Source organism: Uloborus diversus, chromosome 2, assembly GCF_026930045.1.
Source record: "Uloborus diversus isolate 005 chromosome 2, Udiv.v.3.1, whole genome shotgun sequence".
Lineage (NCBI taxonomy): Eukaryota > Metazoa > Arthropoda > Arachnida > Araneae > Uloboridae > Uloborus > Uloborus diversus.
The window spans coordinates 207247800-207391978 of record NC_072732.1 but is presented as its reverse complement, the minus strand read 5'-3'; the positions used below and the strand labels follow the sequence as shown (position 1 = coordinate 207391978).

The 144179-nt window shown below is 33.5% G+C and overlaps 2 protein-coding genes across 2 annotated transcripts; one reads left to right on the top strand and one right to left on the bottom strand.

Moving 5' to 3' along the window:
* Positions 1-48567: 48567 nt before the first annotated feature.
* LOC129217649 (histidine-rich glycoprotein-like) lies at positions 48568-63556 on the top strand. Its single transcript, XM_054851977.1, has 5 exons — positions 48568-48667; positions 53595-53831; positions 55249-56153; positions 62052-62322; positions 63422-63556. Exons 1-4 carry the CDS (start codon positions 48656-48658, stop codon positions 62311-62313), a joined length of 1416 nt encoding a protein of 471 aa, XP_054707952.1. The 5' UTR covers positions 48568-48655; the 3' UTR covers positions 62314-62322; positions 63422-63556.
* Positions 63557-84234: 20678 nt separating this feature from the next.
* LOC129217648 (U-scoloptoxin(05)-Er3a-like) lies at positions 84235-118259 on the bottom strand. The gene is made up of 3 exons (XM_054851976.1): positions 118121-118259; positions 105608-105757; positions 84235-89054 (listed from the first exon to the last, which is right to left on the bottom strand). The coding sequence occupies exons 1-3, from the start codon at positions 118173-118175 to the stop codon at positions 88837-88839; spliced, it is 423 nt and encodes a 140-aa protein (XP_054707951.1). The 5' UTR covers positions 118176-118259; the 3' UTR covers positions 84235-88836.
* Positions 118260-144179: the final 25920 nt, after the last annotated feature.

Below are 144179 nucleotides of genomic sequence, written 5' to 3'. Positions count from 1 at the left end.
GTCAAAATTCAAATTATTATTATTTTTTTTTTTAGCAATCACGATTGCTTATTGCTTTTATTTGACTGTTTTTTGATGTCCTATGATTTTATTTTCTCCCCGCCACCCTCTGCAGCATCACCGTCGACCGGCTTCTCACGATGCTGCTCCTATAGCGAAAGCCGTCTCCATGTTGCATCCATATCCTACACACACGCGCATACGTACACAACTACACACACACATTCATGCCTGCACACAGACGCAAACACATATGCGTACACACACATGCACATACCCCCCACACACACATTCATACACACAACTACCAACACACTTATGCCTGCACACAGACACAAACACACATGCCTACACACATACGTACAACTACCCACACATTCATGCCTGCACACAGACACAAACACATATGCCTACACACACATGCAAATACCCCCCCCCCCACACACATTCATACACACAACTACCCACACACACATTCATACACACAACTACCCACACACTTATGCCTGCACACAGGCACAAACACACATGCCTACACACTCAAACACACATACCCGCCCCCCCACACAAACACACACGGCTACATACACACACTCGTGATTGCGAAAAACATAATTTGAATTCAAGATGTCAAAATTCAAATTAATTTTTTTTTTTTTTTTTGAGTTGTTTAACTTTTATTGCTGAAGCGCGTTATGTTCAGTGTGTCAATTTACTCGACTTTTAATCAGTTATTTTAACGGCGTAGCAACGAATGCCTATAATAACGTATATTCAAATACTCGAAACAAGACGTGGGCCAAAACTCTCTTGGATCCAAAATGTCGGATAGGCCGGCCCGTTCCCTAAAGTGGTTCTACGTTCTTCATTCTTTGACGGTCATGTGATCTTTCGTAGCGACCGTCCGGTCGTTGCCGGACAACCTCAAACAAACCACAATTCTTGACGTGAAACTGATAGATTTCGTACGGAGAGTCGAAAGGAATGTTTTTGAATGCATTCTGTCTAAAAACTTGAAGGTGATCTAGAATACGAAGCAACGAGGTAAGAAATTCGAGTTTTGATGTTGTAATTTTGTTCAAAGTGTTAAGACAAAACGACGAAACATCTTTTGTTTTTATTACGATACGTACTTTTGAAGTTGCAGAATACTTTACAAAGGCACATGGTCGTTGACCTACGTCAAGGTTAAATGAGAGATTTTTGAGCTTGTTAAAACAGAAATCTACTAAGGTTTTCAAATTCTTCAAAAGACATAGGGAAAAAGACAATACTTATTATATTAGTTAAATAAAACTCATAAAGTAATATTTAGAATGTATTTTGTTTGATATGTAACACACAATGTATACAACCTTCTAAAACATAATGTAGCAAGGTTATACATGTTAGGTTAGACACAAAAAGGCGAAATATCTTCTTTTGAATGAAATGTAATGTATTTGGGAGGGGAGGGATGAAAAATTGCTTTTCAAAATGTACTGGTATCTGTAGTATGTCGAAGTTGAATACTTCAATTGAAAGTTTAAAGTTATGCGTTATTCAAGATCTAAAGTTTTGAAAAAAAAGTGCACCATGTACGAAAAATAAAATGTGTATAACGTTCAATGGGTAATGGGGTTCATCTCATGTGATTGCATTCATTTTGACGACTGAAACGTTTTAGTTGATTTTTCTTTTGAATGTTTGGAAGGAAATGAGGAATGAATTGCATCATTTTTGATGGTATGCCAAATGCTTCATATTACTGTCACGCAAAAAAGTATAAGATGTAAGAACAGTAAAATGTGTATTCAATGAGTTAAGTCATACATTTTATTTATCTTGGCAACGGAAACTTTTCGAGTTGATATTTTTTTCTTTTGAATGTTTCGAATGAAATGAGGTATGAGAAGACGAACATAATTTTTAATGGTATTAAAAACGCTTCTCATACTCTTTTGCATGAGAAGTCTCTGTTAACTGTAAGGAATGGGAGCATATTGCACTTCGGCAAAAAGGTGAAACAATTGAAATTTTTGAAAAAAAAAAAAAAAACGTAGTAACTATTGTTTCAAGATCTAAATTTAATGCTCTTTCTTGCCACAAAACACGCACAAAGTTTACTTCGATAACTGATGCGTGGTGGCGTAGAAACGATATCGTCAATAGTGACACATCATTTGAAATTTCACAATTTAAAAGTAAAATTTGCGAACTTTAATCATACACAATTAGCTTAGAGTTTAGACAACCAAAGCTAATCACTTAACATCTCAAAATAATGTTTTTGCGCGTTTCGTAATATTTGAGACTATATCTCTTAAAATTTGCGTAAAACCTTGATTTTTTCTTTTTTTTTTTTGAGCTGTACCACTTTTCTTGTTTGGGTGCGATATGTGGAAGTTTTTTACAAAGCAAGTACCTTTACAGAATTATCAAATAGCAAACTAAATGATACTCCGTGAAAGTGCAAGTGATCAACGTAATTTAGGTTTTAGCAATTTAACTCTCAATTGGTTTTATGAAACTTCTTTATTTGACGTACCAGATGAGCAATGAGGATATTATTACAGTTTTAATCCATTTGTACAAACGAGACATTTTAACGCATATTTGCTCCTTCTTCCCAGTATTTTAAAGGTGGGTTTTCAATTGCGATATATACGAAAATAAAGAACCATAATGCATCATAATATGAGGAGGTGAGAAGCAGAGGGATATAAGTGGGCATTTTCAAGTTTTGAGTAAAACGCATTTAAAGATAAAGTCATAGGTAGGCTTTCATTGTATTTATTCTTTCTAAATCACGTTATACAACAGCATCTGCCAGGGCTACTAGTACTATCTCTTCCCCCAAGACAGGAAAGAGGTTCCCCTAATATTTGTACTGATTGTTTCCAAGTTTTAATTTTGCCACTTACGTCCCTTTGCTTCTCACTGCCTCATATGGAAAAGTGAAACTTTTCCGTCACACGGCTTTTACAGTAAAAACTTTAAGGAACAATCCATTTAACAATGATTTTTAATTTCATCAAAAACATAGTTATTTCAACCTATCAACAATTTTTTAATAATAATTTTTATTTTGGTATATTTTTGGTTCACAACATGTGAATTCTCACCTCCGTGGCATGTCCACACCTGATGCGACTGTTTACGTTGCTTAATAACTTGTTTAAGTAAAAGTATATAATTATTTATTTATTATTCCTTTTACAAGTGTCTCAAATACTAATTGTTTAAGTATATTTAATTTTTTAATATTGTGTTTTAGTTCGTTTTAGTAGGATAAGGAGTCATGTCACACAATAAATTCTCACCTCCGTTACCTAAACACAAAATGCCATTCCTCATTAACACGTGGCAGTAATGACATCAAAACTTATTTTTCATGATACAAGGGAGCCCTCTTGTTTATTTTTAGCCATAGTTGAAGTTGTGAGATTTTTGTCGAAAAACAAAAAGATTGATTTTGCTTTAAAAACTTAATGTGGACTTCTCACCTCACCTCATTGAACTTGAATTTCAGGAATGTAAATTAATGTAAAAAAAAAAGTGAACATGTTTTCATATGCTTAACATGTGCAGATTGTAGCAACGAAGAAAAAAAAATCCCTGAAAAATGTATCTATTAGGCCTATATCAACGGAAAATTCCTCACCTCCGTGACAGACCTTATCAATGTCATTATTTCTGAGGTGTAAATAAATGGAGGGGAAATACATCAATAATAGGCATTCTACCAAATTTATAAATTAGCAGCATATCCTCAAATTTACTAAGCACTATTTTTTAACATACATTTGAAACTACTAATTAAACCATACTTTAATTAAGAGGTCGCGTATCCACCTTCAGTGCTTGAAAGTTTGAGAAACTCTGCTTCAGAGGATTAAATTTTAAGCGGCCATTTTTGTACCTTTTAGGGAACGACTTTCTTCGAGTAAATATGGATATTTCCATCCGTCAGTTGATCAGAGACGTTTCAAAATTTCCTCACTCTGCGATAGGGAAGGAGTTCTCTTTAGAAGGTGAGTAGTGTCCTTCGTTCATTTTCCTCAGAATAACCCTTTTCAAGATCATCCTATTCTTCTCCCATTTTCCTGCTTGTGATACTCGTTTGCATGGTTACATTTTGCATCTTATGTGATTTCATTTAATCACTATGTTACGAATGTTTTCTTTGTTGTTTTGATCGATAGGGGGAAAAATAAAAACAATAATAATAAATACAGTGGCGTCACTACCGAGGAGCGGAGGGGGCGGTCCGGCCCAGGAGTCCTCCGTCTGGGGTTTGGGGGGTGCCACCCAAAGTGGAATTGCAAATTTTTGAAAATTATAAATACTTAAATTCAGAAATCCCCCCCCCCTTTTTAAAAATTATATTTACTTTATCAAACGCAGTTGCATCACCACGGGGAGAGGGAAGCGTTTGCGTTGTGAAACACCCTTTGAAGGGGCTGAAACTATATTGGATTTATGAATTTCAATTTTGCATGTATAAAAATTAAAAACCGTTTTTTCAGCAATCACGATTGCTTATTGTTCTCACTTGACCGTCTTCGGCGTTTGGTTCCTTTTTCAGCTTGGACCTCTGCAGCACCACCGACCCATGGTCCCGAGCACTGTTGCCCGGTAGCCGCTTCTCCTGGTCGGTGGTGTCCATGTCCTTCACACACGCACGCTCACACGCATGCACACTCACGCACGTACAATCTCTCACACACGCCTAGTGCATACACACAGGTCTACGCACGCACACAAGAATACACATGCACGCACCCGTGCCTATACACACCACTATACACATGTAACCACCCAGGAGGAGGGGCTGGTTTGGGGAGGACAGGAACCGTTTCTAGAAACACTAACTCCAATGAGTAGGGTCGTGTCACAACTCGTGATTGCGAAAAACATAATTTGAATTCAAAATTTCAGAATTCAAAGTAATATTTTAATTTGTTTATCCTTTTTTTTCTTTTTTCACACGTTTGTAGGGGGGGGGGGGGTGACACTACAAATTACCGCCCCGGGTGTCACCCATATTAGGTACGCCGCTGATAAATAGTATATTTATGCATGCAAAAGTGGCAGATGATAAAATTTATTTCCAACGAATGAATTTCATTGGCCACGCAGCCAAGGATCACGTTGCTTGCTATTTATCAATCGCAAAGAGAATAAATAGATTTTGATAAGCGTTAGACATTACGCAATGGGACCTTAATAAGAAAGCTTGATTGCTAAATCAGAATCAAGTGAAAATCTCCCAACCCAAAGAAGAAAGAATTTTATTGAAATAGTACAATAAGAGCAATATGAAAACTCGTGCTTTATCCGAAGAAAAAAAAAGAGGATTTGATTGAAATATTGCAACCCCCCCCCCCACCTCGAAGAAAAATATTGTCATTAAAATACCAACCCCGGTTGGATATTGATGAGCCGAAACTACGCATATATATATATATATATATATATATATATATATATATATATATATATATATATATATATATATATATATATATATATATATATATATATATATATATATATATATATATATATATGCCAAAACGAACTACAGCTTTTATGAAAAAGCGCATTTTATGTATTAAAAAACGCATTTGCCACCTGTCTTGTCTAGTGGTCAGCGAAGTCTGACTGCAACAGGAAGATCCGGGTTCGAATCCCGGGTCGGGCATGGACGTACTGTCTCTCTCCTGTTCTTGTCCTTTCCTTGTTTGAATGCGTTGTTATACTGTGGATGATTGCCTACCCTATAATCGGGTCCTTATGGCATGTGTGTACTGTCGAAGTCGGAGCTCACACAAAATTACGGTACAGTTGGAAAAGTGAAGTAGCGCACCCCAAGTTGCCAGCTTAGCTGTCACACGACAACAACAATAAAAAAAGTGCATTTTCACTGAGCCTCGCATTTCAGTGAAGGGCAATTCTATGAAAACAACAGCTTTCTGAAATTTTTTTTTCATTGATTTTATAAACTATTTCACTCATTATGCTTCTTTCAGTAGCGTTATGGGGCTCTATTGCTCTTTGTACAAACTTCATATGCCGGAGGTCGTGGGTTCGATTCCCTCCGCTGCTCTGGGTAGAATTTCCTCTCTTTGTGCTGTAAATCATTCTTGTGTGGTCTTATGTGTGATTAAATAAAGAAGTCCAATATCTCAAGGCATTGGCACCCAATCTTTCCATAGTTCTTAACTACGGACATGCAAACATCAACAGTTAGTGATATATGAGCCAGGTGCAGCAATTTTTTTATTTCATTAAAAATATGATACGGGTGTTGGCGAGCATTAGTGAGCAGGGGGAGTTAACCCCCTAGTTCACAGAAATATCTTTTTGAACTAAGAAGTCTAAAAACTTGGTTTAAAAAAATGTTTCGACACGAAACAAAAAATAGCGTAAACATCGGGAAAAAAGATTTTTTTTTCTGTTTTGGAAAAGTGTCAAGTTTTAAAGAAAATAATTTCACTCTAATCACTTATAAACTTTAGTTCTTATTTTCTTTTTTCTTTTCCCCCAAAAATATCATTCTGTTGCATATGGAATCAACCTCAATTAAAAGGCATTATTTTCCCTGTTATAATTAACATATGGCTGTGGATCGCTGAAGAATAAAATACTTTTAAGAAATTAAATTAAAAAGGGAAAAAAAGAGATACAATTTTCTCATTTTGAATTTGAATTGTGTTTTTCTGAATTACGAGTGTGTGTGTGTGTGTGCAGGCGTGTGTGTGTTTGTGTGCAGGCGTGTGCGTGTGTGCATGTGTGCAGGGGCGTGCACTGAAATTTTGGGCCCGTCGCAATCGCAAATGACTTTTCCGGGCCTCCTCCATATTGTTTACCCCTATATTTCACCCCAGTTTTAAAAATATTGAGCCCCCTTCGGGTTCGGGTCCGGGTCAACACGTGCCCCTTCCTCCCCTTCTGTTTACGTTCCTGCATGTGTGTAGGTTTGTATGTGTGTGGAGATGTTTGTGTGTGTGCAGGCATGTCTGTGTGGAGGTGTGTGTGTTTGTGTGTGTGCGTGCGTACAGGCTTGTGTGTGTGTGTACACGGGTGTACGTTATCGCTGAGCAAGTTTTGTTCAACTTAAAAATTGTTTCCGCAATAAGTTTGCTAGTATGGTTTTTTAGTAAAGAGAAAAATATCAACAAAAATAATACATCTTATGCATAAAATCTTTTCAGATGCTGTTGTTATTTGGAAATCCGTTGGTTATTTTGTGAGAGATCAACTAAGAAAAGGAAAGGTAGGGGGATTTCTTCATCAGAAAATTATTTTTCAGAACATCCCAACGTATAACGTGCACCGATGTATTACGCGAACCTGTACTTTTAAAACTTTTTTTAAAATTTAGTATTAATTTGTTTTTTGATCGGCACCCTTTTCTTCACGATAGTGAAATGAGTTCGTAATGCTCATCATTTCCTTTAAATAAACAGCATTAGTGTACCTACTTGTGCAAATAGGTCTGTTTAGGAAACTTTGGTTTGCTAATTAGGGTCAGACGAGGTAAATATGGGTCAAAAAACCATAACATCTTAATATTTTCTTAAGTATAAATGATGAAAGGTTTCAATTTGGCATGGAGTAAGCTTAAATAATTTAGAAATTGTTCAAATAATCCCTTTACATAAAATTGAATTATTATTTATTTTATTTAAATTAAATGGGTGACTGAGTGGTACCCCGGATCGGGGCAATTATGGGTCACACATGGGGTAAATATGGGTCACCCCTTTTTTTAAAAGTAATTCTGATAAAAAGTAATTACTATTCTAAATATTGTTCCTTCACCCACTAAGAGATTTTTTAATCATAAAAAGAGATTAAAGAAATATTAAAGAAATAATACATTATAATTGAAATAATTTGATGTTTCTCTTTCTAGTCGACTACTATTGGTTATTGCATTTTGCTCTAAGCCCATGCTTCCTTGAAGAAATGTCTTTAATATTTGTATGCTACCTTCACCATTCATGTTTCCATCAACTGCAAGGATTTTTCTTTTCAATTTCAATATTAACAAGACTGAAAAAAATGCACTTATTTCAAATTACTTCTAGAAATGTCTCGCTTGAACAAACTAAAATTTCCGACACCTTGTCCCAGAAAATTAATTTCTATTTTTTCTTTGTCCAAAATTTAAGTTACTTCCCCATTGTAGAATATTTCGCTATCACCATACACAACAAAGTATTTTTTATTTTCTAAAACAGAATGAATTCGGTTATGGCACTATTTTTTTAACATTTTTAAAGAATGAACATTTTTGCAATTGAGTTACTGTAGATTCTTCCCGCTTTTTCTCGTTGTCATAAACAATTCTAAAACAAGTTCATTTTGCATTTAGGGACTGTCTATATCAGCTTGTTGCGGTATTTTTATTTTTTTGCAAGCAGGATTTTTCTCGATGACTACATCTGTGCTCAGTGCTGCCAGATGGTCAAATCCAGATTTCCCCAATTCCGTTCCAACTTTTCCCCAAAAAGCGATGTTTTCTATCAAAATTCCCCAAATTCAAAAATTATTTTTCCACTAATATTTTTATAAAATGAGTCGACTTCCTTTGATATTTTTGTCTCTAGAAAATTTTTTTTTCTCTCAAATTGCCAAATTTTCTTATAAAATTCCCCAACTTTTTTTTCTTCCCATTTTTGCCTTTTTTTTTGTCTTCTTTATCTTTATTTTTTTTTATTCTTACTAATAATAAAGCTGAAAGTCTCTCTGTCCGGATCTCTCTCTCTCAGGATCTCTGTGACGCGCATAGCACCTAGACCGTTCGACCGATTTTCATGAAATTTGGCAAAAAATTAGTTTGTAGCACGGGGGTGTGCACCTTTAAGCGATTTTTCGAAAATTCGATTTTGTTCTTTTTCTATTCCAATTTTACGGACATTTTCCCGAGCAAAATTTTCATAAGATGGACGACTAAATTACCAAGTTATCATAATGCGGAACTATGACGCGGGCAAACCAATTGGCGAGAAATTCATCTTGCATTATTTGTAAATATACCGGGGAACCAAAATACCTTTTAATTTAAGAACATTTTTCATCACACTTATTTTTGCCTGTTTCACGTATAAACTAGTTACTCACGCAGAACTATTAATGTGAATTCCGTAGCATAATATTCCACATAATGCGAAATGCGAATTTCATAAAGTTGAGCAAAGCTAAACCAACGCTGTTTGATACAAACAATGTAACTACCAGATGTCAAGACGCGAATTTAAGTACGAAAAATATATTTTTCCCCCAGGTTTTCCCCAAGGAAAAAATTTTTCCCCAAAAAATTCCCCTCAAAACTCATTTCCCCAAAATTTCCCGATAGAGCACCAGATTTCCCCAAAATGGGGAACTTTCCCCCAATCTGGCAACACTGTGCTCTGCACTTGATTTCTCTTCTGCTTCTTTTTCTCTTGCAGTTCCAATATACAAGATTTGTTATAACTATTGAATTGATCCCCTTATTTGGTACTCTAGGGATTCATATTAATTTGTTTCTTATTTCGGTACTTGATGTGTGCCATTATTGTATGTTCAAATAGTTTATCTTCAAAGTTGGAATTGATTTGCTAGCCAAAAGTGCATACTTTAGCAGCAACTGAAGATGGTATATCATCCAATGTTGCACTTCGAGCATTAAAATTTCTTTCTGAGAGAAAGTTTAGCACGAAAAAGGATAAGTTTAAGTTAAAACTGATATTATTCACATGGAAATAAATAAGAAAAGCATCTAAGATATCAGAAAATATACTGATCAAGAATTACCCCACTGACCCAGAATTGTCCCACTAAACTGGGGAGTACTTTTATACAGTATACTTTTAATACCAGCTATTTTTAAAAAGAAGAAAAAATGCATGTTTGTATGAAAAGCTATATTTGCCATTGTAAAGCAGCACCAACAAAATTGATCCTTCAAAAGTGTTTCACCTACACGAATCTTGAAAAAAATCACAATTTTCCGAGACAATCTTTTTTGAAAATGTTTTTATAGAAGTGTTAAAACTATTTTTTTTTTCTGTTATTTACTTCAGTGTTGCATTCGTTTTGACTTTGATATAGGATAATTGAATGTATAAGGATGACTTAGCATAAGTTAGTTTTTTCTGTAAAAACATTTTTTAACAGTACAAAATTGGTGCCCATTATTTTACCCGGAAAGAGAGTGACCCATAATTCCCCCGGGTGACCGTACGTATAGAATGACAGACGGTTTGTTTTTCTGACTTTCTGTTTTCTTCTTCATTTTTCAGAGTGTTCTAATCCCTGGAATCGGTAGGATAATAGTAATCGAAGTACGAATTCCACTGGCTCACAATCCCCCACGTTTCCTGTGCAGAAAAGAAGCGGTGTTTCGTGCTTCTTCTCGGCTGTCAGTTCGGAATTGTCTAAAAGAAACTGGAACGCGTCTCCAACCAGGTACTAAATGCCTAACTAGCATAAGCCCTTTTTATTTTGTGTAGACTATGAAAGTTAGATAACAGTCGATTACTCTTTTGGTATGACTTACAATAATTTAGGGTCTTGACCCACTATTTCTCTACTTTTAACTGTCAATGAATTATAAATGTGGCTCAAAATATTCTGCAACTTTGGGTAACTTTGATCCATAAGAAAAATGTGGCGTTAAATAAATTGTTTGAAATAAATGAAAAACAACTTTGACCCAGAATTTTTTTTCCCTAAATTCTTAAAATATTCGTGTTTTATTGTACAACGTCAAAAATCTTCGAAAATTTATTATATTAAATGGAGTATTATAATTTATGAGTTTTGACAACTTCAAATCAGTATTCAAGAGTAGATTCATTAATGTTGGATTTTACTATTAGTACGATGCCGCCATATTATTTTGTAAAACCAAAAGTAGAAAACTGATGCAATCAGGAGCGTGCACAGAAATTTTAGGGTCCTTCACAAATAATTTTTCTGGGCCACCTCCATATTGTTTACCCCTATATTTCATCCCTAGTTTCAAAAGTATTGTGTCCCCTTGAAGCTCGGGCCCAGGTAAACAGGTGTCCCTTCTCCCCCCGCCCCTGTGCAAGCCCCTGGATGCAGTCGAACTTCCTCGTAACGAGCCCGGATTTAACGATAACCTGGATTTAGAGAGGAAATCAACAATTTAGTTGGCACAAATGAAGTCTATGTGAGCATAACTCGATTTTTACGATCAAACTCTCTTTAAAAAAAACAACAATATTTTTGTGTTTCATAAAATTTCTGTTGACTTCCAGCTCAATGTAATTTCTCGCCTGCAGAATGTAGCAGTTCTCTTTCTGGTTTCTCTTTTGAAATCAAATATACTGAGAAATATAAGTGGTGCAACTTTAGTCCACATAGTTTGAAGTTACCGTATAGAGGTCTTCAACCTGAGTTCCGATAGAACCCTAGGGTTTCTTGGTACTTTGACAGGGGTTCCGCCAGAAATCACGATTATGTGTGTTGATGTTTTTGATCATTCCTAGAAAATTACTTTAATAAACCAAAAAAAAAAGTGCCACTTCACCATTTACTATCTTATTAAGGAAATTGTAGGTCGTATTGTGATAAAACCAAGTTTCAGGAATAATTTTGAAAATTTGACTAAAAGCTTAAATATCCTTTTAAATAAGAGAAAATTCACTCTAAAGAAATGGCGATCTAAAAGGTTTCCCCGAAGGGCCAAAGATTCAATATCGTTGCTTTAATGGAATGTGTGTAAAACCACTGAGATGCTTAAAAATTCTGACAAACATTTCATCACTATCACACTTGATGTAAAACTAGCATTTTGCTTTCATAGAAAGTATAAATTGGAGTTTTTTCTTCAATTGTAGATTCTCATCCTGAAACCCGTCTGTGTCCTGCCTGGGTGTCTCGACTTGTTCATCATCGTCATGAGGATGTCAAGATCCTTCTCCAGGAAGTGACATCGTATGTGGACAGGTGCTTGACTAGTGAGAAAAGAAAAGCAATTTTGCCTCTTCAATCCATAGGAACGGTGCTGTTCGAGCTCGAAAAGGTTCAGATGGTGTTTGATAAAACTCTTTTAAGAGAGATAAAAGAACAAGACACGGTGAAAGAGTTTGCTCAATGCTCCTGAAAAAACAGCCAAAATCCAAAAAGGAAACAGTTGCATGAATAGTTTAGTTTAACGAATATATTTAAAATTATGGGTAAGAATTGTGGTGTTGACACTATGAGCAGGGGCACCCCGAACTTAAATTTTTGGGAAGGCGGCAATTCTCAATTTGCCGATTGGTTTTCCAAATTTTGCCGAATGACGATCATTTTGCCGAATGGAAACCCAAATTTTGCCGAATGATGATAATTTCGCCGAATGGAACTCCAAATTTTACTCAATGATGATAGTTATGCCAAATGGGGCTCCACACTGTGCCGAATGATGATAATTTTGCCGAATGGAATTCCACATTTTGCCCGAAGATAACAGTTTTGCCAAATGGAGTTCCTTGCCGAATGATGATAATTTTACCGAATGGAATTCCACATTTTACCGAATGATGATTGTTTTGCCAACAATTGCTCCACATTTTACCGAATGATGATAATTTTACCGAATGGACCTCCAAATTTCGCCTCATGATAATTTTGCCGAATCTCTCTAAGTTTTGTTAAACCGTCAAAAAATATTTGCTGAATAATCGAATATTTAGGAGGTCACATTGACCTCCCATCGGACGCCCCTGGCTGAAAGATATATAATGTAGGATCATATGTTTTGCTGTTGATCTTGCTCTGAAGATATTTTGACTTTACAAATGAGGTCACAAACAAAATAACTCTTTTTGAAGGTCTTTTAAATCATAATTTTAAGCAAAACAAACAGAAAAAAAATTGCTCAACAATCAATAATTAATTTATACATGGAACTGGTTTGAGATGTTAGGAACAAAATCTGTTGCATCAAACACTTCCTCATTAAAGTAATTAGAATCCTTTCAAATATCGCCATAATGGTTGTTTCTTCGAATCCATCTGGCATCAACAAAAAGTTTAGTCTCCCAACACTACCAAAAAGGACCACTAATATAACTAATCAATGAGGAGGAGGTCAAAAGTAAGAAGAAAAATATGAAAAAACAGAATGGAATAGAAACCAACGATTGCCGACCAAACGGGAATTGCCGAAAAATAAAGCTAGGTGCAAACTTGTCAGCCATTGTCATAAATAGCAAGATTGATCACCTCTGATGTTAGAAGTGGATGATTCATGCTGTGTCCCAGATTGTTGTCAAATTAAAGACCATACAGGATACAGGTAATTCCTGTTTAATACTTGTTTTGTTACTTACCTAAAATTCTGATACGTCAAGATTTGGTTACCTTCAAATTCAACACGTACATGTCAAATGACTTGATGATCGTTTCTTTGTGGCAGCTGTATCCCGGGGGGTTTAGTTTCAAATTATTGCATTAAAATAACAAGCACATTCCTCATATATGGCGTATTACAATATCTAACGTATCTCATAAAATACATCCGTTTTTGAACCAAAAAGTATTACATAAATGATATTTCTGGAAGCATTCGCAAATTAAATGCATTATAAATAGGTAAAGTCCATGATTAATTTTTAATACCAACGTAAATTAAGCCAAAATTTTCAATACAGCACATAGCTATTTTAAGGCTACAATGAAACCTCTTCATCAGTGCAACAAACTCGGTACACAACCAGAAAGTCGTGAGAGAACTGAAAGTCATCCACGTAAACAATAATACCGGTGCCCACATGATTTAAGTTCAGTTCTCTCACGACTTTCTGGTTGTGTGCTGAGTTTGGTGCAATGATCAAGAGGCTCCAGTGTAGCGTATATTCTTGAGAATTTGTGTTTTATTTACGTTGACTTTTCACTTTAAGCATATTACAGTACAAAGCTTATTTGAAAATTTTTCACTTAAGGCAGAGTCTATGTTCTTCATAAAGGTCATGCAAAGAATGTAATACATTCGGGGTCTTTCTAGGGTATTTTGTGCCCTAAATGATAAATTAAATTTATTAAAATGGAATTGCCTGGTAATAAGTTAATAAGCTTTTAAATATGTATCCGGCATGAAAAATATATGCCAAGTACGGAAGAAAATATATTTATGATGCTTTGCTATGATCATATGTGTAATGGAAACGTATTTGACGGAAGTTGGTAAAATTAACGATCGTAAGGGTTTTCATTATTGAACTCGAATTATACTATACTAATGATATAACTCAACACTTTTTCATATTTTTAAAGGAAAATAAAGAAAAGAGAATGTTTTATTCCATGATTTCTTGTTTTTAGAATAAAATGATTCAATTTGTATTCATGTACAATTTTGCAGAAACTACTTTTTCTTTTCGAATTGATTTTTAACTTGTTAAAGCAAGTCCCGAATCGAGTCATCAGCTATAGCTTTCAAACTGCCGATGATATCACAAATGTTCTCCAAAATTTGCTGTGTTGAAAACTTGACTTATGTTTATCATAACTAATATTAAATGCTCCGTCGTCTAATTTCAAAATACTTCCGAAAAGTCTCTCTCTCTCTTTTTTTTTTACAATCATCATTCAATGAGTAAAAATTAAAATTTTCCCGAAAAGCTAAAAATTGTTTTCCTTCTGTGGAAAAAATATCATTTCTCATGGATTACTAAAGTAGCCAATTCGGAAGGCGATAGTTTACACCTACAAGTGTCTATATCTCAAAATGCCCCCCCCCCCCCAACACACACACCAAAACCAGACGCTACAAAAAAATATAGAGAATTTCTAGCAGTTCGCTTAACGAAAACATTCAGGTCCAAAAAAAGAAAAAAAGAAATGAAAGAGTAATCGCCACTTTATTTCGAAGCCCAGATTGGCGACTACCCTGGCGCTCAGAGGGGTTTTAGTGGCCGCTCTTAAGGGTTGATTTAACATTATGCCGATAGGCCGAAAATTCCGTGCCGTGGAAAACTGGCCGCTAAACAAGGGTAGCTAGCCTCTTCGAGAAGTTTCACTGTATCAGTTTTTTTAAATTGTTTGCATTATAATATTCTTTTATTTTCAGAGGTAATTTTTTTTTTGACTGGAAAAGACTACATATGTTATTCTTAGAGCAGGAATTAGTAAATGGAGAGAACAAGTCCAATCATTGGCTTAGCAAAAGCTGAGGCAAAGACCCCAAATTACGTGAATCAACAAGGCCGAATGATTGACACGTTTTGCGTGAAACAAGCGAAAAAAACCTGATTTCTTTCAATGCTTTGCTTTTACCAGTATCACGTAACTTGGGGTCTTTGCTTCAAGAATGAAAGTCTTCACTCCTCTCTATTTTATATCTTCTCAATGGTATTATTACATTGTTAAAATATTATTATGTAGGCGGCGCTAAAAGCAGAGGAAATATTTCATCATTTCACTTTGCCCCACATTCTCCTTTTTTAAAAACACATGGAGGGATTTTTAATGTCTAACTTTCTTGCCCAAACACTTTTCTTGTTCAGGTAGCAATCATATATTAGTAACTGCCAGCAGAAACTCATATGTTTGCAGTTGGAACGAGTCATTACTGCAATAAGCATGTATTTTGCAAAAAGTAAGTCTCTATTGGGCTTTGTTCTGTCGAAGGAAGACTTTTCTTATGTAACCGATTAAAATTATTATCGCTTATTTTTGCTTTTATTGTTGATATATTAGTTTTTATTTTTATACTGAATGAAGTATTAAATTTTCTTAAAAATGGTTTGTGGGAGTTAGCATTTTGTGAAGCGTAACATATTCTATAAGCAGACCAAGTTTAAAAAAATTCCAAGAATGTCCGCAATTTTGGTCACTACTGTAAATGCAACGATGAAATATATGATTATTATATTTCGGAATGATGAAATGCATTTCAGAATACATCACGCGACCGTACCCAAAAAATAAACACCATCGACCTTCACGGAGCAACCTACTATTGCAAATGAATCGGACAACAACGCACGTTGCCATGCAGCCTTGTCAAACTTTTGTTAGAAAAATATTAAGAGGCGTGAGCGAGGCTTACCATCATCCTAATCCCAATTTTACGACACCCAAATGAGCCGACAGAATGAAGTTTCGCAACTTTTTATTCATTTCACCCTCATTTAAAGAAAGCATTCTGCCATTTTCTTTCAAATTACCTTCACAAGAAGTGACAGGTACTGGGGGGTTGTTGCCACATTTTTATGTAAGAAAACATCGGCGATCATAAATTAAATTCGGAGCAAACCTTCCGTTTGTGAACTAGGGCACATAAAAACTGTTCGAAAGTGAGGAAAATTAAATAAATAACATTCTCTTTCGCATTTTTTCCCACCCCTCAAACCACACCTACAATTCTCTCTCGCGTAATCAAACAAAATGGAAAACCTCTTTTAACCCTAATCTAAAAACGCGTGTTCTGTTTTCTACTCTGTACTATAAGTGCTTGATATAAGTCAACATTTTCCACCTGCTGTGATGAACAATCGTTTTACGTGTTCTATTACAACAGATGAGAGTGTATTAGCGCCTGTTACTGTAAGTTTATGACAAACTTTCCCACGTATATGAAAGTTTGTTACACATTCTGAATAAATTATTAAATACCAACGCAATATTATAAAAGTTATTATTGCAATCATTGTTACAGTTACGTGACCAACATACATTTAATCGAAACAAAAATTGATTTAAAAATAAAAATATTTTTTACTTACTTATTTTGGTTTTTATCCAATAGTAAAAAATAAATCAGCAAACTCATGTGAAAAATGTATTTCACATTTTATGTATTTTTAAATGAACATATGCACACGCCGCATACTGTGCATAAAGTGCTACGTCTTATAGTGCATATTGTCATTCAGAATATTATTGACTTTTATTCCAAAACGCAAAAGTTCCTCCACCTCAATTTCGCACCTTAGGTGGTGACACAACTCGTCGTTCCCATGGGCGCCTATATGCAAAATTTTAAAGGGGGCTTAGATATTTTCCCTATGGTTTAGCAGGATATTTTCCCCATATACACCGATTTCAGTACACATTAGAATTATTAAAGTTTGACTTTTTTAATTAATTATTCATTAATGGTTGAAGAAGAAATATTTCTAAATTTTTTTCAAAGAAAAAAATACTAAAAGCAAGGAAGTTCTAATTTTTAGGGGGGAGGGGGGGGCCTATATGGGCTGCCTTGACTCGTTTCCCTGGAGTCATACACTCCTCCCCCAACTACTCCAACGTTCTCTCTCTTCAAATGCCTGTTTTTTTTTTTTTAACTTTTAAAAATAAAAATTAAGAAAAAAAAGGTTTTTTTTTCTTTAAACCATACAAAAATTGCTTTCAAAAGTCATTTTTTTTAAATCTAAGGTTAAAAAATCATTCCACAACATCGGGTTTTAACTGAAAAAGCATCCTATACTTTGCAGTCAAATATCCCAAAACATTGATACATATTTAAAAATTACCTTATTGTTCAAGCAGTAAATTTTGCCTCATTTGATCCATCATAGAGTAATAAGAAGTAGATATTCTAATGCGTACAACTAAACACCTCAGATTGTTTACTTATGTTATTTCGGTGCAATTTTTCAGAAAATATTGAAAAAATGCATCTACTTCCATCTTATATCTGCACTAGTGCTGTAAATAAATATGACTTAATAGCGTCTTCAACGTGCACTTCTTATTGGTTATTTTGGCATCAACAGTGCTTCCATTTTGGTCTCGTAGCACTTTCGAAAACTAAATTACATACGTTAGAAATGGAAACATTCATCAATTATGTCATAAAATTTCAAGCATGTAATTCTGTTTTCCATTTTCCAATAACTAAGAAACCTCTTATTTGTGCAGCATTTTTTTTTTCTCTTGGCAATAAATAAAATAAATAACGCACATAAAAAGTATCATTAACCTGCCCGATATTTCTCGTTTCTTAGGTTTAGAATTATATTAAAAAAAATAAATAATTTTGAACGATTGCTGATTTTTTTTAAAAATAATGTAAAGACTGGGCTAACGGTAAAGGTTTTCTTGATTAACAATGATATATAACTTCCCTAAAAATCTAGTTGCAAACATTTGCTTAAGTATAGCCTTCGATGAACATTTCGCTTCCTTTGAAACTGTGTAAATGTATGATACAACCGTGACAAACCATTTTTACTTTCTTCTATATCTAATATATAGAAGAAAGTATTGGATTCGTGCAAATTTTCGAATTTCGAATTTTGACAGATTCGAACGTTTTGAGGTGTGCTGAGTCCATTTCGATTATTTTTGGAATATGTCTGTCTGTCTGTGTGTATGTGTGTGTGTGTGTGTGTGTGTATGTGTGTGTGTATGTGTGTCACGTCTGTGTGTGACCAGTTATTTGTGGCCGCTCTACAGCAAAAACTACCGCATGAAATCGAACGAAACTTGGTACACATATGTGCCCCTATGTGAACTTGTGCCCATTGGTTTTTGGCGCGAATTCCTCCAAGGGGGGTGGAGCAATGGGACGTTTTTTGAGTTACGCGTGATTGCTATTCCTCAGGAAGTAACTGGCGGAATCAAACAAAATTTGGTTCATATGTTGCCAATAACAGGAACAGGTGCTGATTCTATTTTGGTGTCAATAACTCAAACGGGGGTTGAGCTATAGAACGTTTTTTGTCGTCAATTGTGACTGCTGTATCTCAAGAAATAATGAACGGAATGAAAGAAAAATTTATCAGCAAGTAGCCCTTAGTGAGTATAAGAGCTGATTTTATTTTGGTGTTAACAGCTAAAAAGGGGGTAGCGCAATCGCCCGTTCTTTTTTTCCATTGTGAGTGCCCTATCTCAAGAAGTAATGCTACGTTCTGGTTGAAATTTTAAATATATGTGAATCCATATGTAAACAGGCTTTGGTTCAATTTTGGCGCTAAGAGCTGCTGATTTATTTTTATTATCATTATTTTTTAGCGAATAAAAATAGTTTTATTAATGCAACAATAAGAAAGATAAATCGTAATAAATTGTCGTCTGCGTATTTCTCGTGATTTTAATTGTATGGAAATGATCGGAAATATTATCTCAATCATAGACTAATAATAAGAGTAGACCGAGCTTTCTCAGACTTAATGATGAAAAAAATTGGTTCATGGATACATCATGTGACTAGTGGAAGGGCTTGGCGAAGACTTTGGCAGCATGGTTGCTAGATGGCAGCATTATCTACAGTTTCGCACTCGACCTGTATTTTACGACAATGTGTTTTCATTAAAAAAAACTTCCAGGTGCAGAGATTGAACTGTTTTTCTTTTAGTTATGCATTATTTTGACATTAGTAATAGTTTTTGATCAGTTTTCGGTAACTTTTATTTCATTTGGAGCTGTCAGCGTTGGCGTGAACGAAATGGCGTAAACGTTTTGCGTTAACGCAAAAATGTACTAATCGGTATCTTAAATTGAAACTGTAGGTAAATATCTTACCGTTTGCTGATTCTTCTTGGTCGCTTGCATCTTTTATTGCTTAGAGAGTTATTGAAATTGACTTAAAAAAATGCACAATACTATCTAAACGAAAAACTCACTATATTAACGAAATATTTACAACTTTGAATAACAAATTTACAAATCGGACTCCATAAAAGATCATTCTTCCGTGTTCCATAAATTCTATTTATTTTATTTCGCGCTGGCGTTGATCGTCTGCTACGATTAACGCCCGCTGTTGCTAGGATATCCACCAGTCACATGGTTTGGTTTATGAGCAGCAAAAGGGTTGCCATAGCTCGGTCTACTCTTATCATTAGTCTATGATCTCAATGATTTAAAATTTTTAACTGTTGCCATCTTGTGTTTGTTAACAAAAAAAATTTGTACTTAATTCAAGCAAGGCTTTTAAAATAACTTTCAATTTTCGCTCTTTGCTTTGCTTTCACAATAATTCAGACTAATATTGCAGACTAGGAATATTGCTTCCTGGTCAAGCATGGGGAGGGATCAGAAAAAGGAAAAATATAGAAGAAAGTTTCGTGATGGCCACAACATACTAGTTTTATGAATCACCGTGGTGGATGAATTTTACACGTGCGAAACAGGCGACTCTTCATGTCTATGGACCGATTTCGGGATATGTTTTTATGTTTTTAATGTTTTGTTGACAAATGGATTGGTTTTTTTATCAGGCTGAACAATGGATTGGATTTGTTTACGCGGATTTCAAGGTAAGACAATTTTGTTATTGGCAGGTACTGTCCCGTGGAAGGCTAATTATCGGAACTTGTTTTCCTAATTAGTCGAGGCGAAACCCCCTGCTTTTAGTTTTAAGTTTGAGCTCTAGTTTATTATTTTCTTCTATATCTAATATATAGAAGAAAGTATTGGATTCGTGCAAATTTTCGAATTTTGACGGATTCGAACGTTTTGAGGTGTGCTGAGTCCATTTCGACTATTTTTGGAAAATGTCTGTCTGTGTGTGTGTATGTGTGTCACGTCTGTGTGTGACCAGTTTTTTGTGGCCGCTCTACAGCAAAAACTACCGCATGAAATTGAACGAAATTTGGTACACATATGTGCCCCTATGTGAACTTGTGCCCATTAGTTTTTGGCGCGAATTCCTCCAAGGGGGGTGGAGCAATGGGACGTTTTTTGAGTTATGCGTGCTTGCTATTCCTCAGGAAGTAACTTGCGGAATCAAACAAAATTTGGTCCATATGTTGCCCCTAACAGGAGCAGGTGCTGATTCAATTTTGGTGTCAATAGCTCAAACGGGGGTTGAATTATAGAACGTTTTTTGTCGTCAATTGTGACTGCTGTATCTCAAGAAATAACTAACAGAATCAAACAAAAATTTTTTGACAAGTAGCCCTTAGTGGGTATAAGAGCTGATTTTATTTTGGTGTCAACAGCTAAAAGGGGGGTAGCGCAATCGCCCGTTCTTTTTTTCCATTGTGAGTGCCCTATCTCAAGAAGTAATGCTACGTTCTGGTTGAAATTTGGAATATATGTGAATCCATACGTAAACAGGCTTTGGTTCAATTTTGACTCCAATCGCTCCAAGAGGTCCTGATTTTTTTTTTTTTTTTTTTTTTTTTTTTGCGAATAAAAATAGTTTTATTAATTCAACAATAAGAAAGATAAATCGTAATAGATTGTCGTCTGCGTATTTCTCGTGATTTTAATTGTATGGAAATGATCGGAAATATTATCTCAATGATTTAAAATTTTTAACTGATGCCATCTTATGTTTGTTAATAAATAAAATATTTGTAATTAATTCAAGTAAGGCTTTTAAAGTAACTTTCAATTTTCGCTCTTTGTTTTGTTTTTACAATAATTCAGACATTGGGATGGTCGTCAAGTTTTTGCATGTGTAATTTTGTTTTTGTTAGGAATATTGCTTCCTCGTCAAGCATGGGGAGGGAACAGAAAAAGGAAAAATATAGAAGAAAGTTTCGTGATGGCCACAACATACTAGTTGTTTTTAGCTTAGCAAGTGGTGCGTTTGCCCATTGTTACTCTATATTACATGTACTGGAGCTTAAACATTCTCTTCTAGTTTTTAGTTAAAATTTTGGTCTTTTGACCATAATTAATGAATCCTCCACGGCTGATGAGCTCTGGATTCACTCTTTATCTATTCCTACTTAATAGCTGTTTGCATTTTTCCTTTTTATCATCATTTGTTATTTATAATTTGTTTAATATTTGTAATTCTGTTTGCTTAATTTTATATTTACTTGGCTTTTTAGTTTTGCTGCGTTGCGCATCTATGGGCTCTTGGTGTGGTCTTTTCAATATTTTTCACTTTTATTATTACATATATATATATATATATATATATATATATATATATATATATATATATATATATAGTGCAATTGTCGGATGAATGATTTTACAATGCAATGAAACTTTTAGCGTTTTTTCATGACTTCTTTTATTTATCCTCTAGATAATTTTAAAAGTTTAATAGATTTTTTAATGTTTTTTTTTGGTTTAATTTATTTATTTGGTGGAATTTTCACATTCTAATTGAACGTTTGAAATGGTTGTAGCTCCAAGTTCGCCACGTACCAAGTTATCTCTAAGTTGCGTAGCTGGGGATGATTTTTCAGTTTTGAAATTTCATTTAACTTTCTTTAGTACAGTAAATTCCCGATTATCGGGAGTCGGATTATCCACGGGTCCTTTCACGTTTTCTTTTTTTTCCCCTGAAACTTATGATTGTGTTGGTTATTCGCATTTCAATTTTACATACATTTTTTAATTCAATGTTAGTAGATGCAATGTAGCAGTGTTTTTAGTTACAATTTATATGAATGTGTGGGTGTCATCAAAATTTTTTATCCATTGCATACCCTAAGTATCGTTTTTTTTTTTTTACATATTATTCGGATTATCCACGGTTTTCGCTTATCCGCGGTTACCTTGCCACCCGATTCCGCGGAAAATCGGACGTTAACTATACATATATCTGAGCAAATGAGTCATTAGAAATTGTATAGTAAATTTCAACAAAGTATTTTACAAGTACCAATAAAAATGCTGAAAAAAAATGTACTCACTAATATTTTTTAGAAATAATTGAAGCCAAATACATCAAAATAAAATAATGAAAGCAATTAAGCAAGTGAAAAAAAGGAAACGCTTTCAAAAAGAAGAAAAAAAAATGTTTAGCTAGCTGGATCATTTGAAAAGTTTATACTTCATAATTCACTTAACAAACATTTTTATAATCTCTGTTAAACAATAATCTAACCTTTTGCTTACTACATGGAACATAATATAAACCATCTTTAATAAAAGCATGTTTTAAAATATTAACACTTTTGGTATAATCATCTGCCTAAATATTTGTTGTGCACCGTTTTGTAATTACACTTGATTAATCAAGTATTTGTGCTGCTTGTTCTGGTTTAGATTAACTCTTAACCGGAGTGTATGTTTATATAAATGACTGTTAGAGGAAAAAAGAATCTTTTTTATTAGAAGGTTTACGTGGTTTCTTCTTGCTCCAGAGGGCAATCGTTACCTTTCTAAACATTGGCCATTTTTTGCAAAAATGGACTTCCACCACTTTCGATAGTATCCCTTAGCATCGATATTTTTAAGTACATGGGAGATAAAAAAAACTTTTCGAAACATTATAACTCGCAACAGCCACAGAAAGCAATTTTCAAAAAAATCGCAGTTGTAAGAATCTTAAATATTTGTTCATTTGAAACTTTCGTTTCAATCTGTATGATCTACAGCGGCTTAAACTGTATGATCTACAGCGGCTGTTTCAATTTCGCAACTCCAGGTCACGTGTAAAGGTTCATTCAATAACTGATGATGAAGTTATCCTTATCAATTTGTTACACGTCAAGTTGCTGTTCACTGTCTTAGGTTTTGAATAATTCATTTACACGTTTTTGTTTGATAAATTTCCGATTGGGCGTTTGGTGTTTATAGACTTCAGGTTCAATCTGGGACCTCAAATTTTATGCAAGATTGTACAATCGTTTGGCGAACAATATTGCTCCAACAGCAATTTATATGGATGGCGCTTTTCAAAATCACGCCATTCAATGCCCAGGCGCACCTCAAAGAAAGGAAAATTCAACACAAAGGAACTTGAAAGCGAATCTGGTACTTGTTGTTCCGCCTCTCACAAAACAAAATGGCATACTCAAATTAAAAACCAAGAAGAAAAGAAGTGAAATCATTTCTCCCGTCATTAAAGACAAAAAAGGCCATTTTCCATTGCGAAGAAAAAGAAAAAAAAATATATGTAGGTAGAGATGGTTAAGATTAGAATCCTTTTTCGAACAATTTTTTCGCCATTTTGTTCCGAAGGCGAAAGTATTGGGCAAGAGAGAGAACAATGAAGGACCATGCTACCTTAAGCCTAACTGATTCCAAACCGAGTTTTATATTTTGCCTTTTTTGTTGTTATTCTTTTTTTTTTTTTTTTAATCGTGGTCAGTGTAGCGTTGCTAAAGTTCATTTCACCAACACGGATTGTTCCTCGTCACGATTATAATAACCGATCTTCATGGGATTTTGAATTTAGCTTTCGTTCTCAAATATTAGGCGTATTTATTTTTCATAAGCGGCCATTTTACTTCCGTATCGATAGAGAAGATAATGATGCATAGGAAATTCAAACTGTACTACCGATTACAAGATTCTTAATGAGCTTGATGGATTGTTTGTAGAATTGGGTTCCACCTTTCTTGCGTGCTTATAAAAGTGATCTGGTGAAAAATATGCACGTGATTTTTCACCCGTATATACAGCAGGATCCTTGCTTATTAACATGTCAGCTGTAAATGCTAAATAGTTTTGGTTTTTTTAGGATGTCAAAATGTGATGATAATAATTTTATTGAACCTGATTCTTTAATATAAGCAGTTTTAGTAAAATATGTAGTAGTTTTAGTAAAACAGTTTTTTTTTTTTTTTTGATAATTTAACTTGCTGAGCTTGTGTTTTGAAATAACGGAGATAATCTAAAGGTACAGTTTTTTTTTAAAACTTTTACGGTTGCTGAAGGAAAAACGCTTCTTTAGAATATTGATATGACAAAGTTGCCATCTTCTATTAGGATTTTTATTGTTTCTAGGCAGCCTAGATGTTAGCAACAAGAACAAAAATATATATAAGGCAGTGAGAAGCAAAGCGATGTAAGTGGCAAAATTAAAAATTTGGAGATAACCAGTACGAACGGTAGGTGAACCTCTCCTCCGTCTTAGGGCAAGAGGTGGTACTAGTCGCCCTGGTAGTTGCTGCTATACAGGATGATTTAGAAAAAAGTTTTTAATGAAAGCCTACCAAGGATGTTATCTTTAATCGCGTTTTACTCAAAACTTGAAAATATCCACTTACATCCCTTTGCTTCTCACTGCCTCATATGTAGATAATGTAAATAGCAAAAAAGTTTTCATGTGAAAAAAAAATTGATGCAAATAGTGAGAATTAAAAGAAAAAAAAATGTTTTGAGGCGAATGTTTAAGGTATACGAACTTGAACTCGTTCAGAGCAATATTTCTGAAACTTTGAATACAGAATACATTTTAATATATTTTTCAAACTTGAATTTAGTAAATGTGAACAATTGAGTAGTATTTTTTATCGGAAAATGAGCAGTAATTGTAAAATTATAAAGATTTTCGAAGCAATTTTTTAAATAGAAGTCCTCGACTTAAAAAATATTCATACTATAGAATAGAAGTTATTTTAGTACATTTTTCGATCCAAGCCTGTAGTTTATTTTAGTATTAAGTTTTATTTGAGTTGTTACAAAATTTTTCTCTTGCACGTTTTGAGTTTCCAAAAATTTCCTCTAAAGACAGATAATTTAACGTTTTGTAAATTAATACTCAGTTATACCCAAAAATACCCTATTCAAATCGTAAAAATACACAGTGTTCTGTATTGCAAGTTTCAGGAATTTTACTCATAGCGTGTTCACACATTTGAAGATGTTAAAACGTTTTCATAAAAATTATAAAACTTATACTACTCCGATTTCGAACCGGATCCCCGTCAGGGCTGAGTCCATAGTTTCCGACTAGGCTGACATGGTCTTTCGGGCTTGGAAATTAGTGATTACCTTTAGAAAGAATCAAATGGAACAAAATAATTGAGGGTTAACTTTTAAAATTAAATACTAAAGTGGTAGATTTCTTTTCTTTCCCCCTCCCCCCTCTTATTGCGGTTTTTTTTTTTTTTTTTTTTTTTTGCAGACTTAAAAAATACCACATTTTCTGACGTCACAAGCAGCTTATGATGATTTTCTAAAAATTTAATAATTTAAGGGTTGATTAATTTTTAGTCTTAGAAATGTACCATCTAACTAGATTTCGTAAGTTCCTACAATGCACTAAAGTTGATGGATTCGTTGGTAAGTATACTTCTTATGGCCTTTGAAAAGACCTTTTATCCAAACTTCATAAAAGAGCCTTCTGGAACTTTAGATTGAACTTACACAAATTAATAAATTTAGTAATAAGTATACCATTTTATGGCTAGAAAACTATAGTAGGGAAAGCTGCTGTACCCATGGACATAATTTACCTTTCAATTTTTGCTGGTCTCTGGGAATAAATAATCGGTCGGAAAAAATTCTGGTAGAATCTACAACTTATCACCTAATTTGGCAATTTTTGTCAGGTGAAAATCTCAAAGCTTTTAACTTCAAATTTTTTTTCTTAAAAACCATCTTTTTTGTCCGTCCTTTTTTTTTTCCATGTGCAAAAATTTATGAGTTTGGGGATGAGTATACTTCATATAGCCAAAGATAGTAAAACAGCCCTCCATGGACTTCCAAAAATTAATGAATTAGGTAGTCTGTGTGCATTTTATGGCCTTAAAACAATACTAACTTTTTAAATGCAGTAAAATAGCCTTTCATTGACGTTTGACGTGCAAAAATTGGTGAGTTGGGTGATAAAATTTACTTCCCGTATCTTTAAAAAGGCAACATTTTGACAAACATATTGAAATAGGTGAAATACAGCTCCAACTCAGTCATTCCAGGCGAGGACTTAAGTTTCGTGCTTATTAGCACTCGTCAGCCCGGCATAGGAAGTGACTGAGCTGGAGATGGAAAACCTCTTAAGGTAGCCAAGAGTTGCAAACAAACTGGTAGCTAATATAGAATTAGCACTGACAAGATGAGTGACCAAAGCAATGGTTCGGTTCAACTCAAAGATTGAAGGCAAGGCATGGTATTTTCAGTAACTACTTAAAATATTGAAAAACCTTCCGTGGACCAATTATAAATTTTATGACAGCTAAGGTAACTACAACATTAAAAAGTTTCCATAAATTCAAAATTAGTAAAATAGGTTGCTGTGAATTTCAGAATATGGATAAATTTAGTGATAAGCATTTCGTATAAACACGCAAAAGAATATTTGAAGAATAATCTTAGCACTGAAGGGCGTTAGCGTTTGAGTTTAATATTCTGTTAACTGTAACTGCACCAAGAAGACAAAATTCATTCTCCGTGATGTGAATAACTAACATTTAATCGCTCGAAAAGAAAACCAAAAACCAGTGTTATTTCTATTTTTCTGTAATCCTGTCGTAAATATTGTGCAATGGTTTCAAATCGTGGCAGGTTTGAACTATTTTGATAAATTTGATGATAAGTACTCTTCATATCGGTTTGAGAAGGTACCATCTACGAAAATATAGTTAAATATCCATTTCAAAAGATTGATCGGTTTAATGGTAACTTAATTTCTCATAAACAAAGACTTAACAATATTTTAAAAACCATCTTAGCAATGAAGTACACTTGCGTTAAAACTTAACATCCGTCTAACTGTAACTGCACCATTAAAAAAAAGTTCATTCTATGTGATGAATAAAAAATGATTACCATCACTCAAGAAGAAACACGAAAAGAACCAGTTTCACCACGTCTATAGTCCTGATGCAAGTACAATGTAATCGCTTCAAACCATGTCAGTTTTAAACTATGAAAACTATCACCTTGTTAAATAATCACAGCGGAAAAGTAATGACTTTTTCCTAATGTGTTTCTTCAACAGATAAAACAGTTACGGACGCTCGTAAAATCTCAACACAAATGCTCATTTCCTATGCAATAAGGCCGTATTCTTTCATACCTCAAATATCACATTAAATTAATGGTAAATGTGTTTTTGCGTGCTTTAATTTTCCCGCATTGTAAATGTTTTGAAGAGAATTATTATCAACCGTAAAAATAGAGTTATTGATAAAAGAGCGGCAGTGTTTACAGTGTTTCTTCCGTAATACGTTAAATTTCATTTCCAAATTCTAATTTGAGTGGATTTTATTTTTATTTTGCATAGAATCAGAGTTTGTCTTATGCAGAGTTTATGTTATTAGTAAGGTAAGGTAAGCTATTTTTGGAAATGAACTGCATTTATAATCAATGAGTCATTTGTTTTGAGTAATTGAAAGTACTTTTACTAATGTTTGCTCCGCATTACATTAAATTTCATTTCCGAATTTTAATTTGTGCTGTTTTTTTTTAAATATTTTTTTTGGGTGGGGGGATTTTTTCTATAGCTGTTTTTTTGAGGAGGGGGGGGGGCAGTTTGTGTTGTGCAGAATTTGTTTTATTAGTAGGCAAAGACAGTTATTTGTGGAAATAAACTGAATTTTTAATCAATAAGTCATTTGTTTTGAATTATTGACAGCATCTTTTCTAATGTTTGCTCCACATCACATTGAATTTTATTTCTGAATTTTAATTTGAGCTTTTTTTTTTCTTTTTGTATTTTCTACGGATTCAGAGTTTGTGTTATGCAGTTTGTGTTATACAGAGTTTGTTTTATTAGTAAGCAAGGAAAGTTATTTGCGGAAATGAACTGATTTTTTAAGCAGTAAGTTATTTGTTTTGAATAATTGATAGCATCCATCTAATGTTTGCTCCGTGTCACATTAAATTTCATTTCTGAATTATAATTTGTGCGGTTATTGAAATATTTTGTATGGAATCACAATTTGCTTTATATAGTTTGTGTTATGCAGAGTTTGTGTTATTAGTAGGCAAGGAAAATTATTTTTGGAAATGAACTGATTTGCTAATCAGTAAGTCATTTGTTTTGAATAATTGACAGCATATTTTCTAATATTTGCTCCGTGTCACATTAAATTTTATCTCTGAAATTTAGTTTGTGCGGACTAATTTATTTATTTATTTATGTTTTTTTGAGCAATCACGATTGCTTATTGCTTTCATTTGACTGTTTTGATGTCCTATCATTTTATTTTCCCGCCAGCACCCTCCGCACCATCACCGTCGACCGGCTCCTCACGATGCTGCTCCTATAGCGAAAGCCGTCTCCAGGTTGCATCCATATCCTACACACACGCGCATACATACACAATTACACACACACACATAGACACACACATACACACACAAACACATACACACACATACAGAAACACATACACACACACACACACATATACACACACAAACACATACACACGCATACACCTACACACATACACAAACACATACACACACAAACACATACACACAAACACATACACACAAACACATACACATACACACAACTACCCACACATTCATGCCTGCACACAGACACGAACACATATGCCTACACACACATACACATACCCCTACACACAAACACACATACCCCTACACACAAACACACACGCCTATATACACACACACTCGTGATTGCGAAAAACATAATTTGAATTCAAGATGACAAAATTCAAATTAATTTTTTTTTTTTTTTTTGATTTTGTTTGGAATTAAAGTTTGTGTTAGGCATACCTAATATTTACAAATAGGTAAAGAAAGGTACTTAAGGAAGGAAATGAATTTTTAATAAGTAAATTTTTCTAATGCTTGTTCCGAGTCACGTTAAACTTCATTTTAGGATCTAAACTTTTGGCTTCATGGGATTTTCATTATTACTTTTAATGATTCAAGTATTTGTTAATAAGCTGACAAATTTTTTTAAAGTGAGAAAAGTAACTTTGAATTCTACAGCCACCAAGACCTTTAACAGTTTTTCTAGAGCTTCTTCCCTACTCACTCAACTTAATTTTTACCGGATTTTCAATTAAAAAAGTAATTTTTGATCAACTTAACTTTAATGAAACCTAATTTTTAAATAATATTTTTCAAAAGATATACTACAAGACGAAGAAAAGTATTTTTTGGGAGAAAAAATATATTTCTGTGAAATGGCAGCAAATACTTACAAAGCACAAATTTGGAACGTTTTCATGTACATTATAAACATTAAAATTACGCATTTTTGTAGATAAAAAGCGAGAAAAATTTAAAAGTTTTACAATGTTTGAGTTAGAGTTGGCGGAAATATGGAAAACACTTCGTAAAAAATAAATAAAAAAATAAATAAAGAGATAAAATAAATAAAAATTAAATCTAAATACATATTTCTTGAGGGGAGAGGGTGACTTTTGCACTAAAAGAAACAACCGTTTAATGAAGTTGAATAAATACCTTTGTGAATGAAAAGTAAAAATAAGAAATAACAGTATACAATTGCACAAATATACCAGATTACTGCGTACACGTATTTTGGGGGTTATAAGGAACCTCTTTTTGCTCTTTCAATGCAAAATAATTGAGCTTATTGATGAACAATTTTTGTTTTTGTCGGATGTATTTTCACCCATTTGCTCATATATTTTGAGTTGAAAAAGGGTTCATTGTGATTGTGACTCCGAAACACGTGTGTGTAGTAATCTGCCGTTTTAGTGAAATTATACATTGTTATTTCTTATCTGTATCTACTTCATGGTTTTAGGAGCGTCTGATAGCTAGGGAGCTAAAACAGCTAGTTAACTTCCGATTATCGGCGGTCGGATTATCCGCGGGGCTTTTAACAGTTTTTTTTTCTTCAACGGTGGTGACTTACGATTATGTTATTGCACGTTTTTAGCTTTTTCATATATTTTTTTTAAATCAATGTTATTGTTTTTCCTATAAATTTTCTGTGTGTGTGAGTTTTATTCCTATTTTTTAGCTATTGTATACATCAGTATTGTTTTTTGCCTATATTTCGGATTACCCGCGGTTTCGCTTATCCACGGTTACCGGGCCACACTAATCCGCGGATCATCGGGAGTTTACTGTACTTAAAATCTACACTTAGGTACATTTCAACTAGATTTTTCTGGTTTTTGAAGCTATTTTGTTCAGTCCAGAAAAAAATCTTTCGAAGCCTTGAAACAGTTGTTTGCTCTCGAGTGTGAAAAAAAGTGCATTTCTAACCTTGTTTTGGGTTTGTATTTGATTCTAGCATAAAAATAATTGCCTTTTTATTCCTGTATTTTTTATTTACCCATAAGTTCAACCCTTTTATAACTTTACTCCCATGCACCACTTTACATTCAGTTCTTCTATCCTTTTGTATTTGTTAATTTATTTGTCTACCTTGCTGTGTAGGTTGCGGAATTCTTTGCTTTGTCCTTCCTTAAAAAACACAACCAACACTTTCCATTAGCTAATAATGAAAAACAATTAGGTTCATGGTACGACTGATAAAAACCATTTGTTGTTTCTTAAGCATATTCAAGAATGGGTGCTGTTAACGAGCAGCTATAAATTAAATAGTTTGAATAATTGACGAAAAAAATTAGACCACAAAAACTGACGAAGTAAAAAATAGAATAAAAACGTGCCACCAAAAACAATAGACCCGCATACCCACTCGACATTCTTATCTGCAAAAGCTCCCTTAATCAAGCGGTCGTTAATTGGAATCAGTACAATTCCAGAAGCTTTCGTTCTTTTCCACTTAATTAGGATAAACAGGAGGTTGTCTGTCCCTACCGATCGGACGTGCCCCGAGAAAGAAAACAAAAACAAAAACATTCTCCTTTGTTCGAAATAAGAACGGGCGACCGAAAACACGGGTTTAAAAAAGTTTCGGTTTCTCTCGAATCGGGGTGGTTTTGTAAGCGAGGTGCCATTGTTCTTTTTTGCTTGTGCGGAAATGTTGGATAACATTGACATTCCTATGTGCGCGTGTGTTGTTCCACGAGGCCTGCAAGGTTGGGCAACAAGGTTGCCGGATTTACGCAGATTACGCGTTTCTGGGGGATGGTCCGGTTGTTTTGTTGATGGTGGAAGCGTGCTGTACCATTTCCTTTGGCGGGACCTTTCGGATGGTATCGTCTTCTAGTGGGATTGAGGTCGTGCGAGGCAGAAATCGAAACTTGTGTAATTCTTTTAGTGGCATCAGTTATGACATCACCTTGCATTATGTTCTGTTACGTTAACGATACGTATGAAGGTATAATGATATTACTTGAGCAATTCACTGTGACTTTGATATTTATTTGCCGAAGTTACAACAGCAAAAAAAAAAAAAGTTACAAAATTATTAAGCCACAAAAGTGTAATCTACGTAAGGGCTTCCAGAGTGCCCAAAGAGGGTTAATGGCGCAGACTGCGCCATTGAAATTTTTAAGGGGGAGGGGGGGGTGATGGGTATTTTTCTTATTTGGGGGGCTCTTGCTTTTAGGGGGGGGGGGTCTTCGCAATATTTAGGGACGTGTGCCCTTGCTCTTAAAGGTTCGCACCTATTCACTCTATAAATTTTTGAAAATTTATCGATTATACAATTGGAGATTTTGGTGACGGGGGGGGGGCACCCCTGCACTCTATAATTTGTTGATAATTTATCGATTATACAATTGGAGCTTCAAAAAAATGATAAAAATATCAGCAATTGAAATTGTTAACGTTTACTTCGACGATAAGGGAGGAAGATCTAGTTTTTATGTTCCTCAACAAATCTTCAATGTAATAGGTAATGAAAAATCAATGACATTTTGTGTTACATCTAAATCATTTGCGTGACATCCTCTAAATAAGATAATATTTGCTAACATCGACATCAGCGTAAAATTCTGTAACGTTACATCTGCTAAATTGTTTTTACCGCATTTTATTCCGCATCTTTTTCTGAAAATGCTTATCTGTTTGCTTAATTGTCTACCATAACTAATTGAAGGAGCAATAACGCAGCAACACGCTAAATATTATAGTAAGATGATGAACCACTTACATCCCTTTGCTTCGCACTGCCTCATATGTAGCCCGAAGTACAAAACCAGTTAATTTCATACAAAATATTTTCGACTGAAAAACCTACTTAAAGAGGACATTTCTTTAGCATCGCATTCAGTACGAATTGAGGACTAATTTATGAAAAGGGAACATATCCATTTTCCAAAAATGTTCAGGAGTTAAGAAGCGTGAATTAGGGTAAGAGCAAAATAGTTTTATCAACTTCTCTGAGTACAGAATTGAGCACAAAATCACATCAAATCATGGCCCAGAGTAAGAAATATTTGTGTAAAAAAAAACAAGGAGATATCGCCGGTTTAGTTTTGGATATGTAACAGTTTGAACGAAAACCTGAATGTTGAAAATTTCAATTTCACCAAAGCTCTAATATTTCACCTTCTCATATTCTCTTATCGAAGTACATGAACCTAAAAACAGTGAATTAAAATTTGAGGATTTTGAACATGTGTTCCTTTGGATCTAAAAACCTTCGCACTAGATTCTTTCAGGATCTGACCCCTTTTGTTCAAAATAAAACGCGGAGAGGACGGATTTGTTACCTTTTGGTCAAAAAGCCATACTTTACCCTTAAATAGAAGAGGATTTTCCACGTTTGGACTTCTTGGAAGTAAGTGATGAAAATAATAATTTGATAAAGGTCATCTGAAAGATTTAGAAAATTTCATAAAATGAATTTTTCCAAAAAGAGGATATGTTCCCTTTTGATAAATTACTCCTAAATTGTAACCGTTTAAATCCTAACCTTTCCTTACGAAACATTTTAAAGTTGATTTTGTTTTATGTTACGAGCATTTTAATGAATCTTCTTTTTTCTTTTAGAGGGAGGGGGGGTGGGTATTAACAGTACTGGAAGAACAGCGTTTATTCAAAACTTACCCGTTTTTCACGATAAAGTCAATTGTTCCTCGATTTTATGGTAAATTATTAACAAATATTAATCGTTTTGAAGCTAAAATATATTGCAATATTCTTACAAAATATTAGAAAAATTAAATGGTCATCAACAACGTTTTGATGCACAAAATTAACAGATTAATACATACATGTGTTTTGAGGTTTCAGGGAATCTCTTTTTCAATGCTAATAGTGAGCTTTTGAATGAAAAGGTATCCAGTAAAAGATCAATTTAAATGAAACGACATCCTCTTTCACTAGAAGTCATTTCATCCAAAAGCTCACTATTTGCATTGAAAAAGAGATTCCCTGAAACCTCAAAACACATGTATGTATTAATCTGCTAATTTTGTGCGTCAAAACGTTGTTGATTACCATTTACTTTTCCACACAAAGGTATTTACTTATCTCATGTTAGACAAAAAAACTTCAAGACAGGGTGTTTTTCTTGCAATGATACATTGCCGGCTGAAAAACAACTTTTACGCAATTCATTCGTTTTTGCTAAGATTTTATAGATAAAATGGGTTGGGCGGGATTTCGTACAAATTTGCAAATTTATCAACACAACCTCATATTGTAGCAGAAAAAAAGGGAAAATGATTTTTTTTTTTTGGCCACGAACGCAAGACATTTGTTCACCCGCCGCAATGTAGGAATAGAAGAGAATTTTTGCAAAAACAAATCGTTTTCTGGCTGTGTTCCGAAGTCCTCTAATAGAGCACAGGCAGTAGCGGATTTTAGGGGGGGAGGGGAGAAGGGGCCCGTGCCCCCCAAAAGGATGAATTAATTTCACTATTTTATTTATTACTTTTTAATTGACCTTTCTTTTGCATTTTCTTTACGCGCTTAATTAAAAAGAACACAAAACACACATAGCATATTTGGATAAAAGCCCTTCTGTTTGCTAAAGAAGTATTACTGGAGTCAGAGGCACAGAGTTGCAGATTACATTTAACTTGCTGGTTTCGAGTTCAAGGGACCGTATTTTCGCGATTCGTCCACTAGCTTGATTCTTTGGTATAATCAATAATAATATATTTTTTTTAATGTGTAGGCGCACCTAAAAGAGTCATTTTGATTCAGGAACCTATTTGCGAAATAATAGATTTCTTTTTCAGCTTATAAAAAACGCAAAATGAAAGAAATCATTTGGTAGCTTCTCGGAAAAACCGCGATTTTTAATGGAAACGGCATGTAGTATCAATATGTTATCTCAACTGTATCATGGCTTTAAGATCAAATCAGCAACTGTTTTGAAATTCACACAAAAGTAGTTTCTGAATTCTTCAGTAAAACTTATGTGTAATGAAGTTATGATTTTCTTTATAAATTAATTTTTAAAAAAACCTCATACTTTTTGCATTGAAAAAGGCGTCCCCTGTAACGCTGAAACACGTGTTTGCAGTAATCTGCAATTTGTGCTTTTTTGACGTTGTTATTTCTTACTTTACTGTTCAGCACAAAGATATTTATCTCTCTAAAATTTCGTTATGAAACATCAAAGGTGGCGGGGGGGGGGGGGGGGCTATTCAATTTCCAATTCCCCCTCAAAAAAAATTTTCTGCATCCGCCCCTGAGCACAGGGAGAAAAGGATTTTTCAGGGTGTAAGGTAAAATACCAGTAGTGACTAATTTTTCAGCAGTGGCCACTTCAAGGTTTAATACGCACTAGTAGTGGTTTCAGTGAAATACATTTTTAAAATGTATGTTTACAATATTAATTGTTCCTCTTAAAACTCGATGAGCCCAAAGCTTTCTAAATCTTCACAATTTCTAAAAATGCCAGAATTTCAATTCGTACAATTTTTATCAATTTTTTCTCAAACCTCAAATTTGATCCAGCAGTGACTACTCCAAAATCTGAAAATTTCAATGGTGACACTCTCCCGAAGTATTTACATTACTAGCTTTAAATTCAAATAACTGATGAATGAAATTGATTCAATATGATAGTTACATTAAGTACCAACAAAAAATGGCATTATTATTGTTCATTTCTTTCTTCAAAGTACAAAAGTAAACTTGAAATGGCCACTACTGAAGCACTGGCCACTAATGGTGTTTTATCTTACCTTCACAAAAATAAAGTTTATATCACCACTTATTAAATTTGTGACTGTATTTATCAGGCTATGACCTAATCACTAACAAAAGCTCATTTTAGTACAATTTTTTAAAAATGTTTCCAACCAAAAGTATGCAGTATTTTTTAAAAATATTCAGGATGCTTGGCTTTTAGTATAAAAGCGAGATGTATAAGAGGCAGTTCAGGAAAATATTGATTGGAGATTAGATTACCGTGTTAGAGTGTTTATTACAGTCGGACCCCGATTTAACAAACCTCTTTTTAACGAATTTCACGATTTAGCGAATTTTATTTTTCCCCCAACTAAAATGAAAGCAAAAACCAGTATTTAACAAATAATAAAACCCGAATTAACGAATAATTTCAACAGCCAAATCAAATTAACTAGTGTGTAATAATTCGCGGAATGCTGACCAAAAATACGTTTTCTTCTTTTGGATATTTATGCGCAATTGCTTATTAGGGCAGATAAAGTAAGTGCAATTTTTTTTCGAACCCCGATATTACGAATAAGCCCGATTTAGCATATAAAAGTTTCGGTCCCTATCAGTTCGTTAAATCGGAGTCCGACTGTATTGAATCAAATGATTTTATTTGGTGTTGTTAGAAGTTCTGGAATACTACTGGGTCCATGCGTAAATTTTGTAAAAATTTAGTGTAAATAGTTGCAAAGAAAGTAAATAACTTGATTTGCAGTTGCAGCTAAATATTCTTTTCATTGGTGAAGTATCTTGAAGGGAGTTACGCAGTTTTTGCTGCGAGAAAGCAAAGCCATATTGTTTTCTTGTTAATAATTCTGCCGTGCTAAGCACAAAAGTCGTGTCTGCACTTTTTATTAAAATTGAATAACGGTCACCAAGTGATTCCTTGTCACATATTTTACCTAAATACAATGTTTTATGGTCATTTGTGAATGGAAAATATTTTTTAAAAAAATTATAAGAAAGTTGCCATCTGTATCAAATACATGGCGACACACAACTTTAAAGGGCAATTTCTCATTTTGAACTCAGATGCAGATACCACTTTTGTGCTTATAGCACGGCAGAATAGTTCCCATTTTTTTCTGTTATAGTTGGGCATAACATTTATGTAACTATAGCAAAAAACTTAATTTGCACTTGTTTTTGTACAGAAATACGAAATATTGTTCTTTTTTTTTCTTTTTTTTAAACTAAAACTCGTTTCGACGTGCACAATTCCGGAAGTGTGGTTGAGCCAAGTTAGCGTTTTAACGATATTTGGCTACAAATTTGGAGACAAAAATTTAATACCTGTTGGAAAGAAAGGTCTTATCTATAGAACATCAGTGTTCAGGATTTTTTATTCTCGGACCACATGTATCTGATGAAAATGAACCAGCACATGACCAATTACAAGTTTTCGAATATTACATCTCGTATTTAATTCTTGTCTTTTCAACGCTGCCTTGAAGTTTTCCTAAAGGATTCTGTACTATCAGAAAATGTGCTTTTATACTAAGAGGTAGTTTTTAAATCCATTGAAAATTTCAGGGTTATAATTGAAAATCTATTTACAAGGCGAAAAATCAGGGAGGAAGTTTTTCACGCAAAATAATTAATCTATATATATATATATATATATATATATATATATATATATATATATATATATATATATATATATATATATATATATATATATATAATAGACGATGATCGGGTAACGCTCCTGACGTCATCAAAAATGAAACTAGCGCCACGGCATGATAATTTGATAATGTGTTTTAGTAATGTTTAATATGCAGGGTAAGGCTTTATTGTGTGACAAGGCCGAATTCGACCCGGTAACTTAACTTTTTTTTTCTGGTAAGACTGTCATTTGAGGGGAATGAAGAAACGAAAGAATGGTCAACAATGAACACGACTTCAACAATGGTTACAATTTCAACTATCAAAATATTCTCAAACAGGCAATGGCTTCGTTCAAACGTAGAAGCAATTTTCACCGGACATACCTTGACGGGCGATTTTATAGTGTTACTTTCTTTTTCTTTTTATAAATTTCAAAAAAAATAATATTTAACAATGTTTTGCGAATTAATAACGGAAGAAATTATTTCACTGAATTTATGCTAAGTCTTAGTTTTAAAGTAGCAAAAAATAAACTATTGGTCTGCTCCAAATTCATCAGTTTAATTTCAGCTTGCAAAAATATCGCCGGACTTTTTAAGAGACATATTCAAGATTCTTAAAATCCCCCCTCTCTGATAAAATACTATCCTCTTCATCCTCCCACAGATAATTGGTAGCTCACGGGATAAATTATCCGTTACATGTGAGTTTATAGGAACAGTTGGTGAGTTCTAGTTTAAAACATGATGATTTTTTTTTTCATTTTATTTGTTTATATAATAAACCTTTAAAATGATAGGCATTAGGGGTTAAAAATGTGATTTATATTGTGATGAAGTGCAACAAAAATTTTAATTTTCAGTTGTATCTCTGTTGCATAAAAATAGAGTTGTAACACAACTTGAGAAGAAAACCGCAGATAAACATTTATTTCCATTTATGTAAGAGCATTTTCTATGCTACTTTCCATTTTGTGCTCTGTTACAGACCTTTAAAGAATAAAATAAACAATTACGTTGAATTTGGCAAGATTTTTCAGCAGACTAAGTAGTCTGACTTAGATAGCTGCTTTTAATTAATATTAATCAACAAAGTGATTCAAATTCTTTTTTTCCTGGTAATTAATTGGAACTGAAGAATTTCAACTTAATTACATTTTTATCGATTTAAAAAAAAAAAGTTTTTTTTTCTCCCTTGAAATCGAAGACAGAATAAGTTTTAGATCCAGTATTTCATTTTATGCTTGTTTTTTAATTTTAACTATTCTTTATGGTTAGAACTATTTTTTAAAGTGTTATTTGTTCATTCAGTTATTTTTCTACTCTGTTACACGATGTTATCAAAATATTAAAAAATCTTCATAAATTACTAATGTACAAACTATTGATACTTTACTATACACAAATAAATAGAGAATGAATAAAAATAATGTGATTAGCTGGCGGAAATTGTCCAAATTGATGAAAAAAATTCAAGTATCGGGTATGATTTCTTCATAACACACGGGCGTTAAAAAAAGGGTTTTCCGAAACCCCGAAACACGTGTATGCACTAATCTGCTAATTTTGAGCGTTAAAAGGTTTTTGATTTCCATTTACTTCTCTGCACAAAGGTATTTATTTATTTCCTATCATTTCTACTATTTTCGTGAGAATGGCCGAGAAATAACTTGAAAAAGAAATAAAAATGATAGATTTTATGGAGTGAAAAATTGTCGCAAAATAACCTAAGAAGAATTGAGGCGACAAAAGAAATAACTCCTTGCCATGATGACCTTTTTTTTGCGTTGTGCGCAGCAGCAATGTTTCAGAGAGCAAGCAAAGGGGGGGGGGGGGTAAACACACTTGTGCGCTGTCACCGTCTTTTACAAAGGAAATAAAAAATGAAAGAAAACAAGATCTTATTGTAGACGTTATTAACAGTCCAAACAGGTGTAGATCTGAGGCAATATTTATTCCTTCTTAGCGATTCCCAGCCTCCTTCCCTACCGGCTTTTTCTTCTTTTTTTTGAAAATAAATTGGCAACATTATACGAGTGACAGGAGAGACATTTTTGACGAGCAACAAAAGTTGAAGTGATTACAGTAAAATTATTTTCATTAAAACTGACATTTTTTTCATTGAATTTCATCTATAACGATTTAAGGAAAAAAAAAAGAAAAACAATAATTTTTGTTTTTCTTTATTTTTCAATTTTTGTGCTATTTTTTATGTTGTGACGGAATGAGATTTTTGCCAATCAAGTTTGTGGGCTTCTTAGTACAAAGCGAAACGTCTCAGAATTATGTATGAATTTATGCTTCTTAACTGCTGAATACTTTTAAGGAGGTGCGGGACACATTCTGAAAAAAAAAAAAAATATTAAACAGTTTAGAGTTTTGAAATTTTTTTCACTGATTCTCCATCTTTTCAATAAGCAAAATCAAAACATAAATATTAAAAAGAAAATTTAGAACTTAAACTTCATCTGTTTTTTTTAAAAAAAGGGGGGTTGCTTTGAATCTAATCTGCGCTAAAACTCCAAATATTCTTCGTCAATTTTCATTATTTTCAAAACATTATGTACAAATATTTAAACCTTGATTTTTATTCGGCGATTTAAAAAATTGTAATTCAGTAAAAAAATAGAAAATATTTGAAGAAAAATTTCGAAAAACTCGAAGATACTTTAAAAAAAAAAAAGCATATTTTTGCTGTAAACATTTTTCTTCAAATTTGCCGAATAACAATTAAAGTAAACTGTTTGAAAAAGATATGTTCTAAATTTCATTACTTTATCTTTATCAGTTCTTAACTTATAAGAGTTTGAATGCAAAAAATCGGGAAAAACTGCGTCATGGAGAGAAACGCGTTTAAAGTAATATATAATATTAGCTAAATGCATGCAGCAAAAATAATTATATCTTTCGTTCTAATTAAGATAGAAACAATATTTAAACGTCCTTTTAAGCAGAAAAAAAAGGGTTTTTTAAGGATTTAAAAAAAATTTTGTAAAATTTGTCGTTTTTTGTGTCCTGAACCCCTTCTTCTTATGGTAGAGAAATAACAATAGGAAACTGTTCATTTGAATATGCTTTTACATATTTATTAAAACATTAAATTTTGTGTGTTTTAACGGAATGTCTGTAGCGGAATGACAGGAATCCTCTAATTCTTTGCAATAAAAGTGAATATATTTTAAATGAAACTAGCTGCGTCGCCCGGCTTTGCACGATCTACCTCGAACATAAAAGTTATGTCAAGTGACACGTGTTCAACAATCAAGCTTGAACAAAAAAAAATCAGTAAAATTTTGAGGCAGATTGGAGAAAATGTCCAAATAAGTAACATTTTAATTCCTCCGATTTCAGGAAAAGCCTCAAAAGAAAAACCAGAATTTTATTTGTTCATATTCGAGGGAAAAAAAATGGCGACAGATCTTTCATTTAATGATTTTCTTCACGCTACAAATTTTAATAAAAGTATTGTTACAGAAAGCTGAGATGAAGCACTGAATAATAATTTGAATGGAGGAAAGCCGTCGAAAAACAGGGATTTTATGTCGAAATCTAAGTGTCATCATTAATGTAGTTTTTAATTGATATCTCTGCTAATAATTATCGAAGGATTATGTTAAATAGCCAAACATGAAGACGGGAAGATTACGAACCAATCGATACCTGGTTCAATGGTCAGTTCACTGTCGTTCGGGAGAAGTAACTTGGACATATATACATAGTTGCATACATAGTTGCATACATAGTGACATACATAGGCACATACGCTCAGTTTTTAATTATATAAGATAAAAGAAAAATTGCACTTGGCTTGTACATAAATTTACAAAATAAAGTATAATCAGTGGAGCGATTTATATAATCATTCTAATAAAACAAGTAAAAAAATACATTTTCGTAAAATTTGTCATTTTCCTTCTCGTTCCGTCACAAAATAAAAAAAGCACAAAAATTGAGAGAAAAAAACTTATTCTATATTCATTTATTTATTAAATTCTGTTTTAATTGTTAGCGATTAAATGCGAAGAAAAAAAAAATCGCAGTTTAAGTGAAAATAATTTTACTGTAATCAGTTCAACTTTTTCGTTTTTCATCAAAAATGTCCCTCCTGTTACCCGTACCGAATACAAAAATATCTTAAGTGAAGCACAATTGTTCTGACGTTCTATTGACTTTTTGAACTGTTTAATGGGAAGAGGGCGTTTTTCATAAAGACATATATTTTCGGTCATCACAGCGAGCGGAAGATGCGACAGGAAAAAAGAAAGAATTGTTTTTTTATTTCGATCTTACTATTCTACTTTCGAATTTACGATTTCGAACAATGTTACATATTTGAACGATTATCTTGCAGAACAATGCACCAGAACGTCCCTTTCTTTTCTTTTACTTTTTCTTTGTCAGCTCGAGTTAATTGTTCTTTTAACGGTCAAAAAAGCCATAAGTATTCAGCCAGCAGAGAGATGATCTTTTATTGTTCTAAAACAACTCTGTCGATTTACGTCATAATTTTTTTTTTAAAAGAATATTCCAAGAGAATATTTCAGTAAAAGCAATTAAGAAAAACTTAGCTAATTAGCAGAACTTATCAATAATTAAAATAGTAAAACAACGGTAAACAAAAATAGATTAATTTAATTATTTTTAATGGGAATAGTTTTGGTATCATTAATGTTTACATTTTCTTTTAAGCACACTATAACTTTTTGTTTTGTAAAAATGGTAAAAAAAAAAGGTTTCAACATCTTTTAGAAAAAAAATTCTGAACCTTTTCAAGTAGATTAATATTTGAAAAAAAAAATTAATAAAATTATTATTTTTTTAAAGCTTCTTATTTAGATTCTAAGCAAAAATTTAAGCTAGTTTTGTCGATTTGTAGTCGGAAGAAATCTCTTCTCCCCCGTATTCATTTTGAAAAACCTTAAGGTCATGAAAAATGCTAACTTAGGCCTAATTTCGTACAAACAAGTGGGGAGGGGGGATTTACTTAATTTGAGACGTGCCAGCAATAAATTCACCTTAACAATAAATTGTTAGATAGTTAGAAAATCCCAATGATTGGGCAAAAATTTTTTCATTCATCATTTCGCAAAAATCATTTCGCATAAAATGCAAACTTTGAATCCATTTTTCATTCTTTAAAAGTTGATAAAAGAAGGATTGCTTTATTTAACAGAAAACGAACAGATTACAGAACTGAAGTTCTCCAAAATTTTCCAGTTATTCACTAGTGTCATTGGCACATACAAATCAACTTAATGGTTGTAGAATTGAACCTTTCAAAGATTAAGATAAATAAATACCTTTGTGCTTAGAAGTCAAGCAAGAAATAACAACGTCAAAAATCACAAATTGCAGATTACCGCAGACACGTGTTTCGGCTTTACAAGGAACGCTTTTTTCAATTTTTTCAAATATGCAACGAGCAAAAGCTTTTGTCGGATGTCTTTTCATCCATTGTTCATTTCTTTTGCATCGAAAAAGGCATTCCTTGTTACGCCGAAACACGTGTCTGCAGTAAGCTGCAATTTGTGATTTTTGACGTTGCTATTTCTTACTTTACTTTCAAAGATTGTCCAACTTAGCACCAGTAGCAATGAGACATGGTTGGAGATTCAAAAGAAGAAAGGAAAAAATTGTGTGTCATAAAGACACTCGACAGAAGTGGAGCTTTTATCTTATCTTTTTTTTTTTCATTTTGAAATCTCACTTCATCCACCCATCTTCTCCCACGCTACGCTCTTGTTCATTTTGCGCCTGACTTAGGCAAATTCACATCAAAATTGTATATTTTATTGAAGAAAATAGAATATAAACAACGAGAAAACTATACAATATTCGAAATCCGCTTTTTAACTATTGCCAAAAACAAAGAAAAATATTAGTATTTATAAAGTTATTTTTTAAAAATAAATGTTAACAAACAAATTTCAAGGCTGAACCTAAGCAATGCGGATTGCGCTTTAAACTGATGACTTTACTTGAATTATATGTTTGCTTAACTTCAGCCTTGAAATTAATTTGTTAAATTTATTGACAAAACTAACTTTATACTTACTGTTATTTTCCCTTGTTTTTGGCAACAATTAAAAACCAATTGCGTCACTTCCGTCACACAAAAAGCTTGCGGATCAGAATTTCAAAACTCTCACACAAGATGTTTCACATAAAAAAGCACAATACTCCTCGAGTAGAGATGCCACAAGAAAAGCAATTTTTGTTGTTGTAAAGTTGAAACTTGGGAACAATTTTCCTGCTCTCCGCCAGGGCAACTCCACGGTAACAAATACAGTAAAACCTGTAAAGTTGACCACCCTTGTAAGTTGACCACCTGTCTATGTTGACCGCTTTTGTCAGGAACGGAATTAGTCCTATCTCATATAACGAAGGAAAACCTCCGTAACTTGACCACCTCTCTATCTTGACCACCTGTCTATCTTGACCACTAATGTACGCCAAATTTGGTTTGGAGTATTGTAAAAAACCCTTTGTAAGTTGACCACTCTGTTTATTTTTTAAAACTTTCTTCAGTAAATTATTTTATTTTATTATTTATTAATATATTTATTATTATTATTCTTTCTTTCTTTTTTTTTTTTCAAAAATGTTTTTAATGCTTTGATGACAGACTAGCATAAAGCTTATGCTGCTCTATATTCTTCAAACTTGTTTTTCATTCTTTGTTCTATTTGAGGTAGCTTTTTGTACTCTGTTCAATGAAAATAGGTGTCAGTAGAAAAGTTCAAAGTCTTTTCTTTCAGTTGCAGTATGTTGTGACAACATAGGAATTGTGCTAAAAAGAGCACGCCCGGATCTATACATTTTGGGCTCCCTGCAGCAAAATATGTAGGGCCTCTCCATAGTGGCCAGCAGTGTCTATTTGTAAAGTGAATAAGTCTTGGTGCTAGTTTTTTTCTATTTTTTCTTCAATTTCTAGGGCCATTAGCACCTTTAAGGACGCGGGCCCCTCGCACTGTGGATACGCAGATCTGGGCCTGCTAATGAGTAAAGGTACATGTTTCTGGTGTGCAAGGGATTAAGAGATAGGACATTTTAATTTTGCTTTTATGAACTGAGAGAGTCGCACTTATTGCTCTCTGTGCTATAAGTTGTACAAAAATGGCTTGAAAAAGAAAGTTAGTTGAACTTGAGAGTAATAAAAAGTATGAAATATTATATTAAAATTAATTGAAAATGGAGAAAGCCAGAGAAAATTAGCCGGAACATTTGGAATTTTTAAAACTAGTGTCTAATATAGTTAAAAACAAGTAAAAAATAACAGAATTATTTAAATAGCATTTTTAATTATTGTTTCACTTTCAATAATGTTAAACAATGAAAGTGAGTTGAACAGAAAGAATAAGGATTGAATTACTCAAAAAATGAATACAAGGTGCAAGAAATGACAAAAAAAAAAAAAAAAAAAACATTACCGCCCTTTATAAGTTGACCACCTGTCTAAGTTGACCACCAAAGTACTGCACCGCGAGTGGTCAACTTACACAGGTTTCACTGTATATCAACTTTGCACAAAGCACCTTGCAACGAATGGTTTCAAATATGTCAGATAGTTGTTTCATTGCATAAATTTGATGAAGAAAATGGCCTCCACTTTTATATAATGCAATTACATTTTGAATATTTCTCGAAATGATATTTAAATACCATTCTTCAGTCAATAATGGGTATACGAGTATCTCATAAGATACGACTGTTATAAATTATCATTTCAAGAATTTCTGAGGTCAGCAGAGTGGGGGAATGGTTAAACTTGACGTCTGACGCCCAAGATAGCGGGTTCAAACCCGACTCCCGTCGGTGGATTTTCAAGATGTAGAAAATCGTTAATGTCTATGCTGTATTCTTATGCGGTACATTAAAAATAAATGCAAATGAAGTAAAACATGGGGATTGCTGCCAAAAGTGGAAATTCTGATAGCAATATAGTTGATTATGTTGCCCAGTGTTTCTTTATTTTATTACTAATAATAATTTTACAAGTACATTTTTTAATGAATTGCCTTTTTTGGTGTAATGAAAAAATTGAGTACATTAGATTATTCTTTTGAGTATGATTGGTTCAAGAAAATAAATTTATTAAATTTACTGAAGGAAATAATGTAATTTTTATCTGTCATTTCATATTAGAGGACATGGAGTAAAATTTTAAATATTGATGTATTCAAAGGTTGACACAGTACATGTTTTAGGCTTAGTCAGGTATCATCTTATTTGGTGTCAATGAAAATTATTTCTTATTATTGTTATGTGTGCATTTTTTATTTCAGCTGTTAGATTTCGTTATTAACAACAACTGAAATACTACCTACCAGTGAGAATAACTGTAATTTTATATCTGATGACATTTGCTATTCAACAGTTGTGATTGACATTGCGAAAGCAATCGGGTTATCGATGTTTAGTGCTCCAATTCGTCCCAGATAGAAGGAATAACCATTGTTTTCGGTTTCTCTATCATGATCTGATTGTTCTTCTTCACCACCTAATGAATTAAAATCAACAATGGCTTATCGTAGTCATTTACAGGTTATATCGATACTCATCTGGGCATCGAACATGATTATCGATATGCAGAGCAGGATGTTGAGATTCGATCTTTACCACGTCTGACGCTAAATTTATAAGTAATTGGCGACGTTTCTGCTTGCTTTAAGTGTTAACCTTCTTTCAACCATTGTGTATGGTTTGATAAATAGGCTGGGCCCTGATATTTTAATTTAAGCATGATCTTTGGTTTGTTAAGTCACGGTAGGTATTAATATTAAGTTAGTGGAGATAAATTATCTTTCATTTTAATGAACACAATTCGGATTTGAGACGCAGCTGTAATACCTGACTAACAATCAAGTTAAAGCCTTTAGGAGGATGAATTCAGATCACTATTTATCATGCATCTAAACTGTGTATAATTTGACTTATTCAGAGTATTGACCGTTGAAAATTTTATATCGACGGAAAACAGCAAAGTTGGTCATTTTACATTTTTAATGAATATTTTAATATTTCTCGTTTATTACATGTTATAAAATTTTTTAATTTTTCTTAAATGCCAAAGAAAAGAATCAGTTTCTTCTTAAAGCAAGATTTCTGAAAGTCGAGCTCAACTAATTGTTAGACTCTAGTCAGTTCGAATAGTCAGGCCTCTATTGCAATGGCATTCCACTTTTGAGTTAATTTTGCTACATTTTCCCCTCCTATTAACTAATATGATTAGTGTTTTTTAAAGTTTTCTACATTTTTACAGTAAGAACACATTAAAATATTCTTTTGGTCATGTGTATTTTAAGAAAAAAATTCATTAAGTTTACTGAAGAAACATTTTTTGTCCTCCTTTTCAGATTAGAGGTTGGGCAGTACACTTCTAGAATGAATTTTCAATGATGTGTTCAAGTCTAAATACCTTAGAAAGGTACTATCCAATTCAAAGGTCAAAAATTATTAATTTTAGGCATTTAAAGTTGACAATTTTGGTGATAAGTATATTTCTCACTAATTATGAAACCAGTAGTGTTTTATTTGAAACGAAGAGCAGTCACTGATTGGGTCACACTTGTGACTTATGTACTGATTAACGGCCATTTGCAAATATATGTGTAGAAATTGCTTCAAAAAAACTTTAAAATGAGGAAAACTAAAACAATAATATTAAGTTTGACAGCGATTCTTATTGCAATCGAAAGAAGTAAAAATACTGCATTTCCGCAAATTTTGGCGATTGAACTATGCGAAAAAAGCAATTGAGCGCAAAACCACTTGAAGAAGGCATAAAGTTTGCGTAATTTTTAAACATATGTAGTTTTTTTACAAAATAAAGTCAAATGAGGGTAAGTTTTTTTTAGTCACATTTGTGTCTGTTTCCTCTAGTTGTAAAATTCTTCTTCTCCTTATTTTTATCCCCGACCAAAACAGTTTTTGCACAAAGCACGAAAGAGGATCTAATGTCTCCTAAAATGTCGGTTAAAGAAATTAACAATATAGTTTCATGTTGAAAAATAAAAATGAAAGTACAGTATTAAGATGGGAAATGTGAGTAAGCTAATTTGTTTGTCAGTCCCATTCTAACAACTTTTGAAGGGACTCTCCAATTCAAAGAAAAAAATTCTTTTTTTTTTTGCTCGAAAGATTTCATCCAGGATATAATTGATGATTACAAAAATTTTCTTCTTCTTGTAAGAAAAAAAAAAGTCAGGATTGTAATTCGAACCATAGCTTCATATTCTCGATTCGCATCTTTTTTTATTTAGATTAGTTAGTTTTCTAATTTCAAAGGGATGTTTTGTTCTAATTTATTGCTCAGTTTTTTTTTTCTTACTTTCAATTTTGGATGAACTTCATATTACAATCTAGTTTTTCTGACCATTCAAAGAGACACAAAGTAAGAGGGGGTCATGATCGCCTTTTAAGTGTCCAAAGTTAGCCTAATTCTGCATTTTGAAAACTTATACTTCGAAAATTTTGCCACAGAACTTTTATTTATACCCAAAAGTGACACTTCATACTACCCCTTCCTGAAATGATCACCTGAAAACCAAAAGCTGGATTTCTTTGCGTTCGGTAGTGGTTACATATCTGATCGAGTATTCGGCATCTAGTATGCTGACGATTCCGAACACTATTTAGCAATTGGACATCGGAAATACTCCTCATAGATTTAGTTAAACAATTAGCACGCTTTGTGTTTCAGAGTAAAAAAAAAATAGCGTCGTAAAAGGGGGGGGGGAGAAGAAGCAGTTAAAACTTTAAAATATTAGATTAGCTGGTTTTATTATTTTTTATGAATACCAAAATGTCAAACATTCTTAATGTTAAAAATCAAAAGAGAGCGCATCTCTGCTTTCTTCGTTGCCTCCCTTTTCATCCTTAGAAAGTTAGTTCTTTTATGAAATTGATCACTATTGTGGTTTTCACTGTTTTCGTGTATTTTATTTCTCCAGAAGGAAGTTCACTCCTATAAACAAATGCCTGAAATGCGTTTATAGAAAATCTACAACGCTATTAAATTTCCAATTGCTTGTTTATATAATATTTTTCCATTTTGACAATTATATTGTTTAACATCGTATCTCAACACAAAATATTTGTGTATTTTTCTTATTATCTTCATTTTCAAGTAATATGTGACCGTAAGGAACCCTGACCCGTCATTTCGAGCGACCACTCCTAGGTTAAAATCTAGATTTTAGGCAAACAGAGTAAATAAGTAAACAAACTCCCTGAAAGTCAACAAAGAGTTCGTCCAGCGAACACTTTTTCAACTCCAGCATCCCAGAGAGCGTCCCCTCGGAGGAGTGAGAGGGGAGGAGAGGGGGGAAAGGATTGTCCGAATGTGGGTCAGGGGGCAGTGGCCATACATAAGTGAGGGAGGCGTACGCGCCTACTCACAACACGCTCCGCTGCTCGTCAGATTTGCCAAGAGAAGAGTCGGTGTGTTCTCTCTTCTTCCTCCTCCAAAAGAATTATTTCAGTGTGTCGTCTGCTGAAGCGGCCCGATGATGAAACAGGTGAGTTTCGAGGGGAGAGGAGGGTGATCGATGTCTTGTTCGAAAAGTTTCTGATTGATATTTTGAAAGTGATGTTTCGATGAATAATTTATTCCGGAAATGAGATAAATATGCATCTCTAAATATGCATCTTTTTATGGTAGATATTTTTACTCAACATAACTTATCTTTAACTTAATTTTTGTGAAAAAAATGAATAATTTATTTCGGAAATGAGATCTCTCTATATATGTATCCTTTATGGTAGATATTTTTACTCAACTTATCTTAAAGTTAGTCTTTGAAAAAAATTCTCTGACCGGTACGGTTTTCATATTATGATTATTTACTTATTTTTTTAATTCATGTATTTACTTATTTGTTTATGTTTTTATTTACTTATTTTGAACACAAAGAGAGAGAGAGAGAGTGAGGGAGAAAATCCACTAGGCAATAATTAACTCTTGCATAAGTCAATTCCGCGTAGTATATCCAGATGATTTTTTTGTATTCACATCCATTTTAATTTATGCATCAAAATTTCATTAAATTAGATGAGTACATAAATCTTCGACGTGGGGGGTGATCGATGTCTTGTTCGATCAGTTTCTGATTGATGTTGTAAGTGATGTTTCGATGAATAATTTATTGTGGAAATGATATCTCTCTAACCATGCATATTTTATGGTAGATATTTTAACTCAGTATAGCTTGAAGTTAGTTTTTATATAAAAAGAAAATTCTGTGACTGGTGAGTTTTTCGTATTATGTTTTATTTATTTATTTTTTATTCAAGTATTTATTCATATGTTTATGGTTTTATTCATTTTTTGCACACAAAGAGAGAAATAGAGAGGAAACTTGACTATGCAATAATTAACTCTTGCATAAGTTAATTCCGCGTGGTATATCAAGATCATTTTTCTGTATTCACATCCATTTTTGTATACGCATCCAAATTTAATGAAAGTAGATAAGCAAATAAAGCTTCGACGTGGGGGGATCGATTAGTTTCTGATTGATATTGCTAGTGACGTTTCGATGAATAATTTATTTCGGAAATAAGATCTCTCTAAATAAGCATCTTTTACGGTAGATATTTTTACTCGACATACCTTAAAGTTAGTTTTTGTGAAAACAATTCTTTGACCGGTGAGGTTTTCAAATTACGCTTATTTATTTATTTTTATACATGTATTTATTTATTTGTTTATGTTTCATTTATTTTTTGCACACAAAGAGAGAGAGAGGGGGGGGGAACTTGACTGAGCAATAATTTATTAACTCTTGCATAAGTTAATTCCGCGTGGTATGTTAAGATCATTTTTCTGTATTCACATCCATTTTTATTTATGCATCCAAATTTCATTAAAAAGTAAATGATAAATAAAGCTTCGACGTAGGGGGTGATCGATGTCTTGTTCGATCAGTTTATGATTGATATTGCAAGTGATGTTTCGTTAATAATTTATTTTGGAAATGAGATCTCTCTAAATATGTATCTTTTATGGTAGATATTTTTTAGCACACAAAGAGAAAGAGAGAAAGAGAAAACTTGACTATGCAATAATTAACTCTTGCAAAAGTTAATTCCGCGTGGTATATCAAGATCATTTTTCTGTATTCACATAAATTTTTATTTATGTATCCAAATTTTATTAAAGTAGATGAGTAAATAAAGCTTCGACGAGGGGGGAGAGTGATCGATGTCTTGTTTGATCAGTTTCTGATTGATATTGCAAGTAATGTTTCGATGAATAATTTATTTCGGAAATGAGATCTCTCTAAATATGGTAGAAATTTTTACTCAACATATCTTAAAGTTAGTTTTTGTGAAAACAATTCTCTGACGATGAGGTTTTCATAATATAATTATTTGTTTATTTTTATTCATGTATTTTTTATGTTTATTTATTTATTTATTTATTTATTTTTGCGCACAAAGAGAGAGAGAGAAACTTCACTAGGCAATAATTAACTCTTGCATAAGTTAATTCCGCGTGGTATATCAAGATCATTTTTCTGTATTCACATCAGTTTTTATTTATGCATCCAATTTTAATTAAAGTAGATGAGTAAATAAAGCTTCAATAAGGGGGGGGGGTGATCGATGTCTTGTTCGTTCTGATTGATATTGCAAATGATGTTTCGATGAATAATTTATTTCGGAAATGAGACCTCTCTAAATATGCATCTTTTGGGGTAGATATTTTTACTCAACTCATCTTAAAGTTAGTTTTTGTGGAAAAAAAAAATGTCTGACCGGTGAGTATTTTTATGTTACGTTTACTTATTTGTTTTTTTACATGCATTTCTTTATTTGTTTCTGCATTTTTTTTTTTTTTTTTTTTTTTTGCACACAAAAAAGAGAGAGAGAGAAACTTGACTAGGCAATAAGCAACTGTTGCATAGGTTAATTCCGTGTGCTATATCAAAATCATTTTTGTGTATTAACATACATTTTTATGTATGTATCCAATTTCAATAAATTAGAGCAGTAAATAAATCTTCGTCGTGAAAGTCATAGGCTTCTCTCTGTGTCCAGTTTTTTTTAAAGACTTATCCCCCTTATAAGTCTTCAAAATGACAGGTACGGTGATATTTGGGGTGAAATGACATGCGTCAGCGATTGCAAGATTATTATAATGATTTATCTTGAATTACAAAAAGCGCTGTAGTTCGAGAGGGGACGCCGTCTCCGGAAACATTTGTTTTTTATTGTAAAAATAAAGCAAATGTAATGAGAATTGGTTTCAAACTGCTTTTTTTTGATGAACTCACCCAAACCCCAAGACGAGCTTCCTCAAATATTTTTTCCTAATTATTTTAATTATGCCTAGAATAAGAAGTTTTGCTGGATGAATTCATAAAATAATGTAATTTTGTTTATCATTTAAAAAGAAATGGAGCTGGTTGTATGTACGTCTCTCTTGTTTTTTCTCGTTTCTCTCTAGTTTTTGAGGGAATACCCCTATTTGAACAAAGGTAAAAAGTGCTCCTCAGTTAATATACTACTGTTTTTAACACGTAACTGAATTCGTTTTAAAAATTACTACTTTTCCATTCAAAATAATATTATTCATTAATTTTTTTAAGTATGCTTTAAATTTTCTTGTTACGATAGAAACATGCCTTATGTGTCAATACTTCTTTCTACAACGCAAAGTTAACATAGTGCTTTGAAATTAAACTATAATTTTCATAAAAAATAGAAGTCCTGGGTTATGCGACTAATACTAATAAAAAATAGCTTCTAAATTAAAAATGTCTACTGTGATCATGGGTAATTAATTGAGCATTTGATTGTTCATGCCTAGTTGAAAGAATGCAATCTAATTAACAATAATAAGAGAAATGGTTTACAGAATTTGAATTAAACTGTTAACATTTTAAGAAAATATTTAACGTATAGCTTGATTACTTAAAATGTTGAACGTAATACGGAAAAAGAGAATGAAAAATCTATAGTACTAAATTTATGCATTTAATATTTTTCCTATTTAAAATTTCATTTATTTATTTATGTAATGTTATTATTGAAAAAGAATACTTTTTTTTTCACTATTTTTAGTTTTTTATTCTAAAATACGTAGCCCATTACGTTCACTCCTTCAAATCCGAAACAAGGACAAATGGCGTATAAGAATATCCAAACTTCTTTGTTTGAAATAAAGATATATATGTTTACACTGCGTTATTTCCTTCATTTCTTGATCTGATGGTTCATAAATTTTACCTGTAACCAGAAGTTTAATACATACAGTTTTTAAAGTTTGAAATATTAAAAAAAATCTACGAATTAATTAAAATGTTTACAAAATTCACACGTTTCGCAAGACGTTTATTTGCCCACATTATAAAAACAACAATTTCAAAAATGACGAAAAAGTACTCAAGTTTGAACATATCGCAAAGTCACAATGGCTTCGACTTTGTGATATTCAAATGTGAAACATTCAAATACTCAACATATACTCAAAATCAACATATGCTCATTTTCAAGGTATTTGTGTTCATTTTTGAATATGTAATAATTTCAAAATTAAGTATTAACCGACTTATGTACTCATTTTTGAGTATGAAATAATTCAGCACACTATTTGAAAAAACATGGGTACTCATATTTGAAACACTAGGTTTCAAGAAAATTTGAAAGCATGAATGTACTCATTTTTGGAAACTCCATTTCTCCCATTGCATAGAGAAACCACTTACCGATCTGTCAGTAGGTATTAATCATAGCTGAAAATCTACAGGAGTAATTTTTGCAGTGGTTCATATAGTTTAAGATACATGAAATTTACGGAACGTCGACGCTCTAAATGTTAGCACCCACAAAAGATTGGACGGCAATGTAGAAGAATTGACTTCTTGTAAAAACTCAATATCATGCATTTGAAATAAAAAAAAATTAGGAATGTGTAAGAAAATGTGCAAAAGAATCAAACCGAGTTTATTACTAGCTTATCTATCCTCATACATGCAATAGCGAATGATCGAGTAACGCTCCTAATGTCACCAACAATGAAACCCCTCGCCATGGCATGACAATTTGATAACATTTTTTGGCAAAGTTTGACATGTTATGCTTTATTTTGACGAGGCTGAGCTGGATGCGGTATCTTAACTGTTTTACTGGTAAGACTCATTTTAGGAGAATGAAGAAATGTAAAAATGGTCAACAATGAACGCTAGCTACTGGAGTTTGGCGTTAATGCACTGGAGTTAATGTTAAAATTTCAACTATCAAACTATCATCAAACAGGCAATGGCTTCGTTCAAATGCAGAATCATATTTTCACCCGTCATACCTTGACGGGAGACTTTATAGTTAATCAATAAACAACTGATTGAATTACCACCATTTGATATGTATTACCTATCTATAAGAAATGTTAATTAATCCTACATGCGATTATGGTTACATCCATTCCTTTGATTTTTTTAGGAGGCCCTGCTCGTGCTAGCGTTATGCGTTTGCGCATGCTCAGCATCCAAGGCGGAGGACTCAAAACGGCGCATCTATGGCATTGTGGAAGAGCATGAATCCCGACAATATGGAGGACGAGATCATGGAGGACATGAATACGGGGAGGACGACGTACCAGCAAAGAGCGCACGTCGGTACAATTACCAGGGCGAGGAATCGAGACTCTCGGGAGATTACTACGAGCCAGACAAAAAGGTATTATCATCAATCTCATCAAAAAGTTGACCTGTTTGGAACATTGAAATCCTTGTCCAGTCTGTGGACATCCGACATTGACAATGCTTACTTCTTTTTCGGGTGATAGGGAAGGGTAATTGGCTCTGAACTGACTTGGGTTACGTTCGTAGTCGTTTTGCAAAAGTATTCCAATTCAAATCCGGGGCAATTACTCTTTGCTCTTAATCGAAAAATAGGCTAAAATTATCAACTTGGTAAGTCAACTGACAGGAACAGCACTGTAATCTGTTCATGGAAAAGTTAGGCCGAAAGTAAACAAATAGGTTGCTAAAAGGTGTGCCACTATCCCCCTTTTGAGGATTTTCTTGGGAACATAAATCTTTTAAACTTAAATCAATACTATTCTCATTCAGCATCTGGAGTGGATTTTTTCTTGTCTAAGACAAATACGGGACTGACGTTGCCAAATGGTGCGTTTCTTTGTTTACAAGTCAATCTTTCCCGTGAACGCAGTATAGACCAATCTTATATATATTGATGACGGATGTCAATTGCAATGGAAGGGAGGGGGGAGGAGATCAATATTTGACTGTCGTGGCACCTTAGTAGGTTAGAGTCGACTTCCGAAACAGGTAGCATGCTGTTGCTTCCTATTCACCAACACTAAGCAGGTTTTGTTTCATTGTCACGTGACATTCCGTCGTGTTTGTAGACTAAAGGGAAACCAAGGTTGCACTTAAGTGTTACTTTTAGGCTCTCAACGTGGAAGCACTTCTTCTAGAACCAAGGATCCACCTGGCGAAACTGGATGTTTTCTCTTTCAGCCAAGTAGTTTTTAACAATGTTGTTTCTCGTAAAATTTAGTTTCATAAGATCCTCAATTTTTCATATGTGATGAGAAGGACACGAAATACAGAATATCCCCTCTTACTTCACTATGGATTCCTCTTCATGTTGACGCCGGTTTCCACCCAGCGAGCAAAAGAGCACGCAGTCTATTTTAGCTTGAATCTATGGTTACGCTGCCGAATTTCAGTGGAAGTTCTATGTTAGTTACTATGTTCATTACTATGTTAATTAGAATTTTTTTATGTTTCTCAAGTTAATTCAGTGAAATAAATAAAAATTATTTGTGTCGCAAAGACACCAAATAGAAGTGAAACTTTTGTATTGCAGGGAAGCACAAATTTGGGGGAAGTGTTGTATTGCCATGTTTTTTACCGTGAAGCTAAGAGTAACAGCAAATTTTATTTTGTTTATACAGTTCAAAATGTTTTTTTTTTTTTTTTGTGTTGTTGAAATTTCTTATTGTGTGTTTTTACTTCATAATATCTTATATATCTCTTTATCACGAAAAAAAAACTATAAAATTGTTTCCGAGTAGTAATAATAAAATTGATTCCAGCTATAACAAAACGTATTTTTTTGAATCTAGGGAAAGGTGCAGATAGGTAGTGTCTATAGAGAGAATGTGAAGGCTTATGCACCTAAGAAGTCGCAACAAGTGGTGGCAAGTCCAGTCAGTCATTCTCACTACGCTGTTGTGGACCCCAAAGTTCCAGAGTCCTATGTTTTGGTAGAAGATCCAAAACCCCTCATTTTGGACCCCAAAATGCACGGAGACTATCAACCAGCTTCGGCCCCAGTGGTTCTAAAGAAACCTGCTCGACATTATCCTGTCGCTAAGGATTATTTTAATGTGAACCACGAGGCCTATCCTGCTAAGCCTCTTGTCTACTATCAAGCACCAAAAGATGATTACGCGTTGAAACATTCCCCCAAAGTTCAAAGCTATCCCCAAACTGTGGCTAACGACTACATCGTAGTACAGCATGATGTACCGGTGCTTAAAAAGGATGTCCATTACCCTGTAGTCAAACATGAAGTACCCGTTCACACGCAAGAAGTTCATTACCCTGCATTCAAACATGACGTTCCAGTGATCAAACAAGATGCGTACTATCCTGTTGCCAAACATGAGGCACCAGTACTCAAACATGACATTCATTACCCAGTCGTCAAACATGATGTTCCTGTGCTGAAACAAGATATCCATTATCCAGTGATCAAGCAGGAAATCCCAGTGGCCAAACCCGTGGTACACTATCCGATCGTCCAACATGAAGCCAAACCAGCTGTCTATTATCCAGTGGCCAAGGATTATGGAAGGTATGGCGTTGCAGATAAATCTCACCAAGATTATGGACACGGTTACTACGGAGATAATGCCATTCAGAAGGATTCTAGCCATAAATCTCATGGACACCATGACAGGTCCGGACACAAGGCCTATGCAGAATCTGCGGGACACCATGACGAACACGATCGACATCACAACAAGTGAGTGTTGTTATGGTACTGTAGCTAATTTTTGAAACTGATTATTTTGATCTGTTAAATGGGTTACTACTAGTTTTTGAGAGCTTATAAGAATTTAAAAAATGTCCCATACATTACTACTTTCCTTAACATAGCACATTTAGTGCAGACACCCATCAAGAGTCGGATCTTCAAGGACTTTAAATGTGGTATCAAATGGGAACCTATATTGCAAACTTGTGCAGTTCTATGAAGGTATTTTAGTTTTCTAAGAATAAGAAACATGGTACTTCAAAATTTTCACTGGGGAGGGGGGAGGCAAACATAAAGGGGGCAAAATGTACTCAATACATAATCATATGTATTGAGGACATCCATAAATAATAGTCATATGTATTGGGGACATATTACAGGAAAAACAACAACACATATTCAAAAATATGTATTTACATTGTATTTCTAAAATTTCTAAAACAATGATTGACCAATTGACGAACCTGGTTCAACAATTTTTTCAAATACATGTTTAAAGAGGCTTTTTATGTTCACACGACTGAAACTACAGTAGAAAATTGTTTTTCAAGAAGGTAATAAAGCATAAAACTTGCAATCAATACATAATACATTAGTTAATTTATGCAATAATTTGCAGTTCTTGTGCTTATTAACGTTGTTTTTATCAATTTGTTTTCCACCTAAAGTAGTCATTGGATTTCTTAATGTAAATAATAAATAAAACTGTCGCAGGTAAAGATTTCGGAATAGTAGTAGTTTTACTTTAACACACGAAAATCTGAATTTTCACATTTTCGGACTCTTATTCGTTTACAAAATATCATTGCTGCTCAAAACTGTCATTTGCGCTTTCCGATGTTTTAATTTACGTTTGCATGTATCTAAAATTATGTGATCGCAAAGTATAAAATTTGTAAACCAGTTGGTTGGTAAACATGGCCAACCTGGTTGTTTGCCAAGCGTTTAACTTAGCGAGTCCGAAAGGAGCCACCTAGGACATTTTTTTTTTCAATATAGAAATATACATTAATATCTGCAAAATGGATTAAAAAAATATGTATGCATACGCTACCACCGACTTTTAGAATCCAGGATGGCATTGGGGCAAACATTAACTTACTGAAAAGCGGGAAAAAGCAGGACTGCAGAGTCGGAAGGTTAATGATAGACTCCGACTCCTGGAATTTCAAAGTCTCCGACTCCGATTCTTTTTCCAAAAATCATTCCGACTCCGAAGCCATGGCAGAATCGCAGACTCGGGGAGAAAGTAACGCACTCTGCCTCCGAGTCCTGAAATGTTAAAAATCTTCGAATCCTGGAATTTTAAACGCTCCAACTTCGGCTCCTTAGCCTCAAAACTATTCCGACTCTTACAAAATACGATTTAAACTGCTCCGAACTTCAAGCTTTCCGACCACTTTACCCTAAAATCACTCCGATTCCAACTCCTCTATCCCAAAATCAGTTCAACTCCTTTACTCAAAAATCATTCCAACTCCGAGTCCACAGCCATGGCTGAGTTGCAGATTCGGAGGAAAAGTGATCCACTCCGACTTCTTTACCCCAAAACTATTCTGACCCTGACTCCACGACTCGGACTCCGCAGACATGGAAAATTTGTAGTCTTGGATGGAAGATGACAGGCTCCGACTCCTAGAATTTTAAAAACTCCATCTCTTTTACCTCAAAATAAGTCCGATTTCGATTCCGCAGCCCCAGATAAAAAGTGAACTCCACACGAAGAGTCTAACAGCATCATGCATTCCACAATTCACGACACTTATCCAGCAACATTAATTTATGCGCATGTGTATTCAACACCCCGTTAAAAAATCGCCTGGACAATCAGAGTGGCGTTTAATGCGTCACGCATGAATCGTCCAAACACAAGCTTACGGATATTTCACTGTTTATTTCCTTGGCACGTTTCTGTGTTTCCTGTGTTTCTCTCTGTCTTTCTCAACTCTTCCCTTTTCTCTCTCTCCCGAATGTGGGTCCAAAAACACCTGAGAGAATGTCTTTTCTCCTGTCGACATCTTCCTGAATATTTTATCAATTGCGTTCTTCCTAATGAGACATTCACTTAACAAAATGTCCTGTTTGTCCTACTTTCCCTAGGACAGACGCATTCTTTTGCACGTTGAACATCCGGAGACTGATCTTTAACGACATCATATGCACATTTATTGTCTTTAAACATGAACACTGAACATATATCCTGACGAAAATAGACTGGTCCTTGTTATAAATATAATTGTTTTCAAAAAGAAAGTTCGGAATAAGCAGCAAAAAATCTTTGTCTGCATGGACTTCTACAGTTAAGAGGGAACGCGGTAGGAGTCATGCTTCGAGAAATATTTGGTTTATTACTGTACAACTAGGCGACAAATTTTATGAAATAGCAAGTTGGAAGGTGAAAATATACAGACAGTAATAATGTCGCGTGCATTAATGGGCATTGCATTGATAGTATTTATGGACCGTTAAAAACATGAGATTTTTTTTTGCGGCTTGGTGAGGTTTTTCTCTCTTTATCTTTTAAATAAACAATCAAACAAACAAAAAATCTTTGTACTCGGCGTCTGTCAAACAAGGTTTTTTTTTCCTCTGTTTTTTTTCTTTTTTGCAAGATAGTAATAATAACCAATGAATAAATATTTATTTAGTTATAATAATACATTACTTAGTGTTAAATAACTGATACAAAAAATATTTAAATAATAAAAAAACGTAAGTAATTGCTAATTATGCATAAGTTATAAATATTGCTGAAAATAAAAAAATCACTTAAAAGTACGAAAATTTAAAACAAAATTCGACTCAAAGATGCCGTATAGAATATTATTATTGTTATGTTATCTTTTTTTTTTTCACTAAGGAAATTTTTTTGACGTGGACATGCAAAAATCTCTGAGAACCTGTCAAAATGTTGCTCTGAGGCGACGATACAGTGCAGCTCTGGTTAGTTGAGCTGTGACCTTGACTATGTCTACCTGTTTTAAGAGAGTTTAGTGAAAAATAGACGGGTTATTGGCTTGGATATTAGTTGGAATATTTTTGAAGAACTACTAAGAAAGTTTCTCAACTCAATTTAGCGCCAGTTACCCCTCCCTATTTTCAGAAACAGAGGTAAACATTGACAGAGTCGGAGCTCAACTTTTCAGACCTCACAATATATGAGACAGTGAGAAGCAAAGGGATGTAAGTGGACAATTTCAAGTTTTGAGTAAAAGGTGTTTAAAGATAAGATCCATAATAGGCTTTCATTGAATATTTTTTCTTTATCATGCTGTATAACAGCACCTACCGGGGCTACTAACTAGTACTATATCTTGCCCCAAGACAGAATAGAGGTTCACCTACCATTTGTACTGGTTATCTCCAAATTTTTAATTTTTCCTTTTACATCCCTTTGCTTCTCACTGCCTCATATACAGGATGGCTGAAAAGTATTGAGCGCATTTGTTGCTTGAATAAAAATAGAAAAAATTAAAGCACCCATACAGTACATATCTATTTTTTTATTGGAAAGGCAACATAAAACAGTTTTGCACAACAAAATTTTATACATTAAATAACTTCCACTTAAGTCGGTACTGCGTCAACATTTCTTGCTCCTTAGAGCTAGACGTCGAAAAAATGTACGTCTAAAAAATGGCGATTTTTAGCTTATTACTGCATTGCATGTGTAATTTTTTTTCTTTCATTAAGCCATAACAACTTATTTCTATGGGGAAAAAATCCTTCATAATTACTTACCAGTGTTATAAGAGCGCAAGTCCCATCCTTTGTATGCACCAGGGAAGCGTTTTAACGCTCTCCTGCAAGGTAGCGATACTTTGCGCGTACCAGACTTACGTTAGTCTGGATTTGAAGTTCAGAATTCACTGATTGCGTCAGTCTACAAAAGGCTATGGTGCAGGAAAAGCAACGTGCGTTTTATGGTTCTATGAAAGCAAATTTGTTGCAACAGAGTGCACGCAGCTCCAGTTCTGGATATTTATAAGCTAAAACACTGACTCGTGCAAGTGATTGTAGGTATGCCTGCTGAAATGCTGCAAACACTTGTTATGTAATAGAACTTCGGCTGGATGTTTTGCGTGCTCTAAGAGAGGTCATGTGAAACTTTATAATCTATTTAAAATTGTGCTGTATAAAATTGTTTTGAGCTATTTTTCCCAAAAAATAAAAATATATAAATAAATAAATAAACGAATTAAATAAAAAAATAAATAAAATAAAATAAATAAAACTTGAACGTACCTCAATTTGTTCTTTTTTTCATTCAAGCATGAAATGCTATCAATACTTTTGGTTCAACCTGTTTCATACATTTCGTCTGCACCGAACAAAAGAACAAAATTTAAAATCATTGATAAATAAGTATTGCAGTGTAAAGACATGATTCAAAAGTCTTTCTTTCCTGCTCATACCGTGTGTGCCATGCTGCAATAGTTCACTCGCAAATCTTATGGTAATTTCACAACGGTTGCTACGTTAAGAAAGTAACAAACTACGTCTGCTGTTCTACATTACATCTTCTATGTAAAGATACCACGTAAAAATAGCAAGGTTTATTTCAAATACGTCATACTGTTCTCAACAAACCATGGTCCTCTGAGCGAAAGCAATTTTTATTGGTAGAATATTAATAGCAAATCATTTTGCAGCAGAGCACTTCAATTTTTCACTATGCAGGTTTGATGACGTATTCAAGAGCATGGCGACAAAGAACTCTCTTCATTGTTGCATGCAATGCAAAACAGGAAAAACAGAATACAATCGTAAAGTTAAGTTGTATCCCTTGGCAGAGCACTTACAGTTACGATAACTTTCGAATAACTCTGGCCCCTTAAAATACAATGACATCTTGGAGTCGTCACTAATTTCATTGGCCATGGTAAGCTTTGATGTCCCTGAAACGTGATTCATTTGCCTTCGGAAAGTTAATCTCCCAGACTTCTTTTATTTCCGTGTCACTCTAGAATAGACTTTGAGATCTCCGAGGTATCATTCATTTCAAATGCCATTGGAGATTTTGAGGTATTCCAGACGTCATTTGTTTCATGTGCCATTGTAGTCTTTGATATCTCTGAGATGTCATTCATTTTAAGTGTCATAGAAGATTTTGATTTCTCCAAGATCTCATTGGTTTCAAGTATCAATGTGGATTTTCATCTCCCCGAGACGTCATTCATTTCATGTGCCATTCTAATCTTTGATGTCTCCTAGATGTAATTCATTTCAAGTGTCATAGAAGTTTTTGGTGTCTCTAAAATCTGATTGATTTCAAGTGCCATTGTAGATTTTGATTTCTATATCATGCATTTTATGTGCCATTGTAGTCTTTGATGTATCCGAGATGTCATTCATTTCAAGTGTCATAAAAGACTTTGGTGTCTACAAGGTCACATTGATTTCAAGTGCCATTGTGGATTTTGAGCTCTCCGAGACATCATTCACGTCAAGTGCCACTGGAGACTTTAATGTATTCGAGACATCATTCATTTCATGTTCCATTGTAGTCTTTGATGTCCCCAAGATGTCATTCATTTCAAGTGTCATAGACAATTTTGGTGTCTCCAAGATCTCATTGATTTCAAGTGCCATTGAATATTTTGATTTCTTCGAGACGTCATGCATTTCATGTGACATTGTAGACTGACATCTATAAGACTTCATTCATTGCTTTTGTTATTATAGACACTTTGACGTCTCTGGAGATACCATTCTATGACTAGGGGTTAAGGTCTTATTTAAAACATCCACAAATATATTTTAAAAACACACACATAATATCCATTAACTTTTCTTCAAAGGAATTAATGTATATATCTTCCCAGAGATGCCAATTGACAGTATTGATCGCTATACATCCTATTCCATTCCTTTCTTCCTCTGCAGGGGCGTGTATGAACGAGACAGGGGTTACCACTACGAGAAGGCTTATGCTTACGACAGAATCCGAGCCGAGCACGACATCGGCGGTTCTCGAGGCAGCCATTCTGCCTACCGTGGGGCGCACGGGTCGGAAGGACATCACGACGCAGGTCACCATGGGGCGGAGTCCCACTCGCACTACAAGAAGGGCGACAGGCACGGGCACCACGACCACAATGCCCTTCACAAGAGCTACGACGAGTACGGCCACAGACACATCGGATAGAAGAAAGGAGTAAGTGTGTTGGTACATACTACAGAATGTCCCAAAAGTGACCGGTCCCGTTAAAAAATGACTGAAAACTTAACGGGTAGAGATAAAAAGACGCGGTTTGTTGCAGTATGCTTAGGACAACAGTACATTTTCATGCGTACAGTCATAAAAAATTAGTTACAATGTTCGAAAATAGATGGCGCTGCAGGTATTTAGAAGAGGCTTCATGTCTGTCTGTCTGAAAATTTACTGTTTTTTCAAGCATATTGCAAATAAACGGTGTATTTCTGTCACTGCTCGTTTAGTCTTTATTAATTATTCAAAGATACCAATCATTTCAGCGACCTTACAGACTGCGTTTGTTTTAACCCTTTTAAACTACCTATAGCGCCCTCTTTTAAGGAACATAGTAACTATTCTTTTATGATTGCTTGTATGAAAATTTACTGTTGTCCTAAGTCTATCGCGCGTCTTTCTATATCTACTCGTTTAGTTTTTATTGATTTTTAAAAGTGACCGGTCACTTTTGGAACTCAATGTATATTATAGTGCAATGTCATCAAACCTTGCTACGCCATTATGGCATGGCAAGGTAATATTAATTAAAATTTTCAGTGTGACTTAGCAAGGTAATATTGATTAAAAATTTCGAGATGACAGATTCTCTGGTACAAACGGTGGGAGAAGCTTTGGTGTAAGAGATGTAATCTCAGGTAAGTGATGTTATACAGCATGATTTAGAAAATTTTTCAATGAAAGCCTACCTGCCACTGAACTTACACGTGTTTTACGCAGAACTTATAAGAATCCATCTACATCCCTTTATCCAGGCTGCCTCATTTAAATGTATGTATATTATTTTGTTTATTAAAATGTAAAACACCAGTAGTGGCTAGTGCTTCAGTAGTGGCCACTTCAAGTTTTATATTTGAAAAAATAGGGTTCCAGGTCTCCCAATGGATTTTCAAGTGCATCAAACGTGCAGGAGGTACCATCTGCATGTTTAAATCCATTGGGAAACCTGGAATTCTTTTTTTTTTCAAATATAAACCTTGAAGTGGCCACTACTGGTGTGTTTACCCTAACTTTTTCTCATTTTTTTTCTTTTTAATCATTCCAGAATAGGTGTTTCTCATCTCCAGACGCAACTTCCATTCCTCGGCATCGTGCAGGCTGGGAATAATACGTTCGCCATGACATATGAAACGGGCTTCCAGGGGCACACTACACTTGTAAATATACCGTCCAGAATAAACTTTGCCTTTGAACCACTGTTTCTGTGTCATTTCAATTAAGCAATAGTTTCAAGTATCGAACCAATTCGATGACTTTTTTTTTCTCCCGTGAATAATTATATTAAGGAGTAGCGTTTTATTTCGACCTAATTTTTGAAAATTTAACTGAATTGGTAATGAGGGAGAAAAGATGCATGTTTGCCAATTTTATCAATTTTTCCTCATGCGGGAAAAAAAAAAACTCGAGATTGAATATTACATTCCTTTTACGGAAGTTTTTCGTTATACTTTATTGTGAGTCTATGAAGTATGCAACCGAAATTTAATGTGAAATTTTACATTTTTTCAACAATTGTGATTTTTGTTCTCATTCTTGTATTCGAATTGAGTATGCTTTTTAAAAGAACTTAAAAATTAAAAATTTCATAAATCAATGCCTCAATTATAATGTGCTGTTTCAGTAACGGTTATAATTTTGAAAAAAAAAAAAAAAAGATTTTACTCCACCCTCCCTCTCACCCCCGTTACAACTTATTCTCGCAGTGCCGGATCTTCAACCTTCCCGAGGTGGGTCAAAAGCTTGAAACTGCCGCCCTTACCCATTTTCTTGCAAGTTTGAACTTTAAGTCTCAATTTAAAAAGGAAGGCAGAAAGATAGACATAAATACGGTGAATTGTAGAATCTTAATAAAAGTTAAGTTGTAAAAAAGTACAATATATTGCATTGGAGGGGAGATAGATACGTCCTGAAAACGCAATTTTAGGCTGTGTGAAACATCAATGGACGGGCAAGGGTCGAGGATAGGAGAATCTGAAATGATGGTTTTCGAAATTTTGTTACTTAAAACTTGTGGCTGTTTTTAGGTTATTCGGAGAATTGGCGGGAGAAGGGGTTGGAACCTTTCCTCGGTGAAAATTCTAAAATTGATGTAAAAACCGTTATTTTTCACAAGTTTTGTTAACATCTAGTGAAAGGGAGGTTTAGGCTCATATGAAACCTTATAAAAACTATGTTTTAATTTATATATCTTACTGGCGTTGGGGTTCCGGGGGTCTTCCCAGAAATTTTCAGAGACTCGAACCGGAAATTTTTTCTCGTTGAACTTTGAAAGTACGATTGTGGGCCATGTTTTGTGACGTAAGAGGGGCAAGAGGATTTAGTGATGTATTTTGGAAAATTTATGAGGTCCTTAACACGGAGTTTTAGACAATCTCTAAGGACATTTAAGGAATCTGTCAGCTCTACTCAGAAAGTTTTGCATAATGTGGTCTTAAAAACGTAATTCTAGGCTATCTTTAGTTACCGTTTAAGAATAGGTGAAGTTTGGGTTGTGGAAATCCTTTGACATCAAAACGCAATTCTATCTAAAAAAACGCTAGGAAACATGTTATCCAACAGAAATAATTTGAAATTGAGTCCTAAAGAGCATCAAAAGTACAGTTTAGTCACGGTTTAGAAGTCCTCCAAAAAAACATCTTTCCTCTAAGATTCTCTGCACTGAAAATCATCATAAGCAATGAGCTTAGTACTTAAAATGGATGGAAGGTTGTAATTTGCTAAGTATTGACCAATTGGGCAGCAACGATGTCTTTTAGCCAAGTCTAAAAGCCGTGTTTTTTTCTTCCGATGAAGGTGAGGAATCTAGTATGAAATTGATTTTTAAAATCACTCTGTTATCACAATTTCAAGTTAAATGGCATCTATTTAATTCCTTACTATATAATAGCATTAGGAACCTCAATGGCTGAGAGGTCCAAAGCACCTGCTCCGGCAACTACCTGCGTGCCACGGCCATGGACAGCTTAGTGGTTACGTTGTTGATCAGTGGGTAAGAGATGAGTATTTTCAAGGTTACAGCTCACCTTATTAGAGCCATACTACATTTTCCTTTTCTTTGTGGTCTAAATCTTTCCTATTTTGTTTATGGAGGCAAGTCATTTTGTTCGCAGTCTTCTGATGTACGTGAAGCTGCTTCGCTTTTTGTATTGTATATAAATTAGTATTTCGTTGTCCTTTTACCTTATAAAAAATAAATATTATATTTTTAACAAGGCAGTATAAAACACTTTCTGATCAAAGTAAATTTGTATTATTGGTTACGTGAGAGTATTTTTTTTTTTTTTTTTTTTTGAATGAAGTTTTTTTTAAATGAAAAGTTGAATGCAATAAAAAAGAAATTCTCCAGGTTTTTTTTTGTTTGTTTGTTTCATTTAATGTTTGGCAACAGTCAAAGTGATTTAAGTTTCTGTGATGGCGGTGGGTAAAAATGAATCTTTCGTGAAAAGGTTAATTCTTTATGTTTACGAACTGGAAACAAAATAGTTCAGTTTTATGGAAATTGATAATTAATTTACGACAACATTCTTCTTGATATCGTGTGTGCTCTAGTCTATGAAAACGTACATTGAACAACTTATTTGTTGAGCATTGTAATTGGAATTTCAAATGCGTTCAAATCGTGTAAGTCTTAAGACGCTTTTATGTAAGTGATTATCTCAAAATTGCTTATGCCGTGGAATGAACACTTTTACTTGATACCAATCATGCGACAAAGACGATATAGACAATCTCACAAAAACATTCGAAAGAAGAAACACGTTGTCGAACAAAGTTCTAAACTCTTTTTAATTGTGAGCCCTTGAATATCAAATTACGAAACAAAAGCACAAGTTGTCGCGGCAACAGGTTTTCTACATCGTCTTCGACAGTGATTTCATTGAGGTAAGGTTTTCATTTCGCATAGGTTTTTGAATTTCTTCATTGAAAATTGATTCGGGGTTGAAAACCCACTTAAATTTTCTACTTTTTTTTCATTTTCGCAGTAATATTTCTTTTGTTCTGCATTTTTTTATGAACAAAATACAATATTTCATTGTACAAGGGGGAAAAACCGATTGCTATTTTGTTGATTGAAATCTTCCCTCTCTTAAAACGTAATGATTAACCTAGGCCCGTCATTTAAAAATTTTCCCGGTGTGCAGAGGGGGGGGGGTGTCAAAGTGTATATACTGAATGGATTAATCCATTTTCGATTAGGTTGGATGTCTCGCACACCCAGCAGAACTTCAATTCTAGAGTATTCGTATTTTATTCTACTGGATTCCTCAGTGAGTTTTAATAGCTTTTTTTCAAACCAAATAGAAGGTGGTAGCGCACAATAAAGGAATAGGTTAAGATTTGAATGCATTCCATTATTTTGCTGATTGGGGTTAAATAAAAATCGCCTCACAAAAAGTTACAATTTTTCCCATTGTAGATTTTAGTTACGAAGGTAAAGTTTTTGTTATTTCATATTTAATTCAATTATTTCCCATATGACGTAGTAATTTGTATTTGCGTCTTTAAATAGTTGTACATTAGAAATTTCAAAACAACAATATTTCCTTGAAAATTTTGTAAAATTTTTACAAAAAAGTTTTATAGTATATTTACATACATGGATTTATATTCCCTGAAAAGCCTTCGGGTAGAGCAGGGCGAGGAGTTTCGATAGGTACACGAAGTTATATATACACTTACGGTACTGTTTCAGTAGTATTTATTTAAATACTAGTGGTACACGCACGGCTTCGCTCGTAATAGAAAAATTAAAAGGTCTTTTGGTTCGCCTGTATATTTACAAATGTATGGTGAATTTTCTCGCCAATTGGCTTGTACCCGTGTTACGGTTCCACGTTATGATAATTTCGTAAATTACTCGTCCATTTTATAATACTTTTGTTCTTAAAATTGGAATAGAAAAAGAACAAAATCGAATTTTCGAAAAATCGCTTCGAGGTGCACACCCCCATGCTACAAACTAACTTTGTGCCAAATTTCATGAAAATCGGCCGAACGGTCTAGGCGCTATGCGCTTCACAGACATTCTACAGATATCCTCCGGACAGAGAGACTTTCAGCTTTATTATTAGTAAAGAAATAGCACAAAAATATGTAGGGATTACATATACCTTACTTCACCACTTACGTAGCAAAAAAAGTCACTTCAACATTTAAGTGTTAAAAGTATATTTTTTGAAAGCATTTTCAATACATTAGAACCTTATTTATCCGGATCAAATTCGTAACCTTTCTAAAAATCTTACGTTCACATAAACAATTTTAAGCAAAAACGAAATCGTGATTGTGGCTATTTTTCGTAACTCTTGGTACCTCAGTCATCCTAAAAAATCCTTTTGTGTAAAAATGGTCATTTAAAAGTATTCTGCCAAATAAATAAATCAGGCCACAAAAAACTTCGCTGTGCGCTGAACATTCGCTTTTTATTTTCATTGGTACAGCTCCCTGCATAAATTGTACAATAAATTATGGAAATCTAAAAAAACAACTCTGCAACTGAACTTTAATGATAAAGCGTTTGAATGATTGTTTTATTGAAACACTAGTGATACCCGCACGGATTTGCCCGCAATAGAAAAATCAAAAGGTCTTTTGGTTTGCCTGTATATTTACAAATAATGTATGGTGAATTTTCTCGCCAGTTGGCTTGTACCCATCTTACGGTTCCACGTTATGATAATTTTGTATCTCGCCAATTGGCTTGTGCCCATGTTACGGTTCCACGTTATGATAATTTCGTAATTTATTCGTCCATCTTATGATAGTTTTGTTCTTAAAATTGGAATAGAAAAAGAACAAAATCGAATTTTCGAAAAATCGCTTCGAGGTGCACACCCCCATGCTACATACTAACTTTGTGCCAAATTTCATGAAAATCGGCCGAACGGTCTAGGCGCTATGCGCGTCACAGACATCCAGACATCCTCCGGACAGAGAGACTTTCAGCTTTATTATTAGTAACTAGTGGCACCAGCACGGCTTCGCCCGTAACAGCAAATTAAAAGGTCTTTTGGTTCGCCTGTATATTTACAAATGATGTGTAGTGAATTTTCTCGCCAATTGGCTTGTGCCCACGTTACGGTTCCACGTTAAGATAATTTCGTATCTCGCCAATTGGCTTGTGCCCATGTTACGGTTCCACGTTATGATAATTTCGTAATTTATTCGTCCATCTTATGATAGTTTTGTTCTTAAAATTGGAATAGAAAAAGAACAAAATCGAATTTTCGAAAAATCGCTTCGAGGTGCACACGCCCATGCTACATACTAACTTTGTGCCAAATTTCATGAAAATCGGCCGAACGGTCTAGGCGCTATGCGCGTCACAGACATCCTACAGACATCCAGACATCCTCCGGACAGAGAGACTTTCAGCTTTATTATTAGTAAAGAAGATAAAGAAGAAACCACGTCTTTGAACCAGCGAAGACAGTGGACCCATTCTTTATTACGGAATTATGTGATTATATATATATATATATATATATATATATATATATATATATATATATATATATATATATATATATATATATATATATATATATATATACAGGGTGTTCCGTTTTAACCTGCAAGACCTTTATTTTCGAATTGTTAGTCCTAGATGTATACTTCCAATTGCGAAAATGTTCAAAATCAGATGCAGAGTTAAGATATTGTAAGTTTGAAGCAAAAATAAAAATGAGTCAAAAAATACAAAATTAACTTTTTATACGGGTCTTAGGTCTCCTAACTAATATTTAGAGAAATAATCTCCATTGAAAACTATTACTGACACAAAAAAACTTGACATTTGTGCAACCAAAACTCAAGGAGATATTCCATTTCAAAGTTTTAAGGGACCATACAGAAGATGAGATTTAGAACTTATCGTTCTTTTAAGAGAGTAAAAGATTGTCGAAGTAAAAATATATATATATATATATTTTTTAACTGCTATTCAAAAACAACTACAAATGTTATGCCGTGATACACAAAAACACTACAAAGCCTCGAAAAATTTGAAAAACTACACTCTATGCACACACAATTTTAAACACTTGTTAACTGCTATATTTCCCCCCAAAAGGTGTTAATGACGACGAGTGAAAAGTGGTGTAAGTCACGAAGCGCTGCGTTTCATATCTCGGTGAATATTGGTCGAACTAATTTCAAACTTTTTTCTCTGGAATTATTTTTTTTCCATTGAGATTATTTCCCTAAATATATGTTAGGGGACTTGGGGCCCAAGTTAAATTTTGTCTTTTTTGACTTATTTATATTTTTACTTCAAACTTTCAAAATCTTGTCTCTGCATCTGATTTTGAACATTTTTGCAGTTGGAAGTATACATCTAGGACTAACGGTTGCGAAAATAAAGGTCTTTTGCAGGGTATAACGGAACACCCTGTATATATATATATATATATATATATATATATATATATATATACAGTGGCTCCCAAAAATGTTCGTACACCTTGAAATTTTGTAGTAAAACCAATATAACGCAAAACTGAATTCGAATATGAAGTCCAATTTTTTTTTCACACCATTCCTATGCCACTCTGAATAAAACCCAGTAATTTTTTTTTTCAAAATATTGCCAGATTTTATTTTTGAAATTTGTCAAAAAACAATGAGACAGAAAAAATGCGCCACCAAAGTCATCGTACACTGAATTATTTTCGAATAAATTCATGATTAAAATTATCATATGTGGATTTTTTTACTATTTTTGCATCGTAAGGACACTGTTAAGTCATTTGCCTTTAATTTTTTGTTTATTTATTCTCTAATATTCTGCTTATTATTTTTAAATGATAGGTATGCGTAGAAAACAACAAACACGATTCGAAGTTTGATTTTTTTCCCTCACAGTAGCCATAAATTTGTTTGAAATGTCTCCAAATTAGTTAATTTATACCATTCTATAGTGAAGTGCTTGATAGCGCTTTAGTGAGCGCTTTAAACACAAGAATCGGATCGAAAACAAGGTAAGAAAAGGTCAACTGGCAAATTTAACAAAGCGTGATTGGAGGTTTACAGTTAAAAAAAATTATGAAAAATACTCATTTCAGCGTTGAAAAAGTTTCTGCAGAATTGAATGAAACATTTTACGTTTAATTTTTACCTAAAATTGTTCGCCAAAGTTTCTGATTAGCTGGATTAATTGGGATCTCTTCCCGCAGAAAATTTCTTGTTCGTGCGAAAAACAATAAGCTTACGCTTTCCGTCGTAAAATCAATGATAAATAAGCTCAAAACGTTTTGGAACATCGCGTTACTTATAGATGAAAATAAATTCAATATTTGGGGTTAAATTGTTGTATAATTGTCAATAGAAGAAAAAATGAGGAATTTAATCTTAAGAACTCACCTGGATCCGTTAATCAGGACGCTGAAGGTGTTCTTGTGTGAGGGTGCATAACAGCATCAGGACTTGGAAATTTGGAATTTTTTGATGAAATAATGAATTATGCAGTTCATTTAAATATTTCAAAAAGCAATTTTAAACTATTAATTAGATAAAAATTTGGCAATCGGAAACAACTTTGTTTTTTTTTTTATCAAGGTAACGATAAGAAGTACATGTTTGCGTTTGGTGCCTCAAAAATTGTCCTTAAACTTAGAAATATCTCTTCAATCGCCAGATTTAAACTTAATGGAACATATTTGGAGATATCTGGTGGCTAGATTGCGAAAATACACCATTGAAACGAAAAGCGAACTAGAAACAGTAAGACTCGAAGTGCGGCTTACACTTATTCAGAAATTGCATTAAAAAAAAGGAAAAAACAATGAAATCTATTCCCAGACGTTTAAAAGCTGTTGTTGATACTGCTTAATATTCTACTAAATAATAATTTTGTAAAAAGTTAGATTATTTACTTACTTTTTGACATTTTTTCAAAGTGTACGAAGACTTTTGTGAGATAAAATTTCCGGCACTTTTTGGTTTTTGATTTTTAAAAAATTAAGTTTTAATGTTTTATTAAAAATTTTCGCGTAGTTTTGTTTAAAATAGATCATAGATCTTATAATTAAATACCTATTCCGAAGTATTAATTCTAACCAATGCATAGGGTTATATTTCGTTGAAAGTGGTAGGTGTACGAAGACTTTTGGGAGCCACTGTATATATATATATATATATATATATATATATATATATATATATATATATATTGTAAACATTTCTATTTAAATTTGTTACAAAAACATGTTTTTTTTTTGACTTAATGAACGGTAAGTCTGCTTATTTAACGATTTGCAATGCTTATTACCCACACTATGCCCCCCGGGTTATGGATCATCCAGATTACTTTGGTCTCAGTTAGTATGGATAAATGAATTTGCACTGAAGTGAAATTATTAGAGATACTGATTTGTGTTGTATTTATGGAAATTTACCATCTTTAGAATTACTGTAATTGCTATTGTTCACCATTTTCTTAGAACTTTTAGGAAACGATTTTTTAGTTTTAAGGAATTAAAAGTTCTCAAGTTTAGACAGTAGGGTCTGGTGGGGGAAAGTGGTCAATGGGGTAAAGTGGTCATACGTCAAATAAATGACTATAGCTTGGAAATAAATGTTCGAATGAATGTGAAAATTTTATTTTAGGTTCGGGGAGTTAGAAACTACCAATTTCTAAACCTGGCAAAATTTTATTTGGTAAAAAAAATATTTTGTGTAAATATGAAAATTTTAAAAATCTAAACACCTCTTTTAACTTCTTTGGGAAATTTTGTTTGTTAGAATTATGAACAGATTGACGGCATAGGAAGCTTCCTACATGTCTTAAGATCGCTTACTCATTAGCAGTTAGCTGAATATATTTTAGATCATTTTTTAGAACAATTTCAGTAAGATGGGGTAAAGTGGTCATAATATTAGGCTTAACGAATATTGTTTTTCTAATGTCACTTAAGAGTTATGTATAAGGCAGATATGAATTAAATATTAATTTCACTTAATATGTATTGTTTAACGTATTCACATAAATGCACCAATAAATACGTATATGGGTATCTGCGATATGGGTATTTTTTATCTATGCAGATATACATTCGACTATACAAGTATATACTTGCTTTTACTCGTATATATACGAACACTTATATACTCAGGTAGACACGTAATATACACGTACGTACTCGAGTAGATACTTACATACAAGCATATGACATACAAGTATACAGGGTTAGTTTAAACTCTTGGGAAAAATTTTACCAGGCGTTAGAGGGGAGGATAAGAAGCAAGAATCACAAGGAACATATGGTCACAAACACAATGCTGACGCGCTACATGCACGCAAAGCCAAAGACTGGTGGATGCAAAACAGGTCACAAATTTGTTACACTAAGACAATTTTGCACAACATTTTAGGTTGTAAGGTTTTAAAGCGATTGAAGAAATTTGCTTCCTGCAGCTGTAATGCATGCGTCGCAATCACAAAGCACTCTGTTTTAATAACGAGACTTTTGAAAAACTTTCATCCGTCGCTGCGCCTTTGTTGCGATGCGTGTATTAGAACTACTACGGGCCGTAACTTTTAAAAAGTGCTCTAAATATTTCTTAAAATCTAAATTTTGAGTAAAATCATCTTTGTGTAAAAAATTTGTGACCTGTTTTGCATCCATCAGTTTCTGGCTTTGTGTGCATGTAGCGCGTCAACGACCATAAACTCCTTATTATTCTTTGCTTTTTATCCTCACCTCTCACACCCTTTAGATTTTTGCTCAAGAGCTTGGATTCACTCTGTAGGCATACATGTATGTAAGCGTATATATTCGTGAATACATATATGTACTGGCTGACGAGTATGTACAAACACATAAATGTACGTATATACGTTTTTTCAGGTATATAACTGTGTTTACACGTATACATACGTATGTACTCGTGCTTCCATACATACGTGTACATACGTGAGTAGACACGTACAAACACGCACTGGATGCATCCACGAATTAACTCGTGTATACCCGTATATACATTTATGTATATACCCACATGTACACTTGTACATATATGCGTATATACGTCTACTATACATGTATATACTCAGGTATGCAAGGTATCTACTCATATATGAACGTGATTACTCATGTTTTACACGACACGTATATACTCGTGAATACACGCATAAATTAGTGCATATACTTGTAACCATAAAAATAACTGAAATATACAAATATTAGGGTTATTTAATACGGTTTTGCATTTATTTTTAACTATGACCACTTTACCCCATGCTATGACCACTTTCCCCCATCCCATGGGGTAAAATGGTCATAAATATAAAGGGAAAAGAAAGTGTTATAAAATTAATTAAATCAATATTTTTTTTTCTAAACTTCAATGTACTGTAAGATAAATAAATACCTTTGTGCTGAATAGTAAAGTCAGACCAAACAACGTAAGTAGAAGCACAAATTTGTAAATTACAGCAGACACGTGTTTCGGCGTTACAGGGAACGCCTTTTTCAATGCAAAAAATAATGAGCTTATGGATGAAAAGACATCCGACAAAAGCCAAGAGCAGATAAGCATGCAGCTTAAAAGATAAAAACAGCGGATTAGCCAAACACCAATGACAAAGTTATAAACCGATCAGGAACCAATAGGAATGCAAGCAAAGGCCAGGAACTTTCACTTAGGTACGAACCCAGAAAGAAAGAATTCAATTGGACAAGGATTAAGCCGAAGCTTAAACAAAAAGAAAAGAAATTGCCAGTAACCGTGAACAGCAAGAAAGGAAAAGCAGAATGGAAAACCATGAAATAAAATAAACAGAAACACAAAATATTCGAAAAAAGGAAAAATAAAGATAAATAGAAGAAAATTGGGGGGGGGGGGGGTGTCAATCAAGACAAAAAGGTAAAAATAAACAAAGGAAGATAGATAAAAACGAGTGAAAAAAAAAGAAGGGGGGGGATGGGGAAAGGACAGTATTAAAGATATGGGAGCCAAATGTTAGAAAAATATGGAACTGCACTAAGATCGTTAACTAAGTTAGAACTGTTCCTCAAAATATGAAAGGATTCCCAAAAGTCAAGATCTGATGAATTGGGGCATTTTTGGATAATCTGATAAGAGTTAAAATCAAAAGAGTGATTCGAATCCCAACAATGTTGAGCAATACTAGACTTATTTAATTGTTGTTTTTTCACATAATTTTGATGCTCTTTCAAGCGAATTTTTAAAGCACGCCGAGTCTGTCCAATATAGGCAAGTTTACAACTACAATTAATTCTATAAATTCCACAACAATTAAGAGGGTGAATAGGATCTTTAAGAGAAGAGAAAAAGGCGTTCCCTGTAACGCCGAAACACGTGTCTGCTGTAATTTACAAATTTGTGCTTCTACTTACGTTGTTTGGTCTGACTTCAATGTACTGTGTTCTTTAATAATGCAATGTAAAATAACAACAAAAAAAGTTGAGGTGTTTAAATTATTTGTTGTATTTATTATCCACTAAAGTTGAAAACCTACGATTTTATGACCACTTTACCCCACCAGACCCTACTTAGCAAATTGATTGGTCGCGAATGTTTCATCGTTTCCCTTGCTTTAAGATGATCATTTTTTACTGTTCTCAGTGCTTTGAAATTCAATGAATGAATTAAATGTCTTATGGTGTTAATCCTTGAAGTAATTGTTGATTAGCAGAAAGTTGTACTACAGTTATTAAAAAATAGGTCAGAACTATCCATAGCTGGTTTATTTCGAACTTAGCAATCAGGCAGTTTTCTTAAATTATCTAGTTACTTTAATACAATATCGGCAGAAAGAAGAAAAAGGTTTCTACAGTAGATGTGGTGTTATTCAGTGCTTCTTTCAAACGTTTTGCTCCGGGGAAGGGGGGAGGGAGTTGGAGGGGGGCAGTTTGAAAGTTTTGCGGGGGGGGGGGGCAAGGGCGTGTTCAATGGGGCGGGGCACTTTAATAGTTCGGAAGTGGTCAAGTGCGTATTTTAAAGAGTCGGACACGCACCTTCCCCCCAAGAAATTATTTGAAAATTGCCAACGTTATTACGTATTTCGTTAATGAATTGCACGTATTTTCCAGGGAATAAAATGTGCTTTTAGCTGTTTGTTGCCAGCGAATTACAAAATGGAGGCTACAGAGGCCGATCCCCCCCTCCCCCGGATGATGCAGTTCCGAATTTTCTATCATTTCCTTTCTTTTTTAAAAATAATTTATATCGTAAAAGAAATGTAATCCAAACTTTTCTTTGGGGGGGGGGGAGGAGTTGGCCTCCTTCGGGGGGTGGGCACCGCCCCCCGGAGAGATTCCTAAAAGAAACACTGAGTGTTATTTCAAACAGAACTTTGAAGGAAGAGATTCAGGTGCGCTTTAATCTTTTACTTTTTTTTAGGAGAGGGTTCCCCAACTTACCGAAATGAATCTCGGAAAGTAACTGACTACTTTGAATCTTACCCAATCATAAAATGCAAGCAGAAACACTACCTATATCCAAGATGAAGTCATTAGGCATCACTAAAAGAAAGGGAAAAAATGCATCTTTTGAAAACTCTCAAAATTTATCCAATCGTCGCGCAAAATGGGCCGAAAAATGAAAACTTTTTTGCAGGTCACGGTGACTTCCCGTTTCTTCCCTTCCGGACGCCCCTGGTTTGATCAGGGCCTCAGATTCATTAATCGGATTTCTCATACATACCCATGAGAACTTTAGCTTAAAGACATACATTGTTTCTAAGCCGAAATTCCAAGTCAAGAACTAATTACTAAAGAAACTCTTTGATTCCGTTGCTTTAAATTTCAACTTGGGGAAAGGAACAAAATTGTAAAATTTTGTAAATAGTCTGTAAACTTCAAAAAAGAAAAGCACTAAGGCTTTTGGATCACTTTAAAAATTATATTATGCTTGGTATTCAATAATTGGTAAATTGCTAGAATTTCATCTAATCAGGGAAATTTTTAGAACTATATATGTATATATATATACGTTAACTCTCTTTGGCAGTGAATCCCGCTATTTCCACGAGCAATGTAGAAGTTACGAAATTTGCTCATAACGTGATTTTCAAGGTCTATCACGTAATTTTAAAACCCTACTCCGCTGTTTCATCGTTTTTTTTTTTTTTTTTTTGAATTATCAAGCAATCAGGAGGAAGAGCCCCCCAAACACACCGCCATCTAACAATACCTAAGATCGTCTAAGTAGCTATTTTGAATCTTTAATTTCGAAAAATTACCAGGCCCTTAACCTTATCAAATATAGCCTACAACCGCATTTTTAAGAGTTCAATTTCAAAAAATTCCTGGGGAGGGTCCCTCGAAATCCGTCCCTCTAATATCAAAGGATGACGAAAATTGTGTTTTTAAAACTACAATTTCGCTAGTTTTCAGGGGATGAACCCATGAACCTCTGAATTTCTCCCTCTAGCATCCGACTCTCTTGTGGCAGCGAATCCCGCGATTTCAAAAAGCAATGTAAAAGTATCTTTTTTTTTAAATTATCTCTCACTAGTTTAGCAGGAATAGACAATCCCTATGACTCCGTTCCAAAAAGTCGAAATTGTGGGTCGCAAAGGGCCTCATCATACTTTGTAAATCCCAAACAAACCAAAATGTGATCATCGTTTAAATACCAGTTAGGCATTTCCTGAAGTATTTACTTTGACCACTCAGCCATTTCGCAAGCCCATTCCTACTAATTTAATAAAGAAAGGGTTTCACCGATTCAAAACATTCATCTAATTTTATTGTTGCTCAAAAAATGGGGAGGGGGGGATCGTAAGGAAACTTGCATCCGGTGTAAAGACTTTGAAGTGCAGAACTTTTTCAAGTTCTACACTTCAAATTTGTCATTATTAAGCGTAATTCTTAACGTAATTCGTGTAAATTTAGTATTGTATATGTAGGGCCATGTCACAAAGTTTGAACACAAATATTTGTTGCATTAAGATGTGGAAATTTATTCTTTTTCGCTGGTGTAAAAGTCCTACTAATGCACAAACTCGGGGGGGAAAAAAATGCGCTAATCAAATAGTACATTAAGTGAAGTTGAAATAAATACCTTTATGCATGGAAAATAAGAAATAACGCATGGTTGCAACGTTTAGTTTGCACAAAAATTGCAAATTTTTGTGCAAACTAAACGTTGTTACAGTCGAGCCCGCTTACTGGAATATCGGTTAAAAAATATCCCGGTTTATATAATGCATTTTTAATGCATCACCACAATTTTATGTGTTATTTTGATACCGGTTAATGGAATATGCCGCTTATTAGAATATTTTTTTGTGGAAAAATGGCTATTCTTTTAAGCGGGTTCAACTGTATTTCTTATTTTTAGTATATTAAATAGCTGTGAGGCAATAAAAGCATATGTTGCGGACTCTATTCATGATAATAAATTAAAATTGAGTTCCATTCTCTCTGAATCTAGTTATTATATGTTTTTAACGTTTTGCTATTTAAAACACAGATACATTACAGGTAATAGGAATGCGAAAATTTTATCTTTTAATTCAAAATTTTTAGAAAAAAAAATTCAAATGCACAGAAATGCTTAATGTTGCGGACTCTATAATCTGTGTCAATTGACTTAATGACCATAATTTTTTTTTAACTTACCAATGTATTTACAAGAAGAAAAAAAATAGTTAAAAGCTTTCTATTAGTGAAGAAATATAATCTGTTTCTTTAGTGCAAGAAAGGAATTTTTCAGAGCTAATGGGTGCTGAAACCGTCGGAAAATTTAGGTATTTCATGGTTAGACTTGTTTTAAAGTCTGTTTCTTTTCTTTTTTTTTAATGTCCTAAATTTTGTTGATCATTTGTCGAATGAGAACTTTGCGCCTCATTCTGGTATGCAATTGTAATATTTTCTGAAGATACAATTGAACCAAATTTCTCTAGTGGAATCCTTTTTAATTTGATGTTTTAACTTTGCGAAATACTCTCCTTGTTTTATCTTCATTGTAAGGGTAAAGATATAATCGGAGAAAACGTATGACATGAACTTGGGCAAAATCGTTTTTAGGACATTTATGCCATAATACACTGTGCCTTCATACATAGTTTGCTTAACGCGATTGTTTTCTCCTATTGGCGCCATTTCATTAGCACTTAGGTATTTTCTTCATGGAGAATGATTTGAGACACTGGAGTCTTCGTTCGTCGCCGATTCACAAAACTCACGCTCCAAAGTTAGTAAACCTATAGATGTATGACAATTATGAGCCATACAGTTATCACTTTAAATGTCGTGCATTAACCAGTCTACAACTTCTCGCGCTTTCTTGCGGAATGCAATTTAAACAGATCAGATTGCAAACTTTTCAAAGCAAGCAAAGTTTACTTTTGCATATGTATTAAGGCCCATCGAGAGGTCGTGTCAGCCTAGTCGGAAACTAAGGCGCCCGGGCCTTGGAGGCAACGGCGTCATTGACGCAAACAAAAAAAAAAAAAGGAGGGGAACTCCCGAATAAGAGAAAGCGTAAAGATTAGGTAAAATTTACTCTTTTGTCTGTTGTGGCACTTAAAATAGTTATTTATTTTCTAGTCAGCAGTTTTGATTCTCCCCCATTTTTTTCTTCTTTTTTCCCTTTTCTTTTCTCCCCTCCTTTTTTTTGGGGGGGGGGGGTCCACCTTGACTCTCTGTCCTGTATGTACTTGAGATCAGGTCCGTCATTTGGCTGATTCGGTGCTTTGCTTGTATTTTTATGCTTTTTTAAATGCATTGAATTCATACCTTTTGACCCCCCCCCCCCCGAAATTCTTCAAACGACGGGCCTGTCTGCTGAGATACGAGGTGTGGCTATGAAATAGCGAGAGTGCCGCTGTAAATCGTTTTATTTTGATTTCATACTTTTTTTTTTAAATTATCACTTTCAATGTAATCCCCCCCCCCCCTCCCAACCCTTTCACTTTCCCTATAACGCTTTGGGCGAATCTTCCGTAGTTCGAAGCAGTGCTGAAAGTCTTCTGTCGGCTCCTTTAGGACGCGTGCGGCTTTCTCTTTCACAGCTTCAACGGACTACAAACATTTTTCTTTTAGTACAGATTTCACCTTAGGAAATGTATGGAAATCACGCGGCGTAAGATTTGGCGAATGAGGCTGATAGTCTTCAAACTGGGATGTTGAACTTGGCTAGAAACCTCCTGAGAGACAATGTGAAATGAGCGTGAGCCAGCGCATTGTCTTGGTGGAGAACCAATCACTAGTTTTTCCACAATTCGGGTCGTACAATTTCAGCAGTCGCATGAATACTTAACCAACGGTCAGATCGAATCAGATCACCGAAATTTCGATATCGTCATCCATTTTTAACGTGGAAATGCGGCCCGGGCGTGAACTATCTGGAACATCTTCTTGACCATCTTGAAAACGCTTAAACCACTCCAATATATATATATATATATATATATATATATATATATATATAAAATAAAAATTTCAGTAGCGGTTATTCCACCGTTATAATAACGCATCGTTCAGCTGGTTTTAATCTTTTTTTTTTGCTCTGAAAATTTTTAAATAAATATTTTCTTTTAAAAACAAATAATTTACCATTTAATTCTTTTAAAAGTAGTAATTTTCTAACAAATCTGCAGCTACCAATAATTTATTAATTACTAAACTAAAACTAAGTTCAAAATAAGCAAATAAATAATCAGAATAAAAATAAAGTATCAAATTAACTTAGTTAATAATTGACATACTTGATACGATCGCCAAAACTTTAGGATAGGCAACAAATATTGAAAAAAATCCCGAATTTGTGCAACTTGCAATATTTTTGGACTTGACAAAATTTTTAACATGATAAACTTTCCCTGATTTCCACATTCTATTTCGGGTCTAAAAGGCTTTAACTCTTACGACCAAATTTGTTTTCTAAAATCTTTATTGATTAAAGACACTGGTGAAATGATAATTTTTATGAGTCTCTTGAATCAGCTCAAATGCAAATGAATAAAATTTTTGAATGATCGCGGGAAAATTACAAATGCACAAGTCTTTAACTCACAATAAAACGTAGAAGATAGTTCAAAAATAATGCTTTAAAAAAAAAAAAAACTTATAATTGTCGAAGGGATAGAAACACACAGTAAATAAGACTGAGCGAGCTTTATAGAATTGGATGAAATCGGATTTTGAAATGCGTGAAAAATTGAGATTGATGTTGACACGTAAAAGTGTAAGAAATGGCAAAGATGCGTTAATTGTACATCTAATCTGTAAAATTCAGTAAGTATGTATGCTCCAGAATTTAAAATCGAAAACCGATTGTCAGTTTCCATGATTTTTGAGCTTTTTTTTTTTTTTTTTTAAATCGTGACTTTCTACTACCATTTTCGATCATGGTCGAAATCCATGACTTTCTCAGACTTTCCAGATTTGCAGTTCATATTAAACAGGGTTTGGTTTCTTACAAAAGAAACCAATTTCTTCCAGGAGTGGGTATGAAACTGAAAAAGATGGTGTGGGGGAGAATGGAAGAAACTAGAGTAATTGGACAAAACCAACAGAAAATAAAAGTTGTTACCTTTTCAAATATAACATTAAATTAGCATAAATATATTCTAAGAATAGTTATATCTATTGTAAAGGAGGCGACATTATTAGTACAAGAAATTTTATTTCTGAGAAAATAAACAACTATTTTAAAGCACAAGTTTTGGATTTGACACATATATTTACTGGCACTTCTGTTAAAACTTAAAGGAGCATTGTTATTGTTAATTTCGTAAGGGAAATGCTTTTTCGTTTCTGCTAAGTTCGACCAATTACATTGTGGGGCAGACAAAAAAAAAAAAAAACCCCTTAAACTTTCATGACATTCTTGCCGTTTCTTTTGAAACTAAGACCTCTTGAATCCAAATATGACCACTATTTTCCCCCTACACTTCTTACTTTTTGGAATTGGCGCCCCCTAATTATTCTGTTTTCAATTGTTTCATAGCTATTATTTTTATTTGGATGGAAATGACGAGCTGTCAAAAACTAAAAAAAAATTGGGGGTGCCATATCCAAAACGTGGGACACGCAGGGAAAAAAAGGTGGTCATATTTAAATTCAAGGGGTTATTTTACATAAAAAACAGCAAGAATGATGTCAGAAGCATTTTGAAGGTATTTTTTTGTTGCACAGTATAATTGGTTTAAACAGATTGTCATTAGTTGTAATTTATAGCCAAAAGAATTCTGGTTTTTCAAATTATGCTAGACAATCTAATCTAGACTATCAAATTATTCATGAGTTTCATAACTCAATACGATATATCCATATGAATTAAATGTTCCGATTTGAGTCCAAATAGTAAAAATATTTGAGGCATGTAAATTATAAAATACCAAGTATAAATAGTACAAAATATTGTGCTGTTTGAATTTGTGATCAATTTATAATGTGTAATTAATGGTAATTGTTCTGATTATAAGGTAGAGAGCCCAAATATCGCCCACGTATATAATTTGCTTCCAAAGATATAAATATTTATTATTTCAGCATGAAATTGGTCTGAAGTTGTTGTGATATTACGTGGTTACAATGAAACCTGTGTATAACGATACTGTCTATTACAATAAACCTGTCTATAACGATATTTTCCTTGTTCCCAGAAAAATGTCAGGATGAATAATCAAACTGTCTATAATGATAACCTGTCTATAACAATACTTTTTTAGGTCTCAACAGTATCGTTGTAGACAGGTTTTACTGTACATGTTCCAGGAATAAAAAATATATCCGCATGTTTGACATCTTAATAGAAAAAATAAAAAAAAGCTGAACACTAACATTTTTCATACTAAACAGATGTTCTTCATAATATCCACTGAGTATTTCTAAATTCGCCTGCATAGAAGCATAGAAAAATCTAAGAAACAATTGAGGAACAAACATTACTTTATTTTTACAAGCATTTGCATAGATTGTGTAAAACGTGTAGAGGACTAATAAGCTACAATCTTGGAAAATACAAAACTTATGACTCCTTTTCTTTAACTATATCTTTCATAAAACTAGTGTAATCAGTTCTATGTTTGTGACATGAATAAAATCCTTCACTAATGCCACACTTTGCATCATCATCCTTATTGTTACTGTTGCTCTCAACCATTCATGCTTAGAGTGGTTCATCATAATCAGCCAAACAGGCTGATAGAGAACCTCTTTCTCGTGTTTTGTTTCTTTTAATCTGACCGGCTTGTGGCTTTTCAAAAGGGATCTGTCTCTGACTTTGATTTTTCTAATTATTCTGGGGAAGTAATTTTACAGAACTGGTGACAACAGCTGCTGTGATCCAGCCTTGGAATTTGATGCAGGGGTAATGAAAGGGTTGATATTACTATGACCAAACATAGGGGATGTTGCTCAATTCTGGCCATTGTCAAGTTTTACAGTTGGCTACTGTTGCTGGTCATTAGGCATTGCAGGGTTCATGGTGTATGCCACCACCTTAGTCATTAAGAAATTATGATGGGCAATATTAGGAGCATATAGGTGTATTTGGACCACATATCTTATGTAATTTTTAAGGTTTATTTAAAAAAAAAAAAGAAATATTCTTCTATCTCATGAAAATGTACTTTATAAGGTAAATCTGTAACAAGTCAGTTTCTTATGTCTTAAGTTTAAAAGAAACTTATTTCTTTGGGAATGTTTTTCTCTCTTTTGGAAGAAACTCTAGCATTAAAACCACTCAACTAAAACAAAAGTTAAGGCTTTGAACTTGGGGAATTTATAACCTGATAAAAAAAAACAGTACAAAGATTTAAATAGCGTAAAATATAATTTATTTAAGAAAAACAATACCAAAAATACACAATAGAAAATCAGATCTTGTTTAAAATTGAAAAGCACAATGCCCTCTAATTAAAGAAAACAATATATCACCGAATTTGAACCATTTTAGCTTACACAATGCTAATCTATATGTAGAAATAGTGCACAAATAAAACATTTCATCCAACATACATTAAAAATTTTGAAACAATAAGTTGACAGTAAAATTTGATTCTTCAAATGCAGTACATATTCCACAAATTAATAATAATCATACAAATCTTTATTTATTTTTTCTTTATTTACATAAGTTACTTTACTAAAATAACGCACTTAATGTTTTCAAATATGACGCAACGATAAATTTGCTGACAAATGTAAATACAAAATGAGCCACCATCCCTATAACTGATTTTCCATAATGGTGATGTTAGACTTATTTGTTTTTCAAGGCTCGTTACAACTTTTTCCCCTTTGAAGCATTTATGCTTGTACATCATTTGACCTAAACTACAAGGCACATCAAAACTTCAACAGATTATACAACCCCACCCCCCCAACGAGCTTTGTTTAAAGTATCTTAAATATGTCATAGATTTTGTAATTTTGCATTTTTTGATTTATTGAAATATTGAGAGTGGAGCTATTGCATTAAAAATTCATAGTTAGCATGCATTTATTTAGTTTATATACACACAAATTATTAGGTACACAATGTTCAAACTATTTAAGCGCATTAAATGGCAAGATTGAGCAATGCAGGTATGAATTCCTTTATAAAATATCAGTATTTTTGCAAAAAGGGACTAGAAAAGTATGGAAGATAAAAAAAAAAAAGTTAGAAATGAGTTCTAGAAAAATATTAACTGCAGAAATTTTTACGAACTTTTCTGAAAAGGGTTGATTATTTGACCTTTACTATCTCTAATAGTTAGAAACAATTCAATTTAAAAGCTTTTGCCACAATCAATATCACATAAAATGCAGAAAAGTATTTAAAACTTGCTTTCAAATCAAGCTAAAACAGTGAGATTTCTTAAAGGAATAAATTAAAACTTATTTTAGCCATAACCAAAAAAAAAAAAAAAAAAAAAAAAAAAAAAAAAAAAAAAAAAAAAACACATTTACTCTGTAAAGTAATTTACAGCACTTTTTTCATAAAATAACCATTTCATGATATATATTTTCTATTCAAAAAGAGTAACAGGAAAAATAAAACTTTTAAACAACAAAACAGTGATACAGTTTTGGACGGAATGAACTGTATTAAAAATGCAGCAAACTATCATTTGATATAAGCTAGATTAAACTTCAATTACATTTAGTTCCCTACGTAAAAAACATTCTTGCAAAGTTTGATTTGCTGAAGGAGCTTTGTTTCATTTAAATAGCACACTGTCATGATAAACAAAATTGTAAACTGTATTGATATTAAATATGTAAGACGGAAAATATCATTTGTATAATGGCAATATATTTTAGTAAAGAGATAGAGAGAAAAATATTTTTACAACTTTATGTTAAATTCCTTAATGTTTTGTTGTTTCATAAATACTTATCCTAGGATAACAGAAAAAATTAAAGGCAGAAACACCCATGAAGATTGAATACACAAAATAGAGAAAAAGCCCAAAAAAAGTAGATATAAAAAAAAATGTGTTTTTTACTATTTTCATCATCCAAAAATAATCTTGCACCAGTAGAAAGAAAGAAAAAAAAACTTAATAATTTTATGTATTTAAAATTATGAAACATAGATGGCACCACTACTATAAACATGGTCGGATCTCTAAACATTCGGTTCTATCAATGTTTTCTTCTTTTATAAAAATTATAAAGTTAAGAAGTATGGATAGCAAAATAAGCTGTTTATTTGAAAAAGCAACTGTTGAAAACGAAATAAAGACTTACTAAGTAAGAAAAACCAATATGTATGAACGACAGGAAGAACATGAATCACATCTGATTGATAAAATGTTCATTTATACATAAACTACATAACTTACATATTTTGTAATAAAGAAATTCTTTTTATAGATCTATAGAGACAAGATAAAGAAACTGAAAGGGAAAATAAATCAAAAAGGTGAAGAGAAGAATTAATTATGGGGAATATTTTTATTGTCCTATTTACCAGGAATGCAGAGTTTGAGTAGAAGAGTCAGACTGATTTCGCAACAAAGGAGTCGCTTAAAAACATGCAAACTCTTGCATTTCTTAAAAGTTTTAACAGACACTCATTGCCTTTTCTTCTTTCTTTTTTTTTACTGACGATTTTTAACCCTCTAATCGGGTTCGAGATTTGTAAGTACGAAAGAACATGTAGGAATCATACTTCAACTAATTCCTGGGGAAGTGTCGCCCCAGTAATCTTTTGCCACCAGCCAATTTTCTTTCAATACATGGTCTTTCTTTCAAGTCACGGGCATTCAGGGTTTGCCGATATATATCATGATGTATATCACGATATCTATCTGATATCTATTTTGAGAATATTATGATATTTTGATAATTTCGATTTTTTTTTTCAACTACGGTACTTTCAATATAAAAATTATTAATCATAGTAATATTGTTCATTTATTATTTAAATAACCAAAAAGTTATATGTTTCTGATGTATGAATACGTCATTAAGGAAACAAAGTAATATAATATTCCTTTTTATTTTATACTAGTGGCACCCGCACAGCTTTGCCCGTAGTAGAAAATTAAAAGGTCTTTTGGTTTGCCTGTATGTTTAAAAATAAAGTATGATGACTTTCTCGCCAATTGGCTTACCCATGTTATGGTTCCATGTTATGATAACTTGGCAATTTACTCATCCATCTTATGATAATTTTGCTCGGGAAAATGTTCTTAAAATAAGAATGAAAAAAGAACAAAATTGAATTTTCGAAAAATTGCTTCAAGGTGCACATCCCCATGCTACAAGCTAATTTTGTGCGAAATTTCATGAAAATCGGCCGAACGGTGTAGGCGCTAAGTGCGTCAGAGATTCTGATAGACAGACAGAGAGAGAGAGATCCGGACAGAGAGATATCCAGACAGACTTTCAGTTTTATTATTAGTAAAGATTAATAAAACTATTAGCAATGTAACAATTTTAGTTTATATTAAAAATGCCTAATCAAATACTAAACATTGGTGAGGAAAAAAAAGAATGTCTTATAACTGTGCACCGACTAATGCATATTTTTTACTTCTGAATCATATAACTGTGTAAAAGTTGTTAACAGAAGAAAAATGCATAAAACAGCTAATGCTAAATTTCTCCATGAAAATTGATGATAATGTAAAATGAAATATTAGATGTAAGAGTAATGAAAGAAACCTTAACTTTAAGTCTAAATATTGTAATAATAATGTTAAAAAAAAGAGTGATTTGAGAATGCTTTTACTATTTTGAAGACTTTAGTTTGTGTTGGTTGAAAATATGGGATAGATGTCAAAATATTTGATATATATCAAAATATCGGATATTTTCCAAAATATCATAATATTTTCAAACCCTGCTGGCATTGAGGCAACAAAGAAGGTTGTTTGGTAACAAAATTTAGTGATATATATTTATATAAATCCTGTAGCCGACTAATCCCTAGGCAGGCAACTAATAAAAATTCTGATAAATAATTTTCAGGTGATCTTACGAAAATAAAGAATGTTTTTACATGTACATATCTCTATTCAGATTAGGCAGGACATTTCACATCACCATGACACATTTAAAAGAAAACAACCATGGTAGTTACGGTTACAACTAATGGAGGTAAATCACAGAAGAATTTTGCAAGAAATTTTTTTTTGCTTTCCAGTGACCCTTCAAAACTTGAAAGTATGCTTCTTGATGGGCAGCTATTTGTTAAGCATTAAAAAAGTTCAAAATAATCCTTTTTCAAATTTTTAAGAAATGAGATTTTTGAGTAATTTTACTTTAAAAATTGCAACTATTTTCAAGTTTTATTTTCAAATTTAAATTCTTTCGCTGTATGTGTCTTAGGTTTACAATAAAATATAATGCAAAAATGTCATAAAAAGAATTAATTATTTCTATCTCTGTTTCTGCTTTTTTTCCTCCTTCCTATGAGGGTGAAAGAAGTAAAAAAAATAAAATAAATGCCAGAGTCGAAGTCTGTCATTTTCCCTCCGATACCGCAGCCCTGGTATTTACAACAAATTTGTTTTACTAGAATAGTAGTAGCTTCTTCCATTAGCAGCAAAAATTTTACACTTACACATTTTAAGTATTTTTATTGTCTTTGTCAAACTAAAGAAAAATCTTGTTTGTCTTGTACCAGATCTCAGAACCAAATTTGTAGGTGTTTTTTAAATAGATTTTCTTAAATAATAAGGTAAAATTAAGATAGCAAGAAGGTAACTTATTGTACATAAAAAATAAACTTTTAAAGATGGTACACTTTTTTACAATTTATAATTTGTTGTGCTAAGTGTAAGTGACTAAGTTTCATATGAACATAACAGGTTTCTGAAGTAGAAGACCTTGTTAAGATATGTGAAAAATTATTTATTTTTTAAATGTCTTGTAAACAATTCTATGAAATTTTGTTACAAAACATTTTTATTGCAATAATTAAGTCTGTATGTTTAAGTATTTGTTTTTGTAATTACCCACATTTACCAAATTTTTGATTCCCTGGACTGCTTTTGGTCCCAGTTAATCTGTATAAAATAGATTGTACGGTACTTCTCAATCTTTCAGCAAACTTTTCACTTTTAATCTGATAGAAGAGAGTTTTTACGAAGCAATTCTTATAAAAATTAGCTGCATTTGGAATGTATACTATTCTTCCAATTTTCAGAAAGGTAATCATGAATTATATAACAAACAATATATTTTAAAGCAATGGAAAAATGGACGGATTATGAATGACTGACTGTAGATACAGCTAGGACTGACTTATCACTGAAAAGTATGAAGAACATTGACAATTTGACCCCAAGCTTTCAAGTACAACAGAAAAATGTTATTTTAACAGTAAATTAAAATATTAAATTAAAAAATATGATGATTACTATAGAATAGTTGAGAACAATGGGAGGATATATGTTGCTTATTAAGTAAAAATTCTAAGTAAGTTGTTTAAAATTACACAAAGCATTTATTCTCAGCATTTGAAAAGCATTATTTTTGCTTTCACTGCATTAAGCAAAATAATGCAAAAATAATAAACACTTTAGGTTGTTTTTGAATTAATTAAATTATGGATAAATACATTTAATTCATCAAAAATTGTTATTTCATGGAAAATTTATTACTCAAGTTACATTTGTAGATACTTACTAAGTTAACCATATCTGGGAGACATGAAAAAAAATCAAAAACGTAAAACAGTTTATTACTGAAGACTTTATTACTAAAATCTTCAGTAATAAAAAGACTTTAGTAATAACTTTCATGAAAAAGACTTTAGTAATAACTTTCATGAAAAAGACTTTAGTAATAACTTTTATGAAAAGAAATCAAAATTTCACAATTGTTACTAATTTACCTTAGATGAAAACCAAACTAATTATTTTCCCTCAACAATAAAAAAAATATTTTCATACAGATATACCATTGCACTTGCAAACTTTTGGGTCAAATGTTAAGAAATAAATGGAGAATGTAATGAAAACTGTCCTTTCTTGATAAGTTTCACAAATGAATCCAAATGACTGCTTATTTATGATGACTCCAGAGTAGCAAAAAGGTTTCATAACTTCCATGTCTGTATGAAATAAATGAGAATAGGCAGCAGACTTGCCCAGATCACAGATGATGAAAGGATTAGATGTTTAGCACCATTGCATCCATCAGTGAAACAAGTGTACACACAAGATCGATACTCCCTCTCATCGCCGGGGCGACGCACATATTCGCAATAGTTTCCATGGTGTCTTGAAGAGCAGAAACGTCGAGTTCCGATTGTACCTGAAAAGATGAAGCATCAGATGAGTGATTGTGGGTTCATTCTAACATAACAGAAGTTTATGTAAAATATTAAGTATATTAAGAGCACAGGAAATAGTAGTTAGGTAACATTTAAACCAAGTCTTTATGTTCTTCAAAAATCGTGAAAAAACATGAATTTGGTCTATTTCTCTTGAAGCAGTATGAAAAAATTTAATTTTCTAACATTTTGCTGATTTACAAACATACACAAGTTGATTAATAACATTCACATTCAAAATTAACTGTTTTAAAGATTGATAAGTGGCTGATTTAGGATTTTTAAAGAAATTTCTATCGAAAGCTTGTTCTGATATTAGCAGTAAAACCTTATAATACTGTTATAAAATTCACTATTTGTATTTTTTTTTTCCATTTTTGATGATTTTTTTAAAACAAATTTATTATATGATAATTTAACAAAAATTGTCCTAGGTTAAAATATCAAAAAAAAAAAAAAAAAAAAAAGCCACGAAAACCTGGATTATAATTAGTTTTTTGGATTAATTATATTCGCTTTGATGATGCAGAGAATATTTGGCGCAAGCCAATAAAAGGTTAGCCCTTCTTAATCGGGGTTTGGATGTTCCAAACTCTACCACGATAAATGAATTTCGGCAATGTAGACTCTTTATTTATAAATTTAAATGCTCATATGGCTCTGCTACAGGCTCTCAAAAGCATGGGCGTCGCTGGCTCTTCGTTATTGGGGGGGGGGGGGACAATTGATGCAATGCAGAACAATCACCAAGGGGTTATACCCTCCCCCCATTTTTTCGAAAACGGGAACTTTAATTTAGTGGTGTAAAAAGAAACGGGAAGCCTTCCAACTCAAAAATAAAAAGAATGAAATAATGAATATAAGTAAGAATTAAATATCCGTGTGCTGAAAAGTAAAAGAAGACGAAACAAAGTTCATAGGTACAAATCTTCAGGAAGCAGCAAGCACGTGTTTCGGAGTTACAAGAGACCCTTTTTCTATCTTAAAGAAGGAGTTTATGGATAGTTCATTTTTATCGGTCATGTTTGTTCATCAACATGATTTCTATACATATTATCCGTGAAATTTTATCAGCATTAAACTAAAAAAGTTTTAACTCTGAAAATTGATAAAAACAGGTTTTTTGTATGTTTTGTAGAAACAGTATTAATGAAAGAGTTTTTCTTAAAAAAAATTAAATCTACTTTTAATGATAAAAGTAATTTTTTGAAAATACTCATAAGCAAAACTTATTGTAAAAGTTTTTTTTTTTTTTCATTTTAATTGATGTTTCCGTTCGGGAACTTTGACGTTCAAAAGGCTAAAAATACAGTCAAAAGCTGTCTGAAATAAGCGTATTCTTAACGTTTCAATAAGATAACTGAAAATAAAAATTCAATCTCAAAATGTGAATCTAATCTCGTTAAAAGCAAACAAACATAGGTAAAATCTTTTCCCCTATGCATAAAATAGTTGAGCGCATAAAGAAAAAACACTAGTAAGGAAAGCAATAAAATAACAATATTTTCACTTTTTTTTTTCAAGGGAGAATAGCTCGACTTATTTCACAAGCAGCAGTTTTAAATTTCAAAAAAAAAAAAAAAAAAAACTAGATAACGGAACTCCCCTCCCCTGGTATTTTGCAGTGCAAAATACCCTAGGCATTGCCCTAAAATGCAAAGAAGTTTCGAGAGTCGACTGAACATCGAACACAAAATTGAATACAGTCAAACCTCGATATCGCGACACCCGGATTTCACGACACTCCAGATGTCACGTCACTTTTTCCCGAACTTATGCCATATAATTTTAATGTTAAGTAGCTCCGGATTTTACGACAGTCTTTTAGTTGCACTTTTGGTTACGACGACACTTCGAGCTGCGCCGACTGGATCAAATATTTCTTTGCAATTGTTAAATTTTCATTAAAATAATGAAAACATCTGAAAATGTTTGTTGTAGGAACTTCGAACCCTGACAAGAGATTTGACCAGGCATGACACCTCAAGAATTGTGAGGGATAAGTAGTTAAGTTCTGAAAGGTACAGGTTTCAGACTTTGAAAAGAGGGACAATAGAAAGGAATTCAAAGCAGGTGTACTGTAATACTGGATGAGAGAAACAGCAGAAGAGAAGGGCTAAAGCTACCTTAAGCTGTAGGTGGTCACTACAAGCTTCTCCCATGAGAGAAAAAGATATAAGAGCTCCTCATTAGATTGAAAAGGGATACACAACTCTAAAGTGGATAAAAGAATTAGAAAGTGTTTTTTTCACCTTCGATAGGTGGGGCTTAGACGTCAAAACCTAATCAAATTGAGGACAAAAGTGAAGAGTCTTGAATTGGTTTCTTTCTTGCTGATACTTTCGTAGAATGGTGAAGTGTTAAAAATGCTATTGATTAGTTAGTTTAGTTAGAAAAGTTTCTACTTACACAAAAAAATCATAATCAGAAGTGAAGATTTTTTTAAAATAATGTTTGTTATATCCACCAATAATTCAAATTTACATTAGTTAAATCTAATTTAAAATGTATATAGATACTATTAATTTCTTTATTAAATCTAATTTTAATGTTAACTAATGTTTATTATGAATTTTTGAACTATTCTGGTTATGACGTCGCTCCGGCTATGACGACACTTTGTTGACGGTCCCAAAGGTGTCGTGATAACAAGGTTCGACTGTTTTCATTTGATCACTGATTGTAAATATATCAAAATAATAGTGATATAAAAATATCGGTAACTTCAATGTTAATTTATAGCAGCGGAGTTATTATTTTTGATATATTTTGCACTATTATATTATAATATTTTTTATTTCTTTCTTAAACTTACTTTTTACGTTTCGCATTTACTTATAAACAGTAAAAATAACATGAATAGAAAAATGTATTCTTTTAAATCGGTTTTTATCTTTGAAAGACAAGGAAGAATAAATTGATTCATTTCTAGAAGGATAATGGCAAAATAAGCCGTACTATTCAACTTTCAAAGAAATAGTAGTATAATTAACAATGCACGTGAATTCACACATTGACCTATAATACACCCCAAAACCTTTTCCTTTAAAGTAACAAATTAAACCAAAACTTTATATCTTTCACTGTTCTTTTATAGCCTTATATCAATGTTCATTTTGTAAATGAATTTAATTATCCAGAGAGAAAATATTTAGATTTTAGATCAAAATAAAGCGCAAGGAAGGGCCTCATATTTAAGTTTATAAAAACTAAAAGTTAAAAATTCAGCTTTTATTTACATTTTTATAATTCTCTGGATATTTTATAATCCTAGATTATTATTAATACTCTTGATCAACGACTGGGAATTGAGTAAATTTTACCGCTACATCAATATATTTAAGGGTCATTTCACGGTAATTTAGACATTTACGTAGAGTCCGAAACATGTCCCTTTTTTTCCCCATCACTTTTTAATTTACTGTTTGATTAGCATATTATTTTATTTTGAGTTTTCTCTACCAACACACCCACTCAAATTAAAATAATTTGCAATTCAAACAGTAAATTAAAAAGTTATGGCAAAAAAAAGGTTACGTTACGAACTCTACATAAATGTCAAAAATACCATGAAATGACCCTTAAATAAGTTCCGGTAGATTTTAAAAACTGGTACGATTTTTTTTTTTTTTTTTTTGGGGAAGTTTCAAAGCTAGAAATGTTTCAAGAATGCAATATTTTGACTGCTTCATTTTGAAACAACTAAAGTTGTTTATATAGTTATTAACCAAACATAATTTAATGTAACTAATTTATTTCTTGGGAACTTTTTCAAGTTAAATAGAATATATTATCAATTCTATTGCAGTTTCTGGTTCCAAATATCAGCACGCAAACTTTTTAATTAAATATAATTTTCCACTGGATTTTGTTGTGTATAATTAAAAGGACAATAATTTATAAAATTATAATTGTAAAAATGAATATTCTCAACAAAAATTATTACAGGCCGAAGCGGCCGAGTCATACCTCATGATTCAACCAGGCCGGATGATTCATTCAATCCCTTCTTTGTAGTGCGGTTTTTACAACAGAGAGGAAAAAAAAAAGATTTGTGAACCATTTTAAATTTACCGTTAATTAGGAATTCCAACCAAACTTTGAGTTTTCAGTATTTATAACGGCAACGTCTCTCTTCAGTAATGTACGCATTCATTTAAATGCAAATTTTACTGATGCTTATAATTATGAAATTTTGAAAATTTTTGCTACAAGAAACAAGGAAAATTTTGAATTTTAAGAACTTAAGTTATTAATTTTTAGTGCATTTTTGGTCACTATTCTTGCAAGCCAAAAGATAATCAAAGAACGAAATTAAGATATTTCTTCTATGATGGAGAAAGGGAGAGAATCCAGAATCCTCTTCAGTTGTCATATATCTTAGAAGTAATGTAATGTATTAGAAAAATATGGATAAAAATATTTTATGTTGTGAACTGTCAATAAATAGTAAAATACTTTTATTTTCATGTTGTAGTCGAAAATTTATACTATCAATAGCGCAAAATCATTATTTTCGTCTGAAATGTTCTTTTATTATCATAGCTTGTAGCAAGTTGATGAAAACTATAAAAAATAAAAATGAAATACCGAAAACTTTCTTATAATATTCGCTTTTTCGACAAAGGCTTATGGTTCATGTTTAGGCTAAGAGAAAACATAAGAAAAAAAATATCCGATACCAATTTAAACTCTAGTGTCGATGGCGCTATAAGAATAGAGGGCCCCCATAAAGGGAAGAGAAATTTGAGAGGTATTTTTCTAATGAGGGCGTGTTCAAATATTTTTGGAGAGAACCTCCAGTAGCTGTACATTGTTATGCCTTTTTCAACAAAAAAAAAAACAGAGAGCAGTACTTGCCATAACAGAATTAAAATGGGCCTTGAAATTTTGGAGAAATTGAAAATGATGGTTAATTCGAATTACAGAATTTTTTGGTCTGAAGTTTGCTGTTCACACAGCTGCGTTTGGAAAGAAAAGAACACACACTTTTTGCAGGGGACACATTCGACCTTGATTTCAATTCTGAGAAAACATTTTCTTCTCAAACCATGTGATCAAGGGAAGGAAATACAAAGAGAACCACCAAAAAGATTTATCACCCTCATCCAAGTGGTCAGAAAGATGGTGGGGGGATTTGAAAGGGGTGGATCGTCATTTTAATGAGTTTTGTTAGTAGGAGGTGGGGATCGGGCGTAATAAGATACAGGAAATAAGAAAAAGAAGTAGAGGGCAAAAAAGGCAAGTAAACGGACAGCGAACAGTGTGGGAATCAACTGACTTTCAGATGGTTCCTCAAATGTTATAGATAAGGCAGTTTTTGCTGAACAAGGGGTGTCATTTTCTGTTTGTTTTCGTGGTAGATCAGCAGCTCTATTTTGGTTCAAAATCTTTTCTTCTTCTTTTTTTTTTGTCACAAATGAGTAAGACCGGAATCTTTTGTATGCGCATTTATTATTCTCAAATATTGAGGGGGACTTTTAAAGAGTTCAAAATATTGAGGGGGACATGCCCCCCCGTCCTCGTGCCAACGACGCCCGTGCTCAAAAGAACTTGAATTACTTAAAAATATTTTGTTACGCTTAAGATAAAGAGAGTTAACAGGAGCCAATTAGAAAAGAGTTAATGAATCAATTTTTAAAAACCATGATAGAGTTATGTTCCGAAAGTCGAAATGGTGAGGGACCGTTAAATAACATAAAATCTAAGGTGGTATATATAAAAAAATTGCCCACTTTTATTAAAATATTTACAAGCTGCAAAGGATTTCAATTTCTAACACTGGATGCAATCTTTCTCAGAGCAAATTCTATGGGTATTATTGGGTTTTTACTTCCAATATTACTTTGAGTCTATGAAAATTTCCACAAAATTTTACAAAATGAAACAGGTTTACACAACTAAAAATTATTTTGCATTACCATAAGTATAAAATTTCTTTCAACATTCAAGTTGCATTTTTAAAAACCTATAAACTATACTTGTGGCATGCTTAGGTATTTAAAAAATTAATTAAATGCATGTAACATCTAATTTGAGTTTTACATGCAATGAAAAGAAAATATTACAGGCAAAAATATTTCAGAACTATGTTTTTAATAAAGACTACAATATTACATGATTAAACTAATAGGTGGCAAACATTTTCAGATATGCAAAAATGAGTGAATGAATAAAATTTCTGAATTTGTTGATATTTGAGTTGGAGCATTACAATTATCATTTTTCTGTATTCAATTGTCCGTTTAAATGTCCTCAAACAATTTCAATTTTTATAATGTTCATAAAAATAAGGATTAACACTGAAAAAAATATAATGTGTTATTTTACTTGTAGCTTGAACTGCATTATAACTTTGAGTGGCCATGGCAAAATGATTAGCATGCAAGTTCATTACCACGTAAAACAGTGGCGGTTCATCTAATTGTGCTGATGAACATTAGGGAGGAACCGAAAAGCATATTTTAAAAAATAAAATCATACTATTGTGGAAAAGTTGTGCATTCATGCATTAGCTTTATTTTATAAACTTGATTACTTGGTTTCCGCTGAAAATAAAGAGAAAAACGTTGACATCCAACATTTCCCTATTATTAGTGAGGAATCCAAAATGCGTTTCTTCAAATATCTCAAAAACTCATTTCTGCTGATACTGTGCTTTACCTTCTCACAGCAGTAGAAAGCCTAATGTGATTGCTGTGCAGAAAGTGCAGGAACAAAAGTAGTCTTTTGACTTAGCACTCGAGAGATTTCAGTAACGATTGAGGCTGTGTTCCTTTCGTGTTAACAAGATATATTTTATGGCTTTGGCCTTCAGTTGAAGTTTATTGCATCATCTTAATTAATTTTCACAAATACATCTTTACATGGAAAAATCAGACTTTTAACAATTTGATTAATTTCTTGTTTTCTTAAGAAGTGAGAGGCAGATTTTCTTACTCATAAAGATATTATCAAATACTTTATGTACTTGAAACATGACTTGTGCTACAAAGCTTCACTAATAACAAGCAAACAAGACTGCAGATAAAGGAGAAAAGAAAATAATGAAAAATAATAAGGAGAAAATAGAAAGCAAGAAAGAACAACTTTTAGTGCAGTTAAACTCGCTTATATTCAGGGTTCGTGACTTTTTTGATTTAAAGCTGATTTTTTAAAATTTAAATCAGATTTTTAAAATTTTTTATTAGATTTATGATTATTTATTACTTTACATTTATAAACATAATGTATTTCATATAGTAGATGAATCTATTCAATACAATTTTAAGATTTATAAAATGCTTTATAATACAGTGAAACCTCCCAAAAGCGGACAGTCAAGGGACCAGAAGTTTTGTCCGCTATTGGGAGGTGTCCGCTATTAGGAGGAACTACTTAATTTACCTTTTTCAAAATGGGCTGTTGTTCCCTTTTTTGAACACAATCGAAACAATTGCGAAAGGTTTACTACATTTTACGTCAAGTGTAATTAATCTGTTTTTTCTAAATAATGTATACTGACAGTACGCACTTGTCTTGAAAAGCATTTAATCAATTAAAGTAACAGTTAAAACAGTTTGACATCTCTTTTTTGCATTACCAACGGCGGCGATTCGGCGGAGCAACCCCCCCCCACACACACTTTTTATGGTTAATTTATTTATTTTATCTCGAGTATCACTATTGCATGATGCATGATTGACAGTTGGCAATATGACCTTGAATATGGGCAAATCTTTTTCATGTCGAAAAATTACACAACCCAATAAAACCACGGCGCCATAAAGCCGATTACTACCGGCGCCGGTCTGCTCAATTGCATCTCCTGAGAGTCCCAGTTAGAAAAAGCGCCCAATTTCCTCTTTTTTATCGTAACTTTTGAATAGTTATTGTGTACAAAATTCATTAAAATCTTAAGAAAAACGTACGTTAATTGTTAAACTGACATCAGTTTTCACTTATCTGCTTCAATATTCTCAAAACTAGCCGTTACAAAATTATGACCTTTATTTTCTTTCTCATTTTTTGCTGCCCACAAAAAGTATTATGCCTTTTAGTTCTTTTCTTTTTTTTGCCCCCAACTTTCAAGCCCCAATCGCTGCCTCTGTCCATTATCACCCTTTTAATTCCAAGAAACAGTGATAAGGAAATGACGGGGGGGGGGGGGGAATCAGTTGTGGAGGATGAAAAGCTTTGTAAAGCAAGCAGTTACTAAGATATTCTGTGAAAAGAAAAAAAAACCGGAAGTGCTACGATCGCAAGGGAAATTTTTTGTGAAATAACTGTCCGTTATTCGGCGTGTCCGTTATTCAGAGTGAATTACATGGAATGGCCTATATTGAGGGACTGGGACTTGCAAAAATGTCCGTTAATTAGAGGTGTCCGTTATTCGGGAGTGTCCGTTAAGGGAGGTTTCACTGTACTTTGATAAGAAGTGATTTTGTTTTATGCTTTGCTTAAAAATATGGTTTTTATCATCAAGTACGTTTAGTCATAGTACGTTTTAGTGTAAAAGACTATGTTGAGCAATTACTTTTCTTAATTATATCAGTGATGGTGTATGAGAAAAATTCAATTGTTATTTGGTTCTATACTGAATTGAACTGTAATTTTGAAGTAAAAGCAAAATTGCATGAAGGAAAATCTGTTTCACACACATAAAGAGGGATCTATGTAGTTTTGCCTGTTGAAGTTAAGATTGTATAATGCAGTGTAGTTAAATTTAGAGTAACACATTCTAAAAATGCAAAATTTATTTATAAAAATAAAATGAATTGATTTTAATTAAGGATTTTGATAGCAAATCACATAATTCAAATCAATTAATTTAAATCATGATTTAAATCTTATATCTTATATTAATTCTTATATTGAGCCCTGATTTAACGAATACCCGGATTTAGAAATCAAATCAGAAAGATTTGGTTGGTACAATGTTAATGTATGTTCGTTGGTACAAGTTAATGGGAGCATAACTCGTTTTTAATGAGCAAACCCTGATTTAAAGTGTTCTTTTTTGTGATTCATAAAATTTCTATAGTTTTTTTCTACCTCAGCTTTTCCTTTCTTAAAATCTTTTTTCAACATTCTGAAGTCAACCGAAAGTTAATGATGAGTCATAAATTGTGAGAATAAGTGATAGGGGTTTTCCTTTTTAATTTGTGGTAATAGATATGTACTTGAAATTTACAAAATTATTTATGCCTATGTTATCACTTCTGACATATACTGTTGTGGGCATAAAAGCTCAAATTCAAGAAAAAATTAAAAATGGAAAAAAAAAAAAATAATGAAAGCTGTAACTATAAGTGCACAGAATTTAAAATTGGACAAGTCTTAACACACTCAATGGTTTTTGACATGCAGAAAAATTTCAAGCTGCTTTTGAAGCCAAGGTGCAAATGACCATCTTTTTCGAGTCATAAGCTCTAAAGCAGAATACTTTACAATGTTCTGCAACGTAAAATCATTTAACCAAAATTGATCTGCAAGTACTTCAAGCATTGTATACATAAGCAACCAACGTGACCTTTTCCACAAATCGGGAGCCCTAAATCAAAATTGTTTCATACAGGAGAGGTTTTTCTTTTCAGTTTTTAAAACTTTACATTGCTATACATTTATGTGGAATCTAAACCAATTAAGTCTTCAAAAATATTTTATATTCTTTTTAAAATGCATAGAAAGAGCAAAGACACAAAATTTTATAAAAATCCGATACCTAGGCGCCAAACCACGTTTCTTTTTGGTTAATTTTACATGGCATGAAGGAAAAAATTAAAATTATATTAATAAGTAAATTACAAATAATAAATAAAATGATTCGAGTTAAGGTAACAAATAATAAAACGCTTCAAAACCTTCTAAACAATTCAAATATTTTCAGAATGCAAAAGGATTGAAATCTCAAACAAGACACACAATTTTCGATGATAGATGTGTTTCAATGTTGGCATGTTTCCAAAACATACGCTTATGGAGGATATTTCTGTGGATGAAGATCGATTGGGAAAAATAAGGCAAAGGGGAAATAAAAACGCTAGAAAAATCAATCTTTTCAGATTTAGAACATGACATTTCTGCAGAAAATCTCAAGAAACTGCCGATTATCTACAAATGTCTTCCAACTCAAGGTAGAACTTAGCACAAATTTTGCAGATTTCTTTGAGTTCAAAGTAAATCTAAAGTTCCTGCAGATGACTTTTTGAATTCAACACTTTTCGCAAGCTTTCTGCCGAATCATCGTATTTTGGAGAATTTTAGATTTTCTTCTAATTTTAAGAACTCTGCAGAATTTGCAAAATTTTATGTTGAGTTGGAAGATATATGCAGAAAATCTGCAGTCTCTGCAGAAATTTCACAGAAATCTGTAGAATTTCTGCAGAAAATTTGTCCGAGTTTTCCTCTCACATTTGAAAAGAATTGTTCTGCAGCTCAGGCTTCTGTTCTGCAACATACGTCGCAAATTTAGTAGTATTCTGCTTTGGGTGTCATAAGTATTTCTTAAAAATACACAAGAAAGAGACAATAAAACAGTTCCAAGCAAATTAGTCAACTTCTTTGGTACTGTAAAGGAAAAAAAAAGTATGTGGGAATTTTTATGATTCTAACTTGTTTTTTACGAGCACTCCCCATAATGAAACACTAGCATGGAGACTGACTGTAGTATAAGGTCTGAAAATATGGGAGTAGAGATCATGTTTGTAATAAAAGTCGAAGTAAAATTTCCGAAAATTCTGAAGCGGCAGAATAAAACCAGTTTTTTTCCGAGTTTTTTCTGAAAAAATTGATTTTCATAAACAAAAATTCAGTTTTTTAATAATCATGTTTTCTTAGAAAGCATAAAGGGGTTTCTATTTAAAAATACATACAATTCATATTTTATTTATTCTTCTTAACAGAGATAAATTCAACATTTACTGTTAAAAAAAGGTTATCCTCTTTGTTTCATTGATTTTGATAGCTTTCGGGGTTCGCCAAATGGGCCTAACACCCCCCCCCTCCCCCCTACAAAAAAAATTCTTTGAAAAGATGTTTTTTCAGAAGAAATTGCATTTTGATAACATTTGCTTTAAAAACAACTAAATACAGTGAAGAACCATTCATACGTTTTCGAAGGGTCTGTATGAAAAAAGCGTTTAAAGGAAAAAATTTATTATTGGTATACGTCAATATATATTGGACTCTGCAGGGACCAATTAAAAAAAAGTCTAAATGATAAAAACGCATAAAAAAGAAACATTAAAACGATGCTTCACTGTATTATAACTACAATACCAAGTCTAGAAATTGCAATCTTTCTTTCTGGACATTTTATTAAATATTAAAAAGTAAGACTGGATATAGAGATTTTACAATAAGTTTTCTCATATATATACTAAGTAAACCAAAATGAGTAATAATTATCTAAATATACAGTTGAACTATCTTATGACGAGCCTTGATTTAAAGAGAACCTGGATTTAGCAAGGAAATCAGAAGCACTTGGGTGGTATAATGTTAAGTGTACGGGAGCATAACTCGCTTTTAATGAGCAAACCCCGCTTAAAGCGAGCAATATTTTTGTGATTCATAAAATTTCTATTGACTTCTAGCTCAGCTTATCCTTTTTTTGGTAAATTTTCTTTAACATTCCAAAGTCAAGCAAAGTTAGCGATCAATCATAAATTCTGAGAATGAGCAATATCAGCACTTTTTTTTCAATTTTGTAGAGTAAAGAAACATTTAAAAATTATATGTGTGTACATAAGTATTTCTCAAAAACAATGACATAAAAAATAAACATTCAAACAGTTCAAAGCAAAAGTAACCAACTTATTTGATACTGTGCAGTGATTGAAAGGAGGAAAGAGCAACTTTTTTGAATTTTTACGATTTTTTTATAAACTTGCTTTTTATGAGCACTCAGTTTTAATGAGCAAATAGCAAATATCCATTTTAATGAGCAAATATCGGTTTTCACAAGAAAATATTGAGGTCCCTTTGTGCTCGTTATAAGCAAGTTCCACTGTATTTCAATTTTATTTTTTTGCAATATTGGGGAAAATGCTTTGATAAACTGTAGCAGGAAACCTCTCTTTTTCATAGCAGCTAAGTGCAATGTTGCAAAGTGAAAAAAATTAGATTACAATCATCACATGAAATGAGCCAAAAGCAGCCAACCTTTGTAATGGCTGCACCCATATTCCTTAAGCTGTAACAATACCTAGATATTTATAACATATTTCTGTATTATTATACGCAAGATTTATAATATGACTTAATAATTACTTATTTTAATACTGTTGAAAATTTTATTTCCAACTTCTTGAGTAAATGAAATTTAAAATACAGGGTTTGTCCGGAAAGTAATGGGACTGATTTTCTTCCGCCGCGACTGTACTTCGGAGCGTGCACGCGCCGACTGGATTCGGTAGAGGGCAATCCTAGCTAACGAACAAGCGGCTAGTCGGTTGTCTCCGAGCACCTGGAGAGTCAGGACAGGCATTTTCGCGCGTCATGTTTCTGTGAGTGGTGCAAGCCAAAAATGCAGCGTTCGTTACAGCAGAGGTTCGCGATTAAATTCTGTGTGAAACTCGGTAAATCTGCGACAGAGACGCTTGATGTGATCAAGCAGGCTTATCCAGATGTTGCTTTAGCAAGAAGTGGTGTGTTTTGGTGGCACCAGGCCTTTTTGGCGGGCTGGGAAGAGGTCGCCGATGAAGACCGTGCTGGAGGACCTTTGACTTCGACAAACATCGATAATGTGACTCGTGTGCGCAAAGTTTTGAACTCAGACCGTCGACTAAGTATTCGTTTAATTGCCCAAATGTTAAATTTACCAAAATTTGAGGTTCATGGTTTGTGACGGTGCATTTAAACATGCACAAGGTGTGCGCGAAGTTGGTGAACAGCTACCTGACCAAGGTCGGCATCCCAACGCTTCCGCAGCCGCCCTACAGCCAAGATGTGGCCCCCTCGGACTTTTTTTTGTTTCCTCGTCTGAAAAGGCCGATGAAAGGCAAGCATTTTGAGACGACAGAGGGGATCCAAGCAGCATGCACCGCGGCTCTCAAGGCTATACCGGAGAATGCCTACCGTGACGCCTTCAATGCTTGGAAATCATGCTGGTAGAGCTGCATCAACGCAGAAGGAGCCAATTTTGAACATTTTTAAGGAATTGTAACAATTGGCTCAATAAATTTTTTTAAATCGACTCAGTCCTATTACTTTCCGGACAAACCCTGTACTTCATATTATTTATGTTCATAATTTAGGCTGTCTGTGGGCCTTCTGATGTACTTAGAACCACAGTGAGGTTCATTTTGACCTTAAATTACAAATCAACAAAATATGCATGATCATTTAATTTAATTCACTAAAAAAATGTTTACACAATTATCAATATGCATCATTATTTACACTAAATTTTTATAATCAATAAAAAACTCAATGTTTACAAAATCATATTGTTTAAAATGTTATATTTTTGAGTATCAGTCTAACAAAATGAAACATCCGAATTTCAATGGCAAATAGAGTAACCTCTTTTCAAAATGTTTTAACATAATATTAAATAAATAAACTAGAGATGCACTGAATATATTTTGTTTGGCTGAATACTTCAATATTCGGCAAACAAACTTAAATGTTTGATAATTTATAAACAAACATATCTTTTTATACAATTAACTAGCTGTACCCCACGCGCGTTGCTACGCCAACAAAAAAATACATCATTATACTGATTTTCATGACAATCGGTTGAACGGGGCAGAAGTTGCTACTCTGCAGTGCCACCTGGTGGCGAGTGGCTTCAATGAGCATATGCACCTTCTCGGTGGAAAAATACATATATATAGCAATTTTCATAATAATCGGTCCAGGTATTAAGTGAAGCCGTGACTATACTCAAATTTTGTACTCACGCAGTTTGCAAGATCAATCAATCGCTAAAAATATCAAATAGAAAAAGTTTTAAATCCCCCCGTTGCATGAAAAGCCATAAAACAATAAAGAAAGAATTTATTTGTTCAAACTCAAGAAAAATGGCAACAGCTAACTTCTTATCAATGAGATCTTTCACGCGAATTAATTTCTGCAGCCGATAATTTTATTCGTATTTATCCAATGGATTGTGACTTAAATTGGAATAAAAAAGGAACTATCGAACGGGTTTTTTTCGAACTGGTCTATAAACATTCCCAGTACCAAAAATAACAAACGGTGAAAGTTTCAGCCAAATCTGCCAGGTAGTTTTTGAGTTCATGGATGACATACAAACATTTTTATATATATAGATGAAAGTTATCGAAGAATCACATATCAAATCAATTCAAATTGTAACTTATACTAATTTTATCACATTCAAAATTCTAAGGAATTGCAATGCAAAAGAAAATACTCAGATGTTAAATTTAAATTTTGTTGCATTTCTATTTTACTTAACCTTATGACATATTCCATTATTGAAAACTCATTTAAATATGACACAATAATCATAAAAAAAAACCTCACAATATTAAGTAGTAATATATATAGTAAGTCAATTTATAACCATTTTTTTTTCGCAGAAAATATACAGTTAAAATAAGATTAAAAATAAGATGAAGAAAAAAACAAAACACTTGAGAATTAAAGTTTGCTGTATTTTAATTGCTAGAGCTTTACATCATATGAAATATACTAAATATTGCTTTAAAATTACCTACTTTGAATTAGTCATTGTAATCAAAGTTCAATAATCTTTTTCACTTAAAGACAAAAAATAAAAATATCAAGCAACAGACCCAGATTAGATAGACGTGCACGCAAACAGTTTTTCAGAGAATTTTCAAAATTTGCAGACATGATATTCTTTCACAACTTTATTTAACCAGTTTTTTTTCTGTAATGTGTCTCGATTTCATTAATTCTATGACAATAACTTCTGAAGAGTTTAATTTTGTAGGTAGGCGTTATAGATTGATTTTTTTTAAATATCCGTTCTATTGAGCCTGGGGCTCAGAATTGTGTATGTGGGCCTGAAAAGGTTGTAATTTTTGGACAAAAATTGTATTTCAAAAATAGCAGAGATTTCGGTTGCTTTAACATTTTGGCATCCGTGACAGGACTCAAAACTGCAATCTTCTGACTTCGAATCAGAAGATTGCAGGTTTGAGTCCTGTCACGGACGCCAAAATGTTAGAGTAACCGAAATCTCTGCAATTCAAAATATAATTTTTGTTGAACCTTCGAAAAATTACAACCTTTTCAGGTGCACATACACAATTCCAAGCCCCAGGCTCAACAGAGCAGTACTCTTTATTTTAATTTACGAAAGGTTATCCACACTGTTGCCATTTTTAATCAACTAACTTAACAACTTCTGTTATATGAAACTAGCATTTATTAATCATGGTATTTGAGTCATAGTGGAGGTTTACTCGTATATATAGCTTTACGCTTTTGCTGTTAGTGAAGCTGGATTTAGGTAGTGCACTGCATCTTTTATGCCGGGGGGGGGGGGGGGGGGGTCAAACGGAAAATGTAATTACGAATGCAACAGACGCAATGAATTACTTACCTTTAAACTTACAATAGGGCAAGTAACACTTTACTCTGAATAAGATACTACTAATAGAGATCTCGGTTTTTTCCATTTGCTTTTCATTTTCAAACATTAATGGACCCTATTCACCTGATGTCACTGCAGGTATAAAACGTCACTGCAGTGCATTGTGGGAGCTGTAGCCCACAAAAGTCCGGTACTAACAGCGTATAATGCTATTATGCACTTGCTTTTATGCCACTTATAAACTGCTCTTTCTATTTAAAAAAAGAGAGGTTTAGGAAGTTTTTAACCAAGAAACGTTAAAAAAGAATGATGAACAATTCATTTAATATGAAATATCCCTTCATAATTGTATCTTCATGGCTTTAAGCCTCTTTGGTTCCTCATCAGAAACATCATGAAAACTCAAATTCTCTTTACTTTTCCCTTTTCTCAGAATTTTTCATGCACTCATAAGTCTGTATAAGGTCTAAGCATAGTCATGATCTGGATGAAGTCCAGTAATCCTTAAGTAAAACAATTTTTTTAGCACTAGTAACACTGCGTAGTTGGTCAAAATACCCGCAGACCGATAGTTTAAGGGAGTTTCCAAATTGTGAATAAGGTCCAACGTGTGGGGGGGGGGGGGGAGGGGGGGGTAAATTGCTTTTGTGCTTATTTTTTAAGACATTTACAATTTTATCAAGAAAGGCAACATTATCTAAATGATTATAATATGGATATTTATTATCTGTAATGATTGAAAATTTTCCTCTGATAACAAAAAAAAAAAGGAAAATCGTAGGTTTTGGACACGTTTTGTAGCGTCATAGGTCAAAGCTGTAGTTCCTAGTAACGACGATTTTTTCGTAGCAGTTGGCAGCACTGACTATAAAGCTAAATGTACAATAGATGACAAAAATACAAAAAAAAGAGAAAACTTTGCAGTTACTGCCCTTTACCTGCCCGCAACAGAATACTAGACAATGCTTGTCACAAAAAATGTGATTTTATAGATGTGAAGAATAAAAATGCACTCACCCTCATACATTCCTGTTGCTTTTATACAGTACTTTGCTTCATGAATTCCATCACACACAGCAGGTTCCAGGTCCAACTCTTCTCGATTAAACAAATCTGCACAGTAAGTTTCTTCATTGGAGTTGCACTGGTAGCAATAAATTGCCAAAGCTGAAAATTTTATACAAACCATTATTATTACTTTTTATACAACAAGGATAAGAATGGCAAAAAGGCTATAATTTATGCATCAATAAATTATACATAAAGAGTGATTCAAATAATGAAACTTAAGTCTTTGCAATGAAAATGTTACGTTAAGAGGATCATTCAGTGGGGTGGTCAGCGTAACATTGACAGTAACGAAAGGAGGTTACAATGGGGACAATATGTCATGCATGCTATAAATGTGTTGTCAGGGCCGATCCTAGGGTGTCGGTCGCCCGTGTGCAAAGAACTAATGTGCCGCCCCTCAAGAGTAATTTGCATATTTTGACTAATCTTTGACGTCCATATAAATATTTCTTCAAATTTCTATATCAAGTTCTAATTTAAAAAAGAAAAAGAAGAAAAAAAAGAATGATGAACTCATAAAACGGAAGAAAAGTTTTATAGTAAGAAACTCCTTAGGTACAATTTATATCTTTGAAGAAAGTAATAGATACCAAAATGTACTAGTCATAAAAACGCATTTTATAGTCTGTCTTCGGTGACATCAGAGAAAGGATAGAGGAGGAGGGATTGCTCCCAGAAGATTATCGAAATTGGCGCACAAAAAATAGTTTTAGTAACCTTTGGTTGTAAGGAGAGAAAAGAGTTAGGTATATTCAAGGTGCATGGAAAAATTTTCGAAATTGGCGTCAATATCGCAATTTTAGGAAATTTTTCGAGACTTCAGGGGAAAAGTAATGGGGAGGGAGATTCAATCATCTTCTATAGAAAGTTTTCGAAATTGAAGTTTAAAACGCAAATTTAGGCTGTCTTTGGTGACGGTAGGGGATCTGGCGGCTTTCCTCCGGTAATTTCTCAGCACTATTGTTTCAAAAACCCATTTTTGGTTATATTTGAAAACGATAGGGAAAACGTGAAAATATTCCGAGCCGAAATATTTTTCGGAACTAAAATCCACTTTAGGCTTTTTTTGAGAAGGAAGGGTTTTGGAGCTCCCAAGTGGATATTTCTAAAAGCGCAATTTTATGCTATCTTTAGTGACGTTAACAAAACTGGGAAGCTTCAGCGGATCTTTCGGACATTTTTCGATATTAATATCTGAAAAACACGACTATAGACTTTTGCCCATCTCACTTCGACAATTGATGGGTATATGCCCTAGCGCCGTGAAAAGTTACATAAGCCAAGCAATTCTCCTCCAGAATTTTTTAGAAAATCGTATTTTACGCATTGTTTGATAACGATGGGACAAAAAGCGGGCGGGGGATTAGTGTGCCCTCACGAACTGTTTTTTGAAACTGAAGTCAATTTCAAACTGAGGGAGTGGGATTATGGGGCTCTCTAAAGACGCTAATCGAGACTATCTTTGGTAGTAATGTTTGGGAATTGATTTTGGGGCCCTCCATCGCAAAAATTTCGAAAAAGAAACATGAAAAATGTCAAAGCAAATTTTGATAACATTAAGAAGGACTGTCCTCCGGAAATACATTTTGGATTTTAAAGCCAACATTTTCAGGCTATGTTTAATTAAGTTAAGGTGGAAGGGGTGAATCAGAGATTTAATTGGGTCCTTAAAATCGGTGGTTCAAACAGCAAAATTTTCCGAAATTAAAGTCCTGAAAATGCAATTTTAAGCCTTCTTTAGTCTCGTCAAGGATGTCATGGCATCCTTTTGGAGCTACGTTTAAATTCACTTCCCGAGGCAAGAGCCCTGATCTGAAACCGGGCAGTTCATTCGTGATTTTAATTCGAAACAAATGCTGTAAAGGGGGAAATTTAGAAAATTTTAGTTCGTTATTCATATATGTTTGACTCTCGGGAGAGTCGCAATTTTCCACCGTCTCTCCACGCATCCGCGATTGTTGAAAACAGAACTTGTAGTTTGAACTGCTTGCGAGAGTATCTAATCAGTATATAGCTTTTTAAAATATAATATATAAAATATGTCTTCATTATTTAGGTCTGTAAAAGTTTAGGAGGTAAACATTAGTGGCCTCCCTGTGCCCTGAGTGCTTCTTTTAGAAGGCACCCTTTCATGCTTCAGGAGGGGGCCATTTCCCTTATTCCCCTCCCCTGTATCCATGCTTGATTACCGGTTCTGTCATAAATTTTGCAACTAAATGAAGCATGTGCGTAAAGAGTAGATATTAATGGACAATGAACCAATGCAATGTTCCCTAACAAGCTATTTATCTTAAACTATGCTACAGGGGCGCCGACTTGCAAAAATTATTGAGGGGGCTGGACAGCTCCGGGGGTTTAGGGTGTTATGTAATCCCTCGGAGGTCCCCCACCCCAAATAAAGGTCAGATTTTTGAACCTTGTTAATGCCATATTTTCTGGTGTGTATAATTTTAACAAACAGTATATGACACGACGTTTTCAAAGTAAAATAATCTAAAAATTGGTTTACAAATTTTCTGGTTCAACTTTTAAATCATATCACTTGTCTTAGTAAGAGATTTTTTTGTTCTATTTTATGGGGAGCCGTGCAGTTCCGTAGCTAAGCATTGATATTATAAGGTAGGAAGGACACTTGACTTGAATGGAAAGGCACTCCCAGAGACGCCGACTTTTTTAAAAAATGGGGGGGGGGGAACCGGGGGAAATTTCCTAAATTTGAGATGAAAAATAGTGAGTTTTAAAGTTTTTTTTAAGTATTGTAAAGTCATATAATCAACATTAGAACCCCAAAAACTCGACAAGCCTGACACATATTTTTTGGCTTTGAAAAAAGGAAAAAATAATTACAAACACACACAGTATTTTCGTAAAAAGGTAATTTAATTTACTCATGTTTTTTTTTAAGACCAGTTGTTTTTTCATTAGTTATACCGGCTAACATATTCAAGTGTAAACGCAGTCTCTCAATGTCTAGGTTATTTTTGAAAACTCGATTTTTCAAAATTTGTTTCACCTCTGTTAAATAAAAGCAAAGCACTTTAGTTCAACTGCAATGATCTGTGTGAGTCCAGTTGATGTAAACAGCCCAATAATGCAAGATTGCACCATTTCACAAACCTCAATATAAATTGCCTTTGGGATTTTGAAAGCGTGCGGTGAGCTGGCTTCGTTGTTTTCATACTTTGGTATACGTCGACTCCGAGGAAGCGAAGGATCATCATTTTGTGAAGATTTTTCTTTTAAACACAATTCCCAAAAGTATTCAAAACTATCAAGCCTCCCATTTAATATACAAATCAAACCCTCATATATTTTTTCCAGATCAGCAACACTTAGATGAGCTCGCCGCAGCGCTGCCCACCGGCAACAGATTTGACCTGTATGTTCGCGCACTGGGACAAATTCTAAGTGTGCTTGCAGCACTATAACACAATCATTATTCACACTACTCGTTTTCAGTTAACCTGCTTACTACCGTAATAATTATTTGTTTTAACTCATTACTGAATGTATTTTACAAGGTAAACTATCTTCAAAAAAGGAAAATAAAAGATAAATTTATGAGTTTAGAAAACATAATATAACTAATACTTTTCTTGATTTATTGAGGGGGCTCTGCCCCCTCAAAAATATTTTTGAGGGGGCTCTGCCCCCTCAAAAATATTTTTGAGGGGGCTCGGGCCCCCTCAGGCCCCATGGAGTCGGCGCCACTGCTATGCTATGCTGTCGGGAAATCGGCACTTACTTTGATAATTGAACATTTAAAATTCAGCATATTTATGTGACTTATTATAAATTATCTTGTGAGAAATTCTTGAGGAATTTTGCTTGATTAAAAGAACTATATGATGCGGCCTGCGGCCGCCCCTTGCTTTGGCCGCCCTTGTGCGGTGCACACCCTGCACACCTGCTAGGATCGGCCCTGTGTGTTGTTATATTTACAACATTGTATTCAGTTCAGAAATCCTTAAAAATATTTCTGAAAGATTAAACTTTATATGAACTGTAAATTAATATCATCTAAACCTGCGAGCAACTTAATATGTGATTGAAAAAATGTTATGTAGGTTACATTTCTTAGTTTTGAAGAAATTAAATAAAACATCTTACGAAATTCAATCTTTTCTAGACCTAATAGAAAATAAGAACAACTTTTTAAGAAGCAGTCGATTACTTTAAAAACAATTAATCATTTATTGCTGATCATTTTAGGCCAGTGGTGCACACTAGATGAGGGGGTCCAGGGGGTCAGGACCCTTGCCATTGCAGTTGAGTTTTTTGAATTGACTAATAATGATGAGTGCTAATAAGCACGAAACTGCAGTCCTCGGCTAGAAATGACTGAGCTGGCGGTGTATTTCATGTACTTCTGCTTTAGCCCTGGCTAATGGGCGTGTAATTTACGGAATAATAATCTTATGTACGTAAGGTACATAAAATAGTTCCAAGAAAAGGGAACATTAAGTTCAGATTTAAAAAGTTGAAAAAAAAGAAATTTATTGTTTTTTTTCCTTTGCAAAATAAAACTGTATGTAAACATAATTTATTCTATGATTAATGCTTTGCTGTTTTTATTTTAATGAGAAAAATAAATATTCATTCTTGTGTTTTCTGGCATTTTAATTAAGTATTTGTTATTAATAAATTTGTTTTATTAACTAATTTTAAGTAATTTCAATATTTTTTTTAACGTTTTTTGTTCCTGACAATTGATAAGATCAAAAGAATATGTTTGGATGCATGTTGGAGTATGATATGAGAATGATGAAGCTCAAATTTTAGCCCCCCCCCCCCCCTCCTTCCACCTTAAAAAAATTCTTGTATGTGCCACTGCTATGCTGCTAGTACCAAAGGCGTATTTTCCCCTTCGAAAAAAATCTTTTTGTTAAATATTTGAGGGGAAAAAAAAAGAATTTCCAAAAAATTGGTTAATAGAAAGTTGTGCAACAGAAATCAGCTCTTTCTCTGTTACAAATAAAGGTGACGCTATGTGTACGACACTGTCCTCACTTGGTGGCGCTCAAACAAGAATGCCACAGCAAGACCTTTTGCTGATTCTTATTTTACGATACCGTATTTTTTTTGCTAAAACATTTTGGTAAAAACTGTCCTTCCCCTTTACAACAGTTCTATGCCTTCCCAGAGAGGCAGGTCCACATACTGGAAACATTTGGAGTAAGAACTTTTCAACCTTTTTGCTTTAATTTTGAGAAAGTAATCTCTAAAACTTTACGTAGGTAAAAATGCTGCAAGTTTTCTTTAATCAGGATACTGTTGTTTTTCAATTAGAGACGTACCGAGTAGCACTTTGGCCGAGTACAGAGTACTCGGCCTTTCACTACTCAGCCGAGTACCAAGCTACCGAGTACCAATTATGTTTTAAGAACCACCGACATGATTAATTTTGAACTCATTGAAATAGTAGTATAATCCTCCATATCCAAAAAAAGTTTCTAAAACATAATACCAGCTGAAATTTAATTACGCATTTTTCAAAAGATTTTATTTCTGTCAAAAATTTTACAAATTTTAAAAATTAAAAATAAACAAATAAATAAAAGTTATGATTAATCAAGTTGGTATTAAAACAAATTATATCAATCTATTATAATTTCAATCTGCCAAACATAAATAAATTTCAAAGCAAATAAAACACTATTAAAAGCACAAATGTGCAGGAACACTGCAGACAACGTTTTTCTGCGTTACAAGGAACGTCTTTATCATTGCATAAAATATGAGCTAATGAATGTAAAGACATCCGACAAAAAAATCTGACTTTCGTTGGATGCCTTTAAATTCATAAGCTCACATTTTGTGCATTGTAAAAGGCACTCCTTGTAACGCCAAAACACGTGTCTGCACTATTCCTGCACATTTGCGCTTTTAAAGTTGTTTTATTTGCTATTTTTTTAGCAAAGGTATTTTTATATTTCTTATCAATAATTTTTGTTTGTAGCAAAAATCCATTTGATATAAAAAGTTCATATTTTTGTTATGTACCTTTTTTACCTCATTTTCAATAAGAGAGTTTTACTAACTTTGGTTACATTAAATAAAGATTTCCTCCATTGAAGCAAAGCATACTTCATTATTCTCAAAATTTAAATTTAACTTGTAAATGATAGCAGTACATTACATGCTTGCACTTTTTTATTAATCGTAAAATCTGTCTTGAACAATGTTCAATTTTCTACAACTACTCGGTATTGGCTGAGTATCTGATCAAAGTTTGGCTGAGTACCGAGTACTAGGTAAATTGACCGAGTAGGCGAGTACCAAGTACTTGGTACGTCTCTGTATTTTAATGTAAACAAAGTGATCAGCATTTCAAATAAAAAAAGTCATGCCCCTTATCATTTGTAGCTAACTCAAAGGCATGGGCGGATTTATGGGGGGGGGCAGAGGGGCGCAATGCCCCCCCAGTTTTGGGAGGACTTCATGTAGTAAAAACACATCTTCCAAAAATTAAAATATATATATATATATATTATTATTTTTTCTTTTTTGAATAGTTTAGAAGGGCATGGGTGGATTTATAGGGGGGGCATAGGAGGCAATGCCCCCAGTTTTGGGAGGACTTTATATAGTAACAACACATATTCCAAAATCTTAAAACAAAAAATCATGACTTTTTCCTTTTTGAATAGTTTAATGAAAACGAAGAGAAAAGCGAATGTCTTTTTCTGATGGGAGAAAAGAAAATGGGGGGGGGGGGGGGGGAGGGGACGAACATTAAATACAAATAGTACAGCTGTCACTGGGGTGCTGAAAATGTGTCTAAATTCACTATTTTGGACTGAGAACCATTTGGGCAAGTATATGAATGAAAATATAGGCTAAACGAGCTATACATCAAGCTGCAACACTTATAATAATTAATAATTGACAATTAATTTAACAAATTAGAACCTAAAGCAAAGGGGAACCCCCCCCCCCCCCCATTCGCGCTAACAGAACGATCTACTCGTTATGATTTGTGTCCACATTTCAAGTATATTTGTGCATTTTATTTATGTTTTTAGTAGATTAATTCGTCTTTTGAGAAATTCCAAAAAACAGTTTTCTCTCTCTCTCTTTTTAAGAGAGAGAGGGAGAAAATAAATACTACCGCAAACTGAATAAATTTCAGTTATCTGAGTATTCTGATTAAATGAATATTTTTACTTAGAGGGAGAGTACAATTTTACTTACTTTATAAATACTGTTTAAAAAATAAGATAAGTCATAATCATCTAAATCTAAGTGAGTCAGTCCATGTCATTATTGAAATCTAAATAATTGAGTTATCAAAAGTTTTGGAAAAATTTACTGAAATTTTATAAAAGTCTATAAAAATCTAACAAAGATTGGTAAAATCGTAAAAATCCTTTAACGGTAAAAACTGACGAATTTTCGTAAAAATTACAAAAAATCAAGCAAAAATTTTCAGGAAAGAGTGAATTACAAACAGGGCCGAATTTGCTTATAGGATAAACAAGCTATTGCTTAGGGCCCCTGCTTTGAAGTGGGTCCCTAACTCCCAAAAACAATTCATGATTCGTTCCTTAAAAAATGGAAATTGCTTGAAAAAACTAATTTCATTTTTAAGTGCTTGAAAACCTTGAATATTTGGAAACGTGTGGCTACAAACCTTAAATTTTAAAATTTCTAACAAATGGTAGAGGGGGAGGAATGCCAAAATATGTCAAATTCAGCTCCTTACCACATCCTGTATTAAAATGTAAAAATCATGGTTCTCACGGAAACAAATACACACACTACTTCTATTTCTTTTCATTTTCTGCCCCACTTGCAACTGAAGAAAAGTTGTTGTCATGAGAAATCTATGGTTTCTTTTTTCTCTTAAATTTAAAATAGCTGTTTCTCACAAAGTTAGAACAGGACTGTAAAAATTTACAATCAAGTACTAAAATATCAGAGATTGGAAAGTACAAATGAAGTGCGTTAAATAATTTTATTTATTCTAGAGTCCTTGAAAATAATTAGATAGGTCTTTGAAAATCCTAAGCAAAGTGAGCTCCAATTATTTCTACTGCATATTGTTAATCTGTTTAGCCCAGGGGAAAAAAATGATACACTACCTCTACTCCTTTTCGTTTTCTGCACTACTTATAATTAAAAAAAGGTTGTTGTAATGAGAAATCTATAGTTTATTTTTAACCGACTTCAAAAAGGAGGCGGTTATCAGTTCATACCGTACGTATGTTTTTTTTTTTTCTGTTTGTCCACTCACAGCTCACCTAGTGAACCGATTTTGATGATCCTTTTTTTAATGGATAGGGGATGGCTCAACTTAGGTCCCATTACTTTGACCATATTTGTTCTATAGAAAAAAAATTATGGGCAAAAAACAGTAATTTCCCTATAAAATGATTAAATATAAAACCCATTGTTATAAAGTTTTGGTGCCCTACAACAGTAACATTAATAGTAATTGTAATGATAATTTTGAATGAAGGCTTCTCTGAAGCAAGCATCAAGTTTCTTCAGTGTTATTGCTTTATAGTCGGGGTAAACCTAACCTCGAAGCGAGATAATGATGTGATTAAGATCTGCTTAGGCCTTCACAATGCTACCAGGTTAAGTTTGCCTCAACTATGGTTTAGTGTTTTTATCGTTATCAACTATGCCAGAGGTTCCCAACCGATGGTTCGCGAACCCCCAGGGGTTCGCGAGGTGCAGGAAGAGGGTTCGCGAAAATTTCGGTGCAATGGCGGATTTTTCCTAGTTTGGTAAAAAATTATAAAATATTCAATTTGCACACATAGTTACTATTTTTTTTTTTTTATTTGAAAACGCGCCAGACTCTTGTATTAAGCTCAAAAAAAAAAAAAATCTTTCAGCGGTTTTATAATCTTGGTTAAAAAGAAATTTTCTCATTTTTTTTTTCGATAGACAACAAAAAGAGATATCCTTCCTTCTTTATTGCGAGGCGCCATGCAGAAACGTTGTATTAAGCTGTGGCGGGGATCACGATGACCTTAAAAAGGCGTTATCGCGTGGAGTCAATCAAACAATATACATAATATACATATGTCGAAAAAAATAAAGAATTCTCAAACAATGCATCATAGGGGTATTATTTCTAATCTGGTTGAAATATAACTCGGGAATTTCCGTCGAATTCAGTCATCGAATAGCAGACATGACAGCAAAAGGCTCCAAACTTAAAATTTATTACTGGATTTTACCCATCTGTTCGTTTTCAAAAATATATAACATCAGCATGCTCATACTTCTGGGGAAATAGTTGTTAACAGACGTATTTAGAGATACTTTAGAGATGCTTGAAAATAAGTGATTTTGTTCGCAATTGGTTTTGCTACGTGAACTTGCTACTCTGTTTGTGAAGTTATAATCGTGTTGGTAATTTTTATGATTTAATAACTTTCTGCTGTCATGGATCGATGGTTGAAAACTGGTAGTTTGGTTGAGCGACAAATGGACAAGCAGCCAATCGATCAACCCTCAACATCAGCAGTAACTTTCGAATCAACACAGGATATTGAAATAGATAGCTGTAATGAACTGCCGACTCCCCCGACTAAACAGAAAAGTGAACTAGGGGAGAAAAAAGGAAAAAAGCGAAAATATGACAGTGACTATTTACAAATGGGCTTTTATTTTACTGGAGAAGAGTCTGAACCTAGACCGCTTTGTGTTCTCTGCAACGAAGTTCTAGCGAACAGCAGTTTGAAACCGCCACTTCTGAAAAGACACCTCGAAACAAAGCATCTGACACACAAGGACAAACCTATCGAATATTTTAAAAGAAAATTGGAATATAATAAAAAGTGTAGCGTCTCTACGTTCCTGTTAGAATCCAACGAAGATAGTAAAATGGCCCTTGAAGCTTCATATCGAGTCAGTTATAGAATTGCAAGATCTGGACAGCCACATACAACTGCAGAAAATTTAATTGGACCGTGTGCTAAAGATATTGCTAAGTGTATGCTGGGAGAAAAGTCAGCAAAAAAAATTGACCTGGTTCCGCTATCAAACAACACAGTATCATGCAGAATTACTGATTTGGCAAGTAATGTGGAGAAAGAACTTGTGAATAGAATAAAAGAGAATAATTTTGCGATCCAGCTTGATGAGTCGACTGATGTAGCAAACGCTGCAATATTACTTGTCTATGTTAGGTATATTTTTAACGATACAATTAAAGAAGATGTACTATTTGCAAAACCTTTGAAAACCAACACAACTGGAGAAGCAATTTTCGAACTGGTCAACTTTAAAAATTATGTTTAAAAAAATTATCGATGTTGTTTAAAGAATAAAATTATTTTTCACTTTTTAGAGCAATTTTGAAGTTGGTTCTTTTTTTTTCAAAATTTTTTATTTCTTTCAAACTTAAAATGGCTGTTTCTTACAAAGTTTGAACAATACTGTACAACTGTATAATCTAGTTATCAATTTCTATTGTTATCCAATTAACCTTTATGAGGCTTTAAAATGCAGAACTTTATATCCATTTTACAAAGTTTCCTCCTGGGGAGAAACCCCCCGGCCTTCTAAAATTGGAGATATTCTATTTTTCCTACTTAAAAGGGAGCCCTGAGTTGCTCTCTTGATACCAGCTCCCTCTCTTAAGGTCAATTCAAAAAGGACAGCATGAAAACACACATTAATGAAAATGACACACAAAAAAATAAAGCATGCGTTTATGCATCACAGGAAACAGACAAAAAAAAATGGGAGGGGGGGCAATAAAAATGTTGCTAAAAAAAATCCTGACCCCCCCCCCCCCCCCCCCCCCCAGGAACTCAGTCCTAAATCCGCCTATGCTCAAAGGGATCAAATAAAAATTTTGTTATAGAAAGTTAAACGATAGAGTAAAATGTGAAGGAGAACTTAAACTACTACGTTAAAACCATTAATTAGCTATATAGCTTCACTATAAATGGGTGTGATTGTAAAAATTTTTATCACAACATTTAATCACCCTTTCTAAAGGTTGCTCGTCACAATTTTAAAATTCAATTTTTTTCTGTACCTTGATTCATTTTATCTTTAAAACATCAATGTAATTATTTTTGAAAACCATGAGGACTCTACAGGTAGATTAACTAAGGCAACTTTCACAATTGAATTTTTACTGCCGCAGCAATTTGATTCTTTCTTTTTAAATTTTACATATATCACAAAGTGTATTTTGACAGCCATTCATAACAAAGTTTTCACAACTTTATTTTTAAATGTGAGTGTTTTTTTTTTATTTATTTATTATTTTTTTTAGGATTCCTTAAGGTCAATCAATCTACTTCTAAGTATATGAATATTATGCACTAATATACTCTGAATGTGGAGGGAATACATCTTTAACGTTTCAAGCCATTTAAATACTTAACCCAATATAATGTCACCAAGATGCTAGACAATTAGCGGCTTTACCTAGGAACATTGTCATAAAGATTATAAGACGAGGATAAGGTTATTAAATAAACCCATACCTCTCCTGAGTTTTTTAAAATTAATTTAATCATAACTTCATAACATATATAAGTTTCACTGAAGAATTCAGAAACTATTTCTGTGTGAATTTCAAAACAATTGCTGATTTGTTCTTAAAGCGATGATACTTGAGATAACATATTTTGATACTACATGCCGTTTCTATTAAAAATCATAGCTTTTCTAAGAAATTACCACATGATTTCTTTCATTTAGCATCTTTTATTAGCTGAAAAAGAAATCTATTATTTCGCAAATAGGTTCCTAGATCAAAATGACTCTTCTAGGTGTGCCTACACATTAAAAAAAATGTTAATTATTGATTCCATCAAAGAATTAATGGACCAATCGCGATAATGCAGTCTCTTGAATTTGAAGCCAGTGAGTTAAATATAGTCTGCAACTCTGGGCCTCTGACTCCAGTAATACTTCTTTAGCAAACAAAAATGCTTTTATTCAAAATATGCTGTGTGTGTGTGTGTGTTTTGTGTTCTTTTTAATTAGCTACGAAAAAAAATTGCAAAGGAAAGGTCAGTTAAAGAGTAATAAATAAAAGAGTGAAATTAATTAATCCTTTTAGGGGGGGTACGTGCCCCCTGTGCCCCCCTAAAATCCGCTACTGTAACTCAGGGAACGCTTAAAAGTTCAAACAGCATTTACTAAATCCTACGAATTCAAATGCATTTAAAAATTACTCTAGCAGTACAGAGATCTTTCAGTTGAAATAAAACTAAACTTAACATTTTTGATTCGTTTGTAAGTACGCTTAATAATTTTAAATGTTTTTAATAGGCGCACAAATATATTAAAATACAGATTTCATTTTTGTACAAACAAATTTGTGGTTTAAAACGCGATCTGAAGAGCGTTTCAAAAAAATCTAGAAATCACATTTCATTTTTGAAATAAGAACTCTAAACATAGCATGCAGAACAAAACTGAAAATATGATTTAAGAATTAAAAATGAACATTAGGAGAAAAATTAAAAATCTCACTCTCAGGAAGAATACAGAAACATAGCACTGAAGTTAAAACGAATAACGATTTCATAGTTTAAACTATTAGAGAAAAAATGATTAAGAAATATAGAAAAATTCCACTTGGACGAATTCACTTCATGTCAGCAAGGCGCGGCAACTCGCTTGAGATGGTAAATAAGAATTCTCGTTGCCAAACGAAAGAAACTAAAATCGTGTGAGCGTGACATAAATGAAATATTTGCAAGCCGAAGAGCTACAGTTCATTGTGCTAATGTAAATGAAATAAAAACTGAACACACACTTTTATTCCAAGCTGTCTTACATAATACATCATACGTTTTCGTAGCGTGTTACGAAATCAGATACAAAATGGTGAACATACCATATTCCCCTTTTTTATGATTCTTATTATCTTAGGAGGAATAATATAAATATACCAGAGCGCTCTTTATCAGCACTGATGTCATTCGAAATTCCCAAGGAATATCACATAAAATTGCTATCTGTTGTATTATAATATGAATATTTGCTCCGCATTCTGTCGTTTAGTTGTTTGAATCGTAAAAGGACTTTGAGTAAAAGTGACTCGCATCTGTGAGCATTGTTTGACATTCGAAAGTGCATCTACAAAAATAAAATGCGGGAAATCATCAAAATCATTATGTAATGTGTACTGCAATAATTTTGAGTGAAAGAAAAATTTTATAGCATGACACATAAGCTTTAAAAGAAGCACAGCTTTTGAGAGAAATTTTATGCCTATGTGTATTTAAATAGTTCAGAAAAGAATTATTTAAATTTCTGCACGTTTGCTTATGATGACCATGGAAACTGCCACGAATTGTGGGGCATGGAGAAAAGGGCACCCATAAGCAAAATTTTATGGGGGAGGGGGGTTAAAAAAATTTCCCCGTGGTTTAGCAGAATATTTTCCCTATGGAAACCGATTCCAGTACAGATTAGAGTAGATGTTAAAATTTGACATTTTTAATGACTTATTCATTAATGGCTGGAAAAGAAATTTTTATACATTTTTTAAGAGAAAAAAAGCATTTAAAGCAAGGAAAGTTCTCATTTCTAAGGGGGGGGGGGGCTTGAGCCCCCACTTGCCCCTGCTCGATTCGGGAGAGGGGAGCGAAGCTATAGTACCTAGAAGCTTGTGCTTCGCTATAGTGCTTCTAGGCACTATAGAGAAGCACAAGCTCTGCCAATAAAAGTGTAGTACGAGGCCCAGTTCTATAAATTTTGGCCCCCCCCCCCCTGCAACAAAATCTGTAAGGCCCCTTCCCAGAGGCGACTCTTATCTCTACTAGCAAAATTTCTTTCATCAACCTTGACAGACCTTGATATTATACTGACGGCGTAAATATTGACGTGTTTCATACTGCATAAAGCTTGCATAAAGATTAAAAAGCAATATTACAATAACAACACGTATGCAACATTGCATTCATCTTAAAATATCAATATTGATATTACCTTACAATAACAACATTGCATACATGTTGACGTTGACGCCGTCAAGATGATATTGATTTCACGCTGTCGCCGTCAAGGTAATTAGTACACAATAGAACAGGTGGAATTTCGTTGATACTTGCGCATGCGCACAGTTCTTTCTACCCAGCGTCCCTCGCATTGCTGGTACATCTTCCTGCTTCGACCTTCGATTCAGTCGGTTCAGAAAAGCTGCACGTGGCGTTGCATTTTTTTAGACTTCGTTAAGTTGGTTGCTTAGTTATTAGTGTGGAATAGTATTGTTTTAGGAATAACTTATGAATGACTGATAACTGCATTTGTTTATTAATATAGTACTAAACAAGTCATATCGCAGACGATGTGCGATCAATGTTAGAAATGGCCGAAAGTAACTTTTTTCGTCCCTAGACTTTGAAACAAAGGACATGAAGCCCAGAATTTCGTATTATCACTTCAACCTCATGAGTAAGATTAATTTTATTCAATGGTTATTTATGTTATCTTTTAAGATAAATTCATATGTTTTGTCCATGGGATATTTTCAATGCTGACGACATCCATTTGAAAATGTACTTAATTGTATTTATTTATTTATTTATTATTTTGCTATCTTTACTCTTAAATGTGCTATAAAACCTTCTGCAATCATTCCTAACTAGGCATTTTATGTCTTTATAATACAATTAGAAGCATGAATTTAAAAAATGAGTCAAGTATTGCGCAAAACGAAGAAACTTTCATTTTTTAAATTAAATTGCGAATACTATTAATACTTTTATATGAATTTCCGATCAGATGTCAGCTTTAAGAAAATATTCTTAGGCTAGAAAACTATCTTGAAGAATAACAGAAATAATTAAAGAATGAAATTTAATTCTCGAGTTTAAAGTGAAAATAATACAAATAAGTAAATGACATAATACAAATAAATAAATGACAAAAAAAAAAAAAAAAAAAAAGCACCTTGCAAACGTGCTGATTTCATATTGTCATGTCAATGTATCCTGACATTTTCCTGTCATATCAATACGTATGCAATATTGCAAAAGCAAGATCATCTTGCCTAGACCTTGATTTCATGCTGTCGTGACAACATCGTGATATTATCCTGTCATATCAATACGTATGCAATATTACAGAAGCAGCCTACCTTGATATTTTCCTGATATTATGCTGCATACACCTTGTCAGTCAATATTGTGGCAGCCTGCTGACAGCATAAATGGAGTAACATAACAATATTGAGGCAGCATTAATGCAAGGTGATTTTTCTTGCATGCCAACCTTTATGCAATACTGAGGCAAGATATTTTGCTTACTCGGATGTCTTGCGAGGCCCTGGGCGAACACTTTTCGCGGGCCCTCAATTAAAAAATATTAACTATTATTGATTACAAGCAGGTAATCGATTACGATTACGGGCACAAGAAAGAATGATTACAATTACGATTATAATCCTCTGGTAAATCGTAATAACGATTACAGCAACTATCCGATTATGTAGAAAATGTTTCGATTAATTATTATAACATTCCGTTTATGATTACGATGACAGACTTATATTATGTACACTCCTGTTTGTGAAAATTGCAACACCATGCAGGAAGCATCATATTTGAATGAAATTTAATACACAGTTGAGTGGTAATGGTACAAATAAATGATTACATTTTCAAACCAAACAAACAATAAAAAGCGATAGAAATTAGTATTTCGAGTGGCCACCACGCGCCGCAATAAAGTTTTAATATCTGCCTGAGGAAGAGTATTCCATATTGTTTGTATGCGCAACCAAAGTTCGTCTGTCGAAGCAACAGGACGAGGATCATGAGCGAGACGTCGCCCAACGAAATCCCACACATGCTCAATGGGTGACATATCTGGGGAATATGCAGGCCAAGGAAGAAGCTGTACCTGCTGCGAATCAAGGTAGGATTTGACAGTCATGGCGACATGTGGACGGGCACTATCCTGCTGGAAAACAGCCCCTGGCAATCCTTGCAGGAAAGGAATAGCCTGGGGCTGTAAACCTTTGTTTATGTATCGGGTACTGTTCAAATTACCCACAATTCATAGCAATTGTGATCTTCCATGATATGCTATGGCACTCCAGACCATAACTCCGGGTGTTCGTCCACTGTGGTGTTCGACAATGCACTCCGGAATGTGCCGTTCACCGGCATAGCGCCTGACATGCATTCAGCCACCATGGTGCCACAAATTGAAGCGGGATTCGTCAGAAAAGACGACCTGCTGCCAATCAGCATGCCAGCTCCTATGCACATTGGCCCATTGTAGTTGCAGGCGGCGATGGTTTTGGGTGAGAGGAATCCTGTATAAAGGAACCCTTGCGAGCAGCCCACGCTGCAGCAGACGTCTCCGAATTGATGAAGCACACAATGAAAGACCTGTAGCTGTTGACCACTGCGCTGCAAATTGTCTAGAAGAAGCTGTGCGGTCCGTCAGCGCCATACGCAACAGGTCTGTCATCACAAACTGACGTCACATTTCGGGGTCCACTCCCGGATTTCTGAACTGTCCGACCCTCGTCCGTCCACTGCTTCCAAACACGCATGATTGTGCTGCTGTTACGCTGCACACGAGCGGCTACTGCACGATAAAACAATCCAGCTCATTCAAGGCCGACGATTTTGCCCCGTTCAAACTCCGAAATTTGCTCAAATTTCGCTTTCTTTAGTCGAAGAGGCATAGTAAAGATTCAGTGAACGTTTATTTTAGCACAGTGGTTCCCAACCTTTTTTGGCCCATCGCCCCTTTCGGAAGTTAAATTAAACCTATTGCCCCCCACATTCTTCCCTTAAAAACACAAATTAGATGGCGCTGAGTTTAGTGAAAATTAATGCTACTGAACGCCTAATTTTAGTTTAAAGCTTCAAAAAGTCCATGATAAAGCAATAATTAGCTTTTAAACTGACTTTTTTATTCTTAACCCCTTCCCCTCTACTCCCTCCCCCCCCCAAAAAAAAGAAAAGTAAAAAGATGAAACGTAATTTTAAGTGCTTTAATTAACCAACGTCATTTACATACTTAGCAAAAATAAGAATATTACATTTTTCACTAACATGCTTTTTTTTTAAATTGAAATCCGGAAAAAATTGAAATTTTTAACTATTAAGATTTGTTCTTTTTTACCTTTTTAATGGCTGCCTTGTACTTGATGGAACTCCGTTAAAGTTTTGATGTCTGGCTTTATATTAGTGAGATTTAATCTGAGGTCCACTTTGAGGCAGATGTCCAATCTATTTCTTTGCTTCGTGAGAAGCGGCACTACAGAGCTAAATCCTCTTTCAACTAAATATGTTGAGGGGAATGAGATGAGGAGCTGTTCAACTTTTTGCCAAAGTTGTGGGTAAGTACCCATAAGATTCACCCAGGCAAGTTCGTAACCATATTGCTTAAAAGTAATTTTTGATTCACAATCAAATTTCAAATCCATAAACTCTGTCTGCAAAGAGTTTTCCAGTTCATTCACATCTTCAAAACTAAATGGGTCTAAAATCCAGTCAGGAATTTGTAAGTTGATCAAATCTGCAAACTTTGATTCCGTGTTCTTTTTTAACTGATCAAGGTGATCAATAAAAACTAAAATTTTTTCTTCACGAAGTTCATCATCCACGATTCAACTTTTTTTTAGAGTCGGAAACAGGATAAATTCTTTACGGCCAACATTTGCCTTGTGGATTTCGAATTTGGCAATGAATGCTGAAATTATGCTTTTGGCCTTGATGAGGTTCATCTCGTTTCCTTGAAGCTTAATGTTGACTTCGTTCATTTTTTCAAAAATATCTGTGAGATACGCAAGTTCCAATTTTCGCTGTTTCAAATTCTCACTTAAAGCAGGATCATGCCAAGTCGAGAAACTCAGCTACAGAGTCGAATAATTCAAAGAAACGTCGCAAACAGTTTCCTTTGGAAAGCCATCTCACAGACGTATGTAAAAGCAAGCTCTCGAAACAGGCGATCATTGAGAGAATTAGCTTTGATCTTGTTAATACCAGTAATGACTAATTGTAAGGTTTCATGTAAAACACCACTCATTTTTTTTGCAGCCAAGTGTTGACGATGAATGACACAATGGATGGTAATCACTTCTGGCACTTCTTTTTTAAGGTGTGCAAGAAACCCAATATGATGATCCGCCATGGCAGGGGCACCATCTGCTGCGCAAGCACTTACATTTGTCAATGGAATTTATTTTTTTTTCAAAATAATCCTTCACCACTTTAAAAATCGACGATCCCTTTGTATCACTAATCAAAGTTCTGGCGAACAACATTTCCTCAGTTATCTCTTTCAACTCATTAATAAACCTCACGTAAGCTAATAAAATAGCTCTGTTACCTGTCACAGTTGATTCATCAATCTGTAGTGCAAGTTTACTTTGTTTCAAAACATTTATGAGTTTGCACTCAACGTCAGCAGCCATTTCATCTATTCTCCTGGAAACTGTGTTGTTACTCAGGGGGAGAGATTGACTTATCTTTTTACTGAAGCCCTCACCAAGCAAACTTTCAACTATTTTTTTGGCAGCTGGTAGAATAAGAGATTCGCCAATCGTATGAGGCTTACTACATTTTGCTATCAAAAGAGACATTTCGTAAGAAGCAAGAAGCCCTTTGTCAAGATCTGTTGCTTGTCTACTAAGTAATTAAAGCACCTTTGGCCGTCTATCCGCTTTAGTTTTGAGGTCTTGAAAATAACTAAGAGTTTCATTTACTTTGTCACCATGTACTCTTTACAAATGCGCTTTCATTCGCGAGAGCTTCATCGCTTCATTACTAGAAAATATTTTATCGCACAAAAGACAGTGCGGAAACTGCACATTTTGCGGTGACGTGACAAAACCAAATTTTAAATACTCTTCTGAATACTGCCGGCATTTCGTTTTCGAATTCATACCGAACTTCCACACTACGAAACATGCACAGTTAAACAGAAATTCACTAAATTAAATCAAACAATAGAAACTATGTAAGGAGGTTTATGCGCTGATTGCAAGATTCTGAATGACAACTGATAAGTAAATGCAAAAATCCATTCCTACACATATCCATCTACTTTTCAGGCGTTAAATATATGCTGGCGCAAACGGTCAGACAGTGCTTACAAGATTTTTTTTTTCTTCCTCGTGAAAACGGCAATAAAATAAAAGATATTATTTTTCGCTTTTGGGATTTTTTTATCCGAACAGATTTGATTGAGCGGCAAATCATACATGCCTTATTTTCTGGGAACGACTTTCTTTTATTTGACGTGCCATATGCTTGGTTCGGTATTACACAACACAGGTATTTTGAAAGATATTTCTGAATTCTGTACCAATTTGTTTTAATAAATATAGTTTTTGAAAGGTCAAGAATTTCCCATTACCAGGTATCCGAATACCGGTCGCCTCCCTATCGCCCCCTAGAAGAGTTCGATCGCCCCATTGGGGGCGATCGCCCCCAGGTTGGGAATCACTGTTCTAGCATATAACAACCGGTAATCATTCACGCCTCGATACAGCCGTCTATTTATATTCAGTTCGATCCACCGTTCAGAGGGCGCTTCTCAACATACGCATGCGCTACCGGTCTGCAATTCTAATCATTTGCATATTGTGCCCTACTTTACATTTCCTGCAATTTTGAGCTCACTCGCGTAAGGAGTGTATATGTATCACTCATTTGCATCAACAACGTGACAGTTGAAAATTATAATTTTTGATTTAATAGTAAAAAGATAATTGCAACTACCGTGTAGTATTCACGTAAAGATTATTTATTTTGTATTATTGCGCTGTTGCAGGAAAAGAGCAATATATGAAAGATAAAAAAAATCTGGAAAATTCAATTTGCGTACATTACACAATGGTACAATGGACTGTACTCTACAGATATAGACACACTCTGATTCAAATGTAAACACAGTGCATATTTAGACACACGGCAGTGTGTCAGTCAAGTTCGGAAATCAGGCGACATATCTGTCAGTGTGTATCTTACACGAACCATTTCAAGCAACTTTTGACTCCCTCATTTCTCAATAACTATTAAATCTACGTGCTTGCAATTTTGTATGTCTAATAGAGCTGCCTAGCAGACCTACTAAATTTCATGAATGTATCTCTTATAGTTATGGAATTATTGATATATCTGAAAAGTGTCATTTTTTACACTGACTCACTCACTCATCAAAATGTTTACGAACTTCCAAGTGTCTCACACACTTGAAATTTGGCATAAAGATAGATTTTCATGCATATGTAAAGGGAAAAATCTAAAAAGTCAAAAAACTACATTAAAAACTAGCTGACACAGCCACGCGTTGCTGTGGCGAAAAAGTTGGATTAAAATTTTCTTTTTCTCATTATTTTGATATAATCAAATAAATATTTTTAATAGAGCTTAAAATAGCATAGCCTATTTTAAAACATATGAGATTGATAATAGGCGTAATTCAATATAAAAACGATTCATAAATGTTCCTGGAAAATTATGGGCAGCTGATGTGGTCAATTTCTGCCAGTAACATGTCATGCCAAAACCCGGAAAGTTTTCCGATAAAAGTTAATAACCTTCCTGAAATTATCTCGGAAGCCTCTTGAAAAATTCGAAGATCTTCCCATTTGAAGCTAGTCGTGTTTCTGGAACTTTAGTGTAAACTTAGAAAGGGATAAAAAAAAAAGCTTAGCACCTTTCTGATTTATTAAGGAACATCTATAAGCAGTGATGCAAACATAGCCAAAGCTTAGCCAGAACTGCAAGCAAGTATCGAAAATTTTTACTCAGTAACGTTTCGGATTTTTTTTTTTACAGTGCAGGCTGAAGAAAGTACTTATTGAATTCAATAAGTACTTTCTAAGTACTTATTGTAATAAGTATTTTCTCTATTAAGTAAGATAGATAATAGAGAAAGTAATAAGTACTTTCTCTATTAAGTACTAACTAAATTTTCTATGGAAAAAGCACTATACTTACGCTTAGTAAATTTTGTAAGTATGACTTCGACCAAAAAAAAAAAAGTAAAAATAACTTGAAAATGATAGTAAATATCGAAACTGATTGTAAAATAACAGAATGTAGAAATTAAGCGTAAACCACCATACACTTTTAGATTCTACACTACATTTTATTCACCTCTGCTATCTCTATAGTTTGTAATCAATAACTTCTTTACAAAATACCCTAACTAAATTGAAAACATATAAAAATTAAATTTTTTCAATGAAGTAGATAACATTGACTTCGAACTATTGTTTCTAATATTTGAAAACTGAAAACTGTCTAAGCACTAAGTTGTGCACAATGTTCTTGCTTAACCAGTCTTTTGCTAATATGAAAAGTATGATAACTTTCCACTTGTGAGTAGGCGATATATGGTTGCCCATGAGAGAAATATTTATGTTTTAAGTTCAAACCGAAAGAAGACATTGTTTGTTCTTGAGATCTATTTATGGTCTTTGCAAAAGCTAAACGAATCAAAAATTGAAGCCTTCCAAATGTGTTTGAAAATTATGAGGTTATTAATGGATTACGTGGCAACACAAACATTTCTCCTTGAAACTTTCCCGTCAAAATTGTTGACTTTTGATGAAGAAACGTGTACCGTTGCGTAATTTGGGTGGGTTCAAATCGCGAAAAAGAATAAATTGTTCAGCCAATTTTCAACCGGAAATCGTGTAGTCGCATTCCTGGTGTATCCAGGGAATTTTAAAATTCAGTTGGAATGTTTACAGCTTTGTTTTCATCGACAACTGTATAGACTTGTTCAGCATCAATGGGGAGCTTTTTTTTCCAGCCGTCAGTAATAGCTCATTATTCGCAATAATTGTAGCTAGGACAGCGTCATTGCTCTGTTGTTATACGTTGCAAATCAGTGTTAACTAAGTCGGTGGCCCAACTATCAAGTGACGGCATATCATATTAACTAAGTGGCAAATTTGAAATTGAAACGCAAAAACCTTCAGTTAAAACTAAAGCTTCATATTCATCTCTGGTGTAAAATCTAGATTCGGATATTTGTGTGTTTGTTAAACTTTATGAAATACGTCTTCAAACGTGAAAGTTATATAGTTTCTCCTTAAAAAATGATGATTGTGTTAGATAGTATGTCGTCAAAATTGTTTTAAACAGTTGACGAATAGTGTTTCTTCTTATGTCAAACTTGCATTAGAAAGTGTCAACTCCCAATGACTTTGTGCGACCAAAAAATACAATTTGCGACATGCATCGGGATATGTATTTGACAGTCGACAATTGGCGATCCACAAATATTCCTGTCTGTTCGGGAATGTTTACCGAAAGCAAAACTGCTATAAAACCAGCGCGATTACAGAGGCAATTATGATTTTAAAGAAATTAAATTTATCTGGGAATAGACTCTCAATTAGTTCACTTTTCGTCTCAACGGCAGTGTAGAGATTGTCTGCCTATTTGTTGTTCTGTATATTTTGATACAGTTTAATTTCACCGTTTCCAATACCCAGCAATTGCTTAGAAAATACTTGTACGATTAGATTATTTTGTGTTTATACTCGCATGTTCATGGCCAATCGCATTATCTCGACATTATGCTATAAAAACGATTGTTTTAAACATGCGTTGATTTCATCAGAATAACTGGTAATGTCTGCCGGAAGTCCCCAAACAGTATTCAGACAATTTCGCCTAAAAGTTTATCGTTGCCGTTCAAATCTTGCACAATCCTATGATGTGCTTCGAATGAATGCTTTTACTCATGAGCCATAGTACACTTATCCCAAATTATAATTTCACTCTCTTGCAACACTACAGCCATTCCACATTTTTTTTTCTTTAATGTTACACATTGCGTTTTATTTGTTATGAATATCTAATAGGCAACTTTAAAGCTGAATGTGCTTTTCGTCTACCATCTAAAAAAAAAGTAGCAGCAATGCCTGACGATGCAATTGTCACTGTAATTTTCTGTTGCGAACGTATCTTTGCAAGAATTAATGATATGAAAAATATCTTGGGGAACAAAATAGAGAAAATAATTGTTTTCCGCTTAAATTCATTAACCTTCCTGAAATTAACCTGGAATATTTTTGAAGAATTCAGTAGTCTTCTTGGTTCAAGGCAGTTATGATTCTGGCACCTTCAGAGAAGCCTAACGCAGGTTTAATATAATAGCCTGGAACCTTCCCGCTTTTCTAAGAAAGCTCTCAAAGCATCAATGCACGCATTGCCAACGCTAAGACAGACTCTCAAGCAAGTAACTCGAATGTAACTCCTCTGCAACTCTTGCAAAGCTTCGTGACCCAGATATCTTTTCGCACTCATTGGGTGTTGAGTCAATCTGGTCGAACCGCAATCGCTCCGAAACCGATACACCTATTAAATACGTTTAGTTAATCTTGGTACTGGTGGAGAAAAATATTTTTCACAACGGTGTGAAATCTGCAATTTGAAGCAATTCAAGGAAAAGTTTTGAAAAATATAGTTGATTTTCTCAGGAAGTGAATAATAACCTGTAATATCCCGAAACGTTATATGGAAATTCTAAGCAACATTTCTGAGTTTTTTTATCATGGTGTTTTTAGTAGTAAGTCATACGATGTTAGAGTTATATCAATTAATCAACTTACACCGCCATTTATTTAGAATTTTTAGAACTAAACAATTAATTCACACTAGTATTGCATAATTAATATGAAATTTCCAATAAAAAATCATAAAAACTATCCTATCTTTTAAGTTGGACCAAATGACACATGGATATGAAATTTGAGAGAAATCGGTTGAGTAGTTTCGGAGTTTACCCCGAACAAACATCGTGACACGAGATTTTTATATATATAGACTAGCTGACCCAGCCACGCGTTGCTGTGGCGAAGTAGTTGGATTAAAATATTCTTTTTTACTTAATATTTTGATAGAATCTAATTAATAGTTTTAGTAAAGCTTAAAATAGTCTAACCAATTTTAATACATATGAGATTGATAATGGGCGTGTTCGGTTGAATTAAGTACTTATTGAATTGAGTAAGTAGTAACTAAATTTTCAATGGTAAAAGCACTATAGTAAATTTATCAAGCACCCTTAGTAAATTTATCAAGCACCCTTAGTAAATTTTGCAAGCATAACTTCGGCCAAAAGTAAAATCAAAATAACTTGAAAGTGATAGTAAATATCGAATCTGATTGTAAAATATCGGAATGTGGAAATTAAGCATAAACCAACATACACTTTTAGAATGTTCACTACATTTTATTTATCTCAGATTTCCCTATAGTTTGTTATCAATAACTTCTTTACAAAATACATTAACTAAATTAAAAACATATAAAAATTAAATTTTATAAATGAGGTAGATAACATTGACTTCGATCTATTGTTTCTGTTATTTGAAAGCTGAAAATTATCTAAGCACTGAGTTGTGCACAATATTCTTGCTTGACCTGTCTTTTGCTAACTCGAATAGGTATAACTTTCCCACTTGTAAGTAGGTGATAGATATTTCCCCATGACAGAAGCATTTATGTTTCAAGCGCAAACCGAAAGTACACATTGTTTGGTCTTGAGATCTATTTATCAAGCCTTTCAAATGTGTTTGAAAATCATGACGCCATTAATGGCTTGCGTGGCAGCACAAAAATTTCTCCTTTTAAATTTCCCGTTAAAATTATTGAAATTTTGATGGAAGAAACGTGTACCGTTGCATAATCTAGTTGGGTTTGAACTGTGAAAAAAAATGGGGAGCCAATTTTCAACCGGAAATCGTCTATTGGCATTCCTGGTATTACCAGAGAGTTTGAAAATGCAGTTGGAATTTTCACGGCTTTGTTTCCATCGACAACTGTATTGCCTTGTTCAGCATCAACGGTCAACACAACGATTATGATTTTTGTTTTAGCTGTCAGCAATGGCTTATTATTCACAATAATCGTAGCGTAAGCGTCATTTCACTGTTTTTTCTCTTTGCAAATCAGCGTCAACTAAGTAGGTGACCAATCGATCTGGTGATATCACACCATAATGACTAAAAACCAAATTTGAAATTGAAATGCATGAATCTTCAATCAACACTAAAGCTTTGTTATATGTAAAATCTAGATTTGGACATCGGTGTGTTTGTTTAACTCTATGGAGTATATCTTCAAGCATAAAATTTATATAGTTCCCCCGCAGAAATTATGATTGTGTTGGATATTATGGGTGTCGTGAAAATTATCTTAAACATTTGAAGAATACTGTTTCTCGTTATGCAAAACCTTCTTTAGAAAATGCAACTCCCAATGATTGTGTGCTATCAATAATTACAATTCGCGAAATGCATCGTGATATATGTATTAAACACTCGACAATTAACGGTCCACAAATATTCCCGTCTGTTCGTGATTGTTAAACGAAAACAAATGCAAAAACAGCATTCACTTTGTTTTTGATGCACAGTTTTGTTTTGAATGGAGTTTTGATCCTAATGTCCTATCTTTTTTTTTTAATTATGCCCGAGATTGATGAATGTTGTGTTCTTTGTTTGCGTAGCTTCCGTGATTTTGTTTTTTTATTCAACACTGTAAAAACAATTTGGAAACGTCCTGAAAAATAATGGGCGAAATAATTCCAAAAAAGCTTCAACAATAATGCTTGCGAGCATTGCGAAAGGTAAGACAGACTTTTAAGCAAGATCACATTGCGTGAGTGGTCAGCGATTCCTGCAAAGCTACGGAATCCAGAGGTTCATTCACTCTCTATCGGAGCTTAGGCAATGCAACAGGAACGTACTTAACCTGAAGCGGATACACTTAATAAATTCGCTCAGTTAATCTTTAAACTGGGTGCTAAAAATATTTTTTGCTACAATGAGAAGTCTGCATTCATGACGTTTGTAGCAATTCGGGAAACTTTTTGACCCAGATACTTGACTTCCAAATAAAATTATTGAGGACCTGTGAAATTCCAACATGTTCCACGGAAATAATCAATGACATTTCGGATTTTTTTTACAGTGCATGTAAAATAGCGTGGAACAGTGGTAAATAATTTTATTTCTGAGAATCGGGAATTACACATCAGATTTTTGAAAATGTAAAAAAAAAATCAAGATCGTTTTTGGTGGTTCAAGTACTCTTCGTAGAAAATATCTTCGGTAAAATATACTTGTTGACCGTTTTCAAAATGTTGTGCATAAGGGTCTCTTTCGTATATGGGGAATCGAAATTATGCGAGATAGCTTCGTTGCAGCTGTCATATCCACTCATCGCTCACTGTGTTAATTCATCAATTTTGTCTACATCTCGTACCTCACATGCGAATTAATAAGGACCTTTAATAACGTATTTGACAAAGTATTTAATGGATTACAGTTAACTGAAAAACTCGAAATTTATGTAAGCCTCATACGGTTTTAAAAGCAGTGGTGAGTATGGAACTACCTGCTGCTTAACAATTTCAACTTGATTTGTAGAATTTGATATTTAGATTGAAAAGTGTGGCCTCTATACTCCTTTCTACGGCGATATTGTTGATAACTATCAATATCCGTAACATAGTATCATTTGTAATTTTTAATTAACTTAAGAATAAAATTTTTGAGGATGAATCGACTTACAGCGCCATCTAGTAAGAATTTACAAAACCAAACAATCAATACACATTATTAATGTATAATAAACATTTTATTTGCAATAAAAAATTATAAACACCATCCTATCTTTTAAGTTGGACTAAATTACAGATACGTATGAAATTTGATAAAAATCGGTTCAGTAGTTTCGGAGTTTACTCCGAACAAACATCGTGACACGAGATTTTTATATATATAGATAACAAAAAACTGTGCTATTTTTTATGAGCATCACGGCGTAATCACTTCACCGCGCGATTTGCAAAATATTTCGCCAAATAAATCAAAACAAATGGGCTCGTCAAACGTTGCCAAAAACAAGGTTGTTGAAGTTTTAAATTACCAATTTAATTTCTAACCAAAATATGGCTTGAAACAATTCGCAACTCCAACGAACTATAGGGGGCACTGAAGTCACTGTCTAATGGCGGAATTGAAAACTAAAACAAACGCACATGGTAACGAAGAAAATGCTAAAAGTGTTGTGATTTTTGTTCGGACGTATGATTTTTTCGCTTTATTCTTTTTAAATTAATTTTCAAAGTCTTGTGGATATTCTGGCCCACGTAGAAAGAAATGAGAATTCAAGAAGCATTACTAAACGTCAAACATTAATGCAAAGTACGTAGTTCATAGTTCTAAGCAGCCATTTTCACGATGTTGAATTCGATATTTATCAATTCTTGATAAAACTAAATAATAATTGTGGCCTGACAAGAACAACAATTAATGCTAGAAAATTTAATATGACATTACAAATTATTACCAAAAGAAGATGATACTTCTTTGCTTTGCTTTGGCTAGCACTTGTTTTCCATTTGTAGCTGAGTTATTTCTCTTGAATTCCCGAATCGGTTAATTTAAAAATTTTCTGTTTCGATTTTTCTAATTTCTGAGTTACGATTTAATTGTGTCATGTTATGCAAATCATCAACAAAATTCTCACGGATATATGGTGGTAGTTTTCTTTTCAGTTGATTGACCATTATTTCCTTTCACTTATCGAATTCTGTAATCTTACTACCATTTTATTCCACTCATGATAAAAATTAAAAATGGTTTAACTAAAAACGCGAAATCTCGCCAAGGCTACTTTGCTCGCACAATACCAAAACTATATAACCCTAAACAAATTTGGCGATACCTTTCAGCTGAGAATAAAAGGAATAAAGTAAATTCTTTCTCGGTTATTCATTTTGTTCTACGATAATATATTCAAGAAAATATTTTGCATACTGTCCATTCCAACTAAATGCTGCTGTAAAATATGGTAAGTTTAATTAATTTAAGATTAAAAAAAACCCATATTCTTACGAATTCATACAAAACAATAAAATTTTTTACCTTGTATAACGTTATCCAAGTTTGTTAATCCAGTATTTTCGCTTTTACCAATTATTAAGGAAATAATGAAAACTAACATTATTTTGAGAAGCTCGAGAATACTACTAAGTGACGAATTAATTTCTGTAGCTGAAAGCAAACTAAGACACATCGATTGCGTTAATAAATACTCAGAACAAACTGCCTGTGTTTACGTCAACAGACACATGTGGAACGCTTCATTTGCAGTTTTGTAAATCACCGCAAGGTAGCGTATTCGAGCGCTGGAGTTCCGAATACTTTAAGTTCCGCTAAAATGAAAAATGATCCATCAAATAATTAAAATGGCAAATCTAGAGCTAAGCCTTTAAAATCAAAAATAACCGGCTTTAAAATTTTATAAAAACTTTAGATCTCAATTAAATGCAAAATTTTACAAGAGGAGCAAAAATGGCAGCAATAACTTCAACAATTGAGAAATATTTTCGCAAATTCTGCATATTTTACGATCTATGTTATGATAATCCCTCCGAACAATAAAGAAACTCCAGACATATTTTGACATAATTTGAGGAAGCTAAAGACCAAGAGCTAATGTATGTTGGCCTCGCTGATGAATGGGAAAACAAGTGATTATTGCCCAAAATTGGCGATCGCTTCAACTCCCCAGTTATCAAAATAATCTTCATAACTTCTAATAAAAAGAAACCGCAAACCAGTGCACCATAATAGCAGGAAAAAAAATAGAAATCATATATTTGTAATATACGCTTTCGCATTTATAACTGTCTAAATTAGAACATAACCTTTGATTTAGCTTTTTAAAAAGTAATGATATCCCAACAAAACATAAATGTGAAAAAGAAGTCAAGTTCGGTTGAAATGAGGTGCGGGAAAAACGGTGTCACCGACAAAAAAAAGTTTAGATCTAAACAGTTACCAAGTTCCATAGCAGTTCCTCATAGAAGTTGAATTTTCCCATGTTCTTCAATTCATTTAGAAAATATTTTTTTACTTTCTTTGATATTGGATTTAAAACTTGGCAAGTTTGAAAAAAAAAAAAAAATAGTGATGACTAAAACTTGCCGCAAGTTTAAAATCCATTATCAAAGCAAGGAAAAAATTGTTTTCTAAATAAATTGAAGAACATGGGAAAATCCAACTTCTATGAGGAACTGCTATGGAACTTGATAACTGTTTAGATCTGAACTTTTTTTTGTCGATGATACCGTCTTTCCCGCACCTCATTTCAACCGAACTTGGCTTCTTTTTGACATTTTATGTTTTGTTGGGATTGTTTTTGACTCCGCTGTTCATTATTATTTTGCCATTGCAGTATTTCTGCGTTAGCCCTCTAACTTAAGGGCGATAACTTACAGCTAAACTGCTCAACATTTTAGAGCTTATAATTTCTGAAAATTGTGTGGTATCTTTCAGCATTGTATTCCCAATTATTTAGTATATTATCAGTTAATTAAGTACGCTGCTATTTAAAAAAAATAAGAATATCGTATGGTTCTTTATGCAGAAAAACTGCAATGTAATAAAATACGCAGGAAGTGTGAATGAAAGATACGGAACTAAGCAATTGAAAATTTAAAAAAAAAGGAATGAAATGCATACTTCAAAGATGTCTGTTTTTTTTCTCTCATTCTTTGAGAAGTGAAAAAATTTCCAGCAATGCTAAACAATCGTTGAACTGGAGCAGATGACGCAGAAATTAAAAATAATATATACTTGGGTAGTATACATTTGATAAACTATTTGCATATGCTTTAATTTCGTTCTTGAACCAATCACTTGCTAGAGAAATTGTACTTTTACAAGTGCTAAAAGTTTTCAACTTAACACTCACAAAAAATAAGATTGGGCATAACATGTTTTGCTATCATTTCCACTTTTTAGTCATACAGCTTTTTTTTTGCATAAATGAGTATTTTATACTAATATTTATACATCAGTTTTAATGCTGCAATGAAGTGCAATTTTTCTCACTTTAAAAATGTGGCATAAAAAGGTAATTAAATTTCAAAATTTGTGTTAATTCCTTGATAAAATAAAGCGTAAACAGATTTTATAAAATCTATCAATGCAAACTTTTTACTTTCATACATACTCATTAATTAGGGATAATATCAGTTGTAAACATATAAACATATATTTAAGATGAAACTGTGCAAGAAATTATTTTGAAAACATACCAAAAAAAAAAAAAAACTTATTCACCAGGGTTTAGATTAGATGTCATGTAGTAAAAAATAAATGCAATACCTGTACAGGCAAGAGTGTTTAATTTAAAGAATGACTGAACACAAATCCGAATTTGGTTTTCTTTTGACAAAATCTTTTTTCAATTATTCACTACTTTCTCATGAAAGAATTAAAAAAACCGAAAGCTTTTTGTTCCGCGAAACTTAGTTGTACTTTTGATATCATTGTACTTTTTCTGCTAAAGTACGATTTTAAGGCGGCAATGTGCTTCGCTTGATTGCCTAACATTGACAGATGAAAGGGAAACTGATGAATGACCAACTGTAAGGATTTGGGAAGACATTCCAAAGAAGTCCTGAAACGTTCCTGTCAAAGACGCCCACAGGGTACTAATTGTACTAAATACTTAAGATAGGGCTCAATTTATGACTCTCGTTTGCAAACAGGGACGAGTGGGGACGAGCACTGAATCGAAAGAAAGAAGTCGTTTTCTATTTTACTATTGAACTATGTTATCTTTTCATACATTAGTAAAAAGGCGGCTCAAATTTTTAAACTTTTAGAAAGTCAAGCTTACACGATTACAAGGGGGAAAATATGGATTGTTTTACTCAGATTACAATTACGATCACGCATGAAAATCCTGATTATGATTTCGATTATGGGAGTATCTCATCGACAGATTATGATTATGGATTACACAAAAACGTAATCGATTACTCCGATTATGATTACGCAATTGGCGATTACTCCAAGCCTGATTACAAGGATGTCCAGAGGCGGCGAGTGGGGCTTATAAGAGCGGGGGCAAATTCTTTTTAGGAAGTTGAAGACTACTTTAGGCTATCGATCTTGAGTGATTGGGGGGGGGGGGGAAGCGGGGGGCGCTACTGATGTTCTCTCGCGTAAATGTTTTGGAATTGAAGTTTTAAAACCGCCGTTTTAGTAGAGTTTTGTCAACGTTTGGGGAATGGATGGGAGTTTCCAAGGTTGTACCCGTAATGTTTTTTTTGAAATGAAGTCTAAATAATAATGATAATAATAAAAACATTAATTTGAATTTTGACATCTGGAATTCAAATTATGTTTTTCCATAGGCGGATTTAGGACTGAGTTCCTGGGGGGGCAGGATTTTTTTTTTAGGAAAATCTTTATTGCCCCCCATTCCCATGTTTTTGTCTGCTTCCTGTGATGCATTAGTCCATGCTTTACTGTTTTGTGTGTCGTTTTCATTAATGTGTGTTTTCATGCTATCCTTTTTGAATTGACGTTAAGAGAGGGAGCTGGTATCAAGAGAGTGACGCAGGGTTTCCTTTTAAGTGGGAAATAGTATATCTCCAATTTCAGGTTGCGGAGGCTCCTTCCCCGGAGAAATTTTTGTAAAATGGATATAAAATTCTGCATTTTGAAGCCTTGTAAAGGTTAACTGGATAAACATGGAAATTGATAACTAGATTATACAGTTGTACAGTATTGTTGAAACTTTGTAAGAAACAGCCATTTTAAGTTTGAAAGAAAAAATAACTAGTGAAAAACAACTATTACAACTAGTGATGTGCCGGATCGTTAAAAAAGTAGATCCGCGGATACGGATCTCAATTTTTTTTTTACCCAATTCAACTATCCAAGTGTAAAATTTGTTACGGAAGGTATTCCCGTCAAAATAAGGGCAATTTCATCAAAAAATGGCAACTGCGGCAAAAATATAATCAAGACTATGATTTACTCTTTAAAGAAATCTCCGTTAAAGTTGAGGGAGAGTTGGAAAGAATGGGTCAGTGCTGCATTTATGCTGAAATAAAATGGAAAAAATTATTTCTAGCCAGTCCAGTAGCAGCTTTACACTCTTGCTCCTGTATTCTACATCTACCGAGTAAGCTAGAAATAATTTTTCACATTCCATCTAAGCATTAATGCAGCGCTGACCCATTCCAATGAACTTCTCCGACAGACAAAATACATAGCCAGGAACACCTTTACAAACACTAAATAAATAATTTAGACTCATTTTTTTTAAAGGATGCCGAGAAAAACAAAAATGAAGAATAGCAGAAACCCCAAATCAATAACAAAAACTAATATTAAATTAAAAATTAAAAAAAAAAAAAATCCCAGAGAGCCGATCTCATATTAAGATGAACTTTGCGGGTCAGAACACACATTTGTTAATAAATATGAACTGACAGCAGGTAAAAATTTTAAATCACTGAGCTTTTTCTCCTTATGTTTTGACTATGAAATCGCTACCAATCACGCGTATAAAGTCTTAGAACGGCATTTAAAATTTCCTTAACAAGATTATAGCTCCTACTGTATATAAGTTGAAAGTTTCAAATAAATATCAAACGCAGAAAACTTCGATCTTTCAATTAGGGGTACAAAAACGAGGCCAAGCTAAGAACACTTTCGATCAAGTCACCTTTTGAACGAAAAATGAACTATCAAAATCGGTTCATCTGTTTAGGAGCTACAATGCCACAAAAAGACACTGATACACACTTTTAGAACTTATTTCCCCTTCCTTTTTGCATACACACTTTTAGAACTTATTTCCCCTTCCTTTTTGCAACCGGGGGGGGGGGGGAATTGGTTTCTGAAAGGATACCTTATAATTTAAGTAGGGAAAAAAACCTAATTTATACGGAATTCAAGAGTTTTTTATTAAAATATTTAAGAATTTTTAGAATAGAAATGATCCGTTTCAGATCCGTCAAAAAAGTAACGGATACGGATACAAATCTTTATTTTCCCTCGGTTATCCGCGGATACAGATACGGATATCTGGAACATCACTAATTACAACAACCTTTCTTTAATTATAAGTAGTGCAGAAAATGAAAAGGAATAGAGGTAATGTATCATTTTTTCCCCTGGCTTAACAGATTAACAATATGCATTAGAAGTAATTGGAGCCCACTTTGCTTAGGATTTTCAAAGACTTATCTAATTACTTTCAAGGACTCTAGAATAAATAAAATTATTTAATGCACTTCATTTGTACTTTCCAGTCTCTGATATTTTAGTACTTAATTGAACATTTTTACAGTCCTGTTCTAACTTTGTGAGAAATAGCTATTTTAAATTTAAAAGAAAAAAGAAACCATAGATTTCTCATGACAACAACTTTTCTTCAGTTGCAAATGGGGCAGAAAACGAATAGTAGTGTGTATTTTTTTACGTGCTAAACAGATAGGCAATATGCAGAAGTAAGATAAAAGCAATTAATACAAAAGAATTTCTAAAATACTGCATTCGGGATTGAATAAATAGCAAGATATGAAGTATGTGAGTCACAAAAATTCATTTCAAATAATATGTTACCAACGTGAGAATCATGATTTTTACATTTTTAATACAGGATGTGGCAATGAGCTGAATTTAACATATTTTGGCATTCCGCCCCCTCTACCATTTGATAAAAATTTTAAAATTTAAGGTTTGTATAGCCACACGGTTCCAAATATTCAAGGTTTTCAAGCACTTAAAAATGAAATTAGTTTTTTCAAGCAATTTCCATTTTTTAAGGAACGAATCATGAATTTTTTTGAGAGTTAGGGACTCACTTCAAAGCAGGGCCCTAAGCAATAGCTTGTTTATCTTATAGGCAAATTCGGCCCCATTTGTAATTCACTCTTACCTGCAAATTTTTGCTTGATGTTTTTTGTAATTTTTATGAAAATTCATCAGTTTTTACGGTTAAAGGATTTTTACGATTTTACCAATCTTTGTTAGGCTTTTATAGACTTTTATAAAATTTCAGCAAATTTTTCCAAAACGTTTGATGACTCAATTATTAGGATTTCAATAATGACAAGGACTGATTCACTTAGACTTAGAAGATTATGACTTACCTTACTTTTTAAACAGTATTTATAGAGTAAGTAAAATTGTACTCTACGTAAAAAGATTCATTTCATCAAAACACTCAGATAACTGAAATATATTCAGTTTGCGATAGTATTTATTTTCTCCCTCTCTCTCTTTTTTGAAAGAGAGAAGGAAAAAAACTATGTTTTTTAGAATGTCTCAAAAGGCCAATTAATCTACTAAGAACATAAATATTATGCACAAATATACTTTAAATGTAGACACAAAGCATAACGAGTAGATTGTTCTGTTAGCGCGAATGGGGGGGGGAGTTTTTTACCCTTTGCTTTAGGTTCTAATATGTTAAAATAATCGTGAATTATTATAAGTGTTGCAGCTTAATGTATAGCTCGTTTAGCCTATATTTTCATTCATATACTTGCCCAAATGGTTTTCAGCCCAAAATAGTGAATTTAGACAAATTTTCAGCATCCCAGTGACAGCTGTAATATTTGTATTTAATATTCGTTTTTTTTTTCCTTTTCTTTTCTCCCATCAGAAGAGGACATCCGCTTTTCTCTTCATTTTCATTGAACTATTCAAAAAAAATAAGTCATGATTTTTTTGTTTTAAGATTTTGAATGATGTGCTGTTACTATATAAAGTCCTTCTAAAACTGGGGGGCATTGCCCCTTATGCCCCCTCCCTATAAATCCACCCATACCCTTCTGAACTATTCAAAAAAAGAAAAAATAATTCTTTTTTTTTTTAATTTTTGGAAGATGTGTTCTTACTACTTGAAGCCCTCCCAAAACTGGGGGGGCATTGCCCCCCTCTGCCCCCCCATAAATCCGCCCATGTGTTTTTCGCAATCACGAGTGTGTGTGTGTATGTAGGCGTGTGTGTTTGTGTCTGTGTGCAGGCATGAAAATGTGAGTATGCGTGTGTGTGAGTGTGTAGGTGTGTGAGAGTGTAAGTGTGTGTATGTATGCGTATGTGCGTAGGATATGGACGCAACCTGGAGACGGTTTTCGCAAGAGGAGCAGCATCGGGAGACAGGTCGACGGTAGTGCTGCAGAGGGAGGCGGGGGAAAATAAAATCATAGGAATTCAAAACAGTCAAATGAGAACAATAAGCAATGTGATTTCTCAAAAAACGAAGAAGTTAGAACTGTCTTTGGTAATGAAAGGGTGAGGAAGGCACTTCCTGGAAAAAAAAAATCTTAAATTCATGTCTTTAAGTCGCAAATTAAAGCCATCTTTAGCAAATTTAGAGCAAGAAGTTTTGGGGGGGCGCCCCCCCCTCGAACCCGAAATGTTTTACAACGTAAAATAGAAGAAAGTTTTTTTTTTACTTTCTGATGTCAGAAGAGGAAAATAACAAAGTTTTTATTCTTAATTTTGTAACTATTAAACGAGGGCAAAATTGAGATACTCATTAGGACTACCTGCTTTCTTTTCTCATTCGATGCAGGGCCAAGGCAGCCACCTTGTCAGTTGTTTGCCCTCCCCCCCCCAAAAAAAAAAAGCTCTTATAAAACTTGCACTACATCGATTTCGAGCCGGGAAACCTCCAAGGGCGGGGTTCCCTAGTTTCTAATTAGGTTACTGGTTACCAAGACATGCCAAATTCAGCTCCTCGATACATCCTGCGTAACAAATGCAAACATCCTGATTTTCGCGTTTTTGTAACATATTTTTCAAGATAAATTTTTGTGACTGATATAGTTCATGTCTTGCCGTTTACTTAATACCGAATTCAGTATTTTGGAAGTTCTTTTGTTATTGCATGTTTTTATCTTACTTCTACTGCATTCTGTTAATATCTTAATCATGAGAAAAAAGTAGAACACTTACTCTACTCTATTTCATTTTCTGCACTACTTGTGATTGAAAAACAAAATGTTTGTTTTGAGAAATATTGTAAGACTGTGAAATCAACTTCTGGAAAGTGCAAATGAAGTGCTTTAAATAATTTCAACTGTTCTAAAGTCTTCAAAAATCATTTAAGTTTTTGAAATTAATTGAAAAATACTACCTACTTCAATTTTGTCTCTTATCAAGAAAGTAAAAAGTGAATTTCCCGAAAGGCCACAATATTACTCTTTCGTTACTTATTTTCTGAATCTCTACACTATTTCTTTTAAACAATTTTGTACAATTTTTACTATTGGGCTATTGATGCAATAGGGGGCTGGGGGGAGGGGGTGAAGGTGAAATGATTAAAAACAAACTACACTAAAAGCCAATATGAGCAAGTAACGTTTCAAAAGGTTTTGATTGCCTATTTTTCTAGATTTTTGTAGTCCCAATTACCCCACATAAGGCCTCAAAATGCAGATTTTTATATCTATTTTTCAAAAATTTTCCCGAAGGAGAAATCCCCGGAGACCGGACCCCCTGAAATTGTGGATATTTTACATTCTTCTTAAATGGCCACTCTCCTATTATCTTTACCACTACAATAGTAAATAAAAAATAGTAAGAAAGTAAATTAAAAATAAAAGCAGCGGTAGCATTCAAAAAAAAAAAAAAAAAAAAAAAACACGAGGTTTATCAGTTAAAAAAAAAAAACATACGAGGAGAAATGGTCTCTGTGTGTGTGTTAGGAGAATGTGCGAATCTTGGCTCCTCCCGAAAAAAAGATCCTGGGTACGGCCTTGATTCTCTCAAATTTTGCTAAGTTTAAAACTTTTTAAACGTCTTTTAAAATGTTATTTCAGACTTCTCTCTTATTGACTAAAGGAGGGACGAAAGGGTTCGGAGGATCTCCCAGTATTTTTATTTACTTACTAGTGATACCCGCACGGCTTCGCCCGTAATAGAAAAATTAAAAGGTCTTTTGGTTAGCCTGTACATTTACAAATAATGTATGGTGAGTTTTCTTGTACCCATGTTACGGTTCCACGTTATGATAATTTCGTATCTCGCCAATTGGCTTGTGCCCATGTTACAGTTCCACGTTATGATAATTTCGTAATTTACTCGACCGTCTTATGATGAAGAACCACATCGAATTTCCGAAAAATCGCTTCGAGGTGCACACCCCCATGCTACAAACTAACTACGTGCAAAATTTCATGAAAATCGGCCGAACGGTCTAGGCGCTATGCGCGTCACAGAGTTCCTGACAGACAGAGATCCCGACAGACATTCAGCTTTATTATTAGTAAAGATTTATTTATTTTTTTGAACTGATGAAATCCTAAGAACTCAGTCTTGAACTTCCTTTGGGGACTTCAGAAAAAGAAGTCCGGATTAATTTTCCTTCCAAATCGGAGTCTTAAAAACGCAGTTTTATGATAGGGGTTCTCTTCCTGATTTCCCCCCCTCAAATAGGAGTCTTTATAACGCAAATTTAGGTCATCTTTGAATTTAAATAGAGTGAGTGCGCTCGGGGATTGGGGGGGGGGGGGGGAGTGACGTTAATGTTCGGGTAATCTCGCACAGAATGTTTTGAAATCAAAATCTTAACGATGAAGCAGTCTTTGATGGAAAAAAGTGCGGGGTAATCGCCCTCCCTTGCTCCCCCCCCCCAAATTGCCACCATTGAGGATGTCCAGTCCATCACAAGAGTGTGATGTCACCCTGCCCTTCCCTCTCCCCCAAGAATGAGACCTCTCAAAAAAGTGAGAAAAAATCATTAAGAACAGTCCCTTAAAAATTTCAACGGCTCAGTTTCAGCTATACCACCTCTGCTTGATGGGCACCCTCGTTAATAAGTAAAAGAAATGCATCTCTACATAGTATAAAATGAAGTCTCCAAAAAGCGTCTGTGTGTTTGAACTCGCAAAACTCGAGAACTACCCGGCCGATTTTGCTGAAATTTTCAGTTTGTTCTTTTAAGTCCTGAGAAGGTTTGCAGACCAGTTCGAAAACAATTCGATGAATAGTTCCTTTTTCATTCCAATTTAGGCCCAATTTTCACATAAATTCCCGAATATGGGAGTGAAAAATTACTCGCAAATAGTAATATTATATAACGTTGGAAAGGGTAGAATTTTTCGCGTTCTACGCAATTTGTTCCAATGCTCTAGCTTAATTGCGGCGGGAGTAATTAGCGTTTTTAGCTCGAACTTTTTTAGGCTTAGCTGAAATTTAGACACTATTTTCTTCATTAAATCCATCAATAAAAAGTGAAGGAATTGTCCCATAGTTTTCTTTTTGACAGCATTGGAAAGAGCTGCTTTTTTTACTCCAGATCTAACTTGACCTAAGGTCGTAAGTTTAACTATCTATCTCCATTAGAAAAAAGTTACAAGCGAATTAAAAGAAGTTCAAAAATCTGTTCTCTATTCAAGTTTTTAAACATTTTATTTTGCGTTTCCACGGTAACGCTTTTTGAATCCATTGTTTATTTCCATCTTTCTCATTTTCAATTCTTAAACTTATTTTATTTTGTGTTTCCATGGTTACGCCTTTTAAATCCATCTTTCTCATTTTATTTTAATTTCTTAAAAGAATTTTAGAATCAGTCGTCATTGTTTGGCGAGAAAATTTTGCATGATGGTTTTTTTTTTTCATTTAATCCTGGTTATTGAAGGTTTTTTTTCAAGGTAGACCGGGCAAAGCCGGGCAACGCCGCTAGTATTAATATAATATGCATTGCGGTCCCTATAAATACCGTCCTGGCTCAAGGTGATGAAGATTTTGATTTTAATC

Bases quoted from the DNA above. Each gene is read 5' to 3' on its own strand.
- LOC129217649 (XM_054851977.1), top strand. The intron at 53,832-55,248 runs GTATTATCATCA...TTTTGAATCTAG, and splicing joins ACTACGAGCCAGACAAAAAG to GGAAAGGTGCAGATAGGTAG. The intron at 56,154-62,051 runs GTGAGTGTTGTT...CTTCCTCTGCAG, and splicing joins CACGATCGACATCACAACAA to GGGCGTGTATGAACGAGACA.
- LOC129217648 (XM_054851976.1), bottom strand. From the start codon at position 118,175: ATGAAATCGTTATTCGTTTTAACTTCAGTGCTATGTTTCTGTATTCTT. The intron at 105,758-118,120 runs GTGAGATTTTTA...TAAAATTTTCAG, and splicing joins TTTCTGTATTCTTCCTGAGA to CTTTGGCAATTTATTGCTAC. The intron at 89,055-105,607 runs GTGAGTGCATTT...TCATCTTTTCAG, and splicing joins AGCAACAGGAATGTATGAGG to GTACAATCGGAACTCGACGT.